Raw genomic sequence first — 140739 nt, 5'->3', positions numbered from 1 at the left:
GTTATTGTTTCCCACCCCTCCTCCCCCAAGCAGACTAAACAAATGCTGTGCTTTCAGCCTTTACTCATGGGTCATGGTCACTAGGCTGCTGATCATCTTCTGTGAACTCTTAGAGGTTTACACCTTTCCAGAGCTGTGTTGCCCAAAACTGGATGTATCTGAAGTTTTTATAAAGCTACATAAAGTGGAAGAATTGCAGTATGTGTGATATGTATGACACTTTTGTTTGTATTTCCTGGTAGGGGCACTTGTTTTTTTTTTTTTTTTTTTTTTTAAAAAAATCTATGTGTTGTTAAGTCATTCAGTAATGACATCCATTACCACAATGACACCTATCCTCTTCTGAAGGCCTAGTTTCCCTCTTGTATATACATGCAGCTGATTATCCTGCTAAATGCTGTGGCTTGCACTTGCCCTTACTGAATTGCATCCTATTTATATCAGTTTCACCAATATTGTCACAATCTGCTCGAACTTCCCTCCTGATCTCCAGAGAGACTAACTACCACACGGCCTACTATCAGCAGTAAATGTAATGTGCATCTTTTATGCCAGCATCCAGGCTGATCAGGCAAATATCTCACAGTATTAGAGCCAGGATATATCTTTGTCATCTCCTACAGCCTTTGCCCTCCTGTTGTAGAAGGAAATGAGGTTTTTGACAAATCCATGCTGGCTATTACTTTTCACTTTGCTATCTTGGTCAGTCTTAAAAATAGCTTGTCAGCTCCAGGGCCTTCATCAGCACTGAGGGCAGACTGGCAGATTTGTAATCTCATGGCTCCATTTCTACCCCTTTAAGAACAGGTACTATCTGTTTGTCTTTTTTTCTAGTCATCTGGAACTTTACCCCTTCTTCATAAGATAATTATTACCACATTTGAGATTGTTTCAGCCAGGATTTCAGCAAAGCCAGCTAATACGGAAGGAAAGGAAGGACTCATCCGGGGTGAAAGAGCAATAGAAGCAAGGTGCCTGCCCTGGGCACTGGCCATACAATGTCTGCTCTAGGGACTCTCAAAAATCTTTGCGTGGCTAATGGAGCCCACAGGTGTAGGTCCAACACCTCCCATGACAAGAAGACAGTATATGAGTCTGCAGACAGCATCCCACAGCCTCTGATCTATTTACATTGCTGGGAGCTTTTGTTAACAAAAAAGAAAAGCTCAGGAGGTTGGCCAACGAGGGGAAATTTTACAATTGCACCATACAGCTCTGTTGAGTCAAAAAGAAGAGTTAGCTTCAAAGCAAAACAGGCTCCACGTAGCCAGGCTCACGTACTCCAGCCAGCTGCACAATGAGGCATTTCAGCGGAGAGCTGGGAGGCTTTTGGATGGATGCAGAACATCACACAGGGCCGATATCAGCTCTCACTAGGCAGCTGGCAAATGAGAAGCTCCCGAGAGCCAGAGAGCACCCTGGGAAAAGGGTAGGGGGAGAAGGAAACAAAAAGCTCCTGGGTGAAGATGGGGAGGCTGCAGATTCGGTGCAGAGCCAGCGCGCTCAGCTGACATCCTCTCAGTGAGGCAGGAGCTGGCAGCTGTCTGTGGGCACCCGGGAAGGGGCAGAGGATGAACAGGCCGCTGAGTTCCCAGGCCCCTTTTGGGGATATGACATCATTAGCACAAAGTTTAGTTTTGAGCTTCAGTGAAGGGGGCTGCCCCAGCATCCCCCTAGCGCTAACCCCCCTGAATCTTCCGTGTCTTTTCTCAGACAGGAGAGGCCCAATTCTTTGGTGACTGCTTTCGCCTTGCCCTTACCTTTTGCCATGAATTAATTTATTTCTTGGTCCAGTGGCTTTCCCAGACAGGCAGTGAGAGAGAAAGGCAGGGGAGTGCTACACCCACCACTCTCTCATTTCTCCTCTGCCTGCTGAAGAGCAAGGCAGCCCTGTACACTGTTAATTACACAGGATGGAAATGCCCTGTGCCCAATACCCAGTGCAGCTGAGTGATGACAGCTCAGTAATCATTTCCAGAATTTGTGATTGGAATTAAAGGGCTAAGTTTTCCTTCAAAAAGTGCAGGAAGGGCAGCTGGGGGAAGGGATCAGCCCTTGTTTAGGTAGGAACGAGAAGAAATTGCAGAGAGTATCACTGTACTGTAACTGAAGCGCTGGTCATCTGAGAGGTGATTTATAAGACAGTGAGAGGTTACAGCTTTGCCAGATGCAAGTCTTTCCTTCCCACCCCTCACATGCAGCACCTCCACTGCCAGCATCTGCATGGTCTCTCCTCACCTTCTTATGGTCCTAGAAGATAGCAGTCCTGCATCCGCTCTGCTGGCAGTGCCAGGCAATCAATACTGCCTGTTTGTCTGCTTTTCTGACAAGCACCTGCATGCTCCCTCCCTTCTCACCCTCTTGTACCTGGGAGAGGCTCCCCACACACCTGCAAACCACCTTCTCCACCACGATGCTGGAGAGAGCGAGCTGGTGTGTTGGGAGCCAGGCTGCTTCGCATTATCACACCGGGGAATCACCTCGTCAGTATTCCCCTGTGCTCCCCACCAGCCTGGTGGCTGAAGTCAGAGGCTGCTGCTCGGTTTCAGAGATGTAAATCCAGACTGTTCCTAGGAAGGAGCTGTCTTTTGTTGTTCTGCAGCACAGTGAGACCTGGGATCGAGTGGCCCTGAACCCTAGGCAGGCTCCCCAGGGATTCTGTTTGCCCAAAGAGTGCTTAATAAAAATTAGAGCCATCAGCTCCTACACTACAGACACTGGTGTGGCCCACAGGTGCAGGATGATGAAGGCAGCAAAGACTTTTATTATTATTCATATCACCAAGAGACAAACACTCCAAAACTAAAGCAAGCCTTGGCCTGCTGAGCATGTTGTCCAAAAGCAGTCCTGTGAGGGCCTTTGAGACTCTCCAGTTTCTAAGTGCAAACAAGAACTGTTTTCTCCTGGGAGCAAGGCACAACTCCCAGTTTTCCTCATTCCCCTTTTTGGAGCTTCTCTTATCTTTGTTTGAAGGTACAGGCCCTGGCCATGAAGAGGGACAGGACACTGCAGAAGATGGCCCTCTACAAGCCCCCATGGTCTTACCATGCATTTCTGCCCTGTACCCCAGCCTTGAAGCTCTGATGAAGAGGTGCTCAAAGTCCTGTGGAGATAAGCTGGACAAAGTTATGAAAAGGGAAGCCAGTGAGAGGATGGTATGCCTGGAGGGCTGTACAGATCTTTCAAGTAATTGTGTCAGAGGAAGAAGAGATTGGACCTTAGAATGGAAAATAATGAGCTGTCTGCAGGGCATGTGCAGAATGAACTGGAAGCTTTGGGAGCCTCCTGGAGCAGGGAAGCCAGCTCCTGCAGAAGGGACGTCGTATGTAATCCTTTTGTGTCAGTACACTTCAAGGACATTTGGCAGGAAGCCCATATATTTTGAGATGAACCTCACTGCCTGATTTCCAGATAAGGATTTTGAAGAGTCAATTTTCTCTGAGTCTGAAACCATTGCGAATATTACTTGTTCCCATGCTTCAGGTGACCACTCTTTCCTGACTGACACAGGCAGGGCTGAGACATGCTCGATGTGAGGTTGTCAATGCAGGAAACTCCTTCTCTGCTTAACCTGCCAAACCTAGGGCTTCACAGCCTCCTGCAAACCCTGTCTGCCCCAATACAGCGAGGAGGATGTTTGCAAAGACACTGAGATGAACTCACAGTCTGGGAGGTCTCTTTCTCCCCTTCACAGCTTCAGAGCTGAGCTCAGTGCCTAGCTAGGATCCACTTTACGAGCCATCGCTATGTAATGTGAAATCTCCGTCCTGATCCTGAGCCTTGAGATAGACAAAATTAATAGATTTGATGAAATAACAAAGATAAATGAAGGTGTCTACTGCTTGCTGGGCCAGGCCTTGCCCAGGAGGCTGGCAGGATCATGCCAACACACATTTTAGAGAGCAAACATGCAATCAGGAGTGGGAATTAATTACTCAGGCTCACTTATCACTGCTCTCCCTCCCTGCCTCTCACAGAGGCTCACGCCCCATCTCAGTGCCAGGCTGCACGTACAGTGGCAGGGCTCTGACTAAGGCTTGCCTTGGGATCCTAGGCTGCATGCGCTGCACTGGCTCGGCTACCTCCTGCCTCCACACCCCCGCCACCACCCACTCTGCTGGGCTGGGTGCTTGCTCCCAAGCACGGCAGAGGCAGACAGCACCGTGCTGCAGGGCAAGCCGGGAAAACTGTCACTTGCTTGTGTGTCTCACCTGCACCAAGGAGACCTGCTTCAAGCCTGGGGACAGCACCTTCCAGTTCTGACTGCTAACAAGCAGCTAGCCAAGCAGAGCTGAGGACACCAGGCTGCTGGGACTATGCTGGTTAGTTTCCAGGAGCAAGATGGTATTTACTGAGGACCAGGCAATGATGAGGGTGTGGGGGGGGGAATGTGGTAGTATCTATACCAGCCCTTCTCAGATGCAGAGCAAAGCAAGGGGTGACCCCAAGGACTAAGTGGTGGCATTGCAACTCAGGGGTGGGTACAGGCCTGCAACTGCATCCTGAGCGACTGGGATCCTTGGAAGTCAGGGCTGTTTTGCTCCACTCCAACTGCAAAGGCAGCACTGAAGGAAGCTTCTTACTTCCAAACCCTTGCGTCCCAGTGCACTATGGTTCTGCCTAAGCTTGCAGCAAAGCTGGTATCTGGGTGTCAAAGCCGAGCTGCACGCCTACAGCAATGGTGGTGGTGAGGGCGGGGGGGGGGGGGGGGGGGGGACCCGGGGGATCCAGCCCAGATCTCCTGAGATGCAGGGCACCTCCCCCAGGCGAACAGAGGCTGGGGCCGGCAGCATGCAGCCCCATCTCCTGGGCCCTCCCCTGGCTGCTGATGGGCTGTGTCTCCCGTCACCCCACGTTAGCCTCTCCCACCATTGGCCACCAAGAGCTGTTTCCATCAGTGTTGTTCCGATCAGCCCTTCCTGGGTTGTTAGGGCGCTGTGCAATTCTGTGCTTGAATGTCTGAGCCATTCAAGTCATCACTGCCACAATGTATGTGTGCTGCCTATGCCTTTCTTTTGTGCTTTTGTCCTAGCTAGAATACATGGCACCTCGATCCAGAGATGCTACTGAGGAGTCGGAAATAGAGGAAATCCTGTACGCAAGGTCCTCCATAGCTCTGAGGGCTATTTACAAACAAAAATCTCTCTGACTTGTAAGGGACATGCAGCCATCTCTGTGCTGGAACAGCAGCTGCTTTATAAAAGGTCACTTTGCAGCGTAAGCTGCAAACTGTGAGATAATAATAATGATTCCAATGGAAAAGGCACCAATTCAGGGTGCACCCCTTACTCACATTTGAACAAATGCCCTGACTAAGGCAAAAAAATGCCAGGGATCCAGACATCATTTTCAGCAGCTTATTTAACAGGCAGTATCTTATGTTAGGTGATGTCTCCTAGCACTGCAGAGGGGTCAGATTAGTACTGAAGCAAAGAGAAGGTGGCACTTTGCAGATACTGTCTAAAGAATTCCACCCTTTTCTGAGACATCTTACACTTTGTGCACATATAAACTCTTGCAAGCACCAGTCACGTTGGGACTGCAACTTGCAGAAGAAAAAGGCTCAGATCTTAAGGAGAACTTGGACAGTGTTAAAATCTTGTGAGAGAAAAGATGAGGCTTGGATGCAAAAAAATCCAAGGAAGAGAGAAAATAACTAACTAGCTTGAAGAGAGTGGCTTGTGGGAGGACACTGAGTAAAGGGGAGTGTACTCCAAGGAATGGCATGGCACACAGCCTGCACACACACAGCAATTCCTGTGTACCATGAACTCCTGGAGCAGTAGCAGAGAAGGGATTCAGCCATGAGTCAGATAGGCGCTTACTTAGAGGAAGGAAATGGTCCAGAGGACAAATGCCAGACAGTCAGGTGGAGGGACGTGCCACTGCCTCCTCTCCTGTAATATTCTTGTAGCACTCACGTACCACAGGTTCCTACAACAGTGATGAGTAACAACACCTGGAAGGGGAAGGGAATCACTCCCCCTGCCCAGCAGAGGTCAATAGAAATAGGGAAGTTGCTCAACTCACTGGCTAATAAAATACTGTGGCAGCCCAGCCACCCTACTGCTCTTTCACCATGTGAACCTATCCTTAAACACCCTACCCACGTACTGCCCCTGCCCTCCAGCAACGTCTGCTTGTGGACACAGCTCAGCCACAACAGGCAGCCTGGGAGGTGTGCGATATGAGGAGTGGATTCAAGGCCAAGAAACTAAGACGAGCTGGTGAGCTGCCCAGAGTAAAAATTCTACCCTTCTCCTCACTCCATTTATGAATTCAAGGCAAATTTGTTGACTCTGTTGGTATCTCCCTCAAACATATATGGCAGAGTGGAGAGGATGACTGATGGAGAGGACAGTCTTTTGGGCTCAAAGGATATTTTTTCTGAAGAGCATAGGTACTGCCTTTGCAAATGGCTCAGCATGCTATGAACAACTCTCTCTACCACTCCTGAAGGATGTACCCAACCTAGCATTAAATCTAGCTGGTTTGAGTGCCAAGAGCAATGAATGTGTGATACTACAGCCTTCAATATGAGTCATTTACCCCCAGCATGGGGCCTGGACCATGTCCTTGTGGTGACTAACCGTTGGCACTGCTAGCTCAGAGGTGTCCATATATGTTCTGTAACAATCTATCTGCTGTCCTTTTCCAGAGAAAAGTTACACAGACACATGCCTACACACACACACCACAGGCCACCTGGGAACATGCTTGTCATTTCGAATCCCACAAGCTAGCCCTTGGATTCTGCCACCAGTGTCTTACATGAGGCCTGATCATTTCATGTTGGTTCACTGCATGCCCTTGCCTTGGCTGAGACAGAATAGTTACATTGCAGGTGCCCCAGTTCTCTCTTCCCTTGCACTGCAGGCAGTCTATTGGGCAAAGACTTTATCTTAGGACAATGATGGCAGAAATCCTCATAACACAGCTTACAAGCACTGAGGGATTTGCCTACAGACAGCTGTGTTTAGCCTCCATGTGGACGCTGATGCTAAATCGGTTGCCACACTCAATTCATGACCTATAGCGTCTGTCTTTTTCTGGGTCCATGATAGCAGACTATACCAAGTGCTGGATATTTAAAGACACCCCCTGGCCAGTGAAATATTTTCTTGGCTATCTCAATTTCACTAGCTGATGGTCATTTCACACCATCAATACACTCAGTGTATTTGTTTTCTGGCCCCAGATCATGAACAGGATGAGCATAGGGCTCTTCTCCAGTATTTGCCCGGTGGTTTCACCTTCCTTGGTTACTGGAAAATAATATTGGAAAAGTGAATGAATGGGTATCCCTGTGTCCCCTCTGTGTGTGGGGGGGGGACAGATTTGAGGGGGGAGACACGGAGGACCCCCACAGTTAAAATACAATCTCCTTTTAAGGTGTGGGTCAATTTGTGACTGATGCATGCAGAGAGATTCCAGTGTTCGAGATCAATGGGCTGGTGGAGCAGATCATTCCCAGACCCTGTGACCTCCTGCCACAGTGACTCCCTGACATGCTCCCCTTTTTCACCCGGGCCAACTTTACTTTGTCCTGGCTGCAGCCTCTGAAACTACCAGGCCCTGTTCCTCTGCCTTGCTGCAGCAAACAGCATCACCCTAGCTCCTTGTTTGCCTCTGAATTGCAGCAGAGTGGGGAGAGAGGGCATTCCTGGCTGGGGGAGAAACACAGCATAAGAGATCTCTGTTGAACCACAACTCCAAAGCCCTCCTTCTTCCCCCCACTTCCCAATATCCTCACCAGTTTCCCCCGCTGCCTCCCTTCCTGCCCCTGTCAGGTCAATCTGGCATTGCCTGCTATACAATTAAGTCATTTCCTGACATTCAGCACCGCACAGAATGACCAGGAGCAGATGTACACAAGCAGAGAAGAGTGGGAACTATAATACCGCGTCCAACAGCACGTTGACAGTGCGTTCAGAAAAAAAAAGAAAAAAGAAAAAAAAAGAGAGAGAGAGAGAGAGAGAGAAGGAGAAAAAAAAAACCCACACACAGCTCAATACTTTCCATGTGCTGCCGCTGAGGAGGAAATCGCCTCCATTTGCTACGTGCAAAGCCTGGTGTCTGCACAGCGGGCCGGGGAAGAGAAGGGAGCCTGTTTCCCAGGTGGGGAGGAGGGGCTGCCGCGGGAGGATCTGTGAAAGGGAGGAAGGTGCCTTGCACACCCACACTGGGCGGTAGGAGGGGGCCTCGGGCTGAGCTGCAGGTGGCAGGGGAAATGCCATACGTCGGAGGCTGTTTTGTAACTGAGCTTTCCAGGGAGTGCTGGGCTGGATGCTGCCTGAGTTTCTCCACCACTGTGCTCCCCTCTCCTCCTCCTCACCCAAGAGCAGGGCACACCACAGGATCAAGCTGAGCAGGCTGCCAGGGCAGCTCCCAGCTGCTATCCCCACCTCTCCCAGCACTGGGGCTGCAGGAAAGGGGACTGCAGCTCTGACTCTTTCTCTCTGAGCTGGGGTGCCAACTGTGCCTCCTTCTCTAGTAGAATGTGGAGCACCATAAGCTTTATTTCACACCTCAAAATAGGGGAAAGGGGGTGAGGGCAAATTTCCCATGCCACTGCCTCCCTCTGCACAGCAAGAGCGCAGCGGCAGGGGCTGCGGTGTGCCTCTCCTTACAGTGCCTGCAGCTCTCGGGGGACCTGGCCTCTGCTCATGCTGGGGCACAGCCAGCGTGCTGGGTCAGCCCACCTACTGTTGTGTCCAACTTCTCCCCTTCCCTAGCCCCCTGCCCAGCCAGGTTTGGGAGCTGCTGCCCCCATACCTCATCCCAGATGGCTGCACCCATTCTCCCTCAGTAACCTCCTTCCTTCTGCCCCCAGGAGTGACAGTCCCCAGGATCTGCTATCTCAGCTGGAGTGGGGGGGGGGGGGAGGAAGATTCCCTGCCCACCCTCAGGCATTGGAGTACCCCCAGGCTGGTAACTTCTAAGGGGCAATGGCAGGAGATGCAATACCTGATGGGAACTGAAGTCCCCCAGGGACTTTAAGACCTTATCTTATACTGAGCATCTCCCTCTGGAGCTTTCCACCTTAGAGGATCCAGTGCTCCCCAATCCTTTCAGGGGGTCCCTCTGTCCTTCCCACTCCAGCCATTCCTACTAACACAGTAGCTATCCCTCCTTCAAATGCATGCTTATTCCTGCATGACCCTGCAGCACCAGCCCACAGCCCACATTTATAAGAGCTGTTCTCTGCTCCTTCCCTTAGCCCTCAGCACAGAGAAACATATCCTAGCAATGGAGAGCTACCGCTTGTTGCCAGCCTCTAAAGTCAGGGTGGGAGCCACCCTGTGTCCTGGCCAGGAGGTAGGCTGGCCTCTCCAGGCAGGGAGAGCCTTGCACCTGGAAGGAGGCACCACGTTCCCCCCTCCACCCGGTCCAAGAGGCAAAGTCCCTGATTAGGAAAGGTCTGCCACAATCATCACTTCATGCCTTCTCAGGCTGGGGAAAGTCCATGGATTATGAGACAAGATAAAGTCCATGGATTATGAGCAAGGTCAGGCCAGGGGCAGAGGAAGGCTTGAGGGACAAAGGGACGGGAGATCCTTCCCCTCTTCCCTGGTGCCTCTGTGGGAACCAAGGGGTCTTTGTTGCTCTTTGGCACTTGAGCCCCTGCCTGGAAAAGCCTGCAAAGCACATGAGCTTGACATTTCACCAGGAGACTCCCAAATCCAAAGTGTTTCTCCAGCTGTGAGCGGGGACCGCCAGAAAGACTGGGAAAATACCTTTCATTGTCTGCAGTACACATGTAATTATAAATTGTAGAGTCAATCTGATTCTGCTCTAGGCTGGTTAAATGCTGGCCCAGACTTCTCTAGTGCCTTTCTCATCATATCTGAAGGCTCCCAGCTGTTAAGGAAGTTACAGCCCTTCCAGCCCCTCACCACTGTTCTGTCCTGATTTGACCCATGTCCCTGGAGCCTTGTTTGATCTCATTTATGCAGGTGTCCCACAGGTGGGGTACCCTTAAAGTCAACAGATTTGCATCCACACCAGCTAAAGCAGAATCAAGCCTTTGGCCCTTGGTGTTTCCTGGGAAAAAACATGACTAGCTTGGCCAAACAATAGGACAGTCTTAATTCTGGGAAATTTTAAGTTGTGGGGTGGAAGGAGGGCAGGGGAAATATTTTGAAGACTGTGCGCCTTCATCAGATCCATTGACCTTAAACTGCATGCAAGCAAGACAGTGTGCAGCAAAACCCATATCATTTTGGTTGGCCTCAAAGCCAGAACCTCTTTTCCATTGTGCAGCTCATCCTCTGAAGACCTTATGTGATGGATGTCAAGACCCATTGCAGACTTTTGCAAGGCACATAGGATTCAGGTCATTCCACCAAGTCTTCTGTGATACGTGGAGGAGAGCTTCAGACTAACAAAACCCAATTCACCAGCACCCCAGTGGGGAGATGAGGATGAAATTCAAGCTCTTAAAAATGGCTGTTAATTCACCTCCTGATACATGATGTCCACTAGATGCCACAAGAATCAATATCCCTGAGCAGCCCACCCTGAGGCCCTCCCTGATCTTTTATAAAGAGAGCAGTTGGGGAGCAGAACTTACCTCCTGATATACATGGCTCTCCCTGTTGGAATATCTTACTCTTCCCCTACAACATGCCATGGCTTGAAACCTCCTGTGCGCCTACTGCAATGAGGAAGGCTGATGGGTGTAGGGTCATCAGGTTGTATGTCCTATCTCTGGAACTGCCAGCCAGCTCCCACCGGAGGGGCTGTCCAACTCCATATTCACTCTTAGGTGTCAATCAGTGTCAATCTACCACAGTGGCATCTATCTTCCAGCTGTCCTGTCCCATCTCTGGTCTATGGGGCTGTAGCCTGTAGTCAAGAGGTGATAGTGCCTGTTGAGGAAGGTCCAGTCTTTTTATCTGCAGGAAAGCTGTCCTCCCTCACCACGTGGAAAGATCAGAAGTAGCCCCAGAAGCAGCAGAATTGTGTGCCCAGCTATGAGACAGTGGCTTGGTTTCTCTCAGGAATCAGTGTGGTGCCCAGATGAGCTAGTGGCCCCTGAGCAAAGCAAGAAGACTTCCAACAGGGACCCCAGTTCATCTTCCAGGAGGGTTTGGGGAGGTGGCATCTTCTGTTCGCTGGTGGTGAAGACATCGGTGTATTGCACACTGCCTTGGGGAACAACAGCTCTGAAAGGGGACAACTCCTTCTACTAGGCATCTCTCTCCATCTGCTGATTTATTAATTCATTTTTCATTTTCCCTTCCTCCTCCTCCTTTCCCCCTAATTCATGAACAAGACTCTCAGAAGTAGAAGAGAGGCGAAAACCAGCACAGCTGCAAATTCAATCAGCCTCGAGCTGGCAGGGAGGCATGCACAGCTGGGAGAGGAGAGTACGCTCTCACAAACACAAAGCAGCACGAAATGGAGCACATGGATGAAGGCCAGCAGGGGCTGGTGACTCACATACCCTGGCCACCATTATCTTAAGAATGAGGAACATCAGCAGATGACTGAGGCCTGCAGGAGACACTGCAATGCTGGAGCTGCACTGAGCACCCACCAGCCACCGGCATCTTTGACAGACAAAATCTCTTGATTTCAAAGGCTTCTCAACACATTTTGGTGGCAGCAGGAAGTAAAGGACCTTGTTATCAACTGTAAATCTGAGCCTAAATGTTTGGTTTCCTCATATACGTCCTGACATGTCCTTTCTCCCTCCTTTGTCCAAAGTATTGGTACCAAATATCAATTGTTGAAATGGTAAGAGGTATTTACATGAGTATATGGTGCTACAAAACCAGCAGACTGGCAGAAAGAAATTGTTGTTAGCTGAGCTCTGAGGAGACATGGAGAGCTCTTTCTGTGGTAAAAGTCGGAATTAAAAGGAAGTTAATTATTATGAAAACTGCAGCTGCCATATAAAGAGCACCTGGTCTCTGTTTCTGCTCTCTCCTTTCAAAAACAGCTCCTGTAACCTAGCATGGCCTGCAGTGACTGCCAGACTCTTCTTGCCAGAGTCCCGCAGGTAGAAGTTATTCTGGGCCTGTGATTGCTAATGTTTCTGACAAGGTTTGGGATGCAACTCATGAGCATACTTTATTCCAGTGGATGGCATAGCAGCAACTCTCCAGTGACCCAGAGCATGCTCCTCAGCCAGAAGCAACAGTCTGCTCTCCTTTATCTCCAGGGAGAACGCTGTGAGACATAGACATAGACATCAATGTGAGACATTGATTCTTTTGTGGGAGGGCTGATGTCAGACTGACAGGCAATGCATAGCACTCAGCATTGGCTTGATGTGGTTTTGTTGCATAGGTGTCTGGAAAGGTGGTTCACTACTCTCAACAAGGCTGGAGTTTCTGTGTGGTTTTTAAGGTCAGCTTCAAACTGCAGTAACTCACCAGTGAGTGACCTCTGTCTGACATGCCTCAGAAAAGTCCCATCTTTGGCACTATGTGTGGATAGGGAAACACATGCTTCCAGGAGACACTAGCGGCACAGAGAAACCAGGCACCATTCTGCAGACATGTGGCATCTTTTTGAGTTGCAGCTCTGCTCTCAAGGCTGCCTGCATTCATCTGCAGCTCCAGCATGGCTGGTCCAGCTTCTCCCCTTCTCTGGGATGGCAGTGATCTTTACCAGGTCACAGTGGCAATGCAAGAGCAAGAGGAAGGAAAGGGATCTTTTACTGACGCAATATCCATACTATTTCCCATCACTGTACTAACTCAGTAGTACTAACTGCGGGCTTCAGGCCTCCTTAATCCTCTTCCATGCATCCTTGCCAGCATGTAAGCCAAAAAGAGAATATCAAACTGAAGTGCAGCTCTACACCATTTGCTATGGCATGACTGTATTTCCCAATGTCGGTGTCTTTGCGGCTACAAGTTCCACTGTGGAGTTTTTCTCCAGCTCCTGGCTGGCATCATATTTCTTTGGGATCCTGACTCCCCAGCTTGACAAAACCCAGACACATCACTGTGTGATAGGAGGAAGGCTGGCAAACAACCATTTCATCACGTTTCAGAAAAATGGGAGGGGATAGTGTACACACTGGAGCAATGATACAGTCTGACCCAATCTTATCTGCCCTTAGAGCCCATACCTTTTCTTTTTTTTTTTTTTTTTTCTTTTTTTTTTACTTACGCATGGCTACATTTCCCAGGTAGGTTTGTGATGCTTGACTCCTCTCTCTCCTTCCCTGCTTGCCTTACCGTGTGGACCATGTGGCCTCCCCACGTGCACACAGTGTACAACACCATATAGAACTGCCATGGGCTGTAAATTTGGGGTAGTCTGAAAGCACTGGTATAAGCAGACCAACTCTCTTGTGCATTGGCATCCATACCCTGCCTGCACTGAGGCTCCAAACTAAGGCTGGAATTTGTGTGAACAATCCTAGATACTGCTCACAGATTAAAAACTGGGCACTGCACTTCTAGCTTAGGGAGAAGAAAGAATAAAGGGAGAAAATAATGAAGGTTTTAGGTTTTTCTCACACTTTCTCCACTCTGACAAAATATGATTTCCTCTTAAGCAGCTCTGTGAATGCAGCAGACACAAGGGACAGCTGTTACAGGTAAGTCTGCTCTTGCCAAGTGGTGTGAACATGCTGTCACTCTTCCCACTCCAAGCTCCGGTTTTCAGCCAGTTTTAACTTGGCCATACTTAAACCATTTGGGCTGAACTTTGTCTTACTGGCTGGCTGCCTAATGCTGAACTATCTATGCGAATATAGATATAAAATATATAATTTCACCCAAAATGATTCATCCACTTCCAAGAACATTATAAAGGGAAAATACTTTGGTTTCTCTCGCTTTTGTTACAACGAAATCTGATGACCTTTTCTTTGAAGAACTCCTGAAGCTGCATGTTTTTGGCACACAAACTTGAAGTTTGGCAAAGGGGAAAGTAGGGAAGGCCTTTGGGTTAGTCCAGATGTGCCCTTTGCTGCCACCAAACTTAGCCAAGTCTTTGAAATATCCCATTTCATATGCACTCCCTAACGACAGCCTCAGTGTTCACCAGCTAAATTCCCAGAAAATTTTCCCTGTTTGGGAGATGCTCCAGCCCAAGGCTGAGCAGGATTTACAGATAAGCAGAGCTGTAGATTGCTGTGGTCCAGGCCACAAATACAGTCCCTCCCTGAGATTAAGCAGTTTTTTGTTACTGTGCCCTCACTGTCCCCTGCTAGGTCCAGGCAGCATGAGCAATTCAAGTGAGAACAGGTAAAGAAAAGAGCTGACTGGACCAAAAGACGTGGATGCAGGAACTGCTGGGATGAAAGAGGAATTGGGACAGGGAATTGGCTAGAGGAAAACTGGACTAGATCCAGGGAGGGGAAAGGAAGGAATTGAGCACCAAACGTGCAGAACAGGAATGAAAGGAGATCAATCACCTGGAAAGAACATGGTGCTGAGGGGTGCTCTGGAGAAAGCCAGGGCACACTGTGAGCCTGAGGAAACTGCTCAAGAACCAGGCAGTGCGTGGAGGACAGTCAGTTGCTGAGCGTCACCAGTACTGAATGAGGCAAGGGCCTGGGGAAACCCAAGAGGGTGTGTGCAGCATTGCAGACAGAGGTGACGGCCAAATGGTGTGCAGGAAGCATCAAGGCTGACCTTTGGGGTGTCAGGACAAGACTACATCTGCAAAGGTACTTCTTTAACCTGGGGCATGGAGCCCATGTTACTACATATCATGGAAATACTAGTAACATGGCTCATCCTAGTAGGAGGTAAATCAGTCCTGCACCATAAATCCAGTCATCCTCTACTACCAGAAATCAGTAGAGCTCTGCAGGTATGAGCTAAGGGTTTTGTACAAGTATTCTAGCTCCATGCTCTTAAGATAGAGTGGGGAATTCATTGGTAAGTAATCAAACTGTAAACTAGGACATTGCTTCCAAACAAGGAGGGACACATCCTGCTTGGCATGGTGCAAATTAAACCCTCCAATATTTCTGAGGCTCACAATAACTTAATTTGTTTATCTATTTTCATCATAATTTTCTAGTTTTGCTTGGAAGTGGCAGCACTGAAATCCTTGCAACTCCGAGGTCTCCAACATCAGCTCCAGGCCAAAGGAGTGCAAAAGGTTTGGAGACGGTCCAAGCAAACATTTGAAGCTTGTGAGTCTCACTTTGCACTAGCATTAAGAGCCCCCTTCACAGTCATACTTCATTAGCATTAGGCACCAATGCAAACACTCTCTCTATGGAAGTTAGTTGGCCTTTTATGGGACTGTGGTTCTCTATGGCTGAGCAGTCAATGCTACCAGTCCCCGCTCTATCTGTGCTTTTGCTTCCCTCCCCCCCTCTTAAGGAGGAAGCTTTTCTGTCCATTTCTTTAAAAAAAAAATCTCGTACACTCACAAAGCAGCGATATATTTTCATTTTTCACCTAGAATCTTACATGAAGCCAGGACAAACCCTGCCACTTTTGCTTGGGAAGCACCTTTCCTCTTCCTGATTTCATAACTATGAAAGAGCAGAAAGTTTACATTCAAGCTGTGTCAGCAATACAGGGGTGAGTAACCCATCTTCCAGCCAGGGTGCCAGGGAATGACTCATCTGCAATGGAAATAAAGGAGTATGTAGCACGAAAAGAATGGAGAAAGCAGTGGTCCATTTTATTCACAGTGTGTTACCCAGTCAGGAGATGTCTTCCTGTGCAGACAGGGTCACAAGCCCTGGCAAAAAAAGATGTGCAAACCTGGATCTCAAGCTGTGGGGAAATATGCAGTAGGAATGGAGCATTCGTGCGTGTGAGTGTGTTTGAGACAGGAAGTGTCTCTATACAGTTCTCCATTTAAATGCTTCCTACATGGATTAGTTGAAAATTATCTGTTGGAATTATTTCTTTGTATTGAACTTTTTACTCTGTTTTAATAGCAGATGAAGTCTGCGGGGAAATTTTAAATGTTTATCACAAATCTGAACTTTTGGAAGTCAAATACTTTGGCCAAATGTTTTCCCTTCCCCAGTTTTTGTGAAGGACTGGTGCTGCCTCTCATGGCCTAAAGCCTCTGCCATGCCATGCTTTACCCTGCACATGCTAAGCTCCTATGTGGCACTGTGGGCAAGTTTTGTCAGCTGAGCATCCTAGACCACCATGGGATCTGTAGTTAAGCTAGGATGCCAGATCTACAATGTGCAAAATGGGCATGAGACACCCGGACTGTAGCTCCCAGTAGACAGAGCAGCATCAAAAATTAAAATTAAGATTTTTTAAATCTGACAGAAGCCCAGCAGCTGGAGAATAAGCAATTCTTTGACCAGCTCTACCTGTCACGTGTATCTTAATATCTCTCTCTAGGGGAAGGCTGGTCAGACATCTGAACTAGGGTAATCATAAGAAACTGCAGAGCAAAAGCAGCTTCACAGGAGTATTTGGCACCAGAAGAAGGACCAACTGAGATTTGGCTGCCAAAGGCCTTCTGCCCTCAACTTTTACTTCCAGAGTCTGGTTTCTGCCAGCTGTTCCTCTGTCTCTTCACCTCAGCACTTCCAGCTTTGGCCAAGCTGAGTGATGAGGCTTTCCAGCCTTAAAAGCTAGTAGGCTGCTGAGCAGGGAACTAGACCTAAACAGAGATCCTGAGCCTTGCAAACTGATCTGAGAGCTCCTCCAAGGGGAAGTGTCACTGTGGGAGGGAAAACACACAGTTTCTCTCCCCTGCTGATATCCACAGGTGCCTGTAGTGCTATCCGACCTGCCTGTGCTCCACTACCTCAGTCATCTGCTCTGCTTTTGCTGCAAGAGATGACTGGAAGAGACAGCCAGGGTGCTTCTCTGAGTGCTCGCAACTCCCACGCACCAGGCCAGCTCTCGGTGCCAGGGGCTGTGCGTGCAGAGCCAGCCTGAGGTAAAATGTGAGCCTGCTTTTTCTGAGACAGCCAGGGCCAAGCCCAGAGGAAGAGGCGAAGAAAGCCCTTGCTGTCAGAATCAGGGTTTACAACAAGCAATAAATGGCCGTGGGCCCTGAAGTTCCCATGGCGACAGTCCTGGTGGGAACCGAGCTGTCTCCTTTCAGACCGTCCCTGCAGCAAGAGCCTTCCTCCTCGCCAGCCCATTCCCCAGCATCTCACAGAGCCCACAGTGAGTGCATGAGGCCTTGTGGTGCACCGGGGCTCAGGAAGGGCAACCCAGCCCAGGCTCTTGAGCAGCGACATGGGGCATCTGATGCAGCATCCCTCCAAGGCCTGGCCTGCAAATTCAGCAGCTTTGGGATTTCCTGCTTCTGTTCAGCCAAGCGCAGGGCTGGGTATACACCTCTGCTCTGGTTTCAGAAGTTGAAAGATTGCTATAGACGGTAATGAATGGACCATTTTTTCCTCAGACACAGGCAGAGAGCACCAACCCTTAAGTGTTGCTTTAGGTAGGCTTTCTGGGGAAAAATAATGTTTTCAACCCATAACCTCTGCTATCAGCTCCTCTTGAATTCAACAGCTAGTTTTCTTTGCTGGTGCCTGGCCAGTTTGGTTTGCTTTTTATCTCTTCCTAGCACATGATACTCCCTTGCTTATTGTATCAACTTGCTTATTTAACATGTTCATGTGGAGGAAGGCCCGTGACAAAGGCAGAAATGTGTCATGCAGACCTGGGTTCACTCCCAAGAAAGGCTTCCCTTTGACCTGCTGTGTGACAAGGGGCAAATCACTTAATCCTTCTACTCCAAACATTCCCTTGCATAAAAATGTGACATCTTTTCCCCTATTCTTGCTCTATCTGCCAAGTTCCTGGAGAGAAGTCTGTCTCCTCCTACATGCATGTGCCATGTCCCACTACAGGAGCATAGAATCATAGAATCAGTAAGGTTAGAAGGGACCTCTGGAGATCTAGTCCAACCTCCCCACTCAGCAGGGTCAGCTAGAGCATGTTAGACAGGGTTGCATCCAGGTGGGCTTTGAAGATCTCCAGAGAAGGAGACTCCACAACCTCTCTGGGCAACCTGTTCCAGTGCTCTGTCACTCTCACAGGGAAGAAATTCCCCCTCACGGTCAGGCAGAACTTCCCGTGGTTCAACTTCTGCCCATTGCCTCTTGTCCTGTCACATGGGACAACTGAAAAGAGTTTGTCCCCGCATCATCTCAAGCAGGATCTATCAGTGCTACTCTAGACTCCCTCTGAGTGGGACTAGTCTCACCAGACTATGCCCAGTGCGGATGTCTCTGCAGTAGTTATCCTAGGCTCTCCTTATACCTGGTAGGCTGAAAAGGCATCTTTAGGGCTTTATCAGGCTAGCCTATCTGAGACATCTACTTGAGGATGAAGTGACTCATGCTCCAAAAATGCTGTTGCCCGGAATGTTTTGGTCATGTACAGATGTCACCACTGCAGACTCTCAGATGTGGTCAAACAACTCCTGCTCATCACAGCAGGTGCAGTTTAGAGGCGCAGATGGTGTACCCCTGATGAGTGCAGAGGTAACCTTCCTCCAGTCGTCTTCCTGAGTGTGATCTCTCTTAAACGCAGAAGGCCTTGCCTTAGTTGGTTACAGCATTGCTGTGCAACGAATGTGAGTCACGGCTGTAACAGGGTGAATTACGACTTCTTTACTCGCTTGCTTGCTGTGTTTAAAACGGAGGAAGGCAGCTTAAGCAAACGGAAGGGGCTAAGCATGTGAAAAATGTTCCCTTTTAAAAAAAACTGCCATTAGCCAATTGAAAATCTTTGTATTTGCACTGAAAGTCTATGCCAAGTTTCTCTCTGAGGCTCAGTTCAAACACTCTAGCTATATAATCCCTTCCAGTCTGGCCTCATAATGGAAACGCCAACAGACCGTTAAGCACAGCAGTATTGCCAGGTTCTACTATAATTAAACACACACAGGAAAAAGGTATAAATAACCAGGTTAAATTAATGCAGGAGACTGTATTGAAGGGATCTCCAGGAAAATCTGCAGGCTGATTATGTCCGACTGGTTCAGAAGTTGTCAACCAAGGACCTGGGTTTTGGGCCTGACCCAGGTGAGCCGTCTGTAGCAGATGCTGCTCTCAGAGAGCTGTATATTAAAGTCAGCTGGCCATGACCACCTGGTGATTTACCAGCTCTTTGGTCTGCACTTCTGCCCTCTGTGCCTTAGGGAAAGCTAGGTGAGGGGAAAAATAGGACCTTTGCTCCCTTCTGAGCCATGCTCATCCTTGCTGTGTTTATTTGCTCTGTCAGGGATTGCTGTTTGTTGTTTGCTACCTTGCCTTCATTTCCACAGCAACCAGATGAGATAGCATGAGAAATTCATGATATAGAAGCCAGCAAGACTCAAAATGCATAAGAAGCCTCCTAAAATACAAGAAAGGGAAGCAGAGGAAGCAGAGGTTTCCTTCTAGGGAGGCTGGTCCCTGGTGGCAACTTTGTCCACATTCTTGGGGCTCATAGAAGGAAGCTCCTCTCTGCAGCAGAGAGATGTTGCAAAGCAGCCTGAGGAGACAGCACAGGGTCCTGCTGTCTTCTCCATGTGTTATCACAACTTCCACATCACTGGCTATCTGGCAAAAAACATTCCTCCAGGTAAATGTTGGGGAATGATGTGACACTCCCAAACATGACACTGGATTGATTGTATCAGCAGACAAGGCAAATGAGTGACAGAAATGTGACTGAGAAAAAAAGTCGGATCCATACAACTTTCCACTTCGGCCTTCTTACTTGTAAGAAAGGGTGCAAGAAATGACACCCCTTGAAAGGTCCAAGACTGTTATGCAAGCTAGGGTAGCCTGCAAGACACATAAATGCTTCCTGACCTTGCAGACTGTTGCACCGTCCCATGTTTGCTTGGGACACTGATGCTGGTTCATGACCTTTTCCGGATTAGCTGCTCACACATTTCCCTTCTGGTTTCCCTCCTGTTACTCCCAGTTCAGTTTGTCTGGGTTTTCTGGGCCAATTCTTCCAAATTTGTACAAGTATCCAGGGAGCTTTAGTAAATAGTACAATAAATATTTGTTTTCAATAGCCCCACCACAAAAAGACAATGATACAGAAACCGCACAAACACACGCATTGATATGGCCAGGCACATGACCCCAGACAACAAGGGTGCCTGTCCATTCCCAGAAGTGCACCCCAAATCTGAAAGCTGAGGTTCACTTCTCCATTTGAAGGAATAATTCCACTAGGTTTAAGAAGAAAAAGATCCCTCTCAGCTGAAACTAGATGCAAACACACTCGTATATGTATAAATATATGTGTGTATATTCATGCATTTTTCTGACCACAATCATCAAGCACCAAATCCTGCACTTTCCAAAAAAAGAAAAAGATCATTTGCAGCCTATAAGACAAAATCTGACCTCAGACAGTGCTTCCACAGCTGAGCTAATAACACTCCCAACCCCCAAAATATGGAGGCAGTTCAGAATGGAAATGTTAAAGAGACGTAATTCCAGAGGATGTGAATGGCTAATTCTGTACATTCAAATGAAACAGAGGGGAAATATACTGAATGGAGCCCATGTATAAGATCATATGAAATGTAAAAAGACTTGTTGTTCTGCACACACACTGCCTCTTCAATCTAGTTCTGTTTAAACGCCCATTCTTTTCGTTTGGCATCTCCTTGTCCCTCTATGGCTGAATCAAAAGAGGAACGAAATAATGACACAAAGATTTTAAAAAACTCAGCCCCAGCTGCAGCAGGGAGAAGCCTGAAGCGAAACGTGAGAGCGTACGGCTCTTTGTTAAGGTTTCCTTGGCTATAGAATATGGTATATGAAACGCCTTGCGTATCCCGTTTGGTCCTATGGAGGGAGAGCTCTTAAGGTGGCTCCCTTGGGTTTGGGAAGGGCGGTGGGAAGGCTTCCTCACATTTGCAGTCAGCAAATGTCCCACCTGTGGAGACCCCTGGGGCCTGGCAAATTCCGTCACTGAACCCCCTGGGGCCTGGGACACTCTCTGTAGGCAGTGGGTGGTCCAGCCTTTTTTTTATTGCAACTGCCACTTTATATCAAGAAACTGAACTCAGCACTTCAGAAGATGGTTCCAATTTATATGGGTTTCTAGGAAATAAATACATTTTTTTTTCCATACATCTGAGGTAATTTATACATGCCCTTCCTGAAACGGCAAAGCTGCGCACACAGTCAGCTAAAAGGCATTGTTGCCGGCAGCACAAAGCAAAGATTCCCCAGCCGAAGCCTTTTCTAAAATCTGTATTTTGAAGCTAGTGAAGGAGTTGATAACCTGAAGATTGCAAGAAGCCTGGTACCTCCAGAATAGTGAGAGCCTGAGCAGAGCAAGGGCAAAGCTGCCTGTTGCCTCCTGACCTCTGGCAATGCCTCATCCATGGGGAGATTCAGCAGATCCATGCACCAGATGATTCCATCACAACTGCTTTCCCCACGAGAAATGCTGCAAGAGTTCCCAACCTTTTGGGAGTTCAGAATATCCACTCCTGAGAGATGAAATGGACTCACGAGGAGAGTTTGCTAGGTGCACTCAGTCTCACATGCCTCCCACCTCCAGCACTTCCCGGATCTCCCCACTGCAACCCAGCCACTTAGCCGGTGCTGTGAACAGCACCCTCAAAAGACAGCTAGTGAGTACAAAGGTGACCAGCTCTCCACAGCTGAGCAGCTTTTAGCCATATTGTTTAATCTAAACAAATGTTCTGTAAACGTCGATGCTAATTCATTTTCTGTGGGCTGCACAGTTTTCCTCTTGGAGGCTCTCTCAGCAACTGCAACTGATTTCTGCACGCGCCCAAATCTCTTCCTCAGAACCCCCCACCATCAAGGTCACTGAGGTGAACTCTGCACAGCAGTGGCACCTCACAGACACCAGCTTTGGATACACTGGGAACAGGCTCTTTTCTTGTGTTCCCCACAGAAAAACACAATGATGCGGAGAAATCCTAAGTTAGTACTGACACCAATATCCCAGTGACCAACTTGCACCACCTGAAAAGGTGCTCAAATCTTTTGGTAGTATTGATCCTCTTCCTCACAAGCCTCAGCTTTCTCCAGGAGCCTGGACCAACTCCGAGTCTGTGCTACCTATGCATTGTGCTAACCCCATGCCGAGAAAGCTGAGACACGGTGTCTCCTCCATTCTCACTGGGCCTCCAGAATTATCAGTGCCCTTGCCCATGTCAGGGCTGAACTTCCTGGTTCCCAGGCACCAACCACAGAGCCAGGACAGATGGAGCGCAGAGCACAGCTGGGCAGCAGGCCGCATTCCCACTGCTTCTCTGCCGTGGGAACAGAGGGTGCCCAGCCACCCTCAGCTCTCTGTCTAGCAGGAAGGCTGAGAAAAACCACCCCAGAGACTCCCAGCAGCACTGGGTTCACCTCAGCATCACTCTCCAGAACCAAGACTAGAGTATTCTTCCCAGTGTTTGCTAAATCCCGCCGCTCCCTCCTGACAGACTGCATCCCAGCCACATGTGCTGCCACCACATCAGGAGACTTGTCAGCCACCTATCCCCGGGGCTGGCAAGGAAGAGCAAGTTCCTCTTCGACTGCTGAATGCACTTCACGATGTTCGCGTGTATGCAGCTGCCAAAAGGCTCGTGTATCGCACAGTGCAAGAGAGGACAGCCAAAGCGGCCATGTGATCCCCTCACTGCTATTCCTAGGCTCCGGGGAGGCTGGAGGGTTTTGTCACATGGAATAAGAATCACCCGGCTGTAGAGAACACACCAGGTGAATCCAGCTGTGGTGACAGCAAATTCCTAATTAGTTCATTGCATCAGCCCAGCCAAACACTCACAGTCATTACCCAAGGATGTCCTACGTGCTGGACAGGGTGTACTCCCCTGATCTCTGCTTCCCAAAAATGGGAGTGAGAGAGTGAGGCTAGTTTGCCCTGGAAATGGGACACGGTCTCTGTTGTGCCCAGCAGGCCAACAAATGCCAGATCCCTGAAGCCACAATGGGAAAAAACAGCAAGACAAAGCACCAGGAATGCAGCAAATGGACCAAGTGTGATTTTCTTACACTGTGAGGCCTCATCCTCCCAGTCAAATCCCTCCTTTCCTGCTGCACACAGGTGCAGGCACCTGGATGGACGTGGAGCAAGAGTGCTTCTCATACCCACAGCCAAACAGAGCCAGGCACAGGAGAGTCAGGAGTACACCAGCTCTCCAATGCTGCTTCCCACATATTGGAGATATATGCAGGCACAATCCAGTCATTTCTGACTGCTTCCCAGGGACTGAGAGCTGAGCATGCATCTGAAGAAGGCACTCAACATTGCCATAGCTGGTCTGAGTTCCCTGTGTACTAGACAGCAGCTATACATAGAGGTGCTTTTCCTCCAAGCCCTATCTGGCAAGGCCTGGAGGCACAGTGTGAGTGCTGGCTGGCAAGTCAGAGTTGTGCCTTGTGTCTACTCCCTGAAGCATCAGAGGGCAACAGCACCTCTGCCTTGGAGGTAGAACAGACAGGTTTGGCAGGGAACTATGTATCTTGGAGTTGCTTTCCCCGTGGCGGTAGCTGGAGCTGATTCTGAATTCTTAGATGGTTTAATATATAAACAAAAATCCCTAGATTGTCAACTCTTTCAAGTAAGGGACCATCTGAGCATTTGGCAAACACAGAGCATGCAGGGCGAGCTGTTGCAGCTGAGCAGCAATAGTAACACCAGGCTCTGGAAGAAGACAAGAAACTACAGGCCTAGCTCAGTAGCCAGGCTACTTTGAGGGGTTGCAGTGGCTCCATTTCATGCTATCTCCAAAGTATAGCTGCTCTTCTTTGGTCAAGTGGGATTGCTTGAGGCAGAAAGTGTCCTTGAGCTGTGCCTCTACTGCCAGTGGACTCAGAGGATCTGTAAGGTGCTCCAATAGGCTGGGACCTCCTGGGGAACCATGAGGTGGAAGCAAGCACCTGAGCCACTGCAAGATTTCCTCTCTTCTCCTGCCACATCCTTCCTGCTCCAGAGGCAGCTCACCCCGCTGTCTGTAGAATACTTGTCTTGTTTACATTCTGGCCAAAGGATCCCACAGTGTTTAGGATGCCACTGAAGCATGGAGACCTTTAGGGTGGCATGCAATAACTACCTAACAGCACACAGCAATGCTACATAACTGGTTTGGACAAGGGGTGATGAAAAATCCTGTATCCAGCTGAAACTGCTGTGGAATTTAGGTCAGACAGTTAGAATTACCCAGGTTGGAATGAGACCAGGAGGCAGGAACTGGTGCCCAAACTGTACTAAAGGTACCACGAGATCTGCAATTACCACAAATTGCCAATGACTGAGATTTATGTGTCCTGAGAAAATTCTTCCTCAAGAAACTCCATACTGGGCCACAGGGATGAGCAGTGAGTAGGAAGCAGGAGACTGCTGCTGTCCCAGCCACTGTGCTCTGCCAAATGCACCCCGAAGCCATGCTGGGGAATTAAGAGCTGGAGCAGAAGCCTTGTCCATCTTGTAGATAACCCAGGCACTGCTGGCAGATGTGACTAAGCCATTGCATGCACCACATCAAGTTTTTTCTGCAAAGTCGCCTACTTACAACACAAACTGGTTCTGGGTCCTACGCTGTGGTGTGATATGGGCATGAGGGAATCCAGGTGCAAGCCAGAAATCAGAACAAAGGGCTAGAGGGACAAATAATGTTAGATCTTCCCTCCTGCAGAAGTGCTGCTCCCTGGAGTGTTCTTCAAAGTCCTCCTGAGTGTCTCCATGCCTCAGACTTTTTCAAGAAGGAAATTCAAATCTCACCAATGCAGGCAGCCAAAGCTGCCTCTGGAGGAAAATTTTGTCACCCCCACATGGCAGAGTGAGCACCGTGGATGGAAAAGTAGTGACATCTTCAATCTGTTGCCTCCTAGGAGTGGCAGTGACAGCCCTTTCCGCACTGCAGGTCTGACCCACACTCTCCTGTGCATTAGGAAAAGGCCTGCACAGGCAGCATCTCAGTAGTGCACAGTAGCCACCTCTGCCGTTCAGCCACATGTCACATGGCTGTGGCAGTGATGTTAATGTCCTGCTTCCCAGAAAAGAAATCCTGGCAGATGTAATCCCAGGTGATGCCTCAGAGTCTTCCAGGAACAGACAAAAAGGAGTTTCCCTCTCCTTATCCCAAATCAGCAGGCACTCTGCACCCCCAGCTCCTCTCAGAGTGAGCAGCAGGGAGTTATGTGGCTTTGTCTCCTGGCTCTCCACACCAAAGGAGACTGTCAATGCAAGTGGGAAGGCAGGGGAGAACAGGACAGGGGTCTGGGAAGGTCTCCGAGGGCACGAAGAAGAGGTTACTGGCGAGAAGGAAGTTGCAGCAGCGCTGCCTTGCGAGGCAGGCATAGAAACGGGCAGCACGGGCCGGGAGGGGTGACCATCCATGGCAAAAGACCCGCTTCCCGGGCCACCCCTCTCCCAGGTCCCCGGCAGCAGCCGCTGCAGCTGAGGCGGGCGGGGGGAGCCCTGGTGGCACTCTGCTCCGGGGGCCGGCCGCGACGCGGGGGGCCGCGGCGGGGCCGCCGGGGGGCCGGGGCTGCCCGGGGGCCGGGCGGGAGCGGGCCGGAGCCGGCATCTCTGCGAGGACACCTTAAAGCGGGGCCCGCGGGCCGCCTCCGGCGCGGCGCGGCGCGGCGCTGGCTCGCCGGGCGCTGGGGAGCAGCTGACTCGGAGCGGCTGCCAGCGCTGCTGGCTGCTGGATCCGGGCGCTGCAACGTGCAGCCTGACATGTAAACCCCGGGCAGGCCTATGCTAATGGCTGGGGGGAGGGCGCCTGGCGCGGGGCGAGGGGGAGCGGGGGTGGAGGCCGGAGCCCAGCCAGCGCGTCCCGTCCTCCCCCCGCCCAGCCGCCGCCTCCCCACATCCATCTGCCTCCTCCTCCTCCTCCTCCATTCATAAATCCGGGCGGCACTGCCATCTACCGTAGCCGGCCCGTGCGGGCAGCCCCCGGCCCCCCGCCGGCCCCTCGCCGCTGCCCCGGCCCCTGTGCGTCCCCACCGGGTGGCCCCGCCGCAATCCCTCCCTCGGCTGTAATGCCAAGGCAGGGGGTCTCCACCCAGCCCCTCACCCCAGCCTCAGGCCTGCCTGGGGCCGTAATTGCCACAGTGGGAGCATCTTCCTGCCTCGCTCAGGAGCAGCACAACCTACAGCCGAGAAGGTCAGTCCCACTGCCACTGGCCGGATCGTTAGAAACCCTGAGATGTCAGACAGTGGTGGTCTCTCCCAGCTGCTCGGCCCCCCGTCCTGGGGAGAGCTCTCAGCTGGCGTTCCCAAGCACCTCGCCAGCCACAAAAGCTAGACACTCTCCTCCTGATGGGGTGATGGGGGAGAAAACAGCCTGGCTTCTCACCTAAGGGGGGCCTGAAGCTTTAAGGAAAAGACGAAACTAGCACGTGCCTGCCAGCACACAGAGGAGTTACTTAGCCACCAGCCATATTTCCTACTTTTCAAAGGAGTTCCTCTGGAAGCAAGAAGTCTTCTGCAAGGAGAGGCAGCAATGGACAACTGCTTTCCCCCAGCAGGGGGACAGGCCAGTGTTTCTGAGTAAAGCCTGGACTCCCGCTCCCCTCTGCTTGCAGCATTTTCTTCTTCCCCCTCAGCATGCGATCAGGTCGTCCCTGGGTGGATCTCATTCCCCGTCCCTCTCCTTACTATCAGGAGCAGCAGGCCACGACACTTTGGCCGCATCCCAGCTCACACCAGCCTCCCCAGGCCCGGCAAGCTCTTTGTTCACCATGGCTCCTCCACCGCAGAACAACAGCCCCGATGGCTGGGGAGCAGGAGAATTTTGTGGTGGCCCAACAAAACACTCTGCACATGGGGCAATGCATGTGCAGGTGGGAGACCCAGCTCTCCAAGCTGAATGGGAAGCACTGTCTGAGCATCTCTACAGGGAAGAGAGAGAGGAAGAGTGAGAGAGAGAGAGGGGAAAAAAAATCTTGTGAGTGCAGCGTTTGCAAAATGAGCTGGCAGTAAATAGCTGGAGGATAGACAGCGTCTCTGTACGTGAGGCACAGCACGGAGAGCTGCACCTGAGCGAGGCTGGGCCACTGCTTGCTTCGGCATCACACGTCACTTACTGATGCATCCTCCCCTGCCTGTCCTTGCCTTGCTCTGCACCAGCTCCCCCTCCTGCACCATGAAAATGCAGTGGGAAAATGAGTGTTCGCCCCCGCCCCGCACCCAGTACAGCCACAAAGCAGAGAGCCATGAGAGGCACAGCTACACTTCATGCAGGGTCTGGCTCTTGCCTGCCCCTCTTCTAGGGGCATTTGACAGCGCTAGCCTCCTGATCCACATTTACTTCTGGGGATCCATACCCCCTGATCTCACCCTCTCCCCACGCCCCTGCTCTGGTGCTTTTCTCCCTGAGCAGCAGCAGATGTGTTGCCAGCACTCCCTGCCTGCAAGTGTTGCTCACTGTGGAAAGCTCTTTGTTCCCCTCCCAGGGCCGTGTTCTTCTGCAGTTTGCAGAGAATGACTGAGGCCCAGCACAACTTAGCCCACTTCCATGCTGCAGGCAGGAGACCATCTCCCCTCCTTCCCCACTAGGGAAAAGTCACATAGCACCTGCTGAATTTAACACCCTTCCTATGTGCCATAGGAAAAGGAGCAGATGCCATCCTTCTCCTACAGAAAGGAGTGCCTAGGTGTGCAGGTTATACTAACAATAGCCAATTAGCTGTCATTTTCCAAAACTTCCTCCTGGGTCCACTGTTTTGGCAGTTCCCACATGCATTGGAGAGTGATTCCCACATACCCTCACTCCTTGCATGAGGCCACCTTCATGCTCAGGGACCCCTGCTTGCTCTCTGAGACAGCAATGCCCAGAGGATTGCCGTAGTGTTATCAGCCCTGGAAGTTATGCAGACGGCAGCTGGGCACAAAAATGCAGGTGTGAGAGATGCTAGGGTCTGTGGCAGAGTGTGGCCATCCCTCTGCAACAGGGCAGCATAAAACGGCTTGGGCCACTCTTCAAGGCCATGCACATCAGCAGAGACCCATATGGACTGGGATGTGAGGAAGGACAGGGACAGTGGCTGATAGCACTCCTGAGTCATGTCACAAGGCAATATAGAGCAGAACAGCTGTATACAGAGCACCCTGGGCTGAGAGGCATTGTGGGTCTCAGAAAACCTGTGGTCTCCCACTCACTCCTCTAGGACAAAATCACCTCTCCTTTATCTCTCTGCTGCCTTCAGCCACCTTCTTCTGGCTCTGCAGCCAGAAAGCAAGGCAAGAAAAAGTCCAACATCCGCCTGACATCTTGTGGCCACTGTCTGCTTAGCAGCTCCTGATCATGCCAGGACCTAGTGGAGCTGCTGTGGATGCACATGCAGGCAACTCTTTGCTGCTGCTGTGGGTGCTCTCTGGTCTCACCTCAGCGTGCCCTCGGGCCCATTTGTGAGTCTCTGCCCCCAGCCCAGCCCACTCAGCAAGGCTCCTTTCTGACCAAGCAGTGGGCAAGGCCTGCCAGTGACGGCTGTGAGAAGGGCCCTGGAGAGGCCACAACCACCAGGCCATGCAAACTCGTGCAGCTGAGTGATGCTCTATTTTTGGGTCTCCCTCCAACCAGTGGGGCCTGACACTATGGCTTTTTGGTGTCACCCCACACATGGTGCAGCTATCAGCCTGGCTTCATATGCATGTTGCACAGGTGGCCCATCCAGGCCAGAGGAGATCTACAACCACTGGACAACGCAGGGTCAAGAGAGGCGACACATCACATACTGTGTCCCCCTTGCAGGAGGAGAGCACGCAAAGCTGCCTGCCCTGAGGGGAGACAGAGCAGACTAGCTCAAGGCTACATGTTGACACTGAAATTCCTTCAAGACCATGATAAGTATGGCAAGGCAGAAAAGAAGCTGAAGGAGATGTCTCTGGACTGGCTGAAGACCTCAGAAGGCTACCACAGCCCTGAGTGGGACAATGATTCTGCCCAGTAGCCCCACATCCTTAGGACAGTCACTGTATGAGGAGAGGCAGGCCATGGCTGAGCATGCCCCCCTCCCCTCCCCGGGACATATCTCCAGCCAGGACGTCTGCAGGCTAGGGCTGGAGAGGTATCGCCCTCTTCTTCAGAAAGGTGCACGGGCCTTCCCAGGGCTGAAGCCAGTGGGGAAGGAAGGGGAAGCCATGCAGGAGAGGCCACACAGACTCCTGCTTGGGCTGACTCTTAGCATTGTAGCAGAGCAAAATTAAGAGCAAGGGTTAGAAACTGCAGACTGGAGACTGAGCATGTGCCTGACTCTGCTGCCACCTGCCAGCTAAGGAAAAAATATTAGATGCTTTAATAAACCAACATGTATGTATCCACACTGTTTCCATAGATGCCAATGGATTCAGCCCCACACGTCTGGAAAAAAAAAGAACTTCAGTTTAATGTTAACTGAGGCCATAGTGTCATATGCATGTACAATATCTCTTGCTGTATGGTGAGCATGTGACAGTAGGGGCTGCTGCAATAATGCCTCAACCAGTAAGAGCGCCCCCAAGACATCTGTATGTGTTACAAGCCCCGCAGAGAATCTGTTCAGTTACACAGCTGGGCTTTTCTCCTGCCCTTTTAGGTTTTACCCACCTCTTTGCAGGAGGATGAATTTCTACATCCCGAATCACAGAGGTTGAGATCTCTACAGACTGCAGACCCCTGTGGAGATGCACCAGATAGTCCCAGCCCAGGAAGCAAGTGTGTGGGAAAGAGAACAGAGAGGTGGACGGGAGCAACCAAGACAACACCGGTGCCAAGACAGTCTGCAGAACAGGGCTGGAGGCCAGACTGTCAGGGGCTGTGGGGCAGTAGCAAGGGGCAAGGGCAGCAGGGTACAGGAGGGTGTCTGGAGTTATACAAGCTAACAACAGTTCCTAGTGGCTCTGTTGAAGGTGCCTTTGGCCACCTGTGTGCTCCCTAATCTAGTCCTTGGGGAATCCAAGGCATCACTCTCACGTGCTGACTCTCCCTAAGGCTCCCCTGAGGGATGCACACTGAGGTACAACTTCAGGCATGACCTCAACAGCTTTCCCATCTGGCTTCCCGTTGCACAGGGCCAGCCCCTGCATAAAGGGGCAAAATAGTGATTTGCAGTTCAAACTCCCAGTGTTGTGGTGGAGGATTTGCTAGGTGGGGCTATGCAGGAGTAAAAACCTAGTGCCAAGTAGTTCCCCTTTGCTGTGCCTAACCGTGAAGGTGTAAAGGTTGGAGGGGCCCTCACAGAGTGTGTTCCACCCAGGTCAGCCACGAGAGCTCTCTCATGAAAGCTGAAGCACCTAGGAAATCCAGCTTAGGGGAAATTTCAACAGCAGCTGAAGATAAGGCTGTCACTCACCCACAAGCATAGTTGGACACCTACTCCACACCACCCCAGGAGATGTGGGGTACATGTCTCTGTGTGTTTCACTAGAGGAGTTACTGAGGTGGAGGTTTTCTTTGCTCAGTAGCTGTCTCGCTGCAGCCTGGGACATGGGATAGCTCCTCCGGAGGACAGCACTGTGCAAGGCGACTGGGAGAGGGTAGACACGGGAGCAGGGCACCAGACCACTCCTGCATGGCTTAGCTGCTCAACCTGCTCAACTCATTTGCTGAGAAAGGACTTTGAGAGCTGACTTGCACAGGAGCAGGCATCCTTTGCTCAGATGCTCAAGCAAGGCCTTCAACTTCATGGAAAGGCTGGCTTTTGTCTCCTTTTAGGAAGGGAACCCACAGGCCAAGAGGCCCTTTGGATGCCCTTGTTTACTTACCTCCCTTCACTTTACAAAATGCAGTAGCTGTCCCAGGCCTCCCCATCCCTCCATCTCCTGGGGTTGTGCAAGCCTCCTGCCCAGGTAGAGGCCTGCAAAATCCCGCCAAGTGCATTTGGTTGCCACTGACTTAGCTCTTTTGTGGCTTCATCTGCTGTGCCTAGCACGCCACTAACATGAAAGAAGATGACAGCTCTGCCATACCACTCACAGCATTTGTTGCTTTTCCTGAGCACTCTGAGCTCTGCATGCACATGGAGAGAGCAAGGCAGTTAATCATTCCCAGCCCTTCTCCTGTGTGGTCAGTCCATGAATCCTAATTTCTCAGAGCCAGGGACAGAGCTTGTGCTCTCTTTAGGGCCCTGTGGCAGAGAGACAGTGTGGCTATAAGCTGGTTTTTTTTTCTGCTCCAACTTCAGTTTCTCTGAACTGGCTGTGGTTCAGAGAAATTTTGATATGATATTGTGCCCCAGCACGTCCCTCTGGCCTGAGCCCAGCAGGGAGAATTGGAGACATTCAGACAGTACACTGAAAGGGAATCGTTTTAATTAAAAAGATGCTCTGATCAGCAGGGTACAAGCTTCATTGGAGATGTAGAGAGGAGGAGTGAGCTTGATGAGTGACGCGAAGGAAGACGTGCCTGCCCAGGGTTCAGCTCTAGACATGACAGCTTTGCAAGGAAAGCTGGAGTTGGCAAGATGATCTGGTGCTTGAAGGCACTTCCCATCAGCCTGGCCATGTGCATGACGCTCCTGGCAATATTCACTGTGTCCTGAAACCCCAGTGCAGATTGGGAACTCCTTCCCCAAAGGCAAAGCATTTGCTGCTCTCCTGGATACCAACTCTTCTCTCCATGGCAAAGGAGGAGGAAGTCCCTGCTCTGCTAGCAGAGAAGGTGGATCTTTGGTGCCAAATTGGGCTCACACTGGCTCTCAATCTCTGCTGGAGAAGAAAGCTAAAAGCTCAGAAGGGCCCTGCACCAGAGGATTTTATTGCAACGTGGTGGGGAGCCACAGCAACCACAGCCACCTCCCAGGGGCGAAAATGACCACTAGATCTGATCTCTTCACCCTGAAGCTGGAAAGCCATTCTGTGTTGGCAGGGGGTATTATTCACTACCAGGCTGTGCTAAAAAGACCAGAAACAAATTGGGCAAGTGGGAAATATGAGCTGGGGATTTCTTCCTCACACAGAAGTGTGGGATCCTTGTGGACTGAGAAGCTTCAAAGATCCAGACTCTAGTGAACTTACTAAAAAGCCAGTCTTGCACTGGCCTTTTGGGTAGGTCCTAATCCACCTTGGGTAGCTATGATCCTCCTACATTCACTGTAGGATCTCAAGGTGCTCTTGAAAAAAGTTCCCAGACACCAAACCACGGGGCTGTGAATCACCAGAAATGTGTCTCCCTCCAAACACCTGCAAGGCCTCTTTTTCTCTTCCCTGGAATAGTCGTAGAAAGTGGTGGCTGGGACATCTGCACAGGAGTGACAGGTGGAGCAGGCAAATTTAGGAGTTCCCACTCTGCCACTTCCATAGGTGTATACTTTCAACCCGGCATGGAACTGGGGCAAAGCAGCTCCCAGAGTTTCTCTTTCTTCCTTTTTTTTTTTTTTTTTTTTTGTTGTTTTGTTTTGGTTTTTTTTCCCCCAACCATTGTTTCCTATAGGGAGGTAATTGGATAGAAGAGAAGCAGCAACCCACAACCTTGGATGGAGACCAAGGGCTCATTCCCTGCTGAGCTCCGGGAAGAGCCCAAAGAGGAGACAACTGTCTGGATAAGACTAGAAGTGCCAAGACGATGGGCTCCATGTCCCCTTCCTGGGACTGCTGATCCTGTCGCAGCAGGGCTTGGTTCAGACAGGTGCTGCCAGAGTGAACGGCTCCACATTCCTGTTCTAGCCAGGCCACGTCCCTCCGCCTCTCCGTCTCAGTGAGCAGGAGCCTGGCCACCCTGAACCACAATTATGTTTCAAACAATGCAGGAAGCATTTCTGTCGAGCTGCCTGAGGAATGTTGGCCAGCAGCGGCTCCCAGCCCACATTGCCGATGCCTATAAAGAGCCTTCTTGCCGAGCGGCACCAGTGAGACTGAGGGAGCACAGCAGGAGGATTTGGGTGCAGGGATGGCATGAGACAAAGGTGAGAAGACTCCACCGCAGGTTCTCAGAAATGCCTCACGAGGTGTGACAGAGGGGCAATGCTGTGAGACAGCAAGGAAAGGGTGGAGAATGACTACGTGATGCTTCGCAGGGAGAACTGATCTTATTAATAAAAGCTGCTTCTTCCCAAGGCCTTGATAATCTCTCCTGCTGCAGATTATTTACAGCTGTGGAATTTAATACTCCAATGAACAAAGCTTCCCAAAGCAGAGAGTGAGCTGGCTGTTAACCCTTCTCAACAGCACTAGAGGCTTTCAGCCTGGTTTTGATGTCTCAATGCAGCTGAGCCACAGGCTGCTGCAGCCCCAGCAGCTCTCAGCATCTAAGTGGCCAGTATCCAAGCCAGGCCAGTGCTTGGCAAAAAGATGAACAGATTTAATTTATATTAGATATTTTATTAAATATTTAACTTTAAGTAAAAAGACAATGCAATGAGTAGTGCTCAGAGGCAGCTTGAGGGGGGAGGGGGGGGAGGGGGGACTGTGTTACAAGATAGGGAGGTACTCTTGGGGATGTTAAGTTTGCGGCCCACTCTTCTTCCACTGGAGAGCATTGCCTTGCAGGGAAGCAGGAGGATGAGCAAGGCCAGGGAGCTTCCTGCCCAACTCTGTGCTGGCATCTATGCCCTAGCACTGGGGCATGGCAATGCAGACTCTTTGCTCTCAAGAAGTAGCATTTCACTGGGGAAGGCTGTACAGTCTACAGGGTGCACTGGAAGGAAGGTAACTGGAAAATCAGAATATAACAGATCTTTCTATGTGTGGGCTCTGCAGCTCTGGAACTGAGCAAAGTTTCTCAGACTTAGCCAATCACAGAAAATCCTACATTAATACTACTGGGCAAGCACTTGACCTTACAGATACCAGGCCAACAAACTCAGCCTTCAGGCTGAGAACATAGCTGGCTACAGCCAAGTCATTCTGATACACGTCAGGATCAGACGTGTATGAAACTGAATCAGCTAAGCACAAGGTAAGCCTTAGGAGAGCCTCACTGTAGGTGTGCAACACAAGCAGGGCCCAGGCTTGCAGCACAGCAGCACCTCTGGTCTCACTGGGTCTAGAAACCTCCATGCTGAAGAATATGCTTTAACATGCTCTAAAATATACCTCCTTCCTCAGATTGCCTTGAAATTTGATGTACTCATAGGAGGAAGACTCATCACACAGACTTGGCTTATTTGACTGAGCTGCACATTTGATTTGGAGGGATGAAGAAGAGCAGGGGTCTGAGGCAAAAGCAGAGGTGAATGGGACATGCAGGAAGTTCTAGCTAATCCTACAGGCTGGCTCATTCCACCCCTGCGTGAGCCTGGCTGGGATGTGTTCACCAATGGATGTGATGGACAGGAGAGAGCAGCAATGGAAGGTGTAGGCAAAGGGATGGAGAAGGAAAGGCAAACATCACCACACAATAAAGCGGCAGACTGCAGCCATAAATGCAGTCTGATTTTGATTTCCACCCTGTTAGCAAGTCTATACTATAGATGTTCCCTAAGGACTACAAAAATCCTTGGTCCTCTACAGCACAGCACAGGTTAAGGGGTCTCAGTAGCATCTCCATTGTAAATCTACATAACTACAATCCTCAGACATGATAAGAAGGATAAGCATCCCACATATCTCATGTACAAAAAAGCAGGGATATGGAAGAATTAGGGTGGGACCTGCTATCCTCTCAGTTCAGCAAAAGCCCAGCTTCTGAAAAGCAGGAAACACAGAGTTCACGCACCAACTCAGGTACCACTTGGGGAGGTAGCCCTTCTATTTGTCAGGAGCACCAAGTCTTTGCACAACACAAGAGCAGCCTACCCCTGCCCTAAAACCACATTATGTGCCTATCAGGCCATGCAGCCCCTTTGCACTCACCTTGCAGCATTATTCTCACCCTCCCCTTTCCACAATGCAGCGTGACAATAAGGCAAGGGCCTTCAATGGCCCTTCCCCTTCCTTCCATCACCCTACACAGGAGTAGCTGGAGGCTGCAGAAGAGGGCTCAGCCAAGTCCCAAGTGGCCTAAAATTTGTGCAGGACATCCTGTTAACTCTACATTTCCTAATTCTCAAAAGTCTTCAAGGTTTGCTCAACTTTCTGCAGATACCCGCACAAGATATTACCTGCCAGCCACAACTCCACGTTAGTAGACATTTTTGCCACTCAGTTTGCCCTGAAGCAACGTGAGCAGCCCTGAAAGCATCAAGCAGAAACACCAGGATGCACCAGAAAAAAAGTGGAACAAGCCTAGGAAGCAAGTGAAGCAGAGACCCTATGCTATAGAGCCTGCTGGGTGTTCAGAGACCCTTCCTTGCACCCAGGAGGCTGGCTTGCCTTCTCCTCCTCACCGCAGCACACAAACAACCAAGCCTCTGTGAGCAAATTGCCTCTGTGGGTCTGGGTCACCCTGAGGCCCCAAACAGGTCCCCTCAGGTAGTGTCCTGAACTCACTTGGCCACACATGAGGCCTCTGCAGGATCTGTCCCTCCTCTGTGAGGGTACAACAAGAGCAAGGTACAACAAGGAAGAAGTGTCAGACTTGAGAAGCCAGTTAAACCAGCTATTTCCTGCTGTTAGCATCATGAACTAGAGTCAAGGCTGCCTAAAGCTGTCTAGGGCCTCACAGAAGAGGGCCAGGAGCTGAATATAAACCTCAGGAAACAAGGGTTAAGATAACATCTACCATCCTACCACCTCCTCACTTTATCTACCCCTTTGAGCAATGTTTTTTGTCAAATCAGTGAACTGGATCCTTTCCCACTTCCCTCCAGACACATGCAAAGCTCCAGCCAATGCAGAGGGAGATCTCAGGGTTTGTTTTGAAGAGGAACATAGACATTGATTTGTTCGGAGCAAAGCTGAGTTACCTGAGCTACACACAACCACTTTCTCTGATCCAGGTACCCATAAATACAAAAATCCATAAGCCTAACATGCAGAAGCAACAGCTCATCCTTCATGGAAGACTGATGCTACCTGTCTCTGAGTCTCCTCTGTGTCGCAGGTGGCTTTGACTCAGCCAGGTAGGCCAAACCATGGGGCAACATGACAAAGCCAGGCCAAAACCAGCATCCTGGGGCCCCAAGCAAAGCTCCCATAAGAATGGCTTTAAACATACTTTTCACAGCATTGGAAACTATCGGTCATAGCAGCAAGAAATGCACTGGCCTGTTCAGCTTTCTCCAACCCCAAAGAAGAAAGAGTGATAAGTGCCTCTGAGGAGTTGCTGCTGGCCAGCAATGCAAGTCAGGCATCATCCACCCTCTGTATATCACTCTCTCCTACTAGGAATCAGGTGCTGGTTCAGCTAAGCAGAACCAGGTTTGGCAGAACCATTCAGCCCCATGCACCTCCAGTGGTGCATGCAGCCCTTAATGCTCATCGGCTGCTCTCCCAGCCCAAAGTGTCTTTGTCATTTTGGTGTCCAGAAGGCATCACTGTCATTTGCAGTCCCAGAAATGCAGGTGGGAGGGTTTTTCACCTCCTCTGGGGCCAGCCACCACTCTAGCAAGCTGAAACAACAAATCCTTTAGATATGAGAGATGTATGTAACATGGGAACCAGGGGAGCAACATGGGATGACACAGTCAAACAGGGGTGCCCCCAGAGGAGGAGGCTTAGGTCAGAGTCTGGGCCCCATGGCAGCTGTTGTCAGCTCTGTGGTGGCACACTTCAGCCAGGGGTGGATGTCATGGAGGTGATGTTACCATACGTGGGAGTTTTTAGCTTTCTAGGGCTGGAAGTTAGCCACCATCTACATTCAAAGAGAGTGTTAGAGAAGTGTAATTCTGCCCTCAGGGAGCCCATTAAAGTATTGTCCTTGGTTTTGGTATGGGGACAGACCCAGCTGAGGGGAACCCCTCCCTGGACATAGGATATGAGCATTTCTTTGGGGTTGGTCCAAGCCTGGCTCATTCCTCTTCCTGATCAGTCTCAGCAAGCTGCCCACCCCTCAGCTCAGCACCCAAGTGTTATGAAGCTGTAACTATTAAGAGCAGCTCACCTGAGCTACAGGGAGTAAAAGGTTTGGAATGTGATCTTAAACTGAATGACCTGCATTTGCTTCACAAACCCTGCCTTGGTCCATGTTGTATCTTGGGGTTTGCTTGTTTATTTTTTTCTCAGATATTTTCAGAGCAACTCATTGCAGGAGCCTTTGGTGTCTGTACCAGAATAAAGAGGCATATCACTTTCCAACCTCTGGGAAAGTGTGTGTGTACTATTAATACTGAACAGGTTTACTCTATTTGGCATGGAGGTAAACGTCCAAGCTCATTCTGAGTTGTAGTAATCCATTAAGCTTGCTGGTATCCTGGGGCAGTAAGTTCCAGAGAGTAACTGTGCTTTCAATGAAAGAGAAAAAAGAAACTACTTTTCTTTCCTCCGCCAGTCAGTTTGATTGGATGGTACCTCTCCTGCATCGGAGACAGGGTGAATGCGTATGCCTGATGTGCTCTCTCCACATCTTCCTTTTTATCCTTCTATCAGTCATGAACCCTCATTAATCTCCTCTCTACTCCTGAGCTTTCCAATTCTCTTTTCTTATTAGAGTGCATATTTGTGCAAGGCCTAGAAAAATTCTCATCCTCTACCTCTGACAGCTTCTGAGATAAGCTGACCAGCCCAGTATACACTAGTTCACTTGAGGCTGTATCCCTGATTTATGCAACAGCATTAAGAATATTTTCAGTATCATTCACCACCCAATTTTTTATGTTTGAGAAGGTTACATTCAAAAACCGAGTTCACAAAACTGTGATCAGTGCTACCTCACTCCAGGGAGTGCCCATTGGGCTTAGACTACACAAGCTTCAAACTCATGACTCTGCCCCTCCAGCTAATTCCACCCTGGCCTCTTCCCAGCCCCCAGCTCTGCCCCTCTCCATCACTCCTGCTCTTTGGCCCCCCAGCCCTTTTTAGTTTCCCAATACAAGTATCCTGCTAATAACCTCATTCTGGCCTATCCTCTCCCCCCAGCTCCCCATGCCTCTTGTCTATCTTGAACAGTAGCTGCCGGATATAAACAAATGAGTGCCTGGATCCAGCTGTTTCCCAGTCCTCTTAGCTCTCCCTAGGACATAGGATTCTTCAACAGCACAGCCACGTCCAGAAGAAAAGCAAATGGTATAAAAATGACACTTCTCTCTTCACTCATCAGAAACGTCCTCTGCTCTTGCTACTGATAGGCACAAATATCTCACCCCACAGCAGCAAAAGCCTTGTGGTAACAGTCAGGCAATTGGGATAAAGCCGAAGGGATAATTCTGGTCTGGTTCAGCCTTCAGAGATTACCCCAGGGACTGGGCTTCACAGGTCCTTTCCCAGAAAAGAGGAATGATGCAGTGCCTGCTGTCCATTCACACGAATACTACCAGTGATCTAGGGAGAAAGCCTTTCACCAGGGCCTTAGCAGGATTCTCAGATTGCCTCCTGAAGCCACACAGTAGGGGATCAGGTGGAAAATGCTACTCAGCTTGTAAAGCACCCATTTTATCAAGGTTTATCAAGCCTTACTCAGGGAAGGGGATTTGGTATCTGTCTCTTGGTAAAATGTCTTGATAGGGGTTTTGAGGTGATGTTTTATATCAGGAGACTGGCCCAGCTCAGTCATACCCAATGGAGCAAAACTGAGCTTCTTCTTTCCCCAATCTAGCGTTACACTTTGCAGACACCCTACCATTCACAAACCAGCATTCCACCACTAGAAAGCACATGGTTTTCCATCTTCTCCTCTCCAACAGCAACTGCAGCGCTATGAGAGTCATCTCTGTCTCCATAGGGCAGGTTGCACACCCATCTTTCTATTACCCTGGCCCAGCTTGTTCTTACCAACACAACACAGGAGTTTAGTGTGACCCTAATACCCCTGGCTACTCCTGCATCAATCCCACTTGGGGTTGATGTATCTTGGGATACAGCTCATCCATGCTCAGAGCTCCCTGTCTCTTATGGGGTGTTGCCCTAAGGGATCAGGCAGCTGCTTGCCGTGGCCAGGGTCAGGCCTGATCACTCCTAATGCTTTCATATTCCTCTTGGCAACTTTTGCCTGGGCAGAGGCGGCCTCCCAGAACTTCTCCAGTCAGGCTTCCTCCTTGCAGGCAGCAGCTCTGCTGTCCTGCTGTGGCTGCCTGAGGCTGGGGAACGTGCTGACAGAGGGAGATTTTGGCTCTTGCATGTCAATCAGGCTTACGCTGTTGCACAGTGCCAGGAATTCATCCTTGCAGGCTCCTGGGCTACATTATCACATCCACATTGCCCTCTAGTGCTCTCACAGTACAGCTCTGGAGCTCAGATCTGTGCGCTCCCTGCCAGGACTGGGATGGGTTAACAAGATGGGGACAACACCCATGGCCCTTCTGGACACCCCGCAGGGGCATTTCAGCTTCCTTGCCTGCTCTTGGACAAACAACTCACATGCTGCTTTGTGGTCTGGCCCTTCAGGACATCCTCACTCCCCTCAACCGACTGACACTTGTTTTGACCAAAGTCATGTCTCTGACCGGATCATCTCCTCTTCAACCAGGGCACACTGTGGTCTGCATGAGGTTTTCACATATCTTCCCCCTCCTCTCAGCCCCCTAAGTCACTAGCTGCCTTCCCAAGCTCTGCGGTCCATCTATCCTGTTGGCACAGGGCCATAAGACTGGGCCTCCTGTCTCCCAGCCTCCGTCTCCAAGCAGATGGAAGACATCAGCTCCCCAGAGCATCCCTCTGTGATAATCTGTCTAGCCTACTTCCTTTCAGGGACACCCCTTCTCATGGCCAGTTAATCCCCAGTGTTTGCCTTTCTCTTTCCAGACCCTGGACCTCTTTGGAAAGCCCTGACACGCATATTTTCTGGTCAAGGATCTCCCCAAAATCTGTCCCTCTCTGCCCATGCAGAATTCCCTAAAAAGACCCCTCTCCCCCACTTCTCACCAAAGAATGCCTCGGCACAAAGTCTGTGCATCACCAGGGGAATAGGGACCACAATGCAGCCAGGCTGCTATGTCTCAGGAGTTCTGTGTGACACAAACCACACATCCAAACACATGGGAACAGACCCTAACCCAGAGCCTCAATCAGAGCTGACTAGGAATGCATATTTTTAACAGCAATTCCTAGGGGCAGAAAAAGACCCTGTGAGGACTTTTCTTATAGCTTCCCTTTCTCTTTGCAGAGGGTCACAGCTCTCTAAAAGGCTGCACAGGAGACAAGACAATTCCTTGAGGAATGTTTCCTAAGCAGCATCCCATACTGGGAAAGTTTCCCATTTACTATATTGAATCATTGCAACAATAAAATAATAAACACAAATAGGGAGTAAGGAAGAAAAAGTCCTTCTGGCTGAGGTAGTTGGTGTTCTCATGTGTATTCTTTCTCAGTGGAGTCATCTCACCATTCTGCAGCCATCCTTCAAGAAAAGGACTTGCAAGATTGCTGCCAATGAAGGAAATCAGATCTAATTTACAAGCAGAAAGGACAGGCATGGAAAAGCCTCCCATATGGACAGAGCTCAGTCAGCTCCTGGAGTCCTTTATTACATGTCTTACAGGGGAGCAGTCTGAGACAGATATCAGAGAAGGATGCTGTAAGCTGAAGCTCCAGGAACCCAGCAGCCCCTTCTGGAACTCAACTGCCCCAGTGGTAGCTGCCCAGTTGCTGCTCACTGTTCAAAAGGCTCTGGCAACTCCAGAGCACAGCGCATGCCAAACTGGAAGTTCAGAACAAGCAGGTATTGTCCACTGTGCTGAAACAAAACAAAGGACCTGGAATATGGGGCTTGCTCGAAGGAAAAGAAAGAGACCCTGGAGCCAGCCAGCAAACACAGGAAACAACCTACATTAACTTGGGACCCTGGCAAGGTGCCATTCATCTGCTCCTGCCTACACAGTGAATCATCAGCACTGGCTCCTCCATAAAAGCAGCACTGGGATGGTTAGGATCTAAGCATCTCACAGCCATAGGAGGGCAGAAATCTGTGGGATTGGTGGAAACTAGCTGATATCTTATTTATAAGCTAGGCCTTCTGCCCTCAGCCTTCTGGTGAGAAACCGTGACAGGCAAGAGCCTGGAATTTACCAAGCACAGAGCCTGTCACCATGGACCAGGGATTTCTGCTGAGGCCCACGTTCCTTGTTAGGAAAAGACTGGTAAAAACTGCAGGAGACGTTCTACAGGATATGCTTAGCTTAGCTGCCTGAATGTCTGCTTATTAAGCTCAGAGGTTAAGGAATTAGTTCCACGTATCAGTTTACTTGCAAATAAAGTGTCTTTTCACATTTTAATCTAAAGTATGCTCCATTGTCTTGACCACTTCCTCTTATGTCCTCTCCCCACGACCTCCTCCCCAGCTAAATGCTGGGAAGCTATTAGAAAATATTCTGTGAAATATTAAATATCCAAACAGCAGGGTCTATGTATGCCATGAGAGACTAATAGTCCTCATGCTCGGGACAGGAAAGACAAGAATTGTTTCTAAGCTCCTAGGTTCTACTGGGAAATCTTTCAGAGGCTGGAAACGTTGCTAAGTGAAAACCTCTTAGCTAAATAGCCCTTTAGATGACTGACTTACAAAATGGGCTAGCTGGAACTGTAGGTATTCTAGTTTGTGATAGATCTCCATTCCACTATGCACATGGCCTTTGCACAGAAACTAAACAACCTGTACAAGTGACATTTCAAAATATTTTTTTTGAACCTTATGTTGAAACTTCCATTCTCTGTTCTCAAAAGAATTTACACTCTGAAGAAGTCTGTTTTCAGGAAGGACATGTCAGAGATGCCAATTGGTGTGTGGTTTATTTATAAAATTGTAAAAGTATTTGTTTATGTGGTTATCAGGATGGGAGGACTTTCAAATTTTGAGGAAGGCTTTTAAAAGTATAATATAGAGCTGTTGAGTCGCATAAATGATCTCTAAATTTGCACAAATGCATACATCCCTTTTTACTTGAAATACTTTAGCCTGCTACTGGGACAAGCTTTGAAAAAGTTAAAGTACATTTGAACTCAGCTGTGAAGATTTATTAGCTAACCACTGAGCATAATTCTGACTTTTCCACAACTCAGATGAACTGAGGTAGGTTTAGCATCCTGCAATTGTACTTACTAAAAGGTCTTCCTGTAGAAAGTTTCACAGAAGCCAGAATCAGACCTGTAAATCCAATGCTTGCAAAATGCACTTGACCTGTTATGAGCACAATTTTGCAAATCTGATGCCCCCAGATGGTGTTTGCTCCTGAAGTCTAGGTTTCTCTTTTCCAGGTAACCTCTTGCATACAATTCCCAAACACCTCCACTTTTGATCAAAACAGGTCCAAACAGATCTTTAGGACTTTTTTGTCCAATCCTCTTTTGCCCAGTTCTGGGCTCCCCAGTACGAGAGAGACATGGAACTACTGGAGAGAGTTCAGCGTAGGGCTACAAAGATGATCACAGGACTGGAACATCTCTCTTATGAGGAAAGGCTGTGAGAGCTGGGCCTGTTTAGCCTGGAGAAGACTGAGAGGGGATCTTATCAACATGTATAAGTATCTGAAGGGAGGCTGTCAAGGGGACGAGGCCAGACTTCTATCAGTGGTGCCCAGTGAGAGGACAAGAGGCAATGGGCACAAATTGAAACCTAGGAAGTTCCACTTGAATATGAGGAAAAACTTCTTTCCTGTGAGGGTGACAGAGCACTGGAACAGGTTGCCTAGAAAGGTTGTGGAGTCTCTTTCTCTGGAAATATTCAAAACCCGTTTGAACACAATCCTGTCTAACGTGCTCTAGGTGACCCTGCTTGAGCACAAGGTTGGATTAGATGGTCTCCAGAGGTCCCTTCCAACTTCAACCATTCTGTGATTCTGTGACCTCAGAATTTTATACAGATTATGAACACGTTTTTAAAAAAAACCAGAAGTTTGGCTCCAATTCATTTCATAACATCCCCTTAAAATCACCTCATAGAGCAACAGAACACAAAAGCAGCACAACCTGTCCACTAAATTGCAGTTAGAATCCACCCTCAAACAGCCTTAGTGAGGAAAACTTGGGTGAGAGAAAGAATTCAACATCTGAGCTTACAGAGTCTCTCTTAAACAAAGAATCATAGAATGGTAAGGTTGGAAGGGACCTCTGGAGATGATCTAGTCCAACCCTCAGCACAGCTCATACACAGACTGAACCCATGACCTTTGCATTAGCAGCACCATGCTCTAACCAACTGAGCTAAACCTGTCCCCCAAAGCATCAGTTGCTTTGTAGCAAAACAAGACTATAATGCCAGACTAGGTCATTCTTCTGCAGAGAATAAAGGCTTCCTTGGCTATGAGAGAAAGACATTCCTGCAAATCAGGGGTACTTGTATTTACCTGATTGATAGTCAAGTAATTCAGGTGGAAGACAGTGGCCTTTGGCACTAGGAAAGCCCACCTGTGCCCATTCATTGGGGCTATACGAAGCCACTAGAGGGCCCAGCAGGCACAGGAATGATGAATACATGCCTTGCAAGAACTTACAGTTCCTTTTAGGAAAAAAATAGTCCCTTCCCTTGCCCCAAACTTAAATTATAATACTCAGCACACTTAAAATACACTCCTGCTACTGCTGTATGTGGAATGCTTTAAAAGACAGGCTTCATTTAAGCACACGGGATTTTCCTTTAGCCTCTCCACTCCCCAGATAGGGCCTTCCTGCAATTGATTCAGACTTACATAGCTCTCGCTCCATTTTCTAAACTATGATAAAACAGCTTACGTGGCTTTTTGCTGCCACAGTAACAGATGTCTGACACAGAACACTTCAAAATAGATTAATAGCCGATTTTAGAGTAACATCAGAGTAACATTTAGAAATTTATCTCCAAGAAGAGTCTTAGAAATACCACTTGCAGATCTGGGCACAACTTCAACCAGAAAAAAGGACTTTAAACAATGCCTGAGCATTCAGGCTATGCTATGCTTCCACGGAATGGTAGCAAACTCCATCTGAGGGAGTGAACTTAGCCACAGTTATTGCCATGGCAAATACATGCAGGGTTTACTTTCTACCTCCCTTAGCGAAGTGGCGTAAACATCATTCCCAAAGCACAGAAAGTTTCTCCTTGAAGCTGACTGCCCTAAGATGGACTGGAAAGACTGACATCAGCCAGGCTTTGCTGCTGTGCCAGTGTGCAAAAGCCTATGACAGCATGCAGTCTGACAGTAAAAGAAAACGCCCACAGGGTTTAGGATTTAGAGCAACAGTTCCGACATTCACCAGCCTATAGACAGCAGCACACAAGCAACACATTGCAAGAAGCAATCTATCCTTCCACACTGAACTGGGCGTTATCCATAAGCTTGGGCCTCTCCAGCTCACAGGGAAGCTTTACTAAGGGAAATAGTGTCATTACTTAAAGGTTGAGACTAAACTTAAGTTTAAAGATGAAGTATAATCATATCTTCATTACCTGGAGAAGTATGAGTGGATCCAAGGCTCTTCTTTTTCTTGAGTGATTTGGATAGCATGGGGACACTGGGGAAACGGGGCAAACAAATCTGCCAAGAGCATCTAATCAAATCTGGGATGGCTCAGCACTGTGGTCTCCAGGAGATCATCACGTAGGGGCAATGCAGGGCTGAGGTAAAGAGTATTGTGACAAGGAGGGAAGAGAAAGACAAGGCAAAGCGCCTACAGCTGCTATCGGATCTGTGAGGAATCAGCTTGGGGGACTGAGCCTGGCTAGACTCCTACTGGCTGCATTCCTGTGCCTTCCTCACCAGCCCTGCTGGCTCTAGGATGCTCTGCTACCATTTTACCTGCAGCTAGCATTAAGTTTCTCTGCTCGGCTCCATATAAAGGCTGCTGTTTGATTCCTGGATGACAGTTAGCCCTGAAAGCAATATAATAGCATTTGCCAATGATTGTGTCTGATCTTAGAAAGTGCCACCAAACAATGGCCAGTCTCATGAACATGCATGTGCTGTCTACTGGCAATAGATAATGGACAAGCATAGGCTTAAACACAGTCTAGAAAAACAGTCCAAAAAGACTTCATTCACTGGGGCTTTCAATCTGAACCAGTCTGCCCTTCTATCAGTTCAAAGAATACAGAAGTTAATTTCCTGATTTTGGTCAGACGGAAAGTACAGGCTGCATCTCACGCCTAACACATTTCCCTCCTGTTCCTACCTCTTTTTCCCGATCTCTAGCACATCCGGCTCATACACCAAAGTTGTAGGCCCTGAGGCTTTCCCAATTCCAATCCCTCCTAAAAACTTTTTTCTTCTGCAAAGACATAGACATTAACCCTTTTATCAAATACACCCAAGGCACCAATAGGTCATTATACTACTCTACTGTCACCTCTCCCACTCTATAATATGTGAATCCATTTTGTAGTCATTGGGGCAGGAACTGAGCTTTGTGTTTGACTGGAGAAGGCAGAAACACAGGGAAGAAAGTGTAAGTGATACAAAACAAGAAGGTTTTCTATGTTTTCACTTTAACGATTAGGGGCCAAATTAATACCACAGGAGCAGTTAGAGTAAAGGAACACTTCCCAAACACACTGTAGATGTTTCTGTGAAACAAATCAACATACATTTGGAGGAAAAACAACATATTTTGATACTGAAACTAGTTGTTTATAATTCACAAACAGGAAGAGAGACTTTTTATGAAACCTCACTTTCTCATATATTTCATCTTTTTCTAGAAAAGAACCAAGGAACAGATATTGCATGAAAGGATATAAACAGGATGGCCAGAAACCTTTCTTAACCATCAAACAAAGTTGCGCGCAATGGCCAATACTTTGGAGAACTCGCCTTCTCTTCGTCGCAGCATATAAGGTATTGGTGTTTTTATTCTAGTTCCTACTGGATTTCCATTGTCTTCTATGAGTACCACATTGTTGGAATCAAATCTAGGGGTCATGGGGGGACCAGGCATCTTCTGCCCTACAATCAAAGCCTTCTTCTTTTCTCCTTTGATAGCCAGAAGGATGGTATCGCCTACTTTGCCAACTCCAGACTTGTTATACACATGGATACATTTTGGTGGCCGGTGGTATGGTGTGTTCCCCAGGGTGCTGTTGTCCACCACTCGTACACGAGTCAGTTTCTGTATTGCTCTGCATGCTCCAGTGACACTAGAAAAAAACAGGAAAGAATTAAGAGACAGATCTCCTCAATAATCCTTGAGGAACAAGGGCAAACCCAGCACAGGATCTTGTCATTACACAAACCACTCAGAAGGAGCCAGGAACAAACACATACCATATGGGTGACACATTTACTGCACTCAATGTGCTCTTTGAAAGCCACATGCTACTTTGGGCTTTGCACACTCTTCACTAAATGTCAAACATAAAATGACCGTTCTACTCTGAAACATGACTAAAGGATGGCGTGAAGAGGGGCTTGAGCTTACTGGGTCTTTTAGCAACCCCAGATGATTCAATTCAGCCTCAATTTATGGGAAGAAAAATGTGCTTGCTTCTGCCACAAACAGCCTACAGAGAGCTAAGACCCAAGACAGACTCAATCTTGCATGCACTCCCCAACAACAAGGAATTTGCTGACCAGTGGTCTTTGCAGTGAAGTCTGTGAAGCCCTCTCGTCTTACTCTGCTCTCACTGAAACCTCTGAAGTCCTGGTGTGACTACGCTAAGCTGCCACCAGTCAGAATCTAACAGACCACCACCTCCCCCATGGTGTGAAGAACTCAGAGAGAAGCACACACTTCTATATGTCTTTGCACTGAAGTATTATTAGCAGTAAATAGTAGGAATATACTGCAATATGCTAAGTTGGTAGATCTGACTCTCAATATACTTAGAAACAGCAGAAATAAACTGAAAAATAATTCACCTCCCTTTAAGGAATGGCTATTCTTTTCCCCAGGTAAGCTCAGATTCACATGATTTGTTGCTTCTACTCCAAAGAGGCTTAATCATAGATCTTCAGGAAAGCAGAAAGATCATTTCTATTGCTAAACAATTGCTTTGCAGTATGAACCTATAAACATGCTGGTCACACAGCTACAAGAATGCTAAGTTGCTGTCAGCTGAACTGCTCCAACAGACAGCATGTAAAATCAACCTACATTCCCCTGGTTTTAAAGACCACAGGCATATACAGTAAATAAAGACCACTGGGGACCTTAACTCCAGAGTATTGTCACAGAGAGAAGAAGAAGAAACCTGAGTGGGATCAAATTCACAAAGCAGTAGTAGCAAAGTGGCAATTATGAAAGTGTGATTGCTCAGGTACCACCAGAAGAGAACAACTGCACATGGAGAACTTTTTTTTCCTCATTGCTTTGTTTCTGCCACAGTCTTGAAGCAGAACCCTGCCACATCCAAAGCAAACCCTCCACATAGGTTTCCCCAACAGACTGCTGGCTATGGCAGTAGCACTGCTTGACTCTGTGGACTATGCCTCCTTCCTACTGTTGGCATTTATCCTTTATGCTCTCATGCAGCCTATTTACAGAACAAGCAAACAAGATTTATATATCTCCTTGAAATCTAGCCCTTGACATTGTCTTAATGCGCTCTCTTGACCAAAGAAGACCAACAGCCATGAGAATGACTATTCTCCCCCTGCAAACTGAATCACTGATCCTTCAGACAGCTCTATGCTACAGATTCCCCATACCCACCCCAACTGCACTGGTATGCTCTATGCATGGCATTGCAGAACACAAAGCACGTGAATTTAAGAAGCTTTTAATTCCTTGAGCTTGGAAAAGCACCTGCAGAAAAATAATGAAAGGTTAAAGTAGAAGGAAATATTTTTTTCGTGTTACTCTTGTTCTAAACACCTGAAATGATCACCTCTGGAAGAATTTTAAATATGTAACTGGCTTCACATTAGCAGGGGTTGGCTGTTGCTTTCTTTTGCACTTGGCTGGAGAAGAATCCTCAAATGCCTATAAACATCTTTACCAATGTAGGAATACAGAATTCAGACTATATTCAGATTGCGAGGGATCTGCAATATATTACCCTTTTCAAATTAGACTATATTTTATGCTTGATTTACTTAATAACATCTCTTTGAATCAGGATACTGACCCAAGAAAACAAAAGCAAAAGTAGGATTTGAAAATTACCTGAAGTGTCGCTGGATGACTGTGCTGCTTAGACGCGTTAAGGATAAACCCAGCCGCCTATTCAAGAGAGCCATTTGGATTCTGGTAACCTACCCTGCATAAGAAACAAAAGAATTATCGACTCTTTTTTATGTGAATCACACACTAGAGTCTCAACAACCCTTTAGACACTGCAATCCACAGCATAAAGTGCTAACATCATCCTCAGCATGCTACAAAGTAGAGTGACAGCTCTTGACAGAATTCAACAGACTTATAATTCAGATGTCCATATTGTAAAGCTGGATCCAGTATCACTGCAGTGCAGTTTTCTGTGCAAAGGGGTAAAAGCCTATTTGCACACTATGAACGATGTAGCAAAAAAATAGGCTTGAGAATTCTGGATGCGAACACAGTTCCTAATTTTGAGACTTCCACGACCAGTTACAGCTAGTGAAGTTACCTATTAAACTAGATTTTAAAAAACAGAGATACATGGCAGACTCCATCAGAGCCTCAAGAAACAATTTGCTAGATAAGGAACAAAACAAAGCTCCAAAGTTGATCACAGCATGCTCACTCTTAGTATGCACAAGGTGTTCAGCAGTCTGTGTTTAGAGTCCTGAATTGCTCGTCAGCCAATCCTGCCCTTGTTGAAGTTGCCCAGTTGAAATTGTTTCCTGTAAGATTATGGTGTTGGCTCCACACCAAGACTTTACCCTAGCTACAATACAGCTGGTTAGAAGGTTAACCTCTGACTGAATTTACCACACCCTCTTCCCATAACTACAGGTATAGTTGTTCCCTAATCTCATTCTGTCAAGTGGATTGAGAAGCTTGCACGCTCAGTAACAAAGGCGTATCTGAACCAAGATCACTTTGCTGAATACAGCTTAGGGAGCAATGACACAAGCAGTTATGCCAGCATATCCAAGTGAGCAGAGGAAATAAGGCTCTAGGGGCAGTAATCTTTCAGTCCGATTCAGGTAGCACTAGGACTGCCTGACTGCAACAAACGCCCCACGACAACACTTCCTCAAGCCTTGCTAGTGCAACCAACACATGCTCTGCTTCTCTCCTTTCTCAAGTAAACATTAAAGATATATTGCCCTCTTATCTTTCTTTGCCAATTCTAATGACTTTAGGTCCGAATTCTGTAGCAGCACATTATAAGAGATGCTACCACAGTTGCTTTTACTACAACCAGGTAAAAAACAGGCTGAATCTTCACTATCTGTTTATTGTTCTCATTTCCCCCTGTGTATTTGCTTACTTGAGCATATATTTCTTTTTTAGGGTTTGCAACAGTCCTGCAGAACCAACTGTAACCTAACAGTAGGGTAAGAAGCACTGGAGATGTATACCACAGGAATTCTGCAGAAGCACTTCGTGAGCAAAGCATTTGTTCTTCAGTACTTGGCAAACTGTGTCACCTGCCACACAGGCAAGTTTGGAACAGAGAGATCAGCAACAATGAAAGCTTTCACTTATTTGCTATAAAAAGCCACTTTTGCTATAAAAAGCCACTTTTCTGTGGTGTAGAAGATCTCCAAATAAGCTCAGCTTCTCTTCAGAGTTTTCTTGTACTGTTTCCTCCCTGAACTTTGATTCAAAAAAGGCAGTGTTTTTGCAACAGTTACTCACCTAGCTACACACTCCTAATGAAAACAAGGCCTTACAGTAGCACTGCAGCATTTACAGTGCTGCCAGCAACCAAGGCCTAATTACCTGGGCCTTGCTGCTGCTGCTAGGATTTCTAAGTTAGATTTAGTTACCTTGCTGTAACTAAACACCCTTCATTGTCAGGAAAGACAACTCGCATCCCTTTCGGTGCTTGGGTGTACTGTTTCCCTGTGTGAAACCCAAACTGAGCATGCAATTTTGTTCCTGCTTACTCCAAAACTGCCCTAAAGCCTTGGATCCCTCCAGAAGGTCTGAAGAGCTAGTAGCAGCGAGTCAGCCCCTGTGGGCTTCAATAGATACTCTCTGGTGAGTCTATCTACCATGATCACCCCCCACCTCTATTCACCACTCTTGGAAAAAATCAGATTGTTCCTACCCCACGGAGACAGTGAAGTTACAAAACTCTCAGCAGAAGCATTCACAGTGTTAAAGTGTTGAAATATGGTTTATTTTTCCAGATGACTCAGTACCCCCTCTTTGCTAGCAATTCTTCCTCAGCAGGTTAAGATGTGTCAGAAGCTATAAATATTTGTATGATTGATTATTTGGTATGAAACATTTGTTTTTAGGAACTGAATAAACAGGAGATGTTAGTAATTAACAGCAAGGCTTAGGGTAGAGGGAAGAGAAGAATGCATCTGTGACATGGAGTACAGCATGTGGATTTACAAACAGTGAATCACATTTTCAGCTATTGTAACATGCTAACTTCCTTTCTAGAAGTGAACAGCCAATAGTTTTGGTCTATTTCCAGACACTCCTCAATGAGACCTAGTTCTAAGTTGCTCCCTCTGCAGCTATGAATAGGGCACTTGATCTCCTTTGTCATCAGTTTCCCCCTCTGCAAAACAGTTAATCCTAAACTTCAAAGGGCACAGAAGTCATTCACTCTGTCACTGTGTGTGCTGCAAGACGAACGCTCAGTGGTGCCAAAGTTTAAGAGCTATCCTACAGCGATGAAAGCCAACCACTCCCTCAGCCCTACTGTGCCAAGTGCCTCTCTCCTTCCCAATGCAGATTTTGCCTCACACCAATAGGTCTTTCAAAAGCTCAGAAGAGAGGATGCAGCACTTAGCAGATGCACTGGCAATGGTAACGACCTGAGTTTGCTTTGGAAGGTGGCTTTCTAAAGTCTTCTCTTGCCAGGTTTCAGCACTCTGAGGAGTTTGGAAAGAATATCCCAGGATGCCTCAAGCACAGCAGAATTTGTAGGGCAATTCCCAGAAGCCTAGGGCCACTATTGCCCAAATGATACAGGAATGTCTTGGGCAGGCAGAGCAACACCACTGCTTAAGACTTAATCACTGATACATTCCTAATCAAGGAATTATCTTGAAAGGGACTTCTGGAGGTCATCTGGTCCAACCTCCTGCTCAAATTAATCCTCAAAGCAGGATTAATTTCAAGTTCCATGCCAGGCAAGAGTAGCATTGAAGCAGATACTATCCTAAAATAAAAGGCTCAACACAAAGACAATCACTGATACAATGTAGGCCACACATAGCTGCACCAAAGAAGCAATTACAGAATCACGCAGAGAAGCTCCTCTCCCAGTTCCTCCCCTGCTCTATCTAAATTCTAGGAATTGTTTTACCTCATGGCTAAAGAGCCCTGTTTTCTCAAATCCAAAATCTTAAGTTTTGCTTCTCTCAATTCCACGTATCAGCCAGAAGTCAGCACAGACCTCAGTATGAGTTCACAGTAACATTTAGGAAAGGGTGAGGGGAGGAGTTTCTTAATCAAATATTCACTAAAATGACGCAATTTCTACTTTACTGAGTAAGTTCGAACATGCAATAACCTGCTACAGCAAACATTCCCTTCTTAAGGACCCTTCAGCATTACGCCATTCAATGCAACAGATGGACATCAAATTCAAACACCACACAACAAAGGAACTCTTCACCAGTTTTAAACCTCTGGAAGTTATTTATCCACTGTACCATTTTCAAGTGCACATTAAAGCTACTACCTTCACCATTTTCCCTTGAGATTAAAGAAGTGATTAATAGTAGCACAAGCTTAAGAGGTTTCTGAATGAAGACATTCTGGAAAATTTCATTCTAGCTAACAGAAACAAGTAACATACAGTATTTTCGTCAAACACATGCAAACAGGCAAGGAGCCTGCCTCAGGGAGCTGATATGAAGCAAGGACGTCTCCTAGATAAGGAGGATGGAATTACATACTCACTTTGAACCAACATCAGGGCAGGCTGTTCCAAGGAAGAAAGTCCTACCCCCCACCAACTCACATTTCCATCACTTCCGTTATGCTGGCACTAGCACTTGTATAAATTAGGAACAGTTTTCAGCCAGATCATTTGCCTAATCCAACTCATCACACAGCCACATGAATGCTGGTGCAAGGGGACGTGGCAAAAAACAACACTGAGATTTCTCCTGTCATTGGCAGGCCAGATTTACATTGACTTAAAGTGACAGTATGTTAAGAGAAACACTAGGTGACTTGGACACGATAAAAATCTCTTTCATTTTTGCACATTACAACAGTGCTCTATTTGAACCTGTATGATTAACACAGTCATGGGAGCACTAAAATGGTCTGTGCCTGAACGTTCGGCAAAACAGGGGAATGTCTCTGACCAGGTTTTTATTAATGGTACATATACCCCAGAGAATTAAAAAAATAATAACAACAAAAAGTCAAGATGCTGTTTTTATCTTGTTTATATCCTAGAGTGAAAACACTTCTAAATAGAGCTATTAGCCAACAATCCAGTCTTGGCTTCTTTTTTAATAAGAAGTTTTGAAAATGACATCTGCTCCCAATTTTCCCCCCCCCCTCAACTGTAGTTCCACAGTCATTCCATGTTTTCTTTTCTTTCTTTCTGCTAGTAATTCATCCATACACACAAGACATAGGGAAAATGAACTAATGTGCAAAGCAAATGCTGAAGCCTACTACCTGAAACCTGCTATCGAGCATATAAAATAAAACAGGAAAAATGTTCTTCACTTTAACAGTAGCAATCCTATCTCAGCAGTCAAATAAGTGGGAGCCAACATATTCTTTCCTCTTCTAAAAGATCAAAATGGACATGCTCTGGGAACCACAAAGATTTGAACTGCACCTGTCATCCATCATTAAAATGCAGGAAATAAACCCAAGACAATATGCACGATACAAATACCTAAGCCCCTACTCTGCCATTGCAGGTTTATTTATAGAATGTCTCTCAGCGTGAGCTACAAGAGCCAACTGTGAACTACAGGACTCAATCCATTCACAGCTTTCTTCATAAAGGAAAAGATGTGATTAAGGGCTTGTGCATGTTAAAAATACTCAAGATATTCATTACCAAGACATAATTGGTTTTACATTAATGACATGCAGAAAGGCCAAGATTCACAAAGAGGCCTTAACTCTTCTAGAATTCAGTTTATGAATAGGATTAATTATTAAACAGGATATTTATTAATCCAAGTTACCTACAGAAACTCATTACATCTCTTAAGGAAAGAAGAAATTCCATTCCTACAGTTTTTCAATTGAAACTTTTTGTTTTCCAGATCACAATCAGAAAAAGTAGACAAAGAAGATGGCCTGAATAAACCTTTAACGGCAAATTTACTTCTGACATTTTAAGTGTCCAGAAATCCCATCTCTAAGATACTTAAAGCTCTTACTCCTATAGCACCTTAATCCATTTTACATACTCATATTCACAGCACTGTACTAAAATAGGAAGGGATTATTCCCAGTATATTAGAAGGAAATTGAGCTACAGAGAGGACAACTTCTTGTCTATGGTCAAGGGAAATCTGTGGTAAAGCAAATATCTCATCCAAAAGTATTGTTCTAGTGACTGGAGGTGAAGTCCAGGCATATCCTTCTTCATCTGTGTCTTTTGGAATTCCAAATGAGTTTAAAGAACTAGCTGTTCTCCCCTAACTTTACCCTGCTTTCCAGTTCCCAAAGAGGCTGCCATGCTACACGTATCATATCACAAATGAATCTTTAACCTTTCTACAAATATTGAGGTCTTGGGAGCAGGATAATAGATGGCAAGCCAAAAGATCAGTCTCTGTTCCCAGCCCTGACCTAGGCTACCAGGTCCTGACCAGGAAGGTACAATCACAAACCAGAAAATAGTAACTGCACTGAGGGGGAGCTGTGGCATGGAGAAGGACACAAGAAGGAGGAGAAGGTGGGGAGCTGTGGCTCAATCATTAAAATAAAAAAAGTTACGAACCACTGACGTGGGCTAGATTTTCAGAGAGTGAAGAATGACAGTGGCTATGGGCCTTTCTGATAAAGTCAAAATAGTAAGGAATTCCTAACACTGACATAAGTCAGGCTAACGACAGTATAACCTGGTTACAAAGGTACACTTATACTGCAGTGTACCACACAGTGATCTGCAACTTCATTGGAGTTAGCCTCGCTTCTCACTCAGAAGCTTTCCTTACACCAGTTTCTCCTTTTCCTATACAAGACCCTCCCAGATAATCTTAGCAGAATTTTTAAACCAGACAAGCTAGCACAGTTCAGATTGGCACCTGCGTCCAGCTTCTACAAGCGCTTATTACCTGTCCACTTTTACCACATGGAATGAGTCTCTTACGTGCTTATAAAAAGAAACCCGACGCACAGTCTCCTTCCCCAAACTGTCCCCTCCTTACTCACTGGACCTCCAAAGGCCTTTTCTGGAGAACAGTCAGCACAGCACAGACTACTACCCACAGTTCCTGAGTCTCTGTGACATACACAAGAAAACACTGCACTTCTCACTGCACAGGAATCTGGGTCTATCTTTGCTGCATGACTACTCGTACCCATGTAAGCCTAATCCAGGTAGTATTAGCCCAAATGAATTCTAAAGCAAAGAAATGCTCTGGAGGACATACATCATTCTTTCAAGAGCATCAAAACAGACTTTGTGTTTTCCTCCTCCCTCAAGCTAGAGTGTTATGGCACTGGCAGAAACTCAGTGGGAGCTGAGGCTGCTGTCCCTTGGAGAGACAAGGTGCTGCCCCCACCGCACCCTGCACACATGCCAGACAAAGGCTCCTGGCTCTGCACAGCGCAGAGCTCCAGCTCCCAGCTGCTCTCCCAAGATGGCACAACTCTCGGCCTTGCATCATGCTGTTCAAAACCTGCCCACGTCCCGCCGCTGCAGCCAACGCTTCTCACTCTTTTCAGAGCGGCAGCCCGTGGTCAGCGTCCAGGAGGAGGCACCGGGCCTCTGTGCGGAGCACCAGCGATGCCTGCGGCGAGCGGCAGCGAGCGAGCTGGCAGGCCGCACCTGGAGGAAGGGCCTCGATGCCCACAGCCTTACTGCTACCGGGCCCAGAGGCAAGAGCGCGGCTCCGCAGCGCACTCGGGCCCAGCGCTGGCTCTCCGCGGCCGAGGCGGCCGCGGCGCTGCGCCGCCGCAGGGGCCGAGCCAGGCCGCGCAGCGAGCGCCCAGGCCGCGCGCAGCTCCCAGGCAGAGCCGGCGCCGGGTGGGCCCGGCCGGGGCTGCGGCAAGGCCCTCCCGGGGAGCCCGGGGTCGCCGCCCGTGGGCAGAGCCGTTACGGGCCCGGCCCGGCCCCCCGCGCACCCCCACCCCTCGCGCACCTCAGAGGGGGACGCGGTCCCGCCGCACGCCGGCGCGCACGCGCACACTCACGCCGGCGGAGCCGCGCGCGCAGGCGCAGTGCGGGCGCGGAGGCCCCGCCCACCGGCTGCGCAAGCAGGCCCCGCCCCCGCCCACCTGGGGGCTCCGCGCCGCGCCGAGCCGAGCCGAGCGGCGGCTCCTCTCGGTCCCGGGCGCGGCGAGAAGGCGGCGGCCCCGGTCCTGGCCCAGGCCCAGGCCCAGGGGGGAACCAGTCCGCGCCTGGCACGGGGGTAAGCGAGGCGCGGCGCGCCTTGGCTCGGCTCGGCGCGGTGCGGTGCGGCGCGGCGCGGCTTTGTGCGGCCTCGCGGCTCTGCCGCCGGCGGGGCCGGGGCGCAGCGCGCCGCCGCCGCCGCGCTCGCTGCGGGGGAGGCCGGCGGGGCCCGCGGCGCGGCGCCGCCTGCTGCCATCTTACCGCCGGCGCGGGGCGAGCACCGCGGGGCGCGGGCGCGGCTCCTCCCGGCAGCCCTTCCTCTGGGGCTTTCTTGATTCTCTCTCTTTTTTCGTTTTGTATTTTATTTTCCCCCTTTTTCCTTTATTTTCTTTTTTCCCCTTTTCTCTTTTTCCCTCCTTTTGCTTTCCCTCTCCTTGCTCCCGTGTGTCTCCGCCGCGGGGCCCGCGGGCTGGCGCAGGGGCTGGGCGAGCACCGGAACCGGTGACCGGGACCGGGAGATGGGCCGCTCCCGGCGGGCCGGGCCGGGCTTACGCCATCCCCGGCTGCCATCCCGCGGGGCGGCTTTTTTTTTCCCCTCCCCCCTTTTACCGCAGCAGCCGTGCCGAGCCGTGCCGTGATTTATGGGTCGCACACCACCTGCGGGGTGGGGAGTGGGGGGGAAGGTGTGGGGCGCCTGTGCCCCTGGGGCTGCTGGATGCCCAGCGAGATGTGCCTGCAGCTGGAGGTGGCGCGTCCACGCGGGACCGCAGAGCACCAGCTTCGCCCCAAAGATCCCTCAGCTTGCTCGCGTGACCTGGGTCCTCCTCCAGGTAACCAGCAGCAGGCGGGTTGAGGCCTTGAGTCTCTTGGTCACTGAGGAGGCAGCTCAGGGCTGGAGCAAATGGAATTGCTTTTTGCTGGTTAAACGCCAGGGAGTGGAGAAGCATCTTTTAGCGAAGGCCTGGGCGCCTCCGTAGCCTCCTGTAAGGCCTGCCTGTCTGGGAGAGAGGGGCATAAAATGGTTTTTCCTGCAAAGCCCAGTGTCCTTGCTGTCTTGTTTTGGGGGTCTCAGAGGGCAAGGGAGCAGGCAGCGTTCACTCATGATAACCAGGACTCGCAGCTGGGCTGGTGGGGGCAGTGGTGCTGGTGGTGCCCGGCTGCTCTGTGAGGAGATGTGGAAATGGGGCCGTCTGGAGCTCCGCCTTGGCTCCCCAATGGCTTTTCACCTCTCCCAAACATTTCTGTTGTCTACTGGGATTGTTGCACTGCTTTCTACATGCACCTTTCCTCAGATTGCCCTGCTGGTGGAGAATGTGGCTTTCTTGCCCACTGGGGTGGTTTTACCAATTTTCACAAGGTGGACCTGGCTCCCCTTTGCTTCCAAGTGCAATCTGAGGTGTTGATGTTGCTCTGTGGAAGGCTGTTGTGTGTGTTAAGTCTTGGGAAACTCGCCTCCCTTTTTCTCTCCCTCCCTTCCTTCCACTGTGCCACTGTTGTGAATGACTAGCTGAGCAGAGAGGGATATTATTTTCAAAGATGAGAACAACAGATGAATGTATAATATCACTCTGCCTTTTGTACCTTGGAGAACTTTACAGTAGAGAGTTATTTGATGGGGCTTTTTTCCATGGTTGTACAGCAAAGCAGACAGTCCCTTTCTGCTGTATTTTCGATCACTAACCATCTGAATCAGCATACCATAGTTCTTCCTCCTGTCTTGATGCTACATACAGATGCCTTGTATGTGCTGCCTGTTGCAAGCATCACACCAGAAGTCCGGGATGTGGCTGCAGTCAGCTCAGTGCCCATAGCAGGTTTGATAGCTCCCAGTTGGCTTGAGACCAAGTATTCAGGAATTTGGGATTGCAGGCACTTCTCTCTGCCACTCTTTCCCCAGTTACAGAAGTTGGAAGCCAAGGGCTGACATATAGGTGCCTAGGGAATGCTAATTTGGTTGTGCATACTCTGCAAGAAGACCCCACGCTGCATTTGTCTGTTATTCTGGAAGTATCCTTTATCCTGTCATCCTCAGGAGGAAACGTGTGTGGCCACTGACTGCATGGTAAGAGTGTCCTGTTAACAGCAATTACAAAGGGACTGAAAGGCGGCACTGGTGCCTTCTGAACAGTCCTGCAAATGCCCCATCTTTGCATGAGATATAGCCTTTGCAAATGCATTGCAGGGACAGATAACCTTCCCTTCCAAATAGCTGTGCTGTATTGTCTAATAGCTTTTTATTCACTAATGTTTCTGAGAGTGCAGAAAGCCAGTCACTCAGCTCATAACTAACTCCAGAAGGACTCTGTTCAAACCAGAAATAGAAAAGCATTAAGGACTTTTAATGACTTCAATTAGCTTGTATCTACCTAGGAAAGGCCTTTTGCATCTAGAACCTTTTAGCTGTAGGAATATGCTATCTTTACAGCATAGTAAGTCCTTTCTGCAGTTTTTACCCAGATAGCATGGGAGGGAAATAAACATGAGAGAAAAAGCCTTTGAGGGGGTTGGGAAGAGACCCTGGTTTGGCTCATAAGTATATTTTGTTGCACAAAGTCTATTTTTGTCTGTACCTGTCTTCAATAACCTTGGAAGGAACTAAAGCTACTGTATTTTCTGAGGATGTTGGTTTTATTGACAAGAGAGCATTGCTGTGAGGGTTTGCAATGCTTGATTTTCTTCCCCTTTGACCAGAGCACAGTGTCACTGTCCTGAAATGTCCCGAAGTCATGGCATGGGGCAGGAAAAAAAATGCTGGGTTCTTTGCTTTTTTTGCTATTGTTTTTCTAGGCTTTAAAATACCCTTTTTTTTTTTTAAAGCTTTCTTCAACAAAAATGGGCTAGGATCTTGCTCTTTTTTTTTCCTTTTGATAAACATGTATGTAAAAATAAGATTCTCGTGAAATTACTTGGTTCAAAGAATTAGTGCTTTAAGAAGCTCCCTGATAGCATAAGATCTGTGATAAAAGCCTGAGAGCTGGCAGAGTTGATGGTCTGTTTTTGTCCATTGCTAATTATGCTTTTCCTGAGCCAAAGGTAGCTAAAATACCTTGGGTCATGTGTAGCCCTATAGAGTCCTGCCAGCAGCTCTATTGCCACCTTGACCTTTGGTGCAGAGATGCAAACTTGGATAAGCATGCTTCCTAGAACGTAATGCCCTGTCCCAATTTTTGCAGCTGGGGTGACATCATATGCTGGAGACCCAGGACCTCAGCAGGTGGCACGTCTACATCCCAGAGAAGACAGCTGGGATTTGCTCTGTCTGATGGGAACCCTGTCCAGGCATCCCCCCTGCCCTAAGCAGGGGGTGCCTGTTTAGTGCCCAGGAAGGCCCTTGGTGTGGGATACTCTGTGCAGTTAATTGTGGACAGTGCTGATTATGGATCCAATGGCAGATTTGCATATAAAAGCATCTGAGAGCTCTGCAGCCTGGTAATGGAGGCAAGGATGATAGCACTTACTAGAGGCTGGGGCTGGATCTTCCCTGTGGCTTTTTTGGTGCAGATATGAAACAAGATAATGGGGATGTTTGGAAAATGGAACCTCCTCAAGGATTTGTTTCTATATCCTTTAATGACTGTACTGTTAAGGCCTTTTTAATCTAACAGCTGCTTTCCAGAGGATGGGAACAAAGGAGATGAGAGCAATCCTTGGTGACAATCCCTCAGGCTACTTCTGCTGCTCCTTCTTCCTGCAAGTGAGAGCTTGCATGCCAGCCCGTTGCCAGGCCTAGTGGTGATGGGGTCAGGCCACTAACAGGCAGGTGAGGTGGAGGTCAGAAGGCACCCTGATGCCTTCCCGTGGTCCTTCCCAGAGGCCTTGTTTGTTGGCACAAGGGTTTTGGTCTCTTATTTTGGAATTTTTGAGTTGAATTTTTAGTGCACTTCTGTTCCCATGGTAACGAGTCAGAAACAGCCTTGAACCCTTCAGTGCCTGCTGGCAAGGCAGTTTGTTGCCCTCGTGCAGCCGTCCCTCCAACTGGTGACTTCTCCAGTGTGTGACTTGGAGTTCGTACATGGGCAGGTCAGCCTGCTTCCTGCACAGTGCAGCCACTGCTTATCCAAGAGAGGTTTGCCATGACAGCAAAGTCCAGTGTTAACAAACATCTTAAAGGGAAGCAAGGGTTGTGATAGGGAGGACAAACCCAAACAGTGGGGAAGTCCTTGAGGGGTTTTCTCTCTAGCATGTGATGAGACTGCTGGTGCAGATGGCAGCTGGCATCTCTGGGGATGCCAAGGAGGAGGCAGGAAGCTGGTATCACCAGTGCTTGCCATGCACTGGAGAGCTTCACTCCATCCCAGTCCAAAGCCCTGCTGCAGACCTGGGCAGAGGGCAAAGGAGCAGAGAGAAGCCAGCCCTCACCACACATTTTTCATTCTGTGTTTTTCGTGCAGCTTGATGCTGAGACTCCACTCAAAGCCTAAGTGAAAGGGCAGATTTGCTACAATCTGAACTAGCTGTGCAGAGTCATAGGCCTTGCCTAATAGCTTTGAAGGTAGGGGGAAGGGAGCAGCCGAACCTCTAATAGGTTGCGTTCACTGGGATGCTGCGTGAGTCAGGAAGAGGAAGGTTTCCCTTTGTCTGATCTCAATAAAGCTGTATTTCCTGCCCCTCCTCTGTCCCCAGGGCCCCTGTCTGGGCTGAGCAGGCAGAAAGCAAGCGTCTTTCCATGAGCTTGCCCATCTGCTTTCACCTCAGGTCTGCATGAGAGCTACGAGTACTGGAGGGAGGAGGCTTGCTTGGCAGGATTTCCCTCATCTGGCCCATGAGAAGCGTGCTTTTGCTCTGTACTTTGCACTGTGCATATAGCTGTGCAAAGGAGATCTGCCACTCTCTCCTACACCTCACTGCCAGTGGGAGTGGAAGTCCAGACAGATATGCAACATGGGGTTTGTCAGGACCCACTAGGAACTCAGACATCACAGCTGTTGGCCAGGCCAGTGTTGGCATGAGTGTAAAGCAAGAAACATGCTCCTGTGCTGGTGCTCCTTGCTCCTGCCCTACAGCCACCTCTGCTATTCCAGCTCTAGGCTTCCTGCTTGAAGGATGGCAGCAGAGGTAAGCTGCAGAAGCACCTGTTGGAAGTGAGCCTAGGAGTTTAGAGTTTGCTTGTAGACTGAACTGGAAACTGGAATGGAGGTTTCTAGGGAGGGCAAAGGAGTGAGTCCCTGTGTCGCTCATCCACTTTGCTCTTCGCACATTTTCCTTGCTTTGGTGCTGTTGCTTCAAAAGATCCCGTCGTGATGGCAGGCAGCATCTGTAAGGGTAGCTCTGTGCCCCTCATGGGAGCGTCTGCTGGCTGGGACTGCAGCCCTCGGCATCTCTCCCATACCCTGTGCAGCTCAGGCTCTCTGAGAAGGACACATTGTCTTGCTAGCCATATGGGAAATTGGTGTGTGCAGGAGGTGCCTTGAGCATGTCCTTCTCGGGAAGAAACCTCTCTGCCTGCAGCTATCATCCTGTCAGCAACCCTGCAGCAGAGAGGCCCTGTGCCTCAAGATGACAGAGAAGTGGGAAGAACGGGAGTGGGTTTGGGGGATAGCCCAGATACTGTCTAGAAAAAAGCTGGTTAAAAGAAAACAAAATACAAGAATCAAGAAGAAATATGCCCATGTGCATATACATGCTATATGGCAGAGAGAGTGCAAGATTCATGAAGTCAGTGCCAAGCTTGTGGAGCAAAGGCTTATGGTACAAAATGGCTTTTCTCTGAGCCAGCAGGCCTGTGGTTGGTGTTGCCTTCTCTCTTCTGGTTCTTCTAGCATGAAGCTGTGTGTCTGCCTTCACTCCAAGTACAGATTAGCTGCAGGAAGCCAGAGTCTCTCACTATATGTGATGCAGTGTTGTTCTCTGTGCTTTTCTGTGCAGCATTTGCTCCCCTTTGTTAGATTATCTTCACATGTTCTTTATGCATTCCCTGCACATGATCCCAAAACAGAGTTGGAAATATTTGTTCTCCCCACGGTTGTTATATGTGGATATTGTCTGTTATTCTTGCTGTTTTGCTTTCAAGTCCCTTCCTCCCCATCTCTCATAAAGCCAATTCCAGAGTGGGAGGTATGCTTTCCCAGTATACCAGTGCTGTCCCTGAGCCAAGATCTTATAGTGGTTACACAGCCTGTATTGGTAAAATGAAGATCTTGCTGGCATATTTTTGGCACCTTTTGAGCAAAACAAGGTCTCCTGTTCCTGATGTGCTTTGGTCTAATTGTGTCAATGCCAGCAGCTTCTGCCTGCGTAGTTGTGCTAGGAAGAACGATAGGTCTTGATCTGTGCCTGCTATTTTTCCCTTTTCCACTTTGACAGAGAAATTAGAAGTTGATAGCAGTGGCCTAGCTTAAAACAGTCTTTTGAAGAGCCCCGTTTATGTGGCCTGTTCTAGGAATATGTTTGTGTTATTGCATTAAAAAGGAGGTTGGATCCTTTAAGAGACTGTATGTTTGAAAGGTAACACATTGCATCAGGACTACGGAATAGCGGCTCTGTGCAGGATTTATATCTGGTTGATTTTGGTATGTTCTGCCATTGCTTTTCTGAAGCACCAATATCATGCTGTCTCTTTGAGCAGCAAGCTAAAGAAGAACCTCTCTTCCTTCCTGTCCATGGAGGGGTAACTGGCGGGGGCCTCTGGCACCCTGCCTCTCCTATCTGAGTGTTACAGTCTCTCCCTGAGAGAACTCTATGTCCCCCAAACAAGTCCTGCAAATCCTTGTGTTGAGTGTGCTCATCTCCCCTCAACCCTGGTACTTCCACATGTGAAGCACTTGCTCACTTTGACCTCTATTTCCTCTAAGGGTGCTACTGCTGAAAATCCTTACAGATCTTGGCTCCCTGTGGGGCCACCTGGGCTCTGGCCTGTACATGGTGCAGACCACCAGCTGCGGACAGCAAGCTGCTACCTGTGACGTGATCCCTCATTCTGTTCCACCAAGATGGCCCTGCTGCATTCCTTGCAGGGAAGTGCTGTCCTCTGGGCTGTGCTTTCCCCCATCGGCCTGCACAGGAGACAGCGTTGACAAGCTCTCTTAGCCTGCTATGTCCTAATGTGTTGCTGACACAGGCTCGGGTCAGGTGGACATTCAGAACTTCAGTGCATTTTTTTAGGAGAGTGCAACTACTAGAAGAGTCGTATGCTAGCCTGCCCCTAGTTTCACTAATTAAGAAGATGCCTTTAGTAGACTGTTTCTGATCCCTTCAAAGCCAGGGAATGAGACCATCTTGGCATGTCTTTTACTTGGAGGAAACTCAGGTGGCAGTAGGCCTTGTCTCCTGCCTGAAATATTTATCGTTGTCTTATATTTTCTGGTTGAAGTTTGGGCAGGCCCTCGTAGTGACATTGACTGAGGAGAGTCTCTGCACCTGACTTTAGAAATACTCTTGAATAAAAAACTTAGCATCTTTGGATCCCAGAGAGGACCTTAAAAAGGATCTGATTAATTTTCTGTCTTTCCTCCCTCAGCTCTCAGTGCATATTGTGTAGGCTCCCCTTTGTGTGAAACTGTTGTACTCTGGAGAGCCTCAGGTGATGCTGGTGAAGCTGTTATCTACAGGATGACTGTATATGCCAGTTGATGATTTGCTGAGGTCTTGTCTACACTTGAGGCTTAGACTTGGTTGGAATGAAATCACTGTGTATCTGTTGAACTGTGTATCTGTAAATGCCCAGGGACTTGCTGTTACCCATGGTATAGACAAGGCAGCTTCAGTTAGATTTGTTTAAAGTTATAAATCTGGGAAGAAGAAATGGGGTTTGCAATGAACACAAAACTTGGTGTGGCCCCCAGCTGGGGCGAAAACAGCCAATGCAACCGTTAGATGAAATAAAGAATTGGCTCCTGGCTGAATAGAAGAGACGAACAAATTAAAGGTGGCAGTAAGAATTCTATCTTCCCCTTGCAAAGAAGGTCAATGGTGACAAGGGTTTTAAAGCAGTTTATTTTAAAAAGTGAATCCAAGCACAAGTCAGAACAGGTGACAGACTATTTAGGTAAATTAGATTTGGTCAAGTGGGCAAAGCCTTATGAAATTCCCCTGCAAGTACTTACAGAACAGGCCAAGGTAACTTTTGCATGGTGAGCAACCATTTCAGAGAAAATCTAGTAGAGGACATCCCAGGGCTTGATCCCTTACACCCAGTCAGTCTAAATAAACCAGAAAAAAATAATTAAGCAACCATTGACTATCCTTTAAGGACGTAGGATAAAACTCCATCAGTGTTTATTTTTTTCTAGAACATACCACACCAAATCTTTTGATGAAATCAAAAAATCATGAAATCAGTTAACTCCTTCGTATGGTTAATGGCTTGCCTAGCAGTTAAGCGGAGTAATTGTTGTGATGAATTTTGACTTAAGTCAGTCTTTGTCACCCTCCCGTATGTCAACCTCATAAAACAAATTGAGAAGGGCTGGGAGATGTGAAGCATCCCTCAAGTGGATGCACAGCTGCTTCAAAAGCCATATTCAAAAAGTGGCTTGATGGCATTCCTTTCTGATAGGAAGACCCTAGTTTGGCAGAGGCAGGAAAAATGTTAGTGTTATCAGGGTTCATGAGCAAGATAAGTTAGTGCTGTGCTACAGAGGAGAAAAATTCAAGGCAAACCTTGTGCCAGGCTGTATTAGCAGTGTCACCTCTAAGGTGCAGGAAGTAATTATTGCTTTCCTCAATACAAATGAGGTTTTGCTTAGGCTTTTGACTAGGCTTGGTTGTAGATGCTACCCATGGCACAAACAGGAGAGTGTCCAAGAAGCAACTGCAATGTTTATGGTCTTCAGAAATGAGGAACGGGAGGAAGTATGAGAAGAGCTAGGATTGGGTAGCCTGAGGAGGAAGAAAAGATGGAAGAGAGAACTTCATGGTCTTCAAGAACAAAGTGATGTCCTTCTAGAAAACTGTAGTTGATCGTTTTCAATGAAGACAGGGCAGGAAGTCATCAACTTTGTCTTTAGAGAAGCATTCAGATTAGATCTTAAAGTTTTTCCTCATATCAGTTGGGATAGTGAAGCAGGAGAAGAGGCTACCTAGTACTGGGCGGCTGAAGCTTCCATTTCTGAAGTCTTTGTGGTGGGGGAGGGTGGAGTTTTTGGACTTTTTTTTTTTCAGAGCAAGTTAGCCCAAAGTTTTAAAGTATGGACCAGTTATAGCTTGCTGTGCCTCCTGGCAAGGAATTGGACCAAATGACCTGTTCCTCTTGAAGCCTGGCAGTTCTGTTAAATCCAGATTTGATGTCTGGAAGGGAAGTAGTGAGTAGCCATAGGAATGCAACTTTTGCTGCTGTAGGAGATGCTTGGCAGACTAGTACTAAAATACTGCATCCAAAACTAGTGTCAGTGTTCAGAAAAGGATGCTGAAAATCTGTAGAGAATGCAGGAAAGAGCTATAAAACAACTTGAAGGCAGGAGAAAAAGCTTTATGATGAGAAATATAGGGAGTTCAATCTGTTTATCTAATCAAGGCAAAGATTAAGATGAAATTTGGTTATCATGCATAAGCATAACATTTCTTATGCTTGTTTGCATCAGTAATCTGGTGGGTAGAAATACTAGATCACAAAGAAAACGTGTACTGTAGAAAAACATGTAGTAAGATCTTGGGGCCATGATCACTTCAGAGCCCCACATGTAGCTGGCTCTTCTCTATCACAAGTAAAAGGAAATATTAGCACAACTCCAGCTATTATAAGGCAATGCTGTTCCTGTGGTGAATTTAGGGTTAGGTTTAGCTCAGTTAGAGTGTGGCGCTAATAATGCCAAGGTCGTGGGCTTGATCCCTGTATAGGCCACTTGCTTGAGGGTTGGACTAGATGATCTCCAGAGGTCCCTTCCAACCTTACTGATTCTATGACTCCTTGTGATGAACCTACATCTGCTCTCCATGCATGTGCCTTTGAAATTGTTCCCTATTTCTCCTTGTCCCCACTCATCATTCACTACTTTAAGTGATTTATAGCATGCTGTCCCTGGTGGCATGTGACTTGGCCAAATAATACCTGGAAGCAGCCAGCAGAGCTCCTGAGAGCCTACCCACTGCCCTCTAGAAGTCATCTGGATCAATGAATATAACGAACCAAACAAAGTGTAACTGTTATCTCTCTAGTTCCAGCCAGCCTGCTTGTGGTCCAGTGCTTTGTGCTTGGGCTGCAGCTTTATTTAGGGTCATTAAGTCATTTTCCAGTCCAGGGGCTAACATTTCTGTCAGCCCTATGAACGAATCTTGAGAAGGAGATTGGACGAGATGCTGCAGCAGATGGTTTGCTAAAATCTTGCTACATCCATGACTTCCCTTTCACCCACTAACGCTGTAATATTGTTAAAAATAAAACTGATCCAGTTTGCCTGACAGGATATATCCTTTGTAAATCCCTGCTTCCTAGTGCTCATAGAGTCTCTCACACTAATATCTTGGTGGTGTTTTATTGCTTGTGGTAAGAAAGGAATTTCAAAGCTAGTATGTAGTTCTTGATTATCATTGTGAGTCAGGGGAGAATGAATACTTTGGTATGCTTTAAAGGAGAGTGAGGGGAACCCCACAGTACTTCACTCTTTTTTGTTTTGGGGGATTTTTTGTTGTTGTTTTTCCCTCAAGCTTTGCTCCATTTTAATAGGAACAGAGTTTTGGCATATACAAAATAACCTCAGAAAGTGTTTGTGTCTTGTTCTGAGGAGACAGTGCTTACAGAGTCGAAGGGTCTCAATCTAGAGTGAGTTGGTTTAGAAAAGTCTGGTGAAATAGCAGCAGCAGTTCAGCTAGTTGTGATGGATATGGGATGTCAGATACACCTTTGCAAGTCATAAAGGCATAGAACATCATGGTATGGTTTCAGTATTTCAGCATAGTCTGGGTCCTGACTGTGAAGTATATTAAGTGCCTACTTGAAAACACTTGCAGTCTTCTGGCGTGCTTGGTGTGTGGGATTGTCTGTTTTGATCATTCTGCTGATGTATTGTTTTGGCAAATTCTCAGTCTGGCTTACTCCAGCTACCATCACCACCTCAAAACACTGAAAAGCAGTTTTGCCAGTATAACTGCACCTCCATCAGTAGATTTATACCTGTACAGACATGTTAATCATACGGGCCTTTGTTTCTCTATCTGACACAGCTGTGCTGGAAGATGTCTCTGGGGTTGGCCTGGTATGAAAGATCAGATGGGGCGGGTAGTTGGATCTAAGAAGTTAAGGGAAGAGAAAAGGTGGGGCAATCAAGGTAGTAGAGGTGCGAAGTTCTAATGAGTTCATTTTCAAAATATGTATGAGTAATTATATGGGTAGGAAAGAAATGCTGAAAAGTGTGAGTCTGGTAAATAGAGAATAAAGCAGGTTTCAGAGAGCTAAAGGTAGAGGAGTGCTTTGGTATTTGGACTGTGATATGTATGCTCTATCTGTTGTTTGTATTGGCCTTCCTGGAGCAGGAAAAAGACCTTTCTTTATACCTTTGGAAGTAAACTCCAGCCCATCAAAACAGTGGTGGAGGTAGAATGGTTTATTGTGGCTGAGTGAGAAAGAATGTGAACCAGAAAAGCCTATTCCTGAAAGCTACAGCAGTGTAGTGAACCTGTCTGGATCATTTCAAGCCTGCCTGCCTGATTTTTATTCTTCCCAGGCTCTCTTGAACTTGCCAATCATCCCTGTCAATCTCTAATTGCCTCTCAGCCTGCCCTGGCATTTCAGAACATCCCCAGACTTGTCCCTCCCTAGGTGCCATTTTGTGCATTACTGATTGCAAAGTCCTTAACAACTTCTTGCCAAGCTGTCTGCAGAGGCCCCAAACAGAGGTTTGAGGCAACACTCTCTCCTCTTACCTAAGCAGCAGGCCTGGAGGATAGCCCTACCTGTTATTCCTGCTCTGTCTCCCTATTTAGAGATGGGTGATTGTGTTTTAATCCTCGTTTTGTCTGCAGGAGCCAGACAGATTACAGAACTGATGAGGGTTTGAGGTTTGCTGTGGCTGGGGGAGAGGCGAGGGGGTATTTTTGATCTGCCTCTGTTTTTTTTTTTTTTTTCCTTAGGACACGTGCGTTGAGAGTGATGGGGCAGAAACATCTGCCCCATCTGTTGGTAACCCAACCCATGAGAAAGGCCAGGGCGAGATCATGCTGATGAGTCTTGCTGCTTGCGGTGCCAGAGGAGTAATCTGCTCCTTTCTCAGCACTGCAGCACTCTTGCACATTGACTCAAAGGCATGCCAATGTGCTTTGCTGACAGAGGCAGGTACTGCTTACAGAGAGCAGGCAGGGCCCCGGAAGAGCCAGCTGAGCGCCTCAGGGAATGGGCTGCTCCTGGTGCAGCAGCTGAGGGAGGGAGAGAGGTTCTTTAGAGGTGGGGCTCCTTTCGCTTCCCAGGGTTTCCTCTGTCAGCAGGCATTCCCTGCCTTCCCTGGAGCAGGGAGAGGATTGCTGGGGTTTGCTGCCACATGAGATCAGGGAGGCAAATAACGTCAGCCAGTTAAACAGAAAGGATTAGACAGTCTTCTGGAAAATGAGCTCAAACCAAATACCAAAGGAAACAGGCAGGGATGTAGTTTTCATGATCCTAATCTGATGGCTGTGGATACTGGGGGAGAGCAAGAAGAGACCACAGAAAGTGGTCAGGCTTGCGTGCTGCCCTTCAGTATAACCTCCAATTGTCACTGTCCCTATTGGGATCTCCTTGTAGGGCTGGGCATTGACCTGACCTTAACAAAACCTGTACCCCTTTTCAGGAAGAGAAGGACTAAAGGAAAAAAAAAAAAAAAAAAAAAAGAGCCATGGGAAATGAAAAGTGTGTGGATAGGAAATGGGGCTGGAGGGGCACTGAGCGAAGCACCCTCATAGCACCCACTGCTCCTTGCAAAGCAGAGGATGAGGGAGCCAGAGCAGGTTCCACCATTACCAGGATTCCCCCATATTTCCTTCAGCTGAGACACGGGTGGGCGGTGAGGCAAGGGCCAGGAGACCAGCAAGGGGATCCTGTGAATTGGGCAGCAGCTGGAAAGAGTCACACTGATTCTTTCCTGAAGAGACTGTGCTGTGCTGACTGCCCATGCTAGTGTAACTGTTTCTGTGCTAGGAGCCCTGCTGCCAAGGCTGTGTTGAGCAAGTGAGTGGAGAGGGCAGGAATGGAGACCCTCTCCGCGGACTCCACTAGTCAGACAGTCTCTTGGACATCAACGGCGATGGAAGTTTGATGGACACCTTGCGTGTTTTGAGCTACTGGCTCAGTCCTTGGGTAGGAACCCACTGTGCTGAAATGGATACGTTGGGCTTGCTGGCATGCAAGGCTTGTCTGTGTTAACTGCAGGGGGTTCATTCTGTACATCCGCCATGCTATTTGCCATAAGCTTGGGGGGGGAGGGCGAGGAGGGGTGCTAGGTTGCTCAGGGCACATCCCTTGGCCAGCAGGCCAGCTCCCTCCCTGGCTGCTGACGAGGCACTTCCTACCTAGGAATTTGATCCAGTGATTGGACCAGGACTGTTGCCCCGCAGTGGGGGTGGCTGGTGGTCCTGTCCTGTCCTGTCAGACAGTTGGTGGAAATAGTAGAAGCTTCTTCTGACACCAGCTGTCAGGGTGGGGTGATTCTGTCTAGAGTGAGCCAAACTAATTTTAAATTAACCCTATTGTGCGAAGGTTGCTTGCTGTGGCAGTGTGGTATTAGCTCCAGTGAGAGATCTAGTATCTCTGCCTCATGCAGCCTGATGTGCAGGAGTGACTCTAGGAGTGCAGTGCTTGAATACGGTGCAGGAGGAAAGGAGTCGGAGTGCTCAGTGCTGTAAGTTACTCTCCTCTCAGGATAGAGGGCTTTTTTCATTCATTCTCTCTGCTTGAAAAATATCCCTCACATGGCTGTGTGCATAGTGAGGAAAGCCTTGGTCTTTTGTGGGTGAGAGTCATCTTCATTGCCATGTAGGATATTTATGACTCCTGAGATGGGGTTTACATCCCACAGACCTTTACTCCTGGGTGGGCTCATGTGTGTTGGTCTCTTTTTCACTACAGTTTGCCTGGTGCGGAGCAGAACACTCAGCCCCATGGCCTGACAAACTCAGCTGGCCCGTTCAACTACCCCCTTCCTCGAGAGCAGAGATGTTTGTGCAGGGAATGCACCTAATCCTGAAGAGCCTAAGCATTAATCTTTAATTAAAAAAAAATAGAAAAAATAAATGAGCTAGTGATGGCAAAACTTTCTAAATGCTTCCTTGCTGAATCTGCAGACAGAACTATTCCAGCATCTCTGTGGCTACTCAGAGCTCACCTGAGTTGCTGGAGGCAGAGTGAAGTTTGTGCTGATCAGTTTTGTTATAGTTACTAAGAGCTGTATAAGCCGTTGGGGTTTTTTTTTTTTTTTCTTCAATCCTGTGGCTTGTGAAATTCTTAAGCAGTGACAGGACAAGTTTTATTTGTACCGGGGAAGAGTAAATCCTTAGAAATATTATCTAAAGGCCCTAGAGGAAGAAGGAACAGCAGGGCAATGACAGTCCCTGCTGTTTCCCCAAATCTTATTGACAAAAAAGGGGGGACAGCTCCAGGACATACCCTTCACCTCTAGCAACTGAGCAAGGATTCCAGCTGGCTGCAGATTGAGGCTTGAACAGGAGGAAATATTTGTGTGCTGCTATTACATTTAATCTGGAAAATGGAGTGAATTAATGATGTGGTCTCCCTGGGAGGGTTGAATGTCATTTTCCTCTCTGACAGAAGGGGAAACTGAGGCATGGGGCATATCAGTGACGTGCCTAGAGTTGCACAGTACCTCAGCGGAGAGACTGAAAATAGATCCAGACTTTCCCATGTCACAGACCTGCACCGCTTCTCTGCCATTCTCTACAACAGGGTAGTCTGAGACCCAGATATTCATCTCGTGGTCGCTTCCTCAGCGAGATGAAGCAGACATGGGAGCAGCAACACATGTCGGTGCAGTCCCTGGGTCTGTGAGTGAACAAGGAGGTATGTGGAGCAGCAGTGCCCAAGCCTGTGCGAGGCTGTCAGCTTACTCGGCTCCGGTGTTGTGTAGGTGCTGATATAGCGACCTATGACTTGGAGCGGTAGGGATTTCTGATGGTGGGAGGAGGTGAGCTGGATGAGAGCGTGAACAGCGGGGTGGGGGGGAAGAGTGCAGGGGGTGAGTCAGTGCAGGGTGGGGGTGAATCAGTTGAGGGAGGAGTGGGTGAGCCAGGGCTCGGGTGGGAACAGCTGGGCCATGTTTCACAGAGGGGAGCTGCCATGTGGAAGTGGGAAGCTGGTGGAGAATCACAACCTGGCAGTAGGACATTAGAGTGTGAGCTTACCTTTCCTGAGGCCACTGAGACCGAGTCTTTGACCCCTCTGAGGTAAGAGGGAAAGGCTAGGAAGAGAGAGGGAGCTGGCAGCACGCAGTTGCCCGCAGAGTGGATACCGCGTTGTTGTTGGCGTTGGGGCTGCAGTGCACCGTGTGGGGTACGGGCAGTGCCACTGGTACGTTCCTGCCCCTTCCCTGCTGTGTCTTTCCAAGTGTTGTTCCCTAGCTGTCCTCACTGGTAGATGGGGGGGGGGGGGCTGCAGCCAGTGCCAGCAGTGGTGCAACCTGGGTCATGAATTTGCCCAGGGTTATGTTGTTGGATAAACTTGGGCTTGGAGGATTTTGCAGTAGATCGGAGCAGTCATAGGGGTTTTCTGTCCCTTGCAGCAAGGAGTCTTCCTCATTTCACAGTGGCTGTCTGGGAGTTATTCCCCCAGCAAAACCCTGCTGCAACAAATACCCTGCATACAAGTGCTGCTCTCTGCTCTTGTGGCACACAGTGGGTGTGGAGGCTTCGTGGCACAAAGTCCTTAATTCCTCAGTGAGGGTAACCTGTATTGAGGGGATGTGGCATGAGGACAAGCAGAGCAGGGTGAATAGTTTATAGATGAAACTCCTGCAGTTGAGGTGGCCAGCAAATCCTCAGGTATAGGTCTTAGGAAGCCCTGTGTTCCTGTTGCTAACAGTGTGCTCCGAGTGGACCTCTTGACTTCAAGTGTGGCTGTGACTGAACACACCTCAAGCCATGGCTGAGGTTTTTTGGTAAAGACACTGGAACAATCATCCTTATGCCTGTTAGGCAAGATAAGGAGAAGGAAATTGATCCAACCTCTTACTGTAAATGTATATCCTCTCCCATATATGCTAGCCTCTTTGGAGCTGGTAAGTGTAACGGATGAATCCAGGAAATGACAAAGAGGAATGGAGCCAGAGGGTCCATTACCAGTTTGGTAGAGTAGAAGGTCTTTAGCTATATGAGAGCTCGAAAGCAATAACTTTCTCCGAGAGAGAGAGGAAAACGTAAGATTCTAAAAATGAGCCTGGCATCCAGAGACAGCTGGTCTCAGCCAGGAGGGAGGAATGGAAAATGCAGTGGCTTCCGGAGGAGCCAAGAGCTGGTGCTGGTTATTTTGCTTGGATATGCTTCAAGACTCTGATATGCCACCATATGGGTATTCAGTTCAATAACATCATTGCATGCTCTAAAACTCAGGAGCCAGTTCTCAACTGCCCAAGAGGAGATACCACCTTAGACACCAGAGTAATTCTCCAGAATTTAATAGCCCTAGGAGATGCTTATTTCTTGCTTTCTGTTGCTCAGGATTCTAACTCCTGAATGGTGTCTCAAATGTTAGATACTCACGTGAGCCTGGGGTTTGTAGTCACTCTGCTACCCCCTGCTTTGAGACCCATAGCAAACTTTATTGTGTTTGTCTCTGCTTACTGCTGAAGGGTGACAGTATGTAGTACTGAACATTCAGATATCCCTGCTTCATACTGTCACTGAAATCTAGCTGTTTTCATGGGTGCTGAGTAAATGTAATAACAAAATGATTGCCCGGAAGGGAGGCAGGACTGGAGTGAGGATCTGGGGTCATATTTCCACCAGCTTGTCAGGGTTGCAGTCCCTCCACAGGAGATGAGCACTGCCTGAAAAAGCTCTGTCAAAGCATTTTAACAACGAACAGCCCTTCATGGAGCTTCTGGAAGAGGATCACAGGAGCTGCCAAGAGGCTTTTGGAGACCTTATGTTAAACCTGTTTTTCAACACCTGCTGGCACTCTGTGCTTCCAAAGCCTGGAACGTGCTAAAACAGGACACTGGCTCTCTTGTGTGGTAGATCTAATCAATATTGTTCTCACCTTTTCGTGGTGAGAACTTATCCAGAGCTTAACAATTCTGATTTTTAAAATGCTGAACGTGCCCTCAACTCTGGTTGCATTGGAAAGGGAGCTGCAGGTGATCGGCTATTTTGCAGCATCCAGCCCTAAGTAACACTCCATGTCTCCTGATCTTCCCATGACAGGAGAAAGAGCATGAACAGCCTGGAGCTCCTGAAACATCCGACTCCTGTAGTCCTCTGCTTTCAAGAAGTGAGTTCTCGATGTTGGTAAAACAGTGTATTATAAGTAGCTGATGCTCTGTCAGGATGAGTTTTACGTGCTGTTGAGCACAGATGTAGACCTGGACCTGGAAGCTGCAAGTGAGATTGTCCTGCTGACAGGCATATGGAGGCGGTCCCTCAGGAAGGAGTCTGCTGTGGGCATGGCTGGGAAGCTGCCTGAGTGTTAGCCCTTCTCCACTGGCCCTGGAAGGACATCCCTAGGCTTCCAATACTTGCAGTGTAGATGGGAGTGAGGGAGGAGGATTAGAAGAGGAGACTTGAAAACAACCAAGATTCAAGAGGAAGGAATGAAATGCAGATAGCTGTTTTTGGTTAAAGTTATCCATGAGGGGACCATAGGTACTTTCTATAGAGATCAAGACACTGCAACTAGCAGTAGTAGGGTAAAACTTGAGGCTGAATACCTGTTAGCTTGCTCATGTTTAAATAATTCCTGACAAAGATTAGGATGAGATTTGGTTATCATGCATAAGCATGACACTTCTTATGATTATATGCATCAGTAATTTGGTGGGTAGAAATACTAGACCAGCATTCAGGTGAGACTCTTTTTTTAAGGCACACAATTCCTGTGGGCTGCTTTGCTTTGTCTTTTAGGAGGCTAAGTGGAAGACACCATACATACAAACATTGGCCTTATTTTCAGAGCAAATGCTAAACCCGAAACATGGCTTGGGCTGCAGATTTCTGATGACCTGCAACAAAGCCAAAGTCAACTGAAGGGGCTTTGCGTGACATGAAGCCCAACAAAACTCTTTGCACCAAGGTTGATCTTGGTCCCAGCGTTGGCTGGCACTTCTAAAAAGACCTATCCCCCTGCCATCTGGGCCCAGCAGTCAGTCCCCAGTGACCATGCACTGTGGCTCTTGCCACAGCTTCAGTGGAGGCCCTACTTCCATACTTCGGGATTCCTTGGAGGCTTTGATCAAGATGCCACTTAGATGGTGTAAAAGGAGGGCAGGCTGCCAGGGGTGAAATTCCAGCCCTTCTGCTTACTTATGGGGTTGTGGCAAGATTACAGTGACAGGCCTCAAGCATAAACAAATGGGCAGATTGGCAGCAGTGGGACCAGCCATGTAGAAAAGGCGGGAGGAGGTGTTCCCTTCCTGCATTCTTGTACTTTTCCATTTGAGAATGTGGAGGAGCTAAATATAGCTGGGAGCAGAGAAGGTTTGCTCTGAAGGCTCCAGTCCTGCTAATATCTGGACGTATTCCACTTGCTTAGACTACGCTTTCTTCCCTCTTTGCTCAAGGCAGCTGTGTTCAGAGTAGACTGCACCCCACTCCATCCAGAGGTGGTCTCTGCCCTGCTGTTGGCCCCAACTCCAAGGGCCACTCCTATGCTGTGAGTGTTTCCTGAAGTAAGGCCGCATCTGCTGCTTCTGCAGTGGTGAGGGAGATGGATGGTGGAGGAAAGGAGAAACCATTTCTCTTCTGGAACCTGGGTTAGGAGTTCTCACTTAAGAAAGGTCTGTGACCTCCGCTGTCCTTCCCGGGCTGTGGAGGGTGAGGAGGGGATGTCACTGTCAGGGGTTGGCTCTGTATAGTACAGAGGGGATGGCATGTGGCTGTGATCAGAGGAGGAGCTTTAAGTTGGTATATCTGGGATATACCACCTGCTAGGGTGATGATTAACAGAGAACCTGTGACTTTACCTCTTTTTCCACTATAAAACAGGAGGGAACGATTGGTAACTAATGCCAGAAAAGCCCACATAGGACATGCTGACAGAACAGAGCCCTGGCCATTTGCCTTACTGTTGTCTTAGGCCAATAATGACCTAAATTAGGCCTAAATAAGCAGCATTATCTGACATTAATCCATGTCATCCAGGTTCTGTTTTAAGGTACTAGGTAAACCTAATGCTGCCTGGCACTTTGGGTGGAGTATTGGGCTGGCTCTGGCTCCTCTGAGCTGATTGGGATGCATTGCAAGAGCTAAGCAAAAGACATGCTAGAGACAGACTAACCCAGTGTGTGAGATGAGGTGGTATGGCTATGCTTTCTCCATTGATTAAAAACTAAATGGTCAAGGTAAGAGATTCTTACCATATCTCCTGCTTGCAGCGCATGTCTTTCTGTGCCATGATCTGAAGAAGCAGATGTTAGGAAACCTCTTTTCCAATATGTGATGATGGAGTTTACTATTGCACTTGTTAGCTGTGGGTCACCTTCTCTGGTGAGAATACAAGAGACTTTCTAAATGGTATGGCTGTTTGGTGAAGTTCTGAGATACTCAAATGCTTTTTGCAGGAGATGTTTTTAAAATACCCCTTAACAGTGGCAGAGAAAACAAAGGCCAATTTTGTTGTGTGGTGGTGTTTGCCAAGAGCCAGATAAGCCCTGACGCTAGTACTAATTATCTGCAGCAAGTCTGGCAAGGCTCGAGTGTGTGTGTCCCAGTATGTCTGAATGAGATAACTACGATGTTTGAATATGTGTTGATGTAAACTGGAAAAGTAGGAGTTCATCGTGCTTGTCAAAGTATCGTGTTTATAAAAAAAATTAGCTCCCCCATCCCCTTTTGCTCTAGCGAATTTGGACACTATGGGACGCAGCCACGCTTCTTCCATGGGAAGGAAGAAAATGGGGAGTGAGAGGGCGTGCTGGGATGGCAGAGCATGGGGTTTTACATATTTTGCCATGATAGGATGGAAAGAGAGCTCTTTAGCCTCTCAAGCTGTGAATACAAAGCATTTGCAGAGCAAAGAGACCGCTGTACCTTTCTCTGTGTTGCTCTAGCTGTATCCATGCTTGGGATTTTTGGCATAACATTGCCAGAAAGATACCTAAGGGACTTAAGAGAGCAGCCAGGAAAACAATCAGAGGCTGAAAAGATATGCCTGAAAAAATGACAGATGCACAGAGCTTAACTTCAGGAGAGCAGAGAGGTAAGTGTGTGAGATGTCTCCTGACAGCATGGGATTTAAGGATGAAGAGGGGGAGCAGTGGTTTGAGAGGAGGCACCAGGAATGGGAGTTATGAAATTAAGAAACAGAAACAGCAGAAAAGACATGCTTTGAGAGTCTGCTGGAACCATTTTCCCATGTAGAGAAGGAAGCTTCCTTGTCTAGGATCATTGTTTAACTGTTCAATATAAAATGTACCATGGGAACCTATTACTTATCACAACAGAGAAGTTCTGGTCAGAGAAGTTCAGCTACTTGATCTTTGCTGCCTCTGCTCTGAGATACTCAACTGGGGTGGGGTTGATAGTACACTGAGAAAGTGTTCAGAGAATGGGCTTGGAGAACATTTGATACTTGATACAAGGAAAGCAGAGAACAGTGCTCGAGCCAGTCCCTTTTTAGGCAAACACTTTAATTTAGCCATATACTTAATACCTGATGACTTCAATGAGAGCATTTCAAGATAAGTATTTACTTAGGAGCTTTTTAAAGCAGTGGTAATTTCTTTTGCATGAAGATTCTTAAATGAATATCTTAGCAAGCACTAGTCCATACCACTACAAAGCTAGATTTCCATTGGGGGAAGTATTAAGTAGTAACCCCATCTGAGTTATTAATTAGTAATTAATCTCTCAAAATGCCATAGTCTACTAATAATTTTTATGGCCCTGGTTCTGTGATATGTCTGAGAAGGCTGGGCACACTTCATTCATACAGTGAAAATTCTGGAGGAATTTCTTGCTCTTCTATGTCATGACGTATTGCAGGCCTCAGCCACAGTTTTGACAAGTGAGTTACCATTTCATTTCATGTAATAAATGTGGTGTGTTACCATGACATGACATGTTGCCATGACATACCAGTTACAGGAATGAGATATGGATTACCTTATATGCCCTCTTTGATGTGTGAACCACCAAAGAGCAGATTTGCTGTCTGAAAGGGCTCCCGGTTGTCTTTGGGGTCCACATAGCTGCTCTGTACATGAGTGTACTGCCCCTTCTGCCCACCTCTGTGTCACTGCACATACAGCCAGATGCCACTTCCACTTGAAGGAACAGCCAGGAGTATGTTTTTTGTGGTAGAAGCCTACAGCACACCTTCCTGTATCTTGCCAGTGTTGGATAGCATGCTGTATCCACATACAGGAGAGGATTAGGGTCATGGGTAGTGAGTAACTTTCGTACTCCAACACTTTATGCAGGGACAAAGACACAGGGTCAGAACTGAGATTTCCCCAGACTTGGGGGATTTGGATCCCAGCCATCAGAGCAGTCATGATGTTTCTAAAGACTTCAATGCCAAAAGGAAGCAGAGAATATGAGGGAGCTTTTGAGGAGGGATGGGTGAAATCTGAAAACATAGTCAAAATAAGTGATGGGGTTTTGGCTGCCACTAACAGAGCGTGAAGCTGATTCTTACATGTTAGTGGATGTTTGCTCCTCAGACCTTGTGATAGGAGTGCCCAGAAATTCATTGTGATTTAGTTACTTAGAAGTCAGTGTTCCTTAGAGTCCTGTTGTCCCTTCCCACCTGCTCCTTCCCCTAGGCCTTAAAATAGATGCTCAGAGCAATGAAAGGGTTGAGCATGGCAGCAGAGGCTGTGGGAGCAATGCAGCTCTTTTGAGAATGGACTTTCTTGGGGCTGTGTCTGCAAATAAGTGGGGGACTGCCTGACTGGAGTTGCTCTCTGTTTAGGGCCGTGCTTTCCATGTCCTGGAAGCTGCTTACTTCCAGATGCCCAGTCTGCATTATGACAACTCCAGGCCATGGTGTTTCAATACTCTTGGGCTTCGTATTGGTATTCTCCAAGGACAAGACTGATTCAAGCCCATGGAAAGCGCTTGCTTCTGCTGTCCTTTTGAGATCGCAGCCTGGGCAAGCAGAGCCCAGGTTCTGCTCCAGCCAGCTGGCATCCTCTCCCTGGTAGGCATGTCTGAAGTTCTGCCAGATGCTTGGTTTCCACTGTTCTGTGCAATGCTGACCCATGTGGAGCGGAAAGGCAGAAGAGCCCTTCCTGACTTCACTATTGGCACACAGTATTTGATGTGCTCAGTGTTTCTTCTCGTATGTTCTCATAGCCACCATCTTCAAGTTGAGTTGAGACCTCGGTGTTCCTCATAGATTTTAGCCCACTACTCACCCTGGTTTCAGCCTGGGGCTGCAGGCAAGAGAAGCCCAGGTTATCAACCACCAGTCTTTGCCAAGTTTTCGTGGATTTGATATTTGCTCTTGTGGACCTATGCTCCATGGATAAGCACAGTGACTCAGAGTGGCTTTACCCAATTAAAGAACCATTTCTTTGTTTATCCTAACACTGAAATGGGAGTCCAGCTGATTTGAAACTTGTGTTGCTGTGTCTTGCTGAAAATTCAGTGTCCTCCTTCAAGTTTAAGCAGCCACTTTGTCTTGCACACCTTCATCTGCAGGTCTGGGAGCCAGGCTGCTTGCCTTGAAGTACCACTTCTGTGTTCCTGGTCTTAACTGAATGCTGTCATCTCGGTGTCTAGAGCCAGACTGATGCTTTGTTCCTTGCTTTCCTAAGCTGAGCCCCGCTCTTGCCAAGCACTGCAGGGTGGAGAGAGACCATTGAAAAGAACAGCCCAGTCAGCATCTCAAGTGCTGGCGCAGGGCCCGAAGTCCCAGCATAGTGCATTCAAGTAACTGTCTGATATAGACCCCTGCCCCAGCAGTCGAGGGTAAGCAGATCTACCCTGAAAACTCCTAAAATAGTACTAATTAGGTATTCTAGCCTCAGTCTTTCCAGCAGGCAAAAAATACTGGGGAGCAATTCCCTGTCTGTAGCGCCATCAGGCATTGTCAGGTCTAACAGCCTGCAGAAAAGAGAGGGGGTGTCTCCAGGCACTGACACCCTATGCAGGGTCCAGCAGTTCTATCTGTAGCAGGGTGGATGAGGGCTTGGAGACGGGGTAGTCTCAAAGCTGTTTGATGTCCCTCTCACTTGCCTATGACCTTTGTTATTTATTCAGTTCCTCACAGAGTTCAAACTTTTTTCTCACAGCCCATACCTACAGCCCATACCCATGTATGGCTGTGCAACTTCTCTCTCTGTGTCTTGTTAGAGTGAAGTAGCTTCTGGGATGGAGTGTATGCTCTGAGATGAGCACCACAATATCCTAGCTTGGACATCCTTGCACCTGAGGTTGCACTCTTGCTCTTGATTGTACCAGCGGGTTGTGTCAACCCTTGTGCTGCGCTGCAGGTTGGGCAGCACTGTTGCTGCTGGAGTGCTGGCTCCTAGGTAGTCTTTCTTGTTATCCCAGCTGCTGAAAGATGGAGGTTCATAGATGCTCCTCTGCAACTTTCCTGGCTTGTTCACTGCATCCTGATCTCTGACTGCGAGAGCCCTTTGCTGATGTCGACTGCCCTTCAGAAACAGTTGAATACTTTCCTCCTACTACTTGGCTGCTGAACTTTCAGGAGTCATCAAGGGAGCTGGACTCTGCATACTGCAGGGCTGTGATTATGTTGACCTTTTCTGCTTCTTGTTTGTGTCTTAGGTACTTTGAGACTAACCTTGCAAGGCAAACACTGTTCTGTAAGAACAGTAAGGAAGGTGAGGAAAAGGTGTGAACATTCCTTGCCTGCAAACTGCAAACACTTGGAGCTGCAGACCGCTTCCCTATATCTAAGGGCCTTAGAAAGGGATCTGCCCCTTTGTTATGGGAAAGGTGCAGGTGTCATGTTTTGGACTAGCTATTTTCACCGACTTGGAGAAATAGCTTCTGTTGTAGGTCATGCAGCATCCTGGCTGTTTGCCCCTGCAGTTAGCTACACCCCAGAGCCCACAGGCGAAACTATTTCCCTCCAGGCTTCCTCTTTCTCTTTCCTGTGTGTTTCCTCTGGTGGATCAAGTGTGAAGCAGGAGTACTGCCCTCTGTGTGAACAAGGAGCCCTTCCCTGCTAGTGCCAAACTTCCTTACCTCCTGATATGCAGAATTTTTCTCTCAATTGCTAAGTGTCATTTCCAGGAATGATGATGTAAGCAGCCTGTCTGCCCCTTTTGCCATGGTTCTTGAATTGATGTGGGATTTCAATTTTCTTGAGTCTCTATGGAGCAGCTGCTGAAAGCACGGTTATGAAGCTTTTCTGCAGTACCATCCAAGAGATGCTTCCCCAGCCCTGCGCTGAGTTTTGTCAGTGCTTAGAACAGGAGGACAGGGCAAGAGGGAAGCTTATCCCCCACTGACCTCTCTGAACTGCTTGCACCCTGCAGAGTGGGGATGTTCCCGGGGCTAATGCAATAGGGTGTCTTGCCAGCCCCTGCAGAGGAACCAGCTGCAGAGCCCTGAGAGGTGGCTTTGACAACTGAGAGAGGTTTCCTGTCACTGCTTGGTGACTTGCATCACCAAGAATTTTCCTTGGTGGGCGATGCTGATCTCACAGTGTATGTAAGGGCTTGTAGTCCTGCCCAGTGTATTTGAGGGCTATGCTACAAGAAGGTAAAGATTTTTTGTCATGCAGACATGAGGAGGAGGAAACAGTGAACATGACCTTGAGAGACTAACTTAAAAATTTGGTTTTATGAGCAAGAGTCTGCATTCAAGAAGAGCATTTATGTAAAAATGAGAATATACAGACTGTGAAGACTGGTTAGGGACAGATATGAACATGAGGGAAGGCAAATAAGTTAATACCCCTGTATGCACAAGAGGATTAAGATTGGACATAAACAAGAAGCTCTAAAATGAGATTAGCTTACTGTTAAACAAGGAGAAAAGGGATGAAAGCTGGGAGAGGTGCAAAGCTCCTCCTTAAAATGTGTGTCTCTGTAAAACTGACAAGATGGCATTTGGTCACTTAAATGGAGAGGAACACAAAAAAATCAGAGCAATTAAAGGTCATCAGTTAGGATCGGTTCATGTTTCAGATAATCAGATGTGATGCAGCTGAACAGTTCTTTACTCAAAGGCTAAAGTGGTATTTGTGTAGTAAAAATTCTGTATAGTTGCTCTTGATGAATGAATGAAGTATGGGAGAGCCACCTGGGGTAGATTCTTGTGCAAATAATGTAAGCACAGGAAACAGGCATGCAAGAAAACTTAAGAAGGCAGCCCTTTGAAGAGCAGCCCATAACCTACTGGGATCCATAAACCAGAAGATGGAAACCACTGTTGTTGGGAGATGATGGAGTCTCCATCTGTGGGGCTGACAAACATCTATCAAGAATGGATAGAAGGGCTCCTGCTAGGGTGTTGGGTGATAGATGAGGAGGGCCCTACTTTCTGAGACTTATTCATTTAACCACAGCACTGAAGAGTTCCCAACTAGAGCTTAGTTGTGAGGTGGCCACTGCTCTGCAGAATCTACAATGTGAAGTCTAGTACCTTATTATTCTCACCACTAGACTTCAGTGATAATAAATGAAAGACGAATGTCAGTCTATGCTTACAGGATACAAGGAGAAGTCAAGCAACAAGCTTGACTGTTTGTTTATAAGCTATAAAATATAGGTTGGCAGACAAAATTGATTGCTTTCTGATAGATTTACAGCCTAAGAGCTTGAAGGGAAAGTGACAGGTAGGTATATTTGGAACTGAAGTGTTTGATTTGGTGACTCATGAAATCTAACACTCAAAATTTAATGCAAATCACATTGGCTTTGACTCTGCCACGCAGACTGAGAGCTGGCTGACAGATCGCACATGGAGAAATAGTGAATAGTTTGGACTTCGTCTTGATGGTGAAGGAAGAGACACACCCTTGCTGTGGATAGGATCTGGCCTGTGGATGGGACCCTGGGAGTATCAAGGCAGAGTTAATATGTGTTTGCCACAGGGCAAGCATGATGGGGACGGGGACGGTCCTGACCCCCTCATAAATGGTCTGACATTGCCAAATGCCAGATCTACCTTGGTTCATTGTGGTTGGATGGTGACTACAAGGCCTGTTTTGTTATCTAGGCCTGCCTTCCTAGCAGCAAAGCCACAGCCTGGTGTTGCATGAGTGCAGCTGTGCTTTACTACCTCCCTGGAGGAACATCCACCACTTGCCCAGGACTACTAAACCAGCAGTTGGTGCAAGCACCCAGGAGTACCAAATCCGGAGGGATGTGGAAACTTAAGTAGGAGGGCAGCAAGATGTGACACAGGAGGGAAACCTGGAGCAGCAGAGACTGAAAGGCTGTTAGACTGACAGTAGATCGGTCAACTGTGAGATGACAGAGGAGCACAAACCACTGCATGCCAGGATTTCAAGCCATGGTACAGCACTGGTGCAGCCTTTCTTGGCATGATGCATGATACTTAGGGCACCATGTGACTAGGCAGCCCTACTGACAGCTTGGAGGGAGTTCCTGCAAAAAGGAACAAACAAGTCCTCGTTGTCTGGAGCTAAATCCTTACCGCCTGGCGAAACAATGGTTTCCAGTAGGCAAAGGCAGTATGAAGCACTTTGCTGATGTTCAAAGGCAAGGTTTTGTAGACAACTGTTCTGGGTGATCAGGGCATCTTTATTTCGTGACTCTCTGACCTTTTCAAAAGCTCTCCTGATCCTAATGAAAATTAGCATCCAAAATCTCTTCTCTGCATTGAAAATCGTGGCTAAGAAAATAGGCTCCAAGGAGAGAGAGGGGTTAAGTAGCCTGGTCTGAGGAGCACTCTCAGGATGAAGTAGAAAGAAAATGGTTTAGTTTCACCCGAAACTTGAAGATCTCCCTGAGGCTGAGATTCCCTAGGTTGCAGAGTGTTGTTTTTTTTTTTTTTTTTTTTTTTTTTTTTTTTTATTATTATTCCTTCCAGGGAAGGAGTTCTTAAAATATCTCTGGTTATGTTTTTGAAACAAAGGAGCAGTTCAGTACTAAGCCTCAGGAGATAAGCAGGGCTCTCTGAAACATCTGTGTCCCTTTAGGATCACCCTCCAGCAGGTTGTGCTGGAGTACCAAGGACAAGGATGAGTTTCCCTCTTTTTGGGCGGGGAAATCACGCTTCTGTCTGTTTGCTCATAAAGTGTAAGTTGCATACATCTTAGCTGCCTTTAGGAGCAAATCAAACCCAGGTTCATTGCACAGCCAAATGTTCCCTGCTGTAACCATCCATTTCCATCCCTGCCAGGCACTATCCCAGTGCAGATGAGTCACTTGCATGATTGGCTTCACTTACAGCTGTTACAGCTGTGCTGTGAGCAGGACCAGGGGTTCCTAAGCAGCGAGACATATACCACTAGCAATGTGCAAACCACCACAAAACAGTGCACAGAGCCAGGAGCTGGCCATGGCAGTTACAGTCCCTACAAGCACTAGTGCTGGTGGTGGGAACTGGTATGACCCTCCCCCTCCCCCCAAAAAAATTGCTAATAGATGTCTGAAGGCTGATGCAAAGTCAGCTGGAAAGACTTTGGACCCAGGACAAGGATGCATTTAATTTTTGCTTTGAAGAAGTTGAGCCTGCCTGATCAAAGTTGTGGATCAATGTCTGCAAGAAGAGGCTGCTTAGCTGGCTTATACAAGAGATGAAGCATGCGGGGAAGTTTGTATGTAGGCTAGAGGGATGCAGAGGAGACAGAGGTGTGGGGCTTTTCTGGGTCCGTATAATAATACTGAGCTAATCCCTTTTGATTGTTCTTTAGTGCTGTGTTCTTTAGGCTTGCTTAAAATGCATTTTCTTCTTGTTGCTTTTTCTCTGGACCTGCAGACTGCGTTCCTCCTCACTGCACTGAGCACATCAGCACTTCTCAGGCCTTCAACTACCCAGGTTTGAGATATGGCACAGGACAACCTTTCCACTGCTCTGCCTGCTGCTAGAATGCTATTTGCTACTTTCTTTTGTTGCTGTGCTGTGGGAGAAGCCTTGTGCTAATTCATAAGCCTTCTCCTTTCCATCATTTGTAAGGCTTTTTGCCAGATGCTGAGAGGGTTGAACTGATCTTTCCTTGGACTGTTTTTGCCTCAAGCAGCTTGCAGTGTAGAGCTCTGCTGAACTAGATGGTGCAGGCTGGTGAATGAAAAGGCACTCTCAACCACAGGTGCCAGCCACTGCACTTTGAAAATGGTACAGTTGGTTAGGTGATGCAAGGATTGGTGCTTGTAGCCAGTGGGAGAGAGGAGGAAGTTGTGTCTCTGGTGCGTACTGGATCACTGCATGAGCATATGATTTACCACCAGGCCTGAAGGGCAGAAGAAATAGGATAAGCAGCTGCTGTATTGTGTGCCTGCAGGGTCTTCTGAGTGAATCTGAGCATGTGTAGGACAGGGGAAGCTATGTTGCTGTGGGCGTATTTATGCTTTCCTGGCATTGTGTGCTGCCTAGTGCTTTGGCACACAGGCACAGAGCATCTTGGGAGCAGTGGCTTTTCTTCACAGGTCTCTGAGCTCAAACCCTGCTCCCAAGAGAGTCCCTGGCTCCCCAGTGCAGGCAGGTCTGTACTGCCCTGCCAGTTAGGGGCTTAGGCACAAACTCCTTGGCTGAGCCCAACAGGAGGTGTGTGATATCATAGCATGGATCACCCACAGTACTTGGGAGACCATGTCAGTGCCAGATCGTGAGAGGAAGCAGGACTCCAAGGTATAGTCCATGCTCCTGGCACCCACTGGGGCAGGTAACCAAACTACATGTCATCTCCCTGAGCATCGTGTCCTAAAGGTGTCTCAAGTTGTAGTTTTCTAATCTTGAAATCTGCAGTGTATTAACCCACAGTCCTGCTAGCATCTAGCTGTCTCCATCCCCCTAGTCTGTCCTGAGAACATATTTCGGTAAAAACGTAAGGTTTTATGAGAGCACAATCTCATTTTTCTAATCACAGACGTGTTTATTAAAATTTACTGGTGAGAAAATAAATGAATGTAGCTTGTCTGCTTATGTCTTTCTAGCTACATTCACAGGCATATCCTTTGTTGATTTATATTTTTTGTAAGCATTTCTCAGGCCACTTTCTCACATCTGACATCAGTGGTATGGCTGGAGGAACACAGCTAGACACTTGTCTGTGTCAATGCCTCTGTATGTGTAACCCAGCTGTCCAGCTTCTGTATTATTTCTGCCTGAGTCCCAGCTGAATGTTTTCCCCTCTTCTTTCCTCTCCACACCCTTTTTTTTTCTTCTCCCCTCTTGCCTGAGGTTTGTCAGAGGATGCAAATGTTGGGTGTGAGGTGCAGAGACTCCAGGATTAGCTGGCGAGGAGAATGGGAAATGCTCCATTTGGGAGGGCCTTGATTTCTAATTTTATTGCATGCCTAGACTGTGCTTTGCTACGGTGAAGTTCAGCATGGAGTGGGCAGTCTCCACAACAAGCAGCTCATTGTCCGCTGCCCTGTTGGAGTCTGTCTGGTCTCTGCCTGATGTCAGCACCCCTGCCCAGAATGCAAAATGACTTCATGAACTTCTTGATGAGTGTTCTCTCCCCCGGCTCTTCACAACTGTGTCTCAGACTGCAAGAGTCAAGGAATTTCATCCAGGCTTTCCCATCCCTCCCCCTGCTTCCCTTTTACTTTCCCTTTGCAGAGCTGCGTAGCATTTCAACATGTGTAATGGAGCTTGCAGACTTGCTTGGCTTCAGAGTGGGTGTTCATCCTCACCTTCCTGTGGGCAGGAAGGAGAAAAACCAGTCGACTGTGCTTCACCTGCACATGAAGGATGAAGGCAAGGAGAGGAGAAAGCTCCTGCTCCATCTGCTGCGACCTTTTCTTCCTGCTGCTGCCCTCTCAGGGGAGCACACAGGCACCTTGAAAGGGGTAGATCCCAAGGCTGCAGGGCTGCTTGGAAGGCAAGATTTAGGACTGGAGGCTGCATCGCAGCATTTTTTCCCTTCTGTCCACTCAGTTACAACATCCCTTAGCATGCCTCACTGAAAGGTCAGCAAATGAGTGCCCTGCAGGATATGTTTTAGCTACTTCTGCTTGGAATTGCCACCAGCAATGCTTGTGGTGTTTGATGCTCTGAGTAGGAGGCCCTGAGGTGACTAATGTCAGCAGCAACTGGCATACAGGATTTGATTTATGGGATATGTTCTAGGCCTATTGGCATGGCCTGTGGCATGCCAGGGGATATCTCTGTACTTGATGTGTAGTTAGAAACTTGGGGTAGTGTGAACAGGCTATTTGTGCTAGGAACATAGAGGCTTCTGATGCAGAGCAGGCTTCCCTTGGGGACTGAGGGAAATAGGGGGACCTCTGCTCCTTCCTCCCTACTGCTGTTTGTAGAAAGTAGGATGGTGTTTAGTATTGCTGAATAAGAGCCTAAGATGCCTTTTGGCAAGTATTACTGCATCATTCATGCTATTTAGAGGAAGTCAGCATTAAATGTGCAGAAGGAGAAGGCTCCAGGGCTTGGGTGGGACCTGGTTCGATGTCCTGCTCTGTTACTGCTGCTTTGGAAGTCTACAGTGTGTGCTGCAGTGAGAAGCTACATCTGAGGTTAGTAAAAGGCTTGGATGCCAGTGGCTAGTTCCCCCACCTTAACCTTGTAACAGCTTTCTGCTACTATGCCCTGGGTCACTTGATGAGCAGGAGCCTGAGCTGACATTAGCATCCCAGGGCAGGCAGAGCTGCGCTCTCCTGCCCTAGAGCCCACAAGCAGGAGAGTACATGCCAGTCACTTTTGCCTGTGTCCCTCCCTTGGGACAACACAGCCTGCATGATCACAGGTGGCTCCTGCTCCCAGGGAACAAGTGATATTGTTGTGCAGATGTAAGCAAGCAGCCAGGATCCTTCTCCAGAGCCAGGCAAGATGGCTCCCAGTGGGATCTGGATGGAAAACTTTGCAAATCTCTGTCAGCTATCCATGTTCTGGTTGCTTTTTCTGTCCTCATGCTATCTTTGCTGGAGACTGGTGGCAATGTATGTGGTATTAAGTTTATCTCTATAGGTGACTCTCTTGCCTTGAAGCCTCATACAGCCAATTCTAGCACTTGCAGCCAGAGCAAAATGGAGTATCTCCCCAAGACCTCTAGTCTTTTATCCTCTCTGTTCTTCCCTGGCTATTCTCCCTCCACAGGATGAGCCTGGTGCCTGTCCTTTTCAGCCTACTCTAATGCTACGTGGGAGAGGATTTCTAATACTAGAACCAGGCTCTTGCTCTTGCTGCAGCATGCTTCTCAGGCTGACAGACCTTCCTCAGAGGGCACAGGGACCACTTTGGGGACAGTCAGGGCATCAGGTGTGTGCCTGGGGTGGGTTGTTGCTGAAAAGGTCTCCTCCTCCCTTATGGAGGGACACAGAAGACTAATTTCCCTTAAGCAGGAAGTGTTCTGCTAGGCTACAGGACTGTACTTGCTGCAAGCACCTCATTTCCTCCTTGGCTTTTACTTTGCTTAAAACACTGCATCCAGACCTCAACTTCCTCCAGGACCAGTCCCTCATCTCACATGTTTTACAGTGTGTTTTCCCCTTTCTGTATGCATTGCCCTGGTAACATTCACTTGAAGTATGAGGAGCAGGGAGGGAAGGTCCCCTTGAGGCAACTGCCTGAGACAGAGGCCTCAGCTGAGCATGAAGACCGGGGTAGTTCAAGGTCTGCGGAATGCACTGTGCTGGTCTGAAGGAAAGCGAGGGAGGTAACCATAACGCAAGCAGAGCTGCTCGTTGCCTGGTAGAACCGGTCCCTCTTGAGGCAGGGCCTGTATGCGGGTTAATGGGGCAGCAGCTCTGTGATGGGCTCTCCGTGTCTATGCTGATTTTCCAGTCACAGCTGCAAGAAGCATCATGCCAGAGCTGACCTCTTTTCCCATGGAGGGAGCAGAGCCAGCAATATAGGTTGGGGGAACTCTGCTACCTCTGCCCAGCTTTCTTCTTCTCACAGCGTCATCATTAAGGCAATCGGGCTGCTGCAGCAGGGTACAAGGGCAAGGCAGCACCTGAACACACATCGGCAGGAGGCATTCTCCCTGCCCAGGCTGGGTGTGAACAACATGGTGTGGAGGGACAGTGGTGGATGTGTCCTAAGATTGATGTGATAGGGATGGTATTGTGGGAATGGGGCTTGCTGGTCCCCAAGTGGGCAGGCTCCCAGAGTTGTTGGCTTCTACGGTTACGTGTCTAGTTGTGAGTAACTATATCCTGCAAACACGCAGGCTGGCCTAGGTGCCTTCTGAGAAAGGCTGCTGGCACCCTTGGCATGTAAAGAAGGACAGAGGTTTTCTTATTCCACCTAAGTAAGAAGGCTTTGACCTCCTCTGTGGAATTGGTGTGAGGAGCTGTAGCACCAGGAAGACCTGCAGCTGTTGTGCATTGTTCTCCCCACTCACAAGGGGAGAGGGCCATGTCCAAAGCTTCAGGCCTCTAAGCTGTCTCTTTCCCTCTGGACCACGGAGGACAGAATACTGAGGCCTTCTCACTGATGAGAAGACATAGAGAGCTTGATACTTGTTGTGATGCTTCCTCCTTATATATTCCCATAGGAAACTCAGCTCAGGCTCTTCAAGTGACCCTAGTGTTCAGCCGCAGTTCAGGCACAGCAGTTCTTACCTAGCTAGGACAGAGAGACCAGCTAGCATCCTGCTGAGTTAATAGGCTCCTGGGGAAGGTGTTTGGATGAAGAATACTAAGTAGGCACTGTTGATCAAACCTGCAGAGATAGCCACCAAACTCTTCCTTAGTTTCCTAATTTGCGCTGTAACCCAGCAAGAAACTGGGCACCTTGGTGGATCTGACTGAAAGTGATGTTACAGACAGCAGTTTTTGTTTTTTTTTTTTTTTTTTTTTTTTTTTTTTCTAGTCTGCTGCTGGGTATGCCTGCAGCTGAGAGGGAGAGGGAAGAGATGCTTTTATTGTGTTGTTACCCTTGCAAACTCTCCAGGCTGTTTCACATGCCTATAGCATCCACACAAAGCTCCACCATCAGGCAGGAGGTTGCATGCCTGAAGGATAGTGCTAACTGACTCTGTGCTGCCTGGTTGGGCAATCAGATGCAGTGACTGGCCCAGTGAAGAGGTAGTGTGTCTCGAGCGTATGTTGCAGCTTTTACATTACCAGATGTTCTGGCCAGGTTATTGGAGAGGCTAGAGAAGCTTATCTCCAGTCCCTTTCAGACCATCCTCTGGGCTTTAGAAAAAATCACATCTTTGAGACTCTCTGTGAAATGTGGTTTAAATTACCCATAGTTTGTTTTGAACTCAGTTTTTGTTTTGAACACACAATGATTTGTATAAATAATGATTATCATAGGTTCATGACCAATGTGTTTATATGACCCTCATTTCTTTGGGAAAGAAGACTGCAGGAGGGAATATTAAACATGCAGTAATGAAGTTTGGCCTTTGCAAAGGAAAATCTTACCTCCCTAATCTGTCACAAGTCTTTCAGTATGTCAGTAAAAGAGTAGTTAACAGGTAGCCAGATTTTGTAGCTTGTTTGAATGTACGGAAACCTGAAATTCCTCACAAAAGACTGTTAAGAAAACTAGCCATAGGAGCAGATGTAAAGTAGTCATAGATCAAAAACTGACTATGCATCCAGAAACAAAGTGCAAGAGTGTATGAGCAGTTTCTACTGTAACAAACACAAAAGGACAAGGTTATGTGCTATTACTGATCTGGAAAAGATGATGAGTAATGAGGTACCTCAACTCTGCAAATAACCACAGTCTAACATTAAGTGACAGGAGGGAAAAAGGAAGTTAGTACTGAGAAATGCAAAGCCAGGCATATTGGAAGAAATGATTTGTTCTTGGACATTGCTGGATTCTAAATTAGTTGTAACTACTCAGGGCAATGTTGTTGCAGACCACTTCTTAATATGCAAGGATGCAATTGGAGAAGTAAATCATGCTCAGGTGTATGAGGAATAGCATAAAAAGAAATGCTGGGAGCATCAGAATGCTATTCTAGAAGTCAAGGTTATTTCTTTATCCAGGGTATCATGTATGGTTCTAGATGCCTTTCCTTAGGGTCAAAAGAGTAGACAATGTCTGAGGGACAGCAGTGAGAGCGGTTAGCCTGCCTTCCTTTCCTCATTCTTCTATTTCCCTCCAGTCTGTCTTCGTTTGCTTTCATCAAAGCTTCTAAAGAAATTGGCACAGGATATGTTGAAGGCAGGGAAAAGTCCTTTGCACTGCACTGCCTATATTGTGGGAAGTGGGATGTTGATACTGTGTCAAGCCTGGAGTCTCCCCTCCCTGACCTGGAAGGGGCTGTTACTGTGACTGCTGAGCTTTGCAATACTGTTTAGTTGCAGATTCCCATGACGTTTGTTGTCTCTCCTCCTCCTGCCAGCTTCTCTCAGGTTCCAAGCTCACTGCCTCTGTCCCTCTCTTGGGGTTTCTGAGTCTCTCATCAATTCAAATGGGATGAATTATCCTGGTTGGCTCTTTAGCTAATTCCTAACCACAGTGTCATGGCTTGTCCCTTTTTACCTGCTTTTTCACTCCCTCTTTCTGTTCCTGGCAGCTGCTCTCTTGTGTGCTTAACCTGTGAATATCTCTTAGCAGGCTGCTTGGCAGTTTTTCCAAGTTAACTGTTCCCATCTCCCCTTAATGCTCAGCCATGTTGCTGTGCCCGTTGTCATCAGTGCTTCAGCCAATTTGTGTTCATGTGTCTGTATCGGTTGAGCTGGGAAGGATCACTTTCAAGTCAAGCTCTCTAGCTCTAGGACACCACACCAAACATCTTGGTGGTCATTATCAAGACAGCATTGTGTTTTGATGCTGAAAAATCTCTGGAGCTAAGCAGGAGATTGCCAAGATATCCCAGTGAGCTAGAAGGAAGAGCTCCGGACCCCCTCTACTGATGTCCTGATCTAATATGGAGTTAGAAGGGCAAGGCTGGTGGAAAGGAGCCTCTCTGGAACAAGAGGCTAAAACTAGTGCACAGGGTGTGATGGTTTTTTTTATGTTTTGGGTGAGTGGTAGCTCTTTTTGTCTGACCCACCAGAATGGCTTCTCTGGGCTTGAGTAAGAAGCCCCTAAATGTTTCCTGGAGGGGATGCTATGCTGTTCAGCAATTGGGTGGCATGCTGTGAACTGGGTAATGAAGGGTTTGGGACGGTGCTAGATAAGAGGAGTTGTTCAGGGGTCTGAAGCCCAGGTCTAAAGCCTTCATGTATATTGTTGCCTCTTAAGCAGCTGAGAGGATTTTTTTTCTCTCGCCTGTTCAACAAAGTGATTGTTTTTTGCTGCTGGCTTGTCCTTTCTAGACCATCCCAGTGGCACTTGATTTACGTTTGATCATTTCTAGCATGATCTCCTCTGTTTCACATGGAGCTGCTCTGCTCAGAAGGAAAAACTCCCTATTCCTAAGCTGTGAAGTGATTGTACTGATTGCAGCCTGGCTGGGTACCTTGTACCATTTTGGGGACAGTGCCAGAATAAAATTTTTGTCTGGCTGTATAGTAGATCCTACTCTTGTCTGACTGTGTAGTAGATCCTAAGCACCTCTTTGCCCTCTATGTTGTTGCATCTGAATGCATGCAAGAAGGAGAGAGGGAAGAAAACAGGCAGGGGGTGGGACCAGCTTCTCATGGTGGCTCTAGGAGGCTGGGGCTGAGGCCTGCAATGAGCAGAGCATGGTGATTCAGCCTAATAATGCTAATGGCACATAGCCAGGCAAAGAAAATTGTGGGATCATGATGCAGCAACTGTCCCACAGCAGTTTATTTTCATCATCCAGCCGTGACTTAACACCCCCCCCTCACCTATTCTTTCTTTCCTGTGACTAAATGTTCTTGCTGCCAAGGGAAAAAAAGACTTGAGACACCAAGCTCTCAGGAAGAGGAGGAATTCATGAGAAAGGGGCACAGCTAAGGGGTGAGAGAGCAAGCAGAGGAGAGGTTTGGGACTCTGCATAATGAGTCCAGCTACTGAAACATGCATGGGCTCTTTGAACACCTCCCAGCCTCAGCAGGCTTCTTCAGAGAGAGACTTGTTACTGAATGCAGGTAACCAGTGAGATCCTGCTGCACAGGAGAGCCTGAATATCATGGGTTAGGTTGGTCCCTCGATCTGCTGTGCTGGTATCTCCAAACTATAACCAAACTACAGCCCCATGCAGCTGATATGCATCTAACCCAGCCTTTCTCTCTGTTCCCCAGGGAAGACGATGAAGTTGTAGAAATGCTTCCCTACGTGATTGCCACCCTGGGCTCAGCAGGGGCCACCTGCAAAGCCTCCACCTGCAACAACAGCACCAAGGATTACTGCTACAGTGCCCGCATCCGCAGCACTGTGCTGCAGGGACTGCCCTTTGGCGGGGTACCCACTGTCTTAGCCCTTGACTTCATGTGCTTTCTTGTAAGTCTCCCTACCACTGCTTCAGTGCCTTTTCCACTACCATTCCTTCCATGCTAGAGGAAAGGAGGCAGGTGTGGGCAGAGGGAGATCTGAGTTATGTACTTGGCTCACAAGGCAATAACTGTGAAGGAAGGATTGTGGTCTAGTGGTTACAGTCAGGGGGTCCCAGACTCTATTCCTGACTTTATTGCTGACTGGCCCTGTGGCCCTGACCATGTGCCTTAGCCACTCTGGGCTTTGACTTTACTCCAGTGCTGCTGCACACAGCCCACAGAAAGGAGTGGTGAACTAACTTTCTGAGGTCATGGATTGGATTAGGTCAGTCCTACATCCCAGAATTCTAGTTTATGGGGTGAAAGCTGCTCCCTGCAGCTTTACCTACATGAAAATTTTGCAGATTCCTCCTTAGAACCTGCAGGAGCACAGACATTGTAGCCATAATCTCACCTCCTTGGGACCTGAGGTTTATGGTAGGCCTGCTTGTTGATCCTGAAGACTTAGCCATTGTGTATGGTGACCTGGACCTCTGTCTCCCATACCCACCTCCTTTTTCAGCTATCTAAACGTTCAGATTTTAACAGCCACGGGGAACTCCTGCTGTGTCACAGCCTTCACTTGCTGTTAGCAGAGGAGCCCTGTTCCATCCTTCCCCGCTATTCCAATGACTCAGCACACACAACGAGGACAGAACTGGGCAATGTCTGTCTCATAACTCTGTATTCACTGTCTTCCAGGCACTGTTGTTTGTCTTTTCAATTCTACGTAAAGTTGCTTGGGACTATGGACGTCTAGCCCTGGTGACTGATGCTGACAGGTAAGCTTGGGAGAGGGGCAGAAGGGTAAATGAAGCACCAGTGGTACCCTTCCTTGGTCAGGAGCAGGATGGATGAACCCCCTTGCATATGCTGGAGGAGCTGGAGAGGAGAGACAGTCATGCCAGTTGTATCACTTGAACTCCTGGAACACAAAAAATATCTTCTTACCAGCTTTTCATTACAGCATCCTCACTGTGAGGGGTGAAGCTGGCTGCAAGAGCTAAAGCTGCAATGTACTACTTACAGTTCACACAGTGACAGAGGTGTGCAGGGGGGTTTGCAGGGCACAACAGCTTCTGCCCTGCAGAGGCTAAAATGGCCCAAGGACGAGCAGAGAATGGAGGGGAAGAGGGAGAAAGAGGGAAAGAGGTCACAGGAAAGGCAAGGGCTGCTGCAATAAAGCCTTTGTTAAGCCTCAAAGTGTCTTTGTGGTGTTGCTGGATGTAGCTCTTGTTGAGAGCACTTGAAAGCAGTAGGCTGTGTTTCCAGGTGTGGTGGTACTTGCTCACAAAGCTGAGGCAGGAAAGGCAGAAAGCAGGGATGGCTTAGATGCCTGGCCAGCCCTGTGAGCTTGATGTGTGAGCACAGGGAGGCTGGAGCAACAACCTGCACCAATGGCAGTAGTGGCTGAAAAGACTGCAAGTGCCCAGAGTAAAAGCAGAGTCCCAAACGAGGTGTGGGCTACCAGGCATTTTTTCCTGGGTGAATGGCACAGAAGAGCAAATAAACTGCAAGCCCACCCTTATCCTTGCCTGTGGTGAAAAGTTTGTGCTGAGCATAGGAGTCTAGTCCCTCATAGACTGCTCTGTGGCTAGAGGGACAGAGCAAGGGACAATGGAAGGGGACACATCTAGCAATTTTTACGTTTCTTTAGTGATGAGTGTGTGTGTGTGTGTAGTTACTGGACATGTTTGTCAGGAAGCTAGCTAACCCTGTGGTGAAGCAGGCAGGTGAAGGAACCAGAGAGCTGTGTATCTGTTTTTGGGCTAGTGAATGTTTAGTTCAAATGTCGAGCACTGAAGAGTTAGTCTGGTGTATACATCCTTCCTGCATACTGTGTTGTAAGCTACTCTATCTTTTGGCAAAAGTCAGAGACCTTTGTGGATGGTAGTTCCATGGTGGTGTGAAATGTGTGGGAAGCCTTTCAAGAACGTGCCTTGCTATTCTTGTTATTAGCAATGGGAAGACAAAAGTTATTTTCTTCCAGTGCTGAACAAGGGACTCTCTTGATTAAGCAAGAGGATTTGTGCAGATAGTCTGCCTCGCTCTGTTACTACAAGCTCTGGGGATGGTTTGCTGTGTGTGCTGTGCTTTGTCGTGTGCTGGAGGCAAACTGTGGCTTAAGGCAGGCTGTGGTTTTTGTGCCTTCCTCTTGGTCAGCTCCATGAGCTCATCACGCCTGAGGGCTTGGATGGGGCTGAGCTCTGGCCTGTTCCGGGTCCCTTGGTGATACTGATTCAAACAAGCTGCCTCTGGGCACTCCTTGCACAGCAGTGGAGTAAGATTGTTCCTTTCCAGCACTGAACAAGGAACTCTCTTGAGTTGGATACATAATATTGCTATGGCTGCTCTGCCTCTCCTTTCCTGCCTCAGCTAGGGAAATCAGCAAAGCAAGGGCCTTTGGGAAAAGGAGGAGCAAGAGGAGGGAATAGGCAGATGAAGTTTCACTGGGGAGAGCATAGCTGATTCTCAGGATTAAGCTATCCTGACCTAGGCATTGGTGGGGAAGATCTGGCTGATAGTTGTTGGGTGAGAAATTTTTAGGGTCTGAGAGCAGAGCTCTATCCCTGAACTTGCATTGTGACCTGCTGACAGGGAAGGCTGGCAAAGGCCTGAACTGCATGGTAAGTGTTATCTAAGACCAAAGGATGGACTCTTGTCTCTCTGCTAGTGTTTGTATATCACAGTGCCCTGAAGCCTGGTGTGTGCTGCTCTGGCCTTCAGGGCAGAGAGAGGACTGGCTCCTTCTTGTAGCTGATGCTTGAATGCCTTGGGTGCAAGGGAATGAGAAGCCTCTGCCAGGGAGAGACTTGGGCCTTAGGCGGAAAGGCAGAAGGATGCCTGCTGTTTAGCTAGGGGCAGCTGGTGAGCACAGGGAGGAGGGCAGCATGGTTACAGTAAGGACCATAGCACCATTGATGCTCTGACACCAGGTCCAGGATCACAGATAGGAGTTCCTGCAATTGAGGCTCCCAGGCCCTGGGTATTCCTGCTACTTGGCCTGTCTGCAGGGCAGGATGAGTGTTTTAGGATGCAGAGGTTTTGTCCCATGACCCATGTTGGCTACCTTGAGATAGGAGGAGAGGGGTAAAAATGGAGCTTAGATGGCTGCTGGGAGCTGGAGGGCAGTATCTGCAGGTTGTCTGGCCTGGCCTGCTCCCTCAGGAGCTCCCCAGTATGGCTATGGTGTGGACCTGGGCTGCCTTCCCAACAAAGCTGGCTTCGCTTGAGCTCACGGCAAAGAGCACTGCCTGCTTATGCAGACTGTGGGCCAGCAGGGGACTTTGGGGGTGTCAGCAGCTCAGGATAGCTCTGGAAGGAGGTTTCCCCTTTGGTTTTCTACTCTGGCCTAACTGTCAGCAGGTTTCTCTTCCTCAGGATGATGTGGAGTCCTGTCGGGTGCAAGTCCCCTGGGACAGAGGAAACCCTGGCCCCTGCTCACCTCTTCACATATTTGTAACCTCTCCTTTTCTGTTTCTGTACCCTCAGGCGCCGACACTGGCAGACGGAGCGAGAGGAGCGGGAATAGTATGTCGTTTTTTCAGGGTCTTGCTGCTTCTCTCTCTCTCTCTCTCTCTCTCTTTCCCCCCCCCCCTTTTCTTTTGCAGTTCTCTCGTGCTTTTGAACTAATCTAAACTGGTTGGGAGTTCAGGGCTTGGATTTATGTCTCCCAATGGATTCATGCTCTTCTATCCTCTTTCCTTCCCCTTTGTGTCAGCCACTTACACAGCTGGGTGTGCCCTGTTTTTCCACTCCCTGCCTGTAGCAGTGGTGATGAGCTCCTAGCCCCAGCAGTGGTGCCAGTGTCTGGCTCTCCCACTTTGCGATTAGGCAACTGTAAATAAACCTGCTTGCTTTGATGCAGTGTGGTCAGGTCGCCCAGGCAGAAGAACAGCCCTTTTTTGCTTGTCCCTTCCTTCGTGCCAGTGACTGATGAGGGTTGCTCCCAAGCCAGCTGCATGGCAGGCATGTACATGGAGAGGGTCTGGCAGAGTTCTAAGCTTTTTCTTCCCCTCACCTCTGTGAGGTTGCCAGGAACAGAGCAAGTGTTGGCCCTTGTCACTTACCACCCACCTCAGGTTGGCAGCATGCCAAGACAGTGTCTGTTCCTTCTCTGTCCATCTCAGATGCTTCCACAGAAGCAAACTTCCTGCCTTAGCATGGCTGAGAGCATCATCTGGCACCTTGGTTTGGCATTGCCTGTGGGGCATCCATGGAGACAGCAGCTGGCTGCTAGCTCAGCACTGTCACAGGCCCTCCCTCCTTACTTTTTCATCTTTCTTGCTGCTTTATATCTAAACAATGACCTTCTCTAATGCCCTGCCACCTGGCCAAGTGGTAAACACTGCAGAGGAGATGATCGGCTAGTGGTGCAGGGCCTGAAATGGTCACTCAGAGTAGGTGGAAGGGAGCAGCTGAGGCTGGGGCAGTATACTGCAGTCTTACTGTCATTTCTACCTATCACTTGTAAAGGAGCAGCCCAGGTGCTACTGTCTCTAGAGGATACGGAAATGCTCCTATTTTTGTGGCAGCTCCTTGCCCCCAAAGTCGAGCCATTGGAGTTGTGAAAACAAAGCTGATAGTAGCTGAGGGTTTGTATATAACACAAGGGACCCCTTGCTCATGCTTTGAATGTTTCAGTAGTGGTTGGCCCTGCTTTAGGGGTGTTCTGGCAGCTCTTTATGCTAATGTGTAGTTGGAGGAGTAAGGCGGAGGTAGCAGAGCTGTTCTGCTCCTGCCCTGAGGTCTAGGACACAGCTTTTGTGGAATAACACCTCCATCATCCCTATGATGGTGCTGTTCTCTCTCCAAGGCACCATTCCTTCCTGTTCCCCTGCGTCATCTGGGCTTGCTGAAACTCCCTGCTGACTGCCAAACCTAGTGGTGGAGCACGGCTGGTTTTGCTAACTGTAAGCTTCCAATGTTTGTGAAGCTCAGAGGAAATCTTGGCCTGATCTATGCTCCTCCAAGGCTGACAGCATCTTCCCATCATACCTATTCCTCTGTGCAGGCATAAAATGGTGAGCTAGGGACGCATGAAAGCAACCTAGCTCTTGAATGTGCAGCTCTTAGCAGGTGAGGGCATCATTCTCTGCGGCATCCATTTGCTTGAGAGCTGGTAGGTGCCTTTGTCCTTGTCAGGGCTTGAGGTAGCCATCAGCCCCCTTATTTGGTGATTCAGTCTGCACTGGGAGATTGTAGTAACCTACCTCCATACCTAAGGGCAGTGACTGCAGAGCCTTGCGGGGCTTGCCATCAACATGGCCATCTCCTGCACTGCAGCAAACCCTCTCTACAGTCTGCGTGGCAACCTGTCACCATGGCTGTCATGGCAGCCTGCCCTCCCCCATAGCCTGTGATTCCCTTGGCTTGAGATTGGCAATGCCTTGGATCTAGTTCTCCTTTGCTAGTAGTGCCAGCACCACACTTGGACTATGGGCATGAAGGAGGCCTCATGAATCCCACCCAAGTCCTCTCAGGTTTAGGGCCTGGGGCAACAATGCCTCTTCTCACTTTGTTAGTGCTTTACTTTAAAAAGCCTCTGACCAGACTGCAGATGCCCCCTGGGAGCTTCCCCTTGAGTATTCTATCCTAGGGATGGATGAGCACCCTTCTATCTTTCTAGCACTACAATTCCTTCCTAATTATTTTCTTTATTGTGCTTAGTTAGCATGATCTAATAATGTGGCACTCTTCTCAGGTATCTCATCCAGTACTGCTCTGCTCTCAGGTTTCTGGTACCAAGGAGACAAAAGCATGTTGTGGTGCTCTGTGTACCAGCTGCAAAGCCTCTGGAATTTTAGAGGGCTGAAGACCCAGGAGCCCCTATGATGCTCGCTCCATCCCTCCAGTGGAGCAGTGTGTTAGCCTGTGCAGTCACAAGGCTGCATGCTGGCTGTCTAATCTGCTCTCCTGTAGTCCCATGACCTTCAGCTAATCTCCTTTCCCCTCTCTGTCTTGCTTCCAGCTAGGGGCTCAGCAGGTGCTGCTCTGCTCTTCAAGGCAGCATGACCATTCCCTTCCCTTTGGCAGGGACATGAGAATCTTTGCTTGTTTTCCTTTGCAGTGTCATCCATCTCATATCTGGTGTTTGCCTCACAGCTATTTCTTCTCTAGGTTCTTGTCCATCTAATCCTTCTTGAGTTACAGGGAGACCATATTTTCATCTGTTTTTCTTTGCTTCTATCGTTTAGATCAACCATATCTCTTGCACCTCCAAGATCCCAGCCTGCTGTTGCTATTTTACAAGTGCTGTTTAACTGAACTATTTCCATGCTTCCTTTGCCAGCTCACTTCCACCTCTATTCATAATGAGGGCTATTGTCTGTCTTGGATGTTTCTGCTGCTGCAAGTATTTCTAGGTCCCTGCCTGTGTGTGGAGTAGAGCAGTCTGGGATATTCACCTCTCTTTCTTCCTGCCTTTCACCCTGCAACCATTCACTTGTATCTGCCTCCGCCACTCCTGCTCTAGAGATTTCCAGCCAACAGACCCAGGTCAGGCTATGGAGGAAGCTGAGCTGAGCTTGGCTTCGGGGAGCAAAGGCAATAATGGCTCTGCTGGATTTCTCCTTTTCTTGAGTTTCTCCTGTACTGAAGTGCTAAATGCAGGGAGGACTGGTAGAGCAAGAACATGGTCTGCCAGACTCCCAACTCCTCCTCTTTCCTAGGGCAAGCGTGTACTGCAGAGAACTGGCTATCCCAGCCGCCTTCCAGCAGGCGGGTGCCATGGCCTCTCTGAAGTGCTGGGGCTGCCGCCTCGCGGCCACACAGCGGGGCAGCAAGTTGGAGAGGGATCTCCTTAGAATCATAGAATTGGTAAGGTTGGAAGGGACCTTTGGAGAAACCCCCGAACGAGTGGCCCGTATGGGAATCGAACCCGCGACCTTGGCATTCGAACCCATGACCTTGGCATTATTAGCACCATGCTCTAACCAACTGAGCTAAACCAAATCCTTCCTTTGTCTGAACCCTCTTGCTGCAGGGTAAAGCATGCTTCAGGACAAGAGATTGCTGATGCTGTATCATATCCTTTAATTGCAATAGATGGAAGCAAATTATCCTAAAACAGCTATGGCTTTGCGTGCAGACGCTTAAAAATACCTAGTCAGTAGGTCCTGCTCTCTACCCTGGAAAGAGACAGCTGGAGAAGAGATCCCCCTTGGGCCAGTAGGCTGTTGCCCTCTAGGACAGCACCTAGTGGGCAATGGGCTGTGGGGGAGCCTCCCACGTGGGAATCCTGGCTGGCGCATGTAGCTATGCTTCATGCCACTCTGCTCCAGCTCCCCTGTGACTCTGGGCTGTGTTTTTTGCCTCTCAACCTCAGTAATACTCACTAGCAGAGAGCCTTGCAGGCCTCCAGCTCTGGACTCATCTTTATAGTTGCACTGCAAAGGGAAAACAGGAGCCCCCATCTGAACATCCACCCCATGCTGTGGTATGCACTCCTTCAAATCTCCTCTTCTTTTTCTAAACTCTGCACTAAACAGACTTAATCTCTCCTCTGTGGCAGCCACTGCCAGGCCCCCCTCGTAGGGGCTATTTTGTAAAGTGGTGCCTCTGAGAGAGGCAGGAAGGTTGCTGAAGGAGAAGCATCCATATCTGAGCCCACAAAGGCTGGCACAGCTGAGTCTTGTGTTTGTGAGCAGGCTCTGGATGCTGGTCAGTGCAGCACCATCTGAGGAGGGGCTCTCTGCTTACTGCTTTACTCTGTTCTTTGAGACTCCTCTCTCCATCTCACCTGGGGCAAATTCACCTGAATTACCTCTGATCTTCTGGGTGCTCTTGATTCCTGGCCAACCTGCCTCCTCTCATCTTTTAGTCCTCTGCTTGTCATTTTAGCGTGGCCTCCGCTCTACACTCTGACAACCATGACCGCTATGAGCGCCTCACCTCCGTCTCTAGCTCTGTGGACTTCGACCAACGGGACAATGTGAGTAGCAGCAAGCAGCAGAATCAAACACCTTGCCTTTGAGTGGCTAGGAGCTCACAGTTTGTGTGAACTAAGCACTCTTCAGAGACAGTGCTGTTTCGCTGTCGTAGAGCTTTAGGTCTAATACCTTGAGCATGGTGTAGAGCTCAAGGAGACATGGGAAGCATGTGACTTTTGGTCAGGTGCTTTAATCAGTAGTTTATACATCCCTGTAGTTCATTGGAGATCCCATCCAACCTTTAATCTTAGCTGCAACCCATAGTCATCAGGAGAAAGATGCCTGGTTCTTCCTCCTGTGTCACTGCAAAATGCCACTGCTGCTTTCTTCTCTAAGAGTAGGGGGGAGGTGCAGTTCAATAGAAAAATGGGGTGCAATGAATGGAGGAGGTGAACTTCCCAGGAGAAGTTCCTTCCCTGAGTGTACACTGAGGAGCACTAGTTTGATTTCCTCTGCCTCCTCAGTCCTTGCTGTGCTTCTCCTTCCCAGGGCAATGGCTGAAGTACCTGTAAGGTGAATTTTCTGAGTCTCCCTAGCCTGTGGAGAGCTGCTATCCTAAGTAAGAGCCTGTGAGTTTGCCCAGGAAGTTGAGCTACTAGTAGTCAGTGTGCAACCTGGTGACAAAGCTCAGCCTGTATCACGTCCCTTGGGACAGCATGTTGAGAGAACTCCTTCTCATGGGCTTGTCTATGGCCCTATGCTCCATGGTGATTGTGGTCTGTCCCATTCTTGTCCTGAGCCAGGGTCTGTGGCAGTGCAAGGAGACCAGCCTGGTCCCCTTAGCCTCTAAAGGAGGGAATAGCAATAAGGGAGCACAAAAGTGATGTGAGATCCTCCTGTCCTCTTTCTGCACAGGGTTTCTGCTCCTGGCTGACAGCCATCTTCAGGATAAAGTAAGTGTCCCGGGACCTGCATGGGGAAGAAGAAAAGCAAGTGCACGGAGTTGTGACACCTAATGCAGAACAGCTGCATGAAGTCACTGCTCTTGCTGCAGCTCCTTCTCTGAAGAACTCGCAGCCCGTATGGAGAGGACAAGCAAAGATGGGCCTAGTGGCCCACCTCACAAATGAGGAATCCTAGGGTCAATATAAAGGTGTCACAGTAAGTCTGTGACAGATGAGCATTCAAATGAGGCCTGCTCTGCCTCAGTCTCATCTCTTGACTCTCAAAAATACTGCCCACAGCTTTACAGAGATCTGCCCTGCCTGGGACTTCTTCTAGGGATGCTGTTGTCCAAGGAGGGCCCATGGCAATAAAGGTTAGACTGGAGGATGCAGGGAGACCCCTCCAGACTGATGCTCAAGAGTAGTCTTCTAAGAACTTCTGGCTTCAGAGCATGGTGGGACTGTGTCAGCAATCCAGTATCTCAGTAGGGGATGTAAGGCCCAGCAGGAGCAGCATGTTAGGTGTGGTTTGTGTGGGTCTGGCTGCCCTTCCCTGGTGGAGGAGGGCAGGGAGCATGGTGGATTGAGTTGCAGTAAATGTTGTGTGGTCAGGTTTCTGCCTGGGCTAGTTTAAGGCCAGATGCTGGGATCCCTACCAGGGGCTCTGCCACAGCTCTGCAGGGCACTGTCCTGGGACTCATTGTGGTCTAGTGATTGAAACTGTGCAGCCATCACCTAAAGTTTTTTTCCAGCACTCAGGAGAACCTAAAGGATTGCCTGACTGCCTTTCTCTACCTGACAGGGATGATGAGATCCGGGACAAGTGTGGGGGCGATGCAGTACATTACCTCTCCTTCCAGAGGCACATCATCGGGCTGCTGGTGGCTGTGGGCGTCCTCTCTGTGGGCATTGTGTTACCTGTCAACTTCTCAGGGGACTTGCTAGGTGAGAGCTGAGGTCTTCTGGCTGGGCTGAGGGGAGCTGCTTTCAACACCATGGCCCAGACCACTAAGGAGTAGTAGTAGGGCAGGATGGGACTAGACAAACCCCAATTCTTATACTGTGTTGTGAGATGGAGCATTCAAAAGGTCATGCTGGGTGACTTGTTTTTTGGGGTGTTTCACAGGTGAGCTTCCTGCCACACCCCAACCTGCTGGGTGCTCTGTGCCACAGCCTCCTGATATAACTGAATGTACCTGTGTCTGCCTCTCTGTTCCCAGAAAACAACGCCTACAGCTTTGGGAGGACAACTATTGCCAACCTGAATTCTGGGTATGTGTGGGCAGGGATGGGATGGGATATTTCAGGTCCCCAGGGTATATTTTGCAGATGCATACTTGTTATAACACCTCAGTTCCTCAAAGATTGTGTTGCTGCCCTCACCCTGAGGCAGCTGTTCCTGCTGTGTATCTGGTTCCTGTTTGCAGATTGAGCCCTTGGAAGTTGTTTGCAGGGCATGTAGATGCCATGCCAGTTACGCTGCCCATGGCCCCAGGGCCTTCAGTGGAACTCTGAGGGGCCTGGCCAGCCATATGCAGACTCGTAGTGACAGCCTTGTGTTGGCCTTTAAGTATAGTCTCTCTTGTGACAGGAATAACCTGCTGTGGCTGCACACGTCTTTCGCCTTCCTGTACCTGCTGCTGACGGTGTACAGCATGCGCCGACACACCTCCAAGATGCGCTACAAAGAGGATGATTTGGTGAGCAAAATCTGGCCACTGTTCAAGGTGCTGCTTCCCATGCCTTCTTGTCCAGCTGGGTGGCCTCAAAGAGGATACTGAGCACCCCTCTCCCTACAGTAGCTTGGGGCTTGCTCCTTTTGGCTGTTTCTTGGGTTCTGTTTGGAGGAACCTCAGAGGAGGTTGTTTTCCAGAGCTGTAATCTTGACTTCCAGTGGGGAAATCAGAGGCCTGTGCTGGGTTAAACATGTGTGGACCTCATACCTTCGCCAGGACTTGCTCCAGCTGCTACATGGGCTTTGGGCTCTCCCCAGTTGTCTCTGCCTTCCTTACTGCTTAAGGGTTACTGCCTCCATTTCTGTTCAAACCGCTGCAGTGTAGAGTGTAGCAGATTGACTGGGTGGTAGGGCTGCGTGTCAGGGTATGGGATATCAACAGCTAGCTGCCCTTTTTGATTGCCTTTCTGATTGAGGCTTGGGCCTTGCTGTTCTACTGCAGTCTGGTCTTTTGCACCACCCACATCTGCCAGCCCTCTCTTTCTCCCTTTTTCTTTATTTTTTTTTCCTCCCTCCCCATCATCATTCCAGGTGAAGCGAACTCTTTTCATCAACGGGATCTCAAAATATGCTGAGCCAGAGAAGATCAAGAAGCATTTTGAGTGAGTTTCCCTGTATGCCTAATTAAAGTCTATCCTAAAACCAGGATATTTTTCCTTGGGTAGTCCTACTGTTACTTGAGATGGCAATAATACATTCAGAGCAGAAATCTGGTCAAAATCAGTGAGCACTTTTGTTTTGGGAATCTTAAATTACACTTCTACAAAAAAAATACAGTAAATGTGAAATGTCTTTGGTTTGAACCTTGAGATTTACCTTATAGCTTGGGAGCTTTCTCTTTGCAGAGCCATAGTGGGTTAGCACGGAAATTAGTGGTGATGGTACATCACAAGATGTGGTCAAGTTCAGGAATGAGAAAGAGGTTCAGAGACGCTCAGAAAGTGTCTGTGGGATATTGTGCTGCTTTTTTGCCTTGATCTTGTGTTTGACAAAAAATATACAACTTTTTAAGCAAAAAAAAAAAAGAAAGAAAAAAAGAAAGAAAGAAAAAGAAAGAAAGAGAAAAATAAAATTCCTCTTCCATCAGGACCTCAGTAAACACACTGTAAGGAGTTTTAGAAGCATCCTAGAGAAAGGAGAAATGATTTGAACCCTTTGGGAACTCTTCTGCCTCTTTCTGACCCTAAGGCCTCTGGCAAAAGAAGCCGAAGAGGAGATGTGGGGTTGGAGGGGTGCCTTGCTGTCACAACTATAGTTTAAGTTTTTAAAAAAAAATTCTCCATCCCTTTCTCTCCTGCCTGCTCCAGCCGATGTGTTCTGTCCTTTCTCTAATCCCTTCTCCCATATTCTTGGAAATAACATGGATAGCCCCAATTCCTCCCAGGGCAAAAATCTGAAGAGACCTCCCATGTCAGAGCACAGAGGATACAGTGTTTCCTGTACACACTGCTTCCCTTGTAAAGGGCAGAGACTGCAGGCAGTTATCCTGTCCCTGGCAAGCTTTTACTGTGCTCCCTGACACTTGGCCCAAGGCAGGCGGAAGTCCTGGACACATGAGATTTCCTTGAGATGCAGATTTTGGTGCCACCTGTGATAGGCTGGTATTTCCTGTTTGTAGGGAGGCCTATGCCAACTGCACTGTTCTGGAGGCTCGTCCCTGCTATGACGTGGCCAGGCTGATGTTCCTTGATGCAGAAAGGTAACTCCTGGCATGGGGAGAGAGGGTGGGCTGTGGGGCAGGAGTGAGGGGAAGCTGCAGAGACAGGGCTAGGATGTGCCTGAGGTGATGAGTGAGCCCTTCTCAGAGGCTGGTCCTTGAATTTGATGCCACAGAGGCTTTTCTGAGCCATGTTCTTTCTTCCTTTCCCCCCTCTCCTGTTGCAGGAAGAAAGCTGAGCGTGGGAGAATCTACTTCACTAATCTGCAGAGCAAGGAGAACACCCCATCCATGATCAACCCCAAGCCCTGTGGTCACCTGTGCTGCTGTGTCATCAGGGGCTGTGAGGAGGTGTGGCACAATCATGAGGTGTTGGACAGAGGGGCTTGCAGGGTGTTGGGTGCAGGAAACTGTCTCTCTGCTGCCCATGTTGACTTCTAGTACTCTTGTTTCCTGACAGCCACTGTATACAGAAGCAGTCCTGGGATAGGAGCATGTTGCAGCCTCCTTGGCTCCTCTTGGCAGCTTGGGCTCTGTTTAAGGAAAATTAGCTCTTTTTTTCCTTTTCCCTATTACTGTGGCAAAGACAGAGTTCGCCCAGCTGCAAACAGCTTCCCATCCTCCATGCCACTGTTCTGTTTGCTCCTTCCTAACACTCAGATGCAGAGCTAACAAAGCTGCTGTCCTGCAAGCTGGTCTAGGTTGTCTTGGCTGCAGATCGTCTCCTTACAGTGCTGTTGTCATGGCATGAAGGGGTCAGGGATGTGAGGTCTCTGCTGTAACCTCTGTTGCCCTGCCCAGGTGGAAGCCATTGAGTACTACACTAAGCTGGAGGAGAAACTCAAAGATGACTACAAGCGGGAGAAGGAGAAGGTGAACGAGAAGCCTCTGGGGATGGCCTTTGTCACCTTTCACAATGAAACTATTACGGCCATGTGAGTGCAGAGGGGCCTGTCTTTCCCAGGAAGGTGACCTCTCCCAGCTCTCCTCTTAAATCAGAGTAATGCCCACACCAAACCACTCCTCCTTGGCTTTTCCATGCCAGCCCTCTTTGTCAGCATCTCTCTCTCTTTTCCTTCTTCTCCAGAATCCTCAAAGACTTCAATGCTTGCAAGTGCCAGGGCTGTGCATGCCGTGGGGAACCCCGGGCCTCCTCCTGCAGTGAGTCCCTCCATGTCTCCAACTGGACAGTCAGCTATGCCCCTGACCCACAGAACATCTACTGGTGAGCACTTCTGCAGGGGTTAGCAGGCCCCAAGGATGGGGAAAGGGGTGCACTCTCCGTGTGTCCCTCCCCTTCTGCTTCTCTGGTAACTAAATGATTTACTGAAGCCCATCTTGGCTGAGCTAGAGGGTCTGGTCTGACACAGGGTTGGGGGAAAGCCTGGGTCTGGTGCCCCAATGTCTGTTATGCAGTCTGGACTAGTGTTGCAGATGTGGGGCTCTGGAGTTGCCATTCTCCCTGTGTGGCCATTCTGATGCCGTCTCTTGCCCAGGGAACACCTCTCAATCCGGGGCTTCATCTGGTGGATCCGCTGCCTGGTTATCAACGTGGTCCTCTTCATCCTTCTCTTCTTCCTCACCACACCTGCTATCATCATCACCACTATGGACAAGTTCAATGTCACAAAGCCTGTGGAGTACCTTAATGTAAGGCCTTAGGAGAGGGATGCAGGACCATGGGTAGTAGTGAAATCACCCCAAGGCACAGCAGCTACTGCAGCCAAGGGGGCAGTAAGAGAGACTGTCAACCTGACAGCAAGGGAGGGAAGCTCCAGGAGAGGGGCTGGTATGCCCTGCTGTGCCCTCTTCAGCCTCTGGGAGGAGGTGCTGAGCCGGGCCAGGGGGCTGTGGCAGCTGTGGTGCTGGGCACTCAGCACTAGCTTCATCGCAGATCATCTCTGACTCACCTGAGAGCTGCTGCATCATGTGTAATGCGCAGTCTGTTCTCTGCCTCATTGCAGAACCCCATCATCACTCAGTTTTTCCCCACCCTGCTGCTGTGGTGCTTCTCTGCTCTGCTGCCCACCATTGTGTATTACTCTGCCTTCTTCGAAGCGCACTGGACCAGGTAAGCACAGCCAGTGCCTGTTCTTAGCCATACCAGCATGCTACCTGGGCACTTGACACTTCTCACAGAAGCAAGGGTTCTGGCTGGCTCCTCTTGCTTGAACTTCTGTTTCCCACTCCAAGACATGATGTTATGTGACACTTCTTGTACACTTTAGCATCTGTCAAACAACTGCCCTACCAGTCCCTGGCCATATATTGTTCTATGGCATGGTTGTTTGAGCTAAACTTGGTGTAGGTCTGCAAGCAGTGGGAGAAATATGGGAGAACTTGGGGCTGGTCACTGAGAGAAATACCAGCAGCAAGAGAAGCCTTGGCTAAGGTGAGTGGGAAGATGTAGCATGCCTGTACCCATGTGTAAGTCATAGCTTTTCCAAGGAAAAGTTGTCTTAGCTGTTATGGCTTCTGTCAATAGAGAATGTATTTGAAGTGCAAAGCACTAGCAAACACATTTGCATGTTTGATATGAGCTTTCTCTTCTGCTCTGTGTTGCAAAGACTTTGGTTGGGAGATGCCACCAGCTCTGAGGGATGCAGGTCAAGAGACATGAGGACTGATTGCAGAGAGTCCCCCAAAGAGCAAATGAGGATGATGCAAGGGCTGGTAGAGCCCGTGTGGAAAAGGTGGAGGAACTGAGACTCAAGAATAAACCTCAGACACATCAGAGAGAAAGGGGGAAATACTTATCAGTGTCAGTAATGGGCAGTGTGAGATTGGGATTTGACACTCAGAAGAGCTTTCTGATGAGAAGGATGCTAGATGCCTAAAACAGACTGCTTGGGACGGATGTGGGCTATGCTCAGGGAAGTTTGGCTGAGGAGCTTGCCCATACTGTTGGAAATGGGAGAGCTGAATCTCTCCTAGAATAGATCACCTTTATAGGTACCTTCTGGTTAAACAGTCTCCAATATTTGTCTATCCACACTTAAGCATAAGACATACTTAAACAGGCCTTCCCAGGCTGTGGGGTGAGATGCAACTAAAGGCTGCTAGGCAGTTCTGCCCTTTTCCACACTGCCTATGTCCCTGGTTCCACCACATGAAATATTGTAGGCCTTTTTCTGCTGGCACCTCTGATAGCTGCAGATTACTGAATGAAGCCAGTGTCTTCTCAACACATCATCCACTCGTTCCCTGGCTCTATAAAATGCTTACCCTGTCCCTTGTCTTCATCTTTCTCTCTCACTGTTGCCTCTGGGCCCTCTCATTTGTCTGTTTCCCCCCCCCCCTCGCCCCAGAAAGGGAAGGCTTCCTGAGTAGACACAAGCTTGTCTCCTCTTTGCCTCTGCTGTATCTCTTGTCACCTCTTCCGTGATAGCCTCTTCCTCCCTCTGTGGCCAGGCAGGATATGCGCAGGGGGAGACGTGGGCTCACTCTCCCACCTCTGGTCTGCTTGGGGGCATGCATCTGCCATGACTCTTGGTGACTGAGGTACTGCTTCTGGGAATAATGGAGTGACTGAAGGGTTAATTGCCTCTTCTCTGCCCTCAGGTCTGGAGAGAATAGGACAACCATGCACAAATGTTATACCTTCCTCATCTTCATGGTTTTACTGCTGCCTTCACTGGGCCTGAGCAGGTAGGTGTAGAGGGAAAGCAAAGCAAGTGCAGAGACCTGGAATGTGTGGAGGGCTGAGATGCACCTCTGTTTTCCTGCTCCGTGAGTGCTGGCCACTGTCCCCTTTGGGAGGTGTCATTTAATTCTGGTTAATGGACGAGGCTAGATCACACACAGTTGGGTTGTAATGAACTTGTTGAATCACGAGTAGCAACCGTTTGCATATAGGTCAGATAAGGCCATCACTACACCTCCTGCAGCTCTCTTCACATGTGCCTTGGTGTTGCTAATAACACCCAAAAACTTGGCATGCTCTATGGATGTATGTAAAAGGTCTGTTTGAGATCTGCTGATGAAGGAGATGTTCTCTACTTCTATGTTGAATCTGCACTCACAATTTTGTGCAAAACTAGTGAATTCTTCATTTGAGCCAGAACTGAGTAGGTTGTACTACTTGGGTGGGGAGGGTGGAATCACCTGTAGGGTGCAGAAATGCTTATCCTGGATACCCCAGTTTTTTCTTTGGGACCTATCATAATACGTTGACAAACAGTGTTGCATCAGCTGTCAGCCATCAGCATGGGCTCTAGGCACAGAACAGTGGCAAAGTGGGGAACAGCATGACTAAGAAGAAAGGAAAACTGGCGGGGGCTATTCACTGCAGTAGGGAATTACTTGGGCATTGTGGTGCAGGAGATCTACACCCACTAAACTGAGGCTTCTGATAAGAGACAGAAAAATAATTCTCCATCTCAGTGAGTGACTGCAACAAAGTTTCCCAGGTAGATTAAAAATGTCTTGTTGATATGATCTTATGATCTAGGCAAGTGAATGCTCTGAGGGTTTGCATTTTAAATGGGTACCATGTCTTTAAACAAATGGGATTGCCTTCTGAGCACAAAATCATGGTGCTGTTGCACTCAGAGCTTGGTACTCTGCCCTGAAGGTGTCAGAGGACCACACGGTTTTATTTGCAAGATCTAGAATCAAGGGAAATAGGATTTGCTTCTCTCATAAGTATTTTAATGTCTGTACTTGAGGGTACCTTGTACTAGTTTTTGCTATAGAGTCAATCACCTGTTGTTCTTTGCATGGAGAAAGGAAAATATTTTACTGACAGGATCAGGGCAATGAGAGAAAAGCGCATATAAGAATGGGAAATTTTACATCCTTTTTTGGGTTGTCTTGTTTTTCCTGATGTTCAGCTTACCCAAGTGCCAGTGACAGTCCCAAGAGAACAATAAGGATTATGGTTAAAAATTCAGGTCTTTTTAGAGCACCTTCCATTTGTTTGCGTGTGTATGTCTGTATAATATCACAACTTTCTGTTTTGTACTGAATTACTGTTTTAAACTATGTTGTTTAAAAGAAGTAATAACCATCACTTCACTTGAGCTTTTATACTTGCTAAAGCAAGAAAAAGCTGGTTCCTGTTTTATTAAAGCTCCTCTGTAAAGTAGTAACATAAAACAATACACCTTCCATGCTGCATACTTGGGAACAGGAGAGAGTGAAAACGAAAACTGGTATACTGTCCCCTGCAGTGTGCATCTCAACAGGATGTGGCTTTTGCCAGTAGGGTTTACATGCACTAAAGACTTTACTCTTTACTAACACTAGAGAGAGGAAGACCACAGCTGGTGGGCCCTATGAGATGACACCCTGTCCTGACTGTATGTCTGGCTATGTAGACCTGCCTGTTAGCACTGTAGTTAGTTCTACAGAGTGGTCAAGGTGCAGGGGCACGTTCACATGTCCTTGTCTACAAACCTCTCTGCTCACATTGAACTCTTTCAATTATTTTTCCCTTTTTTCTTCCCCTCTGCTGTTTCCCCACAGCTTGGATGTATTTTTCCGCTGGTTATTTGACAAGAAGTTCCTAGCTGAAGCTGCGGTACGATTTGAGTAAGTGGAGGAGGAGAGAAGGGCCCCTGTTGTAATGGGGAATCCTTGCTGACATCCAAAGGTCCACATGGCCTTGCCTCCTGCACCTGGGGCTTCTGGCCCATCCCTTACACAGCCTTGTGGTAGAGGGAATACCTCCTGTAGCCTTTTCTCACTCTCTTCTCCTCAGGTGTGTGTTTCTGCCAGATAACGGGGCCTTTTTTGTGAACTATGTCATCGCCTCTGCCTTCATTGGGAATGCCATGGACCTGCTGCGCATCCCTGGCTTGCTCATGTATATGATACGCCTATGCCTGGCCCGCTCAGCTGCTGAACGGCGAAATGTCAAGCGAGTATGTAGGGGGGCTGGGGGGACAGGATTATGGCTTCTATTTGGGGCTGAAAGTGCTCTGTTGGGGCACCCGCACACCTTGGCCTACCAAATGCTGTTATGTAATGTGGGTGTAATGTGCAGACAGAGGGGTGTCATTTAGCACCCTTGCTTGGCTTCTGGGGCTGTGCTGACAGGCCTCTGCTCTTTCCTGCAGCACCAGGCTTATGAGTTTCAGTTTGGGGCCGCTTATGCCTGGATGATGTGTGTCTTCACTGTGGTCATGACGTATAGCATCACCTGTCCCATCATTGTCCCCTTTGGTAAGCAATGCCCCTCCACATCCCTGTATTGGAGGATAGCAGGGAGAGCTCTGGAGGGGAACAGGATGGAGTGGGGAAAGATATTACTGGTAGGTTAGAGGCATTAGGAAAGACTTTGTTTCCCTTCTCTGCTGATATCTCTCAGGGCTCATGTATATGCTGCTTAAGCACTTGGTAGACCGGTACAACCTGTATTATGCCTACCTGCCTGCCAAGCTGGACAAGAAAATCCATTCGGGGGCCGTGAACCAGGTTGTTGCAGCCCCTATCCTCTGCCTCTTCTGGCTTCTCTTCTTCTCCACCATGCGCACAGGTAAATGCCAGGGGAACTTGTGGGAAGCTTGCCCCTGCCAAAGTGCCTTGCTTTTGGCCTCTTTCAACACCCAGTTACAGACCAACTGGCCATGGCCAAGTCTTGCCGAGCCATGCTCCTGGCAGTTGCCTGGATAGAACACAGCCAGAGCTGCTGTGACATTGTGATTTTTTTCTTTTTCTTTTGTCTTGTCCCAGGGTTCCTGGCCCCGACTTCCATGTTCACCTTTGTGGTCCTTGTGATCACCATTGTGATCTGCCTTTGTCATGTTTGCTTTGGGCACTTCAAGTATCTCAGTGCTCACAACTACAAGGTGAGGCTCGGTGCTGGGTTAGGGGAGTGTGGAGCCCTTCCTGTGGGAGCACAACTTAGTAGTCAGACAGCAGAAGCTTTGGGGGGGCACCAGCCTTGCCCTGTGAGCTTGGTCACCGGCAGAGCCTTTGGAACTCCACGTTCCCTGAGGGGAAAGTTTTCCAAGCAGTCTAGAGCTAGACTGTGTCTGTGCCATGGGATGCTCCTCCTATACTTTATGCAGAGCTCTAGCCCTTAATGGAGTGTGGCTCCTGCAGCAAGCTTGGGGACAATAAGACAGCAAATGTGTGTGTTGCCCTGGCATTCTCTTGATCTTTCCTTTACCACAGATTGACCACACAGAGGTGGATGCTATAGAAAGCAGGCAGAATGGGAGACCTGCCACCAACCTGCCAGCTCCCAAATCCACAGTAAGTTGTTGTCCACACCTCTATGCCCTGGCACACTCCTTACCCAGGTTTAGGAGGGAGGAGGTACCCCTGTATGTTTTCTTTCTTGTCCAAGTGCCTCACTCTCGGCCTTTATCAAGCAGCACCCAAAGCCTCCTGATGAGGGTGGAAGGCAAGTATTGGGCCTCATGCCACTCACCTAAGATGGGTGATGAATTTTAATCCTCCCTCTGCCCACCCCACACCCTTTTCCTCCATTCCCCAGATGCTGTGTGATCACTTTCTGCCTCTCTCTCAGCCAGCACAGTAAATTCAGACCATCCAAGTCTCCTTTCTTGTTCTGCATCTCTGACGCACTGTGGGTGATAGCCTTTCCTGATGGACAAAGGCTTTCACCCACAGTGCTGGCCCTCAGGCCAATGCAAAGGGATCTCTGTAGGAATTATATTGAAAGCAAAGAAAATGCTTTTTCTGCTCAAAGCCTTAGGAGATTCCCCCTGCCTAATTTTGAGATCCCAGGTTCAGTCTTCTGAACTTCTTCTTTGCTTGCTTGCTCTATTCCAGATACTTTCTACCACAGTAAGTTTTTTTTCTTTTCTTTTCTTTTTTTTTTTTTTTTTTTTAGCTGTGACTGAGGTCTTTGCAGAGAAAGGGGTGCTTGAGGAGCTGCTGGGCTCCTTAATGCTCCCCAGCTGAGCATTGTAGGGGAGATCTCCTGGCTGGACACTGCTGCCCATGATAGGCTGCAGCTGCACCCTTCTCTCTGTTCTGCTGTTAGGCCCAGAGTGCTAAGGCAGAGAGTTTGTATTGCAGCTCCTGCATCCACCCGGTCTCTTCTCTGTGCCCAGGAGTCCTGAACAAAGGAGGAGGGAGAGTTCCTTTTCTGGGTAGCTCAACGCAAGCATGTGTATCTGTGGGCTCAATGCAGTACTTTGACTAATCTCTGAATTTAATCCCTGAATAGCTCGAAGTGGAGCCTCCTGCTCTCTAGGGAGAGCTAGGCTTTGACGTGCATATGTAATAGGTTTTTTCACAGCATGACCTTCCCCATCCCCTAGGTCTCCTGTGCAGTCTGAGGGAACCATTTCTTGCCTTTTCAGCTTACATGGTGCTTCAGCCCCCTGTGCTTTGCTGCCCTGAATCCCCCAGGGGCTGTGAGAAGCTCCTGGAGCTCACTTGTGTTTCTGCTCTCCCTGCCCCAACCCACACCCTTGTTTTGTGTGGCCCTAGCAGAAGTACATCGCCCAAGTGCTGCAGGACTCCTCACCGGAGGGCGAAGCAACCGAGTCCGAAGAGCAGGGGTCCCAGGATGAAGAGCTCATCAACGCAGATGGCATGAACGACACAGATTTCCAGTCGTGTGAGGACAGCCTGATAGAGAATGAGATCCACCAGTAGGGACCTCAAAAGGAGGGAGGAGAAAGAGTCCCAGGCACCAGGCAGGCTGCTGAACACTGAGACAGAGAAAAATTGAATGAAGCGAGCAGGCAGGGAGGGTGCCAGATGCTGCTGTTGCCCACCCCCAGGGCCACTACCTTCAGTGAGGGCAGGGGCATTGAGGCTCTCCATTTCTCTGCCCCACCACCTCTGCCACTGCTCCTTCAGGCGCTTGGCTGGGCAGCTGCAAGGGACATGCTCATTACTAGCCACCTTCTTTTAACACATATTCAGACCACAGAACCCCAGGGGCTGGGAAGGAAGGTGACTTTGACCCCTGCTGAGCTTCTTTGGTGAACCAGGAGGACCCAAGAGAGCAGGAAAATTGGGTGCTTTGTGGGGACGGGTTGAACATTGGGGGTAAGGGGAACCTTCAGGCACCCTTGGGACTCTAGGGAAGGCCCCTCTGTCCTCCATCCTCCTGATGAGAAACAGGAACACTAATAACTTATTAGATTTACAGGCAAGCAACAAACAAAGCTTTAACCAACATATTGGCAGTCTCCATTAGTGAAGAGCTGGGGAAGGGGGGTGGCTTTGGGTCACTAGGGAGCTGTTGTGTCTGCAGAGCTGTCATCTCTTCTCTCCATGGCCACGTGGGCCATTGCTCAGCATCTGGCCATGCCCTGCACCTATCCCTGCATCCCTTAGCCCTAGGTGGGGAATTGGTGTCACCCACCAAAAGCAAGGCTAGAGCAATGTGCTGAGTGGTTGGGCAGCCCCATGCAGGGTGAGAGGTGCTGAGGGCATTTTTCACAGCTAGGAGGAGGCATAGGCAGCTTCTCTCCAAGGTGATGCCCCTTGCCCCTCCCAAGGCTCACAGCTGGAGGTATGCCACATCCTTTTAAGTAGCATTTTTTTGCACATTTTTGCTCCCCTTTCAAACAAAAATCAACCTGACCCCTGCCTCCTACCCAGCCCCCTGTGCTGCCCTGTGTCTGCCCAGCCACACTGGGCACAGGGAGGACTGGGTTGTGGGGGGTCTCCTGGGTGCTATGGAGAGGGGAGAATGGGCCTGGACCACAGAGCCCTTGGCACATGCAGAGTTGGCATTGCGTGGTTGACACTGGGCTGCTGCCTTCCCTGCCACCTGCAAGTCTCTGCTCAATGCAGTAGGAGGTCAGAGAGGGAAGGAGCCCTCTCCCAGTAAGCCCACCATTTTCATGAGGGCAAGGGCCTCATGGGCCTGTGCTGGCTATATTTATAAGCTTCACCTCTGTGGGCTGGACATAGGCTCACCTGGCCTCACCCAACCCGAGAGGGGGAAGTCATTCTTTTCCAGTCTCTGCCCTTGCTGCCCTCCCTGGTGATGGGCATGTCCCAAAGGCAAGGAGGGGACAGGAGGGATGTGAGAGGGGCCCTGGGCCAGGGGCAGGCCCAAGACCTGCAGGTAGGAGACGTAGACTGAAGACCCTGGTGCACGCAGGGAGACTTGACCCTATTTGAAGGTTCTTGTGAGGATGTTTTTGGTCAGGATCAGTTGCCCTCAGTTGCTTCCTCCTCTCCCCTTGTGTAAAATGTAAAGGAAAATAAATTTCCCTGCTATTGAACTGTATTTATTTCCCTGAATCCTCTGCCACCACCTTGTTTGGTGCTCATTGCTGATGTTTGCCTGTCTTCTGAGGGCTGCTCTGCCTCCAGCTTGCTGGAGCGGTGCCTGGTGCCCTGTGGGGTCTCCTAGGGCTGCGGGGAAGGGGACAGTCTTTTACTGTTTTATTCACCATTTCTGGCCCTGGAGCTCAAAGCACTTTATAGACTCAACTGACCGAAGATTCAGCCCTTCCAGTTCTGCTCTGGGGAAGGGCAGTCACAACTGATTGCTTCTTTTCTCCCCCTTTCCCCTGCCAGAGGAGGGGATCCTGAGGCACAGAGCAGGTACAGGGCTTATCCCATGTCACATGGCTCTGGGAAGGATGTAGCTGTCTTTTCCATACACCTCTCTAATAGGAATTCCAGGCCCGGGGGAACTAGGGGGCAGAGGGGAGGAGACATGAGTTTTGGAGGCAGGGAGAGGGGAGGCTGGCCCCGAGCAGCCGCACTGGGGCTGAAAAGGGTGCAGGGTGTGGAAAGGCATGTTGATTGTCACCCATCCCCTCCTGGGACAGGCTAGAAATGAAATCAGCATGTGCGATGAGAGCTCCCAGCATGGTCCCAGGCTGGAGCGGGGAGGATGTTGATCCTGCTTCCATATTTCCGAACCCATCTAGCACCCTTCTCTCCCCACCCCCACATGGCAGGCTGGCTGGGATGGCTCCAGGCTCTGTACGCACAGTTGCAGCCCCAGGGCTGCCTCTGTGGCTGTCGAGGTGGTGGCCAGGCTCTTCCCACGGAGACCTGTGTTCTGATTGGCACTGTCTGTGTAGAGATGTGTATAATACCCTGTATATATTTGTGTACAAAAGAAAAAAGGAAAAAAAAAAGAAGCTGTTGTTCTTGTGGTCTGTCTTTGTGGAACGGGGTGGAGTTGGGACCTGAGAGGAGAGATGTTGGCTGCAGCTAGAATGCAGGAGCATGTGTGGTTCAGGGGGAAGAATGGGGGTTTGTGTGGTGTGTTAGCAGCACAGCCAGATGGGTCTTGGTGCTTTTCCTCAGCCCCTCGCTACCCGCCTCAGTACCATCTCTGCACACAGGGCAAATCTCAGCAGCAGTGCACATGGCAGCTCATGATAGGTTCCTGACTGGATGTATTTCCTAGCTTGGTGAAGGTGGATGGGCAGCTGAAGGCTTTGTGAAGGATGCCAGGCCCCTGGAGTACAGCAAAGCTGGAAGTGCTCTCTGCTGTGTGATGCTCCCTGTAGCTGAGCACTCTTCTAAGCCCACCAGCACACCCTGGGCACGCAGCAGCTAGATGGACTCAGGCTGTTCGCTGCTGCTGTTAAACATAGGCTGAAGCATGGGTGTTTTCCAGCCAGTTGGCACTCCGGCCTCTTTGGCTAAGCGGAGTCACTACATGTGTGTGCAGTGTCTTCTGAGGGCTGCTCTGCCTCCAGCTTGCTGGAGCGGTGCCTGGTGCCCTGTGGAGTCTCCTAGGGCTGCGGGGAAGGGGACAGTCTTTTACTGTTTTATTCACCATTTCTGGCCCTGGAGCTCAAAGCACTTTATAGACTCAACTGACCGAAGATTCAGCCCTTCCAGTTCTGCTCTGGGGAAGGGCAGTCACAACTGATTGCTTCTTTTCTTCCCCTTCGCCTGTTGCAGTAGTGGGGAAGTGAGGTGTGGGGAAGTGAGGTGTGCCTGCACCAGTACAGGCTGGGAGCTGACCTGTTGGAAAGCAGCTCTGCACAGAAGGACCTGGGAGTGCTGGTGGACAGCGAGTTGACTATGAGTAAGCAATGTGCCCTTTTGGCCAAGAAGGCCAATGGTATCGTGGGGTGCATTAGCAAGAGTGTTGCCAGCAGGTCAAGGGAGATAATCCTGCTGCTCTACTCAGCCCTGGTGAGGCCACATCTTGAGTACTGTGTCCAGTTCTGGGCTCCCCACTACAAGTGACATCGAGCTGCTGCAGAGAGTCCACAGTAGGGCTACAAGGATGATCAGAGGGCTGGAGCACCTGCCCTATGAGGAACAGCTGCGAGAGCTGGGCCTCTTCAGCCTGGAGAAGAGAAGACTGAGAAGGGATCTTACCAATGTCTATAAATACCTGGAGGGAGGGCGTCAAGGGGATGGGGCCAGACTCCAGCAATGCTTAGTGACAGGACAAGAGGCAACAGGCACAAAATGAACCATAGGAAGTTCCGCCTGAATATGAGGAGGAATTTCTTTCCTGTGAGGGTGACAGAGCATGGGAACAGCTTGCCCAGAGAGGTTGTGGAGTCTCCTTCTCTGGAGATATTCAAGGCTTGCCTGGATGTGATCCTGACTAACATTCTCTAGGTGACCCTGCTTGAGCAGGTTTGTTGGACTAGATGATCTCTAGAGGTCCCTTCCAACCTTACCGATTCTGTGATTCTGTGTAGGCCCCTGTGAGGATGATGGACTGGTGACCCCAGCCAGCCTGGTTGCACCTCACCTTGCTCAGGCACAGATGTATTTGACGCCTCATGCACCACAGCCCTGTTCTGAGTCGAAGCAAGCTGCATCCCTGCTACCTGGCTGCCTCAGAGTTCAGGTTTGTGTGTGGGACCAGCATGCTCCTCCACAAGCTTGGTGCAGGGTGAACACAGGGCAAAAGGCACTCCCTGGTAGCCTGCAATCGAAAGACAAAGAAGAGGTGACACCTGAGCACGGACACAAACAACAGTAGGAACAAAATGAGAGGCACATTACCTGCTGCCAAATTCCCCATAGGCATCACTACAAAGGAAAGCTTGAAGAGAAAATAACAAGGAAATTGTGCAGGTATTTGCAGGAAATTACACCCAAGAACAAGAGGCAAGACACAGACAGCCCATGGGAAGAAGTTACACCAGAGCTATCTCAAACCCCATGAGAGTCAGCTAAGGAGCTTGCAATGCAAGGGTTAGCAGTGCACCAGCCTTTTGGCTGATACTGTGATGCAGTGCTCCCCTCCAGCACACCAGAGTATGGTAGCACATGGCCTCCTTCCACCTGTACCAGCTGGGATGGGTGGGCAGCACCAGCTGTTTGCAAGTGGTTCTTCTGGGAGCCCTCAGCAGTGTAGAATCACTTCAGCTCAGCCCAAGTGTGCTCTGAGCTTGTGTGTCCTTTACTCCCTGGAGGTGGGGACAGGGAGAAGGCAGCTCTGACAGGTCCTGGCCAGAGCTGGAGCTTTCTCTTGTGTGTACAGTGGCACAGCTATGCTTTGTCTGGCTTTGAGTGTCCTGGTTGCCCTTCCCTCAGGCAGCACCGCTGCTCCTGACCCTGTGTGCAACTTGGGGTAACCTTGCTTAGCAAGGAGTTCGTCTCTCTTCTCTTGAATCTGCTCTTTGTGCTCTTCTCCTGTTTTCTGTTCTTCTGCTGTGTCTCAGCATCACAGCTGGGCAAAGTGCTGTTTCAGCCTCTCCCCCAAGGCTCAAACTGGCCAAGGATTGCATTTCCTCTCCTCCCCCTCTGCTCCACAAACTACCAGCATAAGCATTACTCTGAGAAAGAAGTGGTGCAGAGCCCTTGGTTCAGCCCAGCCCCACAGCAGCATGTTGTGGGTAGGGAATTGTTCATAATAGAGGCACAAGGAGACAAAATACTCCTTCACCAGCACTGGGCCAGGACTGGTGGAAACTCTACTCTGGTTTATATGCCTTGCTTGGGCAGAACAACCCAGATCATACCGCATGTGCTCTGACAGCACAATGTGGCACGGTGAGAACCAGGACCTGCAAAAGCTGTCCTTGTCCTCCTGGGTCTGGGATTGGGTCAGAAAGCAGGCACCCTCCTAAGGACTCAGTGGGGTGCACACGGATGCCAGCTCCCTGAGGTGACATGATGTGAAGTGTTAGCAGGCTCCTCAGCTGCAACCAGGCATGATGGGAGGTGACGGGATCTCCTGGTTGGTGGTGTCCATTAGGATCACCACATCCAGCCCCAGCACCAGGATGGCAGCCCTGGGAAAAGGTATATTATTCTTCCTCAGGTTGGGGCAGATGGAAGGCCAGGTTAGGCTGGGCGGTGTTGAACCAGTCTGAGCTGAGTTGTGCTGGTTGGCACTGGGCCATGCCGTGGACTCCTGGGCCATACCATACAGTGTCATGCTAAGCCCTGCTGCCAGTCATGCATGCCAGCAGCAGCTCCGCCCCACATAGGTGCACAGTGAGTCACACGGCAAGCAGGCACGCAAGGCCAGCCCTGCTGCAGGAGGCCCTGCGGCAGTGGGAACTGCTCAGGGTGGCTCCTTGGCATCCCACAGCTAAGGGTGGCTGGCTAGGAGGCCCACAGGGCTAGCTGTGATGATGGCCAGGACTGCAGGGAGGGCTGGGCTGCCAGCAGCATGCTGCAGGTGCTGGGACCAGGGAAGTGCCATCTCTTACCCCAGGAGCTGGTGGCTTGCTGTCTCATCATCCACCAACTCCTTCCCAGGGGGAAACTGCTTCCCAATTCTCCTTCCATTCCCAGCTGTGGCCTGTGTGTGCCTGAAGCCCTTTGCACCCAACAAGGGAGCCAATGCACGGGTGCCTTTGGTGAGGCTGAGACAGCACTGCTGGAGGTGCTCCAGCCTCGCCCTGCCTGAGCTCTCGCCCTGCCTGAGCTGTCTGTGCACCCCGAGCGCAGGGTCAGGGGACATTTCAGGGCAAGGAACCTCAGGAGGTCCCTCCTGCCCGAGACCTGCTCACCACAGGGCCAGCTACCGGGTCAGCCCCGGGCTCTGACGCTTGCTCAGCGAGCTCAGGGCCCGCGGCGCCCCGTGCCCGCGGGCAGAGGCGGCCAGGCCCGCGGCACCGCCGCTGCCCGCCCCGGCGGCAGAGCGGCTTCGCCCGCCCGTCGGGGCGGGGAGCCGCGGGACCGCCGGCCGCTGCGCCTTTAATTCCCCCGCCCTCGCTCAATCTGAGCCGTCTGCACATCCTGCGCCGCGAAACCCCACCTTCCGCGGAGCGGGGCCGGGCCGGGCCGAGCCGAGCCGGGCAGGGCCGGGTAGGGCAGCGGCAGCCTGCGCGCACCGTGAGTGTCCCCCCCTTTCTGGGGACCCCCGCCCGCCTGGCGGCCGGGGGGAGCCGCGCCGAGCCGCGCCCGGGGAGGCGGCCCGAAGGTGGGGGGCGGCGCGGGCGGGCTGGGCCCGGAGCTGCGGCACCGTGCCCGGTGGCGCCGCTGCGGAAGGGCTGCGGGCGGCCCCGGCCGCGGGGCCGGGGCGGCCCGCTGCCCCCGGGCGCTGCGCCCCTGCGCTGCCGCGGGGCGGCCCGCTGCCTCCCCGGCCGTCGGGGCGTGGAGGGGCGGCGCGGTGGGGCGCGGTGCCGTGGGGTGCGGTTTTGGGTCGGGAAGCTGCGGGGGCTGCGTAGGGCGCTGAAGGCCCTTGTGCACTGTGGTCTGAGCTGGCCTTGTGAACCGTGCCTGCGGTGGGGTCCATGCCCCATTGCTCTTTCTAGTTGCGCAGACCTTTTTTCTTTCTCATCTCTGCTAGATAATGCAGTCGTGGCTGCAGTGGCTGGGAGTCTTCCCAGTCATGACAGAAAGTAAACTGGGTATCACTGCAGCCTGTAATGCAGTCTGGAGGGTTGGCAGGGAGTCAAGGCTTGCATAGATGGTTGGCCAACGTTTATTGTAGTGGGCTCATGCTATGGTAGCCACGTTGAGTCAAGGGGTTGTGGGAAAGCAGAGAAATGGGGAACTGGGGATCTTGCTCATCTGGTGCCTGGAAAGTGACTGAGAGTTGCCCCAGTATAACATAAGGAAGCATTTCTATAAACAGTTTTGACTCCCTCCTGCAAGTGGAGTGTGCACCAGGGTGTGCTGGAGCGCTGCTGGGTCAGGAGTCCAGCAGGACAGAGCAGGCTGTCCCAGCAGCACCAGGGCAGGCACGCTGCAAGCATTGAGACAACAGGGCTGGCATTGAGGAAGAGAGTAATGTCAGATGACAGAGACAGGAGATCCCCAGAGCAGTCACTGCATTGAGTAGTTGTGGTGTTTGGAGATGAGCAAGCTGTCAAGGTCTTGTGTTGCCTTCACCAGCATTGGACCAGGACAGATAGAAGCTCTGCTCTGGTCCATACACTCTGCCCTGCTCTCTGGTCTCCTATTGCAGCTGTTGACCTGGAGGTCCACAGAAATTTTGGATGGACCTCAAGGTTGATGCTATACAGGAGGCCCTAGTTTTTCTGTATGCGCTAAGGTATGAGAGATGCTATGGCCTTGTGGGGACCAACATGTCTTTCTGTCTAGGCAGTCTAGGCATCAGAGATGTCTGATGCTAAAAAGTATCATATCATGACTGGCCAGCATGCAGGCTGCCTGGTTTGGAAAGGTGGGCTATCCTGTAGGGCTAATGGGCTTGGTTTTTCTCTGAATCGCTGTGTAAATTTTCCTCCTGCTTAGAGGACCTGCTGTGTCTGCGTCGGCATGGGGAAGGCCTCTTAAGTGACTTATTCTCACCCCATTTGTTTAGGGACTAGTCTGGTCCCTATCCTAGCCTGGGGTCTGAAATGCTCCTTCTGCACTTGCATGATCTCAGTCTGCCAACGTTCTTTATTTTTCTGTCTGTGGAGAGCACAGCCTTCCAGAGTATTTTGAGTAACAGGGCTAAGAATAACTTGCATGGTGCCCCTGCCCCAGCTGCACACAGCTCAGCATGTCCAAAGCCTTGTCTGGTGCTTGGGGGCAGGGTGGAGAGGCCAAGGGAAGACCGCTGATCTCCTCACAGGGGCAGATGTGGGTGAGGAAAATACAGGTAGGTTAACAGAGAGACCTGAAGACAAGGTGGGAGAGGCTGCGGGCAGCCTGCAGATTGCAGGAAGAGAGAGTTCCTGTATCCTCTGGCAGGCTGTGGTGTGATTAGCTTTGCAGTTGTAACCACTTTGCAGATGCCTGGGGTGAAGGAGAGGAGAGATGATGCCAGCAACTTTTTTTTTTTTTTTTGGTGCTGAGCATTAGGGAGCAACTGAGAGGAGGGTGCTGGTTACTTGTACATCCTCAAGACCTCAGGCATTGAGCCCTATGGAGAGGGAGCTGGTGAAGGATGCTTCTGCAGTGCTGAGCCTTGACACCCATGCCCTCCAGTGCAGCAGTGAGCCTTGCTGGCAGGGTCCATGGCCTAGGTGAGTTGATGCCCTGCCAAGGCCCTGCTGGAGGAGGAACCAGATCCAAGGCATTCTCCATGCCCCAGGGATGTTGCTTGGCCTAGGATTAGCACGCACTGCCAAGCACACCTGCAGCTGTATCTGGGCCTGCCAGAGCACGGCAAGGCGGGAGGCTGGGGAAGTTGTGAAGCAGAAGCTGAAGGCTGTGTGGATGGCTGTTTGGGATACTTCCTCCCACGGTCCTTCTCAGCTCTGCCTAGCCATTCAGATTGGAGGAAGTATCCCACCAGCTTTGTGGGAAAGACAGTCCTCACTGCTGGGAGAGTGAGAGGCTGTAGTGGTCTTGGGTACAAAATGGAACCAAACTGGGAGCAGAGGGAGGAGATGGTATGGGACACTCAAGAGTGATGGCTCCTGGGGCAGAGATGGGATCGGGGCTGTCATAGAGGAAAGAAGAGGGTGGTATTACTTTGGAGAAAGGCAATGAGTTTAGGGTAACCCAGAGCAGCAGGGGTAATGGGGAAGAGTAGATTCTCCCCCAGAAAAGCTTCTGGGTAGTTCTTTGGATTAGGAAGTCTGCTTTCCCACCTGATACTACACTGATAGCAAAGCAGATGCCAAGAGCTTGCACTCTTTTCAGTGTTGCCTGTCATCCCTGATTATCACAGTACTACCAGGCTAGGGAGAGATACCCCTTCAGAGCCAGGTTGCATCCCGCTATTGGGATGCAGGAAGGGATGTTGGGAAGGTTAGTCCTGCCACACGCAAGGTGGAGCAGAGATACTTTGGGGCAGGGGGGCAAGATGAGCTACAACTGCAGTGGATCTGTGGTGGTGGCACCTGCTCCACAGGCCTTGGGTGTCAGTGCTAGCCCTTGGCACCATGGATTGCTGAGCGGGGCTCAGGGCAGCTGGGAGCAGTGTGGTGTGCTAGGGCTTGCCTTGCTGAGTGGGTAGAGCAGGGCAGGGCCGTGGGGCCAGACATGCAGGAGAGCTGTATCTTATCGATTTGGGGGACCAGCAGTGAGCTGCTGCTGGTTAAACCCACCAGGAGGAGGGGGTGTGGCAGGACCTTTGCTGGGACAAGAGGCTGGAGGGGCAGAAAGGCGCTGTGGGGCCTGCCGTGGTCTCCTGGACCAGATGCGGTCCTCACACCGTGGGCACCCTGCTGCCTGCATGTCCCTTTTGCAAGACATTCTGGTCTGACTGAGGCCAAAGGGTGTCTGAGGAGACAGGCAGATGTCCCAGGAGGGCTCCTCTTTGCGGCCTGTTGTGCTTGGGGAGCGCTACCCAGTGCGGGACACGGCTTCCCAGAAGCCTGCTCGCCGTGAGTGATGCTTGAGTCACCCTGCGTGCTGAGGAAGGGCCGTCCCACCTCTTCCTTCCCTCCGTTTGCATTACAGATAGACGTTGTCTCTACTCCCACCCCCCACCCGCCCCGAGGGCTCCTCCCTTCCCTTCCCTGCCTCTACTGACTCAGTGCTCAGGCAGCCACAGCCTCCTTTGAGCGAGAGAGGCGCTGGGGCACAGCAGCTACTGGCTCCTTCCCGGCTGGGATGTGCGGGGATGAGTCAGAAACCGGAGCAGGGAGAGTCTGCCCCATGCAGATGGCTGTGCTGAGGAGATGGGGGTTTGAGTGCCCAAGCCCTACAGGGAATGCCCTGGAGAGGCCCAGATAAGAGATGGGCAGCAGCCAGGAGCATGGCCAGCCTAGCAGTTTGGAGGACATGCTTCTGGAGGCGGAATGTGCCTGAAATTCCTCCGTGCTCGGCCATTGCGAGCTGGAGAGTACTCTGCGGTGCTGCCAGCAGGCTGCTCCCCAGCTCCGTTTCCTTTCCGGCTGGGATCAGCACTGCTCTCCTTGTTCAGTGTCTTATGCTAAAGATAGTGGGAACAGGCTGGGTGGGAGGCCATGACCCAGTTCTGCACAGAGAACCACTGCAGTTTGTGTTGAAGATGGGATCCCGGGAGATCCTTGCAGCGTGTGTGCTCACCCAGGGGTGCTTTTCATGTTGGTGGCTTGGCTGGGCACTGCTCGTGCTGCCTCGGAGCAATGCTGATAGAGGAGGTCCCACAGTGGGGAAGACAGGGAACTGGGTCTCCCCCACTTCCTCAAAGGAGCAGCTGCACACAATGGCCTGCTGCTGTGTGAGACTACCAACTTTCCCCCTGGAGTGCATTAGCTCCCACCAGCCCTGGGCTTCCTACCATGGCTCTGCACCTCTTGCCTTACCATCTGCTGCAAACGTTGCTCCTGCAGGCATTCGCTCACATTTTTTGTTTCTAGGTGCCCTGGACCACCTCTCTCTCTCTGTCAGGGGACCCTGCCTCAGCCTTGTGGTGCCTGTTTTATTGCAGGGAGCAGAGCTGAGGAAAGTGCTGCCAGTGTCCAGTCATGATGCCCTTCGGGGGAATTGCTGCCCGGCTGCAGAGGGACCGCCTGAAAGCAGAGGGTGTTGGCCAACACCATAATGCCATCAAGTATCTCAACCAGGACTATGAGGCCCTCAAGCAGGAGTGTCTTGAGAGTGGTACCCTCTTTAGGGACCCCCAGTTCCCAGCTTCCCCCTCAGCCCTTGGTTTTAAGGAGCTGGGGCCGCACTCCAGCAAGACGCGGGGAGTGGAGTGGAAGCGTCCTTCAGTAAGTATCAGGCTTGCTTCTCCTTGGGTTGGGCTGGTGACCCTCATCTGCAATATCTGCACTAACATGGTTTGCCAATCTGCAACTTGGCACTGGCCTGCTGGTCTCCATGCTCCAAATCTCTCAAGTGCTTCCTAGCCTCCTTTCCCAAGGGTTTAGGGCAATACTTAATGAGTGTTGGCTCAAAAGAATATTATGTCTAGCAAGCCTGTTTTCCTTCTGGGCATCAGACCTTGGGCTTTGAAATGAGTGGGCTACGTCATTGCTTCTAGATAGCATGGCATGGATGTGTCGCCTTCAGTAACTGGGGCTTCTGAGGGTGTGTAACCTGGGGCACCACTGGTGCAAGCCCAGTAGAACTACAGGCCCTGCTAGATCCAGGACTAGCATCCAGTTTTCTCTTCCTCCTCTAGGAATTAGTGGATGACCCTCAGTTCATTGTTGGTGGTGCAACACGGACAGATATCTGCCAGGGGGCTCTGGGTAAGTGCTGGAGACCTGTCCTCAGTCTAGAGAACAGTGGCTGCATAGGGTTGACTTGGTTGGAGAACAGACGTTTGTGTAAGGCACATGCTGAGAACAGACCGGTTTCACAGCACACTTTCATTTCAGCCTAGTGCCCCCATCTCTGTACCCAAGATTGCCTTCCTGTTTAGTTTAGAAAGGTGGGGGACACTTTGTGACTTCTGCTAGTGCCAAGTTAGGAACCTGTGAGCATGGGTTGATGAATGTACAGCCTGGATGTACAGCCTGACTGTGCTAAGATCAAGGGAGATGCCGAGTGGATCTGTGCCTGACATGCTTACAACAACAGCAGGAGCTATTCCAAGATCTCTGCCTTGATAGATGGTGATAAATGACAGCAGGGAGTAATAAACTGAGGTGAGGTGCTAGTCATGACAGTGCTTGCAAAGCAGCACTGTGTGGCAGAAGAGAATTGCAAGGAGAGCTATGCAGTACAAGCGGTGATTCGTCCTTCTACCAGGAGTGATCTCCAAGCCTGGAGGCAGCAAAGGGTATTGAGTCAGGGAGATGTTCCTGATTTGGATCAAGTTGAGCACTTTGTGAATATTGTGCATCTTATCATAGCTCATTGGTTCCAGACTGACCACACTTAATGCATCCGGGTTATTTGAACAAACTTGAGGCAGTAGCTGGAGCAAGTAACAGCACAGAGCATTGTGGTGTTTTTTAATTGGTCATTAAGAAGCCAAAGCCAGGGATGCCATTTTGTCAAACCACAGTGCAGCATGGGTTATCCAGGCTAGAGGCTAGAGTATGACAGACTTTAAAGGCAAAAGAAAAAGGGGAACCAAGGTAAAGAATTTGAAGAGCAGTACTGGCCTAAAACAGCACTTGCGGTTAAGAGCACTTAGAAGAAAATATTCAGTGTTGCTTCTCACAACTCGAGGAGTTGGGGCCGAAGTGTTTAAACCTCTTGCTCAGTGATTGAAAACAAAGAAAAAAAGTATTTTTTTCTATGAAAAGTGCAGTTGCACTGTGCCAAGATGATAGATATGGAGAGCAGTTGTACAAAGGAGACCCAAGATGGTCTTGATAAATGACTGCAGAAGGGAGCTGTTGATGCTGACCATATACAATGGTCTGGAGACAGGCCCTGGCTTCGGGGGTGGGGAGTGTCATTCCCTGCATGCCTTGATCTAATCCTTCTGTCCAAACATCTGTTTTTATGCTTGATGGGCTAGGGGTGAGGGGTATTGGTTGTGCTGGATCTTGGGCAGGGGTATGGAATGGCAGCAGAGATCCCAGAGATGTTCAACATGAAAACAGCAAGGTGGGCACAGCTGAGGGGCAGCACAGAGGGATACTCGCAGTGTGTCAGGTTGGGAGGGTGCCCATAGAGCTGTTACATGGGCTTCCTGCTGGTGTTCCCAGGGGCTTGGTATCCCCAGAGACCCCACAGGATGTGCATGGGAAGTGGGTCCTGCCTAGCCTCAGCAGGCTGAACAAGCCTGGCTCCCTGAGCCTCTTCTCACAGGGCACGTTCCTCTGGCCAGCTCGACATCCTTTTGCTGGACCTTTCCCGTTTCCCCATGCACTTTCTGAAGTGGGAGGGCCCAAACTGGTATGCTGCTCTTCTGTACATTGCCCGACATCACCACTGTCCCCCAACTATGGAGATGGCAGGGAGCTGGCATGGCAGCACATGCCTTACACTGGCTTCCTCTCCTTCCCCAGGTGACTGCTGGCTGCTGGCTGCCATTGGCTCCCTCACGCTCAACGAGGAGCTCCTGCACCGCGTGGTGCCCCACGGGCAGAGCTTCCAGGAGGATTATGCCGGCATCTTCCACTTCCAGGTAGGCTGGCAGCTCCCAGCTTCTGCAGTGGTGATCTGGGAGCAGGTTGGGCTATCTTACAGGCTGTGATCTGAGCACATCCCTCTGGGGTAGGATTATCCAGGAAGCATGGTACTACTCAGAGTACCTCTGGCCCACTCACTCCCACTTTCCTCCCCAGATCTGGCAGTTTGGCGAGTGGGTGGACGTGGTGGTTGATGACCAGCTGCCCACCAAGGATGGGGAGCTCCTGTTCGTGCATTCAGCAGAGTGCACTGAGTTCTGGAGTGCTCTGCTGGAGAAGGCCTATGCAAAGTGAGTCCTGCAGCAGTAGGCATGAGGATGGATGGGTGGCTGGCTGGTGGGAGGCGACAAAAGTACGTGTGTGTGTGTGTGTGTGTGTGTGCGCGCGCGCGTGCGTGTGTGCTGGGGGGTATCTTCTCTCGCTGACCCTGGTGCCTAGGAAGCAGCAGTGTGGGGTGTCCCTGTTACCTTGCATATACCTCTCATAACCTCTGGTGCTCAGGCTGAACGGCTGCTACGAGTCACTCTCCGGGGGCAGCACCACTGAGGGCTTTGAAGACTTCACCGGTGGTGTGGCAGAGATGTACGACCTCAAACGGCCGCCACGCAACATGGGCCACATCATCCGCAAGGCACTTGAGAGGGGGTCCCTGCTGGGCTGCTCCATCGATGTAAGTGGTGCACTCCTCCTCAAAGAGGAGCACTCTCCTCCAGTGATGGTCAAGGCGAGGCCTCACATCTGTCCTCTGGGGTCCCCAAAACCTGTGCTGGCAGTCCCTTAGCTGGGCTACCAGGCAGGAGTTACTTCTTCCCCATCTTACTGGTACATCCTTTTCAGAGCAAGCACAACAACCCAGTGGGAACAACACATGGGGGCTACAGTTTAGCTGCTGGAAATGGTCTCATTTTGATATAGTTGGAAATGTTCAGTAGTCTGGATTTGAGAAGGGTGAGGACTGGCCTACCACTCTGGCAATGTCTTGTGTCAACGTCTGCAGATTAGCTACTCTTGGGTTTTCTGTCCACTTCCTTTCCATCCACAAACAATGCAGTGCATAGCCCCTGCAATCCAGCCACATTTAGCAGCTTGCCAGGATCTAAGGTCTGCTGCCAGTAATATATGCCTGGCTGGTGTCTGCATGTTTTCTAGAAGAGGCTGTTGCTCACAACTATCTCTGTGCACTACCACGATCCATTGGGTAACATGCTCTAGGATTTGTAGCTTACATGGAAAATGTTTCTGTGTTGCTGATGACAGCACTGTGTTTCAGAAGTACAAAACCCTTTTCATGTTTTTCTGAAGTTTGAGACATTCCCTGATGGCTCTCTGGGTCCTCCAGCAGGGAGGTTGTCTTGAAATTGTCCTCATCCAGCAGCCTTTGAACAGAAGGAGCTGGTACCTGCTCTTTCGCAGGGGTGATTCTCTGGAAAAAGCTCCTGCTGGGAAAGGGTTGGGATAGGATGACATGAATTTAATATCATTCACTTAAGTTTTACACATTCTCCTCAGATCACAAGTGCCTTTGATATGGAAGCTGTGACCTTCAAGAAGCTGGTTAAAGGCCATGCCTATTCTGTCACAGCCTTCAGAGATGTGAGTTGGCTGCATGAGGCTATGATGGAAACAAAATGGTGTGGCCAGCAGCATGGGTTTAATGTCTTTGGTCTGACCTCTGCCAGGTGAACTACCGAGGTCAGCAGGAACAGCTCATCCGCGTCAGGAATCCCTGGGGTCAGGTGGAGTGGACTGGAGCGTGGAGCGATGGGTGAGCTTACAATGTGGTACTTCAGTCCTGCTGCTGGCAGGCCAGCTGACATTGTGCACAAAACAAGCAGGCATCTCTTGCGTGACACTGCCAACAGGTAGTTAGTTCATAGCGTGCGGTGCCCTTCGCATTAGAGAGGGGGTCCACTGAGGGCCAGCTGTGAAGTGCCTAGCGCTAGGAATGTCTCAGTTCATCTTGACATCCTTGTTTAATTGTCTTCCTCCTGCTATACCAGTTCCTCTGAGTGGGACAACATTGACCCCAGTGACAGAGAAGAGCTGCAATTGAAAATGGAGGATGGAGAGTTCTGGTGAGTGTTGGAGAGAAGTGCTCCTGTTTTTCAGCATCAACCTCAGAAAAAAGCAGAGGACCAGGGAGAGATTCTGCAGTCCAGCTTCTCCTGAAACATATGACCTGTCCTTATTAGCTGTGTTTTCATTACTGGAGAGCCCATAAACTTTTTTCTTATCTGATCTAGTTAATAATTTCCTTTCCCTCAAGGAAATTCAGCACAACTAAATGCGAATTAATACCTAGGAAGAACAAACATCCCTTATTCCACAAACCCAGCAGAGGGCTCTAAGTGAGCTATTACTGCTCAAGGTAAAAAATCTTGATCTCACTTAATTCTCCAAAAATGTTGCCTCCATGTTTTGTGGTGGTCATAAGGGGAAGCTGAACTCTGAGAAAGGGGCTGAAAGTGCAGAGCAAATAGGAAGAAGTTGCTTAGTACTTCTCAAGCCACAAGAGCAAAGGGGTCCCCAGTGGAGATACTGAGCAGCCAACCTAGGCAAATCCTGCTGCAGGATTTTGTTTTCATTTTTGTTGCGGTTTTTCTTTTTTATGTTTTTTTTTGGGGGGGGGGGGAATCGAAAATCAAAGAGTAACTGTGTTCAGAAAGAGTGGTCTGGCATGAGGGATTGTCTTCTCCCACTGTGTGCAGTGGCTGTATGCCCAGCCTTAATGGAAGGAGATAGGCAGGGAGCTTGCATCTGTGCAGGGACTGTTGTCCCTGCTCTGCCCTCTTTCCTTTCAAATTAACTCATCCCTTTCCTTTCTGAGGAGGAGAACCAGGGGACCAGCCCCTGGAGATGAAGGGGCTGAGCAGAGGCTGTTCCTGAAAGGGCACCTGAGTGCCCTGAGAAAGGGGCCTGGGGTAGTTCCCCTCTCCTTTGTTCACCTAATGAAAGCACCAGTTGCTGGGTTCAGAGCTTCTCCCTTCCTCCCCAGCTGTGCTCTGGCTTCAGCCCCTGCTCTGCCTCCTGTAGGATGTCTTTCCGGGACTTCATGAGAGAGTTCTCCAGGCTGGAGATCTGTAACCTAACTCCTGACGCCCTCACCAAGGATGAGTTGAGCAAGTGGCACACACAGGTGTTTGAGGGCACATGGCGCCGTGGGAGCACAGCTGGGGGTTGCAGGAATCACCCAGGTACCTCTCCCTTCCACATGAGCAGCCACACAGCTTGGCCGTGAATGAAGCAGATGTGTTGCCTATGTGTCTTTACTTTCTTTCCAGCCACGTTCTGGATCAACCCCCAGTTTAAGATCAAGCTGCTGGAAGAGGATGATGACCCTGGGGACGATGAGGTAGCCTGCAGCTTCCTGGTGGCCCTAATGCAGAAGCATCGGCGGAGGGAGCGGAGGGTGGGCGGCGACATGCACACCATCGGCTTTGCTGTCTACGAGGTAATCTCACCCACCCTGTTGCTTCCTTGGAACCGGCTCAGCCCTGTGTGGGGCTGGCACTGTGATTCTCAAGGACACCTTTCCATTCCACTTTGGCCAGGCTATGGGTTGTGTCCTCCCCTGCCTCCACGAAATCCTCGTTCCCTCTCCTGCCTCCCCCCGCCCCGTGCTCCTTGCTGCTGTAAGAGAGAGTACACAGGAATGGGAAGTTCTGATTTCCCTCTTCTCTCCTCTCTGCAGGTCCCTGAAGAGGTATGTCCTGAGCCACTGGACTTCACTGCCTCTTGGAGAGAAGCACAAAAGCATGCAGGAAGGGGTTAATGCATGTGTGCGCACACACACACACGCATGTGCACACAAATGTGTGCACACCCTGTGGCATGGGCGTTTCAGTTGCCCCGATAATGGCTGGGTGCTAAAAGATGCAGTGCACCCTTGTGCTGGGGTGGGAGAGAGTCACAGGGCAGGACTATGAGGGGCTCTCTGTGGAGCAGCTGCTGGGCCGGGGGGTAGCAGGGTCATACCTCCGTACCAGCTCAATGTGCTGTGTGGGTGAGGCTGGCCCACAGTGTGTGGGTGCTGCTGGGCTACCACCTTGCTTCATGGCACGGGGCCAGGTTGGGTTGACCCATTACAGCAGGAGCTGCTGAGTTGGCTGGCTGGTGCAAAGCATGTTTTCCCCCATTGGGCAGTTTTTGGTCACCCTGCTCCCTGCAGATCCCCCTCTTGTGGCCTCTAACTAGGCCATTGTCCATGGGTGCATTTGCTCCCCCAGGCTCAGGGATGCCAAAATGTGCACATGAAAAAGGACTTCTTCCTGCGAAACCAGTCACGGGCACGATCCGAGACCTTCATCAACCTGCGGGAGGTGAGCAACCAGATCCGGCTGCCTCCTGGAGAGTACATCGTTGTGCCCTCCACCTTTGAGCCACACAAGGAGGCCGACTTCGTCTTGCGGGTCTTCACCGAGAAACAGTCAGACACGGCGTGAGTCTCTTCCTCTAAACCTCCTGCTTCATCTCTGCCCCCAGCCTGGCCAGGGGAACATCGCAGCACAGGCCAGCCTGCCTGGGCAAGGAGGACCCCTTGTGGGAGTTGTGGGAGACTCCTCCTCTGCAGGCAGCCTGCTGGCCAGGGACCCACTGCCCTCTCATCACTGTTTTCCCCCTTTGTGTCCCCAGGGAGCTGGACGAGGAGATCTCAGCAGATCTGGGAGATGAGGTAAGACCTACTACTCTCATTCAATTAGTGCTGAGGCTCTGGGGCTTGGAGGAAGGGGAAGCTGTGGGCAGGAGCTGATGTGTGGATTTGGGCTATTGCTGTGGCTGGAGGTGTCAAGGTAATGGGGACATGGGAGGGAACAAAGATGAGAAGAGCTTCTCTTCCAGCATGAGTTTGCTGAGCCTCGGGGAAAGGGCAGTGCCTGTTTTTGTTGACTGACCTCTTCTTCTGGCTTGTGTCACCTCAGGAGGAAATTTCTGAAGATGACATAGAGGATGGCTTCAAGAGCATGTTCCAGCAGCTGGCAGGGGAGGTGGGTATGGCTGCACCATGCTTTGGGAAGCCTGGGGAAGGGATAGGGCTTCTGGCTGTTAGTGCTGCACAGACTGGAGGGGCTTCCCTGAGGCAGGGCTCCTGGAGGCTCTTGGACATCCTGGGGTCTTCTGGTGCCACCTACTTCTTCCCAGCCAGCAAGCTCCTATCCACCCTAAACTTACTCAGTCCCAGTGTTGCAGACAAATAGCAACAGCTTGGCTCTGCTCTCCCCAGGAGTGGCATACCTAGAGAAAAGGGAAAGGGAGTCCAGCTGGACTCCCTTTCTTGGGGAAGGGGAGTCCAGCCATGGCCTGAACCATTCTAGGTGTGCAGGAAACTTCACAGCACACTGGTGTTTTGTGAATAAGGTGGAGGTGTTCGGGCAGCAATGGAGAAAGGGCCACAAGTGGGATGGAGAGCAGCCCTCCAGTCCCACTGGGAGAAGGAGAAGGGGGAGGAGAGTGCAGGCAAGGGTATTGATAACTCTGTTCTTGCTGCAGGACATGGAAATCAGTGTCTTTGAGCTCAGGACTATCCTGAACAGAGTCATCGCTAGGCGTAAGTGCTGCTCTTTCTCCCAATGGCCCTGACCTTTTTGACAGGTCATGTTTTGATGTGTGTAATCTCTCTCCTCCTTCCCTCCTCAGACAAAGATTTGAAGACAGATGGATTCAGCCTGGATTCTTGCCGCAATATGGTCAATTTGATGGATGTATCCTCTCAGCACTGTGGGCAAGGGCCAGCTTCCCTAGCACTCAGTCTTGTGGCAAGGGAAGCTTCTCCACAGGAGCTGTGGTGGGATCTGAGCTGGCCCTTCAAGTGGGGCAAGGAAGGGGTCCTTGCAACTGCGCTATACAGGCTTTAGGGATGTCTGCTACATGTATCTGTGGAGTTAGCCTGTAGGTCTTTGGACCATCTGGGCTACAATAGCTGGTTTCCTGAAAAGGGCTGTGAGTTCTCCTGGCTCTGGCCTGCTCCCTCTCTGCTGCGAGAACCCCAGCGTGGCTGTGCTCATGCTTTCAACCTTCTGCCCTGGACCTGATGCTTCACCCCTCCATGGGCTCACAAATACCAGGTAGAGGTCCTGCTTCACCCAAGGATGATAAGCTATGACACCATGTAGGCTTTGAGGCATTACTGCAAGGGAAAAAAGGGTGTCCTCTTGCCAAAACCGTTGTGACAGGTGATTTAAAAATGAGGAGTATAAAGCAATTGCAGCAGCAGTCTATGTTCCTGCTTGCATAAGGACATGCAATTAGGGTTTGGAGCTATCCCTCTACCCCAGCCTCCTCCTCTAGTCTGGCACTGCAACATCCTTCTAGCTGTGTGCCAGCCTACTGTTGCTCTGAAAACATTGCAGCAAAGTGCTGTGCAGAGCAGAAATGGAGCCCTTTCTGGGGAGTGGCACAGCAGTTGTTCTAAGCATTGCACTTTCCCTGATGGGTTGTGGGCTCCGATCTTGCTTATGGTGCAGGAAGGAGAGAGGAAGTCAAAAAGGAACTGGCCAGATTGAATGTGGTCTGGCTGAAAGGCCCTTTCTCATCCAAGATGGTTAGGATCTGATTGCTTTGCCTCAGGATATCCTTTATTCCACCCCTTTTGCTGGCTTCTTTTCTTTTTTTTTTCCTTTTTTTTTCTTGACCTGCTGCTCCCCAGAAAGATGGTAGCGCCCGCCTTGGGCTGGTGGAGTTCCAGATCCTGTGGAACAAGATCCGGAGCTGGCTGGTAAGGAGAGTTGGGGCACAATGCACGGCACAGAGGGAAACAGTGCAAGGGAATGACCAGAGTGGAGAAAGGGAGAGAGCCTCCCCTTTACATCCTCTGTGGTTTTTCTGCAGACTATCTTCCGTCAGCACGACCTGGATAAATCAGGCACCATGAGCTCATATGAAATGCGCATGGCTCTAGAGTCAGCAGGTAGGTGTAGAGAAGGATGAGGCTGGGATGGGGGTGAAGGAATGGGGTTCCTGTTGTGGAACACTTATGGGGCCCCCATCCAGTGCTGGGGAGAAGTGCAAGACTGGCCTTTGTTGCATTCTTTCAGTCAATCTGTTGTGGTGGGGGGATTGTGGCCACATCTGATCTGGGTTCTCTCCAACCCAGCCACACTGAATGCTGGCAAGCTTTGGGCCAGGGATCCAAGCAAGATGGTCCCAACTTCTGTCCACTACCAAGCTGTAGGGTCTGATCCAGAGCTTAACTGTTCATCTAGCAGTGGTCTGTAGCTCTGTGGAGAGCATCCCTTCTTCCTAAGTCTAGGCTCAGCATCTTCTCTTGGGTCGTGGCTTTGGGAGTCACATTCTCTTCTGACTTTCCTGAGTGCTGACTGCTCTCTGCCTTGCAGGTTTTAAGTTGAACAACAAGCTGCATCAGGTGGTGGTGGCTCGCTATGCAGACTCCAGCATGGGTGTGGACTTCGACAACTTTGTCAGCTGCCTGGTCAAGCTGGAGGCCATGTTCAGTGAGTGCCAGTTTCATGACAGGGAGGGCAGGGGGAGAAGGGCATATTGCTCAGCTTACTCTTGTGGCCTGCAGGATTCTTCCGCAGCATGGACCCCGAGGGCACCGGCACTGCTGTGATGAACATCTCTGAGGTGAGAGCTCAGCCCAGCAACCCTGGGCAGTGGGTCCAGAGGGTGTGGGGACTTTGGGCTGAGGCAGAAAGCCCTCTGCCGCCTTGGGTAAGGTGAGAAAAGAGCCCATGAAAGATCAAGAGAGGTGGGAAAGCGGATTGCTTCAACCTCCCTTTCTCTGAGGGCTACTGAGATGTTGAAAGTCCAACAGCCCCTGCTCATACTGTCTCCCTCTCTTTTGCAGTGGTTGCTGCTGACGATGTGCGGCTAAGAGCCACAACAGATCCACTGCAGCTAGGACACCCCGATGGGCCAGGCCCACTCCAAGTGCCTCCCTTGGATCTATGGACACAGGATACTCTCCCTCCTCTTGCTCCATCCCATGCTGACCCACCAGTCCTGCCTTGCCTCCCAGCAAGACTCTCCCCAGAATTTCCTGTGGACCATTTTGCAGGGTTCAGGGCAGGCAGGGGCTGCCCTTCTCTTCTTCTGGGCTGGTTCTCCCTCCTCTCTCCCCACCCCAGAACAGGAGGAGGGCAGGCACCACGAGAGTGCCTGTGCATCACTGTACCTGGCTTTATGGCAACCACTGTGGAGGCGAGTGAAGGAGCAGGCTCAAGTGTGGCCACAGAACAGGGAGCTGTGGGGGAAAGGGTGGTGGGAGGGAACAACCAGTGTTGCTCCGGCATTGGCCCATTGCTCCTGGCACGTTACCTGTGTGCTGGGAGCATCAGCATGTATTACACTGCTCCAGTGGAGGCAGCTGGGTCCTGAGGCATCCTAGTGGGAGGAGAGTGTGTGTCATGGTGAGGAGGAAGGCCCATACTCTTTCCACTGCACTCATCACCACCAAGCACTTTCTAAAGGGTAACAACCAAAGCATGGAGTCCTGTGTGGGTCAGGACACCAGCATTTGGTTCCTCCTCCCACAGACTTCTTTTGTGTGGCCTTGAACCCATGCCTTCCACCTCCATAGCCCCCCCTCAGCCCTGCAGTAGGACTAAGCCCATAACTTAAGCGCTGAATGTTTAAGGGCTCCCTCACCATATGATCATATATGACAGTGGGTGTCTCCTCCATATGGACATAGGAATGCCACAATCATCATGCCACTGCCTTCCCACAGCAACAGGTTCATGTCTCCTCCCACTGAGGCCAGGGCTGGAACTCCTGTGGGCACTTGGCCCTGCCCCTCTTCCTGCCCCTTTTCCTGTTCACAGCCCTTGGCAGGGCCAGGGCAGGAGTATGGTGCCACCAGGAAGCTGCCTCCCACAAAGCAGAGAGGAGCTCTGCTCAGTGGGAAGGAGTGGGAATGGCTTAGGAGGGATTTATCCTGCTCACAGATGTTTTCATCCTTCTTTACATTGCCAACACACACAGTCGCGCTCCCCTCCTCTCTTGGGCTCCTCTACCCAGCACAGATGGGCTCCTATGCAAAGTGATTGCACTTCTCCGCACTCCTCCACTCTCTTCTCTTTTTTCCTGTGGTAACGGGGTGGCTGTAGCTTGGCAGGGGGCAAAGGACAGGCCTTTGCCTTATAGATGTAGGCAAGACACTTCCGTTTCCCCTATGCCCTTGTCGTTGCTGGAGAATGTGCCCGCAGCAATAACCACTCTGTCTAGATGGCAAAGCTGCTTCCTCACCATGCTCACTGTGTACTCCAAATAAACAGAGATCTGTTAGAAACATGTCCCTGGCATTGTCTAGAAGGATGGGGGCAGTGCATCCTCGCTCTTCATGGGGCAGCGGCCTTCCTGGGCTAGGCTGGGCCTTGCAAGGGGGAGGTAGAGCAGAGGACAACACTGCAGGAAGGGCAGGAATAAGCTCCAACTTCAGGCTGAGCATGATGCAATTCCACAGAAGCCTAGGCAGGAGTAGAGCTGCCAACTATGGCTGGAGCAAAGGGCAGTAGATGGCTGCTAGGCCTGGGCTAAGGTGAGGATGAGAGGTGGGATATGCTGCTTCTCTTGCATGGAAGTGGAGGAGCAACACCAGCCACTGTTCCTACAGCGGGGGTAGAGGGGTCCACCAGGGCTTTATGAACCTCAGTCCTATCTTCCTTCACATGTGGGTCTTGGTGCTGACATGCAGGAGCAGCACAATGTAATGGAGGTTTTGGAGAGCAGTGGTCCTCAAGAAGAAGCCACGTTATTCATTGCCAAGATAATACAAAACATGACCAGATAGCGGGATGCATGGCCCTTACTGAGGAGAGGCCTCAGCAGCTTTCTCCCACATGTTGCTTTTCATGCTCAGCACAAGTTGCCATGTGCCCAAGTCTAAGTGGTTAGATATAGGCAACCAAGGTGCCGTGAGGGAGGCTGCACAGACACACAAACGTGCACAACCTCCCTAAAGCGGTCAAGTACTAGTAAAAAATCCTTTTTTTGCAAACTTTGACCTTAGAAGTTTTGAGCAAGGGGCACGTGGCAGCCAGGGCATAGCCCAACACAGGGCACAGGGCAGGGGGAATCTCCTTCACGGCTCAAGGACCAGGTTTTGGGGGTGCAGCTAATAACAGCTAAATGCCTCGGCCGTGTTCGTGTCCTGGCGAGGGGAGCCGGGTGCTGCTGTGGCTGCGTGCACTGTCGGCTCCACAAACCTCTGAGGAGTGATGCAGAGTGGTGCGGTGCCCGCTGTGGGTGCCCGGAGCTGGGGTCACCAGGAGAGGGCAGCGCTGCCCCGCGGGCCCTGGCGCGGGCAGGCCTGGGCAGCGAGACCCTCAGTTGTGCGGGGGAGGGGGGGGGAAGCTGCCCTGGGGACACGACTGTTGACTACCTCCAGGAGATTTTCAGTGGAGGAAAAGCCAGCACTTGGCACCCAGCTGTGCGCGGGAGTAGGCGCACATTTCTGCCAGGCAGGAATGGGGTGGGACGGGGGAAGTTTCAGCCCAGCCTCTGCCAAATGGACATTTGTGCAGCAGCTAGCTCTCTTAAGATAGGAGAGCCCTGGGACTGGCCAGAATTTGCAAAAGGCTGCTCCTGGACACGGACAATATATGGTTACTTTGCAAGCAGCTGGAGCAGTTTAAATTGTCACTATCCTCAGTGCTTTCCCAGTGCCGTCTGAGCAGCACGCAGCTGCTCTACTGTGAAGGCAGCTACTGAGGCTGGGTTTGGACTGGAGGACTTTGTGCTGAGGCAGATTAGCATTGCCCATATTTCATTGCTATCTCTGAGCTTTGGGGTCAGTACTGAGGTGCCCTGCCTCTTACCATGGACCCAGGCTTCCTTGGGCTGGTGGCAGAGCTGAGATCTTCTCTTAAAAGCCAGGCTAAGTGCTTTGGGAAAGGTTGGGAAGGGAAAGGGAAGCTGCTTGGAGAGGATGGAGTTAAGCATGGAGTGGGTGGGAGCGGAGAGCAGCCTGAACCCTGGAAAGGAGACCACACAAGGCATTTGACCCAGGATAGGGACTGTGGGAGGCCAGAATTTCCCACTCCTTCCTTTGGGGCCATGCGTTTTACCAGCAAATTACAGCTGGATGTGAAAAGCTTCCAGAAAACCAGCACAGGGGAAGGCAGTGGAGCGGAGGCTGGTCAGAATTTTAACTGCATTGCTCAAAGCCGGATTCACTCCTTAGTTGGGCCAAAAATGTTTGGCTCCTGACAGTCACTGTTACCCAAGAAGGAAGTTATGGCTCAGACAGCCCTGAGGGTGATTAGTGTGCGGAAAAGGATTGCCCTTACCTTTCTTGCTTCCCCTGGCACCTTTATAGCCCTCACCTTTGTGCCAGCCCAGAACTCTTGGACCACTCTCCTGGCGGTGGAACAGCACCAGCTCTGAGGAGATCTGACTTAGCTTGGAGGATGGAGAGAACCAAGGGAACAGCTCTGCTCTCTGCACTAATGGGCACCTCCAGGATGCACCTCTAGCAAGATGAAGCATCCCTGTCAGCAGCTTCCCCTCTCCTTGGTAAGTTCCCCCAGGGCCAGACCGCGGCAGGCTACTTGCTCGTGGCTCACGGCTACCCATAAGCAGCCGAGCTGCCTGGCACGGGGCTGAGATGCTCTGGGCTTGCCCACCCCAGCTCCCTGCTCGGCAGTGCGGTGTGTGGTCCCCAACTTGCCGGAGCGGGGGGAGGGAGCCCCACGAGGCAGGCACAACTAGCTGTCATCACCACCCAGCTGCAGGGTCACGCCACATGCACACAGCCCCTGGTTGTGGGGCACCCTGCCGCCCCAGCTCTGGGAGGACAGGTGTCCCGGCATAGTCTTACCAAAACACCCTCCTCATGGGCACCAGCTGGCAGATTCCTTGCCCTGCCGGCCCCTGTGGCTTTGAGCCCAGTATTTGCAGGAGGTCGGCAGACAGAGGGTCCTCAGCTGCCAACTAATGCCACAAAGAGTTGTCGGGCTCTTGTTTCCAAGGGGGGGGGGGGGGAGGTCAACCAGGAGGCCCAGCGGGGTGCTTAGACACTGCTGTAAGAAGAGGAGAAAGAGAAACGCGGGGGAGCCAGGGGTGGCCAAAACTGCTGTTGGTTTAGGGTTTTCTTGCACCACTGGTCTTTCTTTGAGGCTGGTGGGTATTAGGCAGCAAGAGCCACTGTGAGCTTTGCTTCTGAGCTGGCTGGAGGTTGTGAACCAGTGTAGAGTAGCCAGCACTGGTTTATGCCGTTCATGACAGGTGCCTGATGCTCACATCCCAGTGCCTGCTTGCACATAGGAACTGCATGTTTTCCACGTGTGCGTGACAAGTCTCCCCAGTGCATCAGGCCGGAGCACGTGTGAGGCGGGGAGGCAGTGCTTGCCTGCAGGCCGTGCTGCAGCCCCACACAGCTGTGCACCCGTGCTGGTGCTGCTCCCCAGTGCCATGGGATGCTCGTCCCATGCCCCTGCACCTCGCTGGCCCCCTGCCCTGACCTGCCTCCCGCAGGCCAGCAGCCGCCTGAGCACTCCCACCGCCCTGACTGCTCCATGGGTCTCTCCCCATCTCCCTCCAGCTGCTCATGTCCCTCCTGCCCCCCACATGCCTGCCTGCTGGCAGGGGGGTGGTGGGGACCTGCTGCGCCTGCCCACCTGTCCCCACCAGCTGCCCCAGCAGCCAGCTCTGGCCCCGGCTCCCCCTCAGATGTGTTTCACTCAGCCCACGGCTGCAGGAATGTCGGGCCCGTGGACACAAGGGGGTCTTTGTGCGAGAGGAGGCTGTTGGGGTGTGGGGGAACACATCCAGGCCCAACATGCCAAGCAGGGGCTGAGCTGAGAGGAGCCACAGGCCCCAGGCACGTGCAAGGGCAGCAGCTGCTGCAGCCACTGTGCTGCAGAGCGTGCCCGCACACGCGCTAGCCAGCCCCAGGCTCCCTGCCGCAGCGACTGAGGGTCTCCCCGCAGCCGCCGTGCAGCTACTGTCCTCAGTGGACGTATGAAGCCCTTCTCAGCTTTGTCCGTTGTCTGCCAGCGCACAGCGCTCTCCTTCTGAAGGTGAGGCAATGGTGATGGAGAGGGGCTGCAGTAGGCGGTAACAAAGCTATGTCCTTTCCGAAGGCCAGCTCATCCAGCAGCCCTGGTCCTCTGGTTGTGCCCTGTCCAGTGGGGCAGGCCAGGACCCTCACCCCTGTGGGCATCTCTGAGATGGTCATGCTGGCTGGATCCAGCCTGGGCTCTGCCCACCAAAGGCAGCTCCTTCCACCGGGGTTGGTCCCTGCCTCTCCTGCCCCGAGAGCTGATGGCACGGGCAGCATCACCAGCAGCCACCCGCAGAGAGAAGAGCAGTTGTAAATTCAGATGTGCAGAGCTGGCACCTTCTTGGCAAGACTCGGAGCAGTGGCCTGCTTGCCAAGGGACTGAGCCATGCAGCAAGGCGGACGGAGGGCCTGGGGCGCACGCTCCCACGGGAGGTGGGCTGGGGACCTGCAGAGCTGGCAGGGTAGCGGCAAGGAGGGTGCGCACCGAGGGAAGGGTCTGCTCCGCTGCAGGCCTGCATGTTAGAGGCTGAGAGCACGGCACGGCAGCTGCCGCATTCGGCCTTTTCAACAGCTGCCGTCTCAGTGCCAGTGAAACAGGGAATGTGCATGGGCCGGGAGCTTTCCAAGCCTTTGACACAGAGCATTAAACAAACTATTTATAGTCCTCACATCCCTCCTCTAGCACGAATAGCTGGCATTCCTCCTGCGCGGGGCCTGTGCGCTCAGTTGCCACTGGTACTCCCCACCGCAGACACCCTCTCGGCTACCTCCTGCCAGCACAGCTGCCACCCCATGCGCCTGGCCAGTCCCCTCCCAACAGGGCTGGGAGCTCATCAGAGAAGAGACTCTCACTCTCCTTTTCCCCCTCCCCCTTCCTGCTATCCTGTTCCCACTGCTATGGCCAAGGCAGGGGGATAGTGCCCTGTGGCCAGGCTTTCTGCTGGCACCTTGCCCCCAGTTGGGGGGGGGAAGGGGTCACCCCAACAAATTTTACACACCTGATGCCCTAGAGCCACGCTCATCTTCTCAGCATCCTCCCTCCCTTACTCTGGGCTCTGCACCATGTGTAGACAGCTAAATCCTATAGAGACTAGGACACACAAGAGCTGCTTAAGTATCGGTAGGTGTTAATAATTGTTTCGTCACGAGCCAGCCTCTAAGGCAGAGTGAAAGTCTTGCCTGTCCATGGAGCAGAGATGCTGCCCTATGCCCAGGGACTGCTATAGCCCCATGAGCAGGCTGGGCGCTGGCAGGCTGCTACCACACTGTGCCCCAGCCCTCTGCCTTCCTCACATCGGCCACCTTTGCCTCTCACAGTGTCACGGGCGAAGGCTAGCGCACTGCAGCGCCACTGTCCTCAGTGGACGTATGAAGCCCTTCTCAGCTTTGTCCGTTGTCTGCCAGCGCACAGCGCTCTCCTTCTGAAGGTGAGGCAATGGTGATGGAGAGGGGCTGCAGCAGGCGGTAACAAAGCTATGTCCTTTCCAAAGGCCAGCTCATCCAGCAGCCCTGGTCCTCTGGTTGTGCCCTGTCCAGTGGGGCTAGGACCCCCGCCCCTGTGGGCATCTCTGAGATGGTCGTGCTGGCTGGATCCAGCCTGGGATCTGCACACATTGCATGT

At 49.9% G+C, this 140739-nt stretch overlaps 3 protein-coding genes across 7 annotated transcripts; 2 read left to right on the top strand and 1 right to left on the bottom strand.

Moving 5' to 3' along the window:
- Positions 1–45192: 45192 nt before the first annotated feature.
- On the bottom strand, positions 45193–55154 carry MRPL14 (mitochondrial ribosomal protein L14). The gene is made up of 3 exons (XM_062572006.1): positions 55073–55154; positions 47829–47922; positions 45193–45861 (listed from the first exon to the last, which is right to left on the bottom strand). Exons 2-3 carry the CDS (start codon positions 47900–47902, stop codon positions 45495–45497), a joined length of 441 nt encoding a protein of 146 aa, XP_062427990.1. The 5' UTR covers positions 47903–47922; positions 55073–55154; the 3' UTR covers positions 45193–45494.
- Positions 55155–55213: 59 nt separating this feature from the next.
- Positions 55214–114981, top strand: TMEM63B (transmembrane protein 63B). Of its 4 annotated transcripts, none has more exons than XM_062572004.1 (24): positions 55214–55342; positions 91521–91719; positions 92454–92533; positions 95244–95282; positions 99594–99684; positions 100538–100575; positions 101369–101511; positions 101787–101838; positions 102158–102266; positions 102833–102903; positions 103920–104000; positions 104186–104309; positions 104760–104893; positions 105046–105183; positions 105455–105608; positions 105923–106029; positions 107520–107606; positions 109425–109490; positions 109660–109822; positions 110018–110123; positions 110269–110436; positions 110634–110749; positions 111078–111158; positions 112368–114981. In XM_062572004.1, exons 2-24 carry the CDS (start codon positions 91543–91545, stop codon positions 112533–112535), a joined length of 2493 nt encoding a protein of 830 aa, XP_062427988.1. In that variant the 5' UTR covers positions 55214–55342; positions 91521–91542; the 3' UTR covers positions 112536–114981. The 4 variants fall into 4 exon arrangements, with proteins under 4 accessions (XP_062427988.1, XP_062427986.1, XP_062427985.1 ...); XM_062572002.1 differs by lacking the exon at positions 55214–55342 and adding an exon at positions 73961–73981 and having other exon boundaries at positions 112371–114981; XM_062572001.1 differs by lacking the exon at positions 55214–55342 and adding an exon at positions 73961–73981.
- Positions 114982–119032: 4051 nt separating this feature from the next.
- Positions 119033–135404, top strand: CAPN11 (calpain 11). Of its 2 annotated transcripts, XM_062572000.1 has the most exons (23): positions 119036–119126; positions 121050–121213; positions 123553–123835; positions 124249–124318; positions 126035–126153; positions 126314–126447; positions 126659–126827; positions 127667–127750; positions 127837–127922; positions 128158–128232; positions 129191–129351; positions 129439–129608; positions 129849–129860; positions 130384–130595; positions 130790–130829; positions 131077–131142; positions 131645–131702; positions 131792–131856; positions 132801–132869; positions 132983–133061; positions 133489–133605; positions 133680–133738; positions 133962–135404. In XM_062572000.1, the coding sequence occupies exons 3-23, from the start codon at positions 123590–123592 to the stop codon at positions 133986–133988; spliced, it is 2118 nt and encodes a 705-aa protein (XP_062427984.1). In that variant the 5' UTR covers positions 119036–119126; positions 121050–121213; positions 123553–123589; the 3' UTR covers positions 133989–135404. The 2 variants fall into 2 exon arrangements, with proteins under 2 accessions (XP_062427983.1, XP_062427984.1); XM_062571999.1 differs by lacking the exon at positions 121050–121213 and having other exon boundaries at positions 119033–119126.
- The last annotated feature ends 5335 nt before the right edge of the window (positions 135405–140739 follow it).

This window comes from Rhea pennata, chromosome 3, assembly GCF_028389875.1.
Source record: "Rhea pennata isolate bPtePen1 chromosome 3, bPtePen1.pri, whole genome shotgun sequence".
In the NCBI taxonomy this organism is placed as follows: Eukaryota; Metazoa; Chordata; class Aves; order Rheiformes; family Rheidae; genus Rhea; species Rhea pennata.
The sequence above is the reverse complement of the archived record's forward strand: the minus strand, read 5'-3'. Positions and strand labels throughout refer to the sequence as shown.

Excerpts from the sequence above, each read along its gene's own strand:
- MRPL14 (XM_062572006.1), bottom strand. The coding sequence starts at position 47,902 with ATGGCTCTCTTGAATAGGCGGCTGGGTTTATCCTTAACGCGTCTAAGC. Across the intron at positions 45,862-47,828 it reads GTCATCCAGCGACACTTCAG|TGTCACTGGAGCATGCAGAG; the intron begins GTAATTTTCAAA and ends GTTTTTTTCTAG.
- TMEM63B (XM_062572001.1), top strand. Across the intron at positions 105,609-105,922 it reads AGCCTGTGGAGTACCTTAAT|AACCCCATCATCACTCAGTT; the intron begins GTAAGGCCTTAG and ends GCCTCATTGCAG. Across the intron at positions 110,124-110,268 it reads TCCCATCATTGTCCCCTTTG|GGCTCATGTATATGCTGCTT; the intron begins GTAAGCAATGCC and ends GATATCTCTCAG.
- CAPN11 (XM_062571999.1), top strand. The coding sequence starts at position 123,590 with ATGATGCCCTTCGGGGGAATTGCTGCCCGGCTGCAGAGGGACCGCCTG. Across the intron at positions 124,319-126,034 it reads TATCTGCCAGGGGGCTCTGG|GTGACTGCTGGCTGCTGGCT; the intron begins GTAAGTGCTGGA and ends CTCCTTCCCCAG. Across the intron at positions 128,233-129,190 it reads ATGGAGGATGGAGAGTTCTG|GATGTCTTTCCGGGACTTCA; the intron begins GTGAGTGTTGGA and ends TGCCTCCTGTAG.